The sequence below is a fragment of the Gopherus flavomarginatus genome, chromosome 4 (assembly GCF_025201925.1).
Source record: "Gopherus flavomarginatus isolate rGopFla2 chromosome 4, rGopFla2.mat.asm, whole genome shotgun sequence".
In the NCBI taxonomy this organism is placed as follows: domain Eukaryota; kingdom Metazoa; phylum Chordata; order Testudines; family Testudinidae; genus Gopherus; species Gopherus flavomarginatus.
The window spans coordinates 187,642,708-187,786,886 of record NC_066620.1 but is presented as its reverse complement, the minus strand read 5'-3'; the positions used below and the strand labels follow the sequence as shown (position 1 = coordinate 187,786,886).

The 144,179-nt window shown below is 43.9% G+C and overlaps 1 protein-coding gene across 6 annotated transcripts; it reads right to left on the bottom strand.

The window, feature by feature from the left end:
- Positions 1 to 23,192: 23,192 nt before the first annotated feature.
- Positions 23,193 to 142,372, bottom strand: HPCAL1 (hippocalcin like 1). 6 transcript variants are annotated; one of them, XM_050951035.1, is made up of 5 exons: positions 122,419 to 122,451; positions 96,332 to 96,441; positions 29,835 to 30,237; positions 28,327 to 28,432; positions 23,193 to 23,434 (listed from the first exon to the last, which is right to left on the bottom strand). In XM_050951035.1, the coding sequence occupies exons 3-5, from the start codon at positions 30,210 to 30,212 to the stop codon at positions 23,337 to 23,339; spliced, it is 582 nt and encodes a 193-aa protein (XP_050806992.1). In that variant the 5' UTR covers positions 30,213 to 30,237; positions 96,332 to 96,441; positions 122,419 to 122,451; the 3' UTR covers positions 23,193 to 23,336. The 6 variants fall into 6 exon arrangements, with proteins under 6 accessions (XP_050806992.1, XP_050806996.1, XP_050806997.1 ...); XM_050951039.1 differs by lacking the exon at positions 122,419 to 122,451 and adding an exon at positions 98,284 to 98,342; XM_050951040.1 differs by lacking the exons at positions 96,332 to 96,441; positions 122,419 to 122,451 and adding an exon at positions 142,000 to 142,372.
- Positions 142,373 to 144,179: the final 1,807 nt, after the last annotated feature.

Genomic DNA, 144,179 nt, shown 5'->3' with positions numbered 1-144,179 from the left:
ATGCCACGCACCAATGAGCTATTGGAGAAGTTGGGACGTGCCCAGTTCATCTCTACAATAGACTTAACCAAGGGGTACTGGCAAGTACCACTAGATGAACCTGCCAAGGAGAGGTCAGCATTCGTCACCCATGCGGGAGTGTGTGAATTTAATGCACCCGCCACCTTCCAGAGGCTGGTAGATGGTCTACTAGCAGGACTGGGAGAATATGCAGTTGCCTACCTCAATGATGTGGCCATTTTTTCAGACTCCTGGCCCGAACACCTACTATACCTGGAAAAGGTCTTTGAGTGCATCAGGCAGGCTGGACTAACTGTTAAGGCCAAAAAGTGTCAAATAGGCCAAAATAGAGTGACTTACCTGGGGCAACAGGTGGGTCGAGGAACCATAAACCCCCTACAGGCCAAGGTGGATGCTATCCAAAAGTGGCCTGTCCCAAAGTCAAAGAAACAGGTCCAATCCTTCTTAGGCTTGGCCGGGTACTACAGGCGATTTGTACCACACTACAGCCAAATCGCTGCCCCACTGACTGACCTGACCAAAAAGACCCAGCCAAATGCAGTTAAGTGGACTGATGAGTGTCAAAAGGCCTTTACCCAACTTAAGGAAATGCTCATGTCTGACCCTGTGCTCAGGGCCCCGGACTTTGACAAGCCATTCCTAGTAACCACGGATGCATCTGAGCGTGGTATAGGAGCAGTTCTCATGCAGGAAGCAACGGATCACAACTTCCATCCTGTCGTGTTTCTCAGCAAGAAACTGTCTGAGAGGGAAAGTCACTGGTCAGTCAGTGAAAAGGAATGCTATGCCATTGTGTACGCCCTGGAAAAGCTATGCCCATATGTTTGGGGACGGCGGTTCCAGCTACAAACTGACCATGCTGCGCTAAAGTGGCTTCATACTGCCAAAGGGAACAACAAGAAACTTCTTCGTTGGAGTTTAGCTCTCCAAGATTTTGATTTTGAAATTCAGCACATTTCAGGGGCTTCTAACAAAGTAGCTGATGCACTCTCCCGTGAGAGTTTCCCAGAATCAGTAGTTAAAAAGTGTTCTTAAAATGTAAAAGTCTGTTAGTTATATACTTAGTGGTATATGTAAAGGTGCATGTGTTGAATTAATCTGTTTATTTTAAAGTTCTAGGAAGAAATCGCCACCAGTGAGCTTCCCCACTGTCTGCAATTTGGGGGGCGTGTCATAAACAGATAGCTAAGGGTTAATGTCTCTTTCACCTGGAAAGGAGTAATCTGAAACACCTGACCAGAGGACCAATCAGGAAACAAGACTTTTTCAAATCTGGGTGGAGGGAAGTTTGTGTGTGAGTTCTTTGTTCTTTGTCTTGTGCCTGTCTCTCTCTCGGCTATGAGAGGATTTCTGTCTCCTGCTTTCTAATCTTCTGTTTCCCAGTTGTAAGTACAGAAAGGACAGTGGTTTATATGTTTTTTTTTTGTATTTACATGTGTATACTTGCTGGAGTGTTTTGAAGTGTGTTCTTTTGGAATAAGGCTGTTTATTCATATTTCTTTTAAGCAATTGACCCTGTATTTGTCACCTTAATACAGAGAGACCATTTTTATGTATTTTTTCTTTCTTTTTACATAAAGCTTTCTTTCTAAGACCTTTTGGAGTTTTTCTTTAGTGGGGACTCCAGGGAATTGAGTCTGTGCTCACCAGGGAATTGGTGGGAGGAAGAAGTCAGGGGGAAATCTGTGTGTGTTAGATTACTAGCCTGACTTTGCATTCCCTCTGGGTGAAGAGGGAAGTACTTGTGTTTCCAGGACTGGAAACAGGGAGGGTGGCGTCCCTCTGTTTAGATTCACGGAGCTTGCTTCTGTGTATCTCTCCAGGAACCCAGAGAGGGAACACCTGGAGGGGGGAAGGGAAATGGTTTATTCCCCTTTGTTGTGAGACTCAAGGGATTTGGGTCTTGGCGTCCCCAGGGAAGGTTTTTGGGGGGACCAGAGTGCCCCAAAAAAACTCTAATTTTTTGGGTGTTGACAGCTTTACCAGGTCCAAGCTGGTAACTAAGCTTGGAGGTTTTCATGCTAACCCCCATATTTTGGACGCTAAGGTCCAAATCAGGGAATAAGTTATGACAGCTCACCAGGGAATTGGTGGGAGGAAGAAGTCAGGGGGACATCTGGGTGTGTTAGATTTACTAGCCTGACTTTGCATTCCCTCTGGGTGAAGGGGGGAGAGAGATTAGCTCTCGGTAATTCTGTTTTCCAGGACTGGAAATAGGGAGAGTGGAATCCCTCTGTTTAGATTCACGGAGCTTGCTTCTGTGTATCTCTCCAGGAACGCAGGGAGGGAACACCTGGAGGGGGGAAGGGAAATGGTTTATTCCCCTTTGTTGTGAGACTCAAGGAATTTGGGTCTTGGGGTCCCCAGGGAAGGTTTTTGGGGGGACCAGAGTGCCCCAAAACTCTAATTTTTTGGGTGGTGGCAGCTTTACCAGGTCCATGCTGGTAACTAAGCTTGGAGGTTTTCATGCTAACCCCCATATTTTGGACGCTAAGGTCCAAATCTGGGAATAGGTTTATGACAGCCGGGCATTAGCCTTTTACATCGAGTGAACCAAACCGTTCTGGAATTCCATTCAGTTGTTCATCATGGTAGCAGACAGACTGAAAGGTCTTCTCCCAAAGGATTTCATCCTGGATCACGTCTTGCATTTGGGAGTGCTATGGCCTGGTGAAGGTGACTGCCCTGCTCACCGTGCACGCCACCAGGCCACAGGCCTCGTCAGCGGCGTTCCTGGCACACGTTCCAACCCAGGAAATATGCAGAGCAGCAATGTGGTCCTCCATTCATACATTCACATAGCATTATGCCATTACCCAGCAGGCCAGAGACGATGCCGCGTTTGTAGAGTGGTACTTCAGTCAGTGAACATTTAAACTCCGATCCCGCCTCCAAAATTTAGGCTTGGAAATCACCTAGTTGGAATTGACATGAGCAACCATTTGAAGAAGAAAAAGCAGTTATTAACCTTCCTGTAACTGTTGTTCTTTGAGATGTGTTGTTCACATCCATTCCAATATCCACCCTCCTATCCCTCTGTCAGAGTAGTCGAAAAGAAGGAATTGAGGGGGCAGTGGGTTGACTGGAACCTATAGCAAGCGCCATGAAGACGTTGCAATGATGAGCAGAGCAATGACTAAGCACCTTTGAGGATCTAGGCCTACACAAGCTGCACAAGATCACATAGGCAGTCTGTGGCAGAACAGAGACTTGAACCCAGGCTGCCCAAGCCCCAGGGTAGCCCCTAACCACAGAAACCAGAGAGTGAGCAAACATATCTGAGTATAGAACCAACCTGTAAAACTGACTTTTGAGAGATTAAGGCAGCGGGAGCTGTAGTTAACCAGGGGAGATGTAGCACTATATACAACAGGGAGGAATGAAGCAACACAAATAGAAAGCAGTTGTATATGTTAGATTAAGGTGAGTTCATTTTCATCTTGCCCCAGGGAAGGTGTGGACCTGGGAAAGGGATGTTTGAAGCAAACTGGTCCATGACTGAATCTCTCTCCTAAGTTTTAAATCAGAATGGGAGACAATATGAGCACCATTGAACTGAAAAATCCAAGGCATCCTTTGGAAGAAACATTAATACCATGTGTTGCTAGATGGCAGCAGCAGCTCGCACTGAAGGGAGTCTTGTTTCATCAGTTCTTGCCGATGCATATTTAATCCAGAAATAGTGAGTTGATATCTGCTTCTCACAGGAAATGAGACCTTGATCGCAAAGACCTTCCTAACAATGTGGTTAATTACAAGCAAACATGACCGATGTTAACTTATGGAAAAAAGAATCTCTTTCTCCATCAAACAAATCTACCTGCTCTCAGGGAAGCAGCAGTAAAATATTTCTCAAGGGGAAAAAGTAATTCATTAGATAATGGTTCATCAGCTGTCACTAAAAGCAAAGGACAATACACATGGTCAAAGGAACTTATCATGATCTATATTTAATATTGCTATTGCCCTAGAGACAATAAGCTGGATTCATCTGGCTGGTACAGAGCGGTGCCAATAGTAACTCCTACCACAAGGGAGATTCACCCTGGAAAGGTGCAGGCATTCCTACCAATGGGAAGGGATACTTTAGTTCTCAATGGAGCTCTATCACGTATTCTTCTGACGGGCACTGGAGAATGAGCCGAACAAGTGCACCCTTCAGCTACTGTGTTCATGTTCCTCCCTGGCCAGTATTGCCCATTTTTCAAGTCTCTTCCCTCTGGAGAAAAAGTTGCAGCCATCTTATGCCAACATAGCCTCACAGTGAACTTCCAGGTCCTGAGGACCTGTGTCCCAGTTTACAGAGTCAGAAACTGGCAGGGAGCTCTGGCCTAGCTATTTGTTTCCTGATTCTCTTAGATTATTGTTATGTGCTGAACAACTTATCACAGAAATGTAGGTCTGGAAGAGGTTATTTAAGCTATCCCCCATGCAGGTTTTCTGCACTCAGAAACATCATATACTGACGGGCAACGCACCTTTAATAAAGGTGTAGGTCATTAGACATGCAACACGGATATTTACATCATCCTTATTGTTCAGTGCATGGCGGTTGTTTAGTACTTGTTCTAGTTCAACCAGACATTATGGGTGTGATGCAGAAATTACTGGGTAAGGGTCTATGGCCTGTTTTATACAGGAGGTTAGATGAGATGACCATGGTCGCCTCTTCTGACCATAAAATCTATTAAATAGTTGGCACTATAACATGAAAGTAACAGCCAGAAAGTACCTAATTGTGGTAGTACTTTCTGGAAGGTGAACAGCTTGAAAATTCAAATTGGTCAGTTAGGAGACAAAGATACAAAAACATTAGCAAAGTGATTGAGACTGGAGAGCCTGGAGGACAGAGGCAGAGGCAGAAGGGCAAGAGACAGTCAGCAAGAATGTGGTGAGCTAAGCTAAGATACCCCCAAGTTAAAAATACTTCAAGGCAGTGGTCCCCAAACTGTGGGGCGTGCCCCCTAAGAGGGGTGCAAAGGAACATCCGGTGGGTGCAGCAGACTTGGGCCAGGCCCCTCGGGGGGCGGGGACGGGGCACTACACAGCCCTGCTCTGCCCCCAGTTCTGCTCCGGCCCCAGCCGCAGCTGCAGCTGGAGGAGATTGGAGGCGCACTCCAGGACAGCTCCAGAAACAGCGGTACAAGCAGCTCTGAGTGCTGCTTCCCCTCCCACATCCTGGGCCACCCTGCCCCCAGAGCATGGCTCCCCCTCCCCGACACCCTGGCTCCTGAGGGGATCCAGACCAAGTTGGGGGCGTGAGCTGATTGAAAATGTTTAAGGCCATCATTTCAACCTCAGCTTTTGGGTAACTGACTAAATCTCTGACACTTTGCACTTATGCTGCCACCAGATATTGTTTAAGCTGAACTAGCAGTTTGTAACCAGACATGTTAGAAACCCCTTTGCTATTGTATTGGTCACACACACTTCTCTGTGTTTGGTCTATATAGAGTCCAAGCAGAGAGGGAGCGAGAGAGTATAGCAGTGACCCTTAAAACTCACTAACTGTGTCTAAGATCGATTTTATCTTAGGCCTGATCTACACTTAAAACTTAGCTCAATATAGCTATTGGCGCATTTGCGTGTGAAAAATCCACACGCTCCTTTGGCACCGAAGCTATGCTGACTCACCCCTGTTGACCTAGCTCCCATCACTCGGGAAGGTAGTGTTCCTGACCTAGCTCCCATTGCTCGGGAAGGTAGTGTTCCTACAGCCTGGGCAGTAGGTGACCCGGCTGTTGGGGGAGGCTAGCCCCTAGCTCCCTCCCCTTCTGCCCCTTTCCCCTGCAGCAGCCCAGGGCACACACACCCCAAGGCTCCCCCACCCCACCCCTGGGCCACGTGAGTGCACTCTCCACCCCCAGCCCTAGAGCTCCAGGTGGTGTGGCTGCAGTGCCCCCAGCCCCAGATTTCCAGGCCAGTCCCCAACCTCAGCACCAGGTGGCTGGACGGTGTGGTCCCAGCAGCCCTGAGTGCTAGGTGGGTGGCTCAGCCCGGCCCAGGCCCCAGCCCCAGCCACTCCAAGTCCCTGCGGCACACCGGCATGCCCTAGCCCTGGCTATGAACAAGAGGGAACTGGGAAGGAACTGTAGGAGGGGGGTCTGGGGGCCAAAGAGTGGGCAGGGGCCACTTCAGGCTGTTGGGGGAGGCACAGCCTCCTGCCAGCCTATGATACTCGCCGCCCATGTCCTACAGAGATGGAATAATCCCTACTGTCCCTGTGGACTGCACCTGTGCTACAGGGTTATACCAGCAGAGCTATAGTGCTGTAGCTGTGCTGCTATCGTCCCCGCAGTGTAGACCAGAGGTGGGCAAACTATGGCCCACGGGCCAGACCATCCTGCCCTGCTCTTGAGCTCCCAGCCCCTCCCCTGCTGTCCCCCGTCCTCCACAGCCGTAGCTTACTGTGCCGCCAGCGCTTTGGAAGGCGCGGCTGAGATGCCTGCTGGGCAGCTTGGCGGTGTGGCTGGCTCCAGCCAGGCAACGCGCCTGCCAGTCCTGCTGCTCTGAGTGGCATGGTAAGGGGGTGGGAAGCAAAGGGGTTGGATAAGGGGCGGGGAGTCCTGGGGGGGCAGTCAGGGGATAGGGAGCAGGGGGAGGTTGGATGGGGCGGAGGTTCTTGGGTGCAGCAGTCAAGGGATGGGGAACCGGGGGAGGTTGGATAGGTGTGGGAGTCCCAGGGAAGCCTGTTAGGGGGCAGGGGTGTGGCTAGGGGTGAGGGGACAGGGAGCAGGTCGGGTCCCAGGGGGCAGTTAGGGGTGGGGGGTCCTGGGAGGAGGCGGTTGGGGACAAGGAGGGGGGGGGGTGGATGAGTGAGTGATTCTGAGGACAGGCACTCAGGGGGTGAGAAGTGGGAGGGGGTGGATGGGGACGGCAGCCAAGCTGTTTGGGGAGGCACAGCCTTCCCTATCCAGTCCGCCATACAATTTCAGAACTCCGATGTGGCCCTTAGGCCAAAAAGTTTGCCCACCCCAGTGTAGACATTGCCTCGATATCAGCACTATGCCATTATAGTTTCCCATACTTATTAGAGGAAACAGATTGAATATGGAGGTTACTTGCCAATAGGTATTTAGTTATCTAAAGTGACTGGCAAATTTGAGGCCCACAATTGTGACTTTAATGTGCCAAACACTTTGTTTTGGTGCAATGGGTAAAATTACTGAAAGTGACTAGAGGGTCGATTTAGGCACCTAAAGACTTTTAAAAGATCTGGCCCTTAGGAGCCGAAATTTCATTGCCTTTCAGTGAGACTTTGCTGGGCCTGGGCAGTGTGTATAAAAGGCCAGAGGAGGCTAAACCTCCCTAAAAACAGCTGGTCATGCAGGGGTGGGAAATGCCACGGATGCGATCTGGGTCACCCCTCCGGAGGCACACTGGGGAAGAGCTCACACAATTGGGTGATTGGTCAGCAAAATGGCAGATGCCAGTCAATGTTGATGTGTGCAAAGTAACGTGCATTGGAAAACATCCCAAGGATGCATACAAAACGATGGGTTCTAAAGTAGCTGTCAAGGAAGAGCTCTTGGAGGCATTGTGGCTAGCTCGCCGAAAACATCTGCTCAGTTTGCAGTGGCAGCCAAAAAAACCCAACCTAACAGCATCTTAAGAACCACTAGGAAAGGCAAAGCTAATGAGACAGAAAATATTCATAATCTCACTACATTCCTGGTATGCTCACATCTTGAATACTACGTGCAGCTCTGGTCACCCCCTGTGAGGCTGTAGGCATTAGCTGAGCATTGACAAATTCATAGCTGGAGACTGGACCAACTCACCTGTACGTTAGTGGGCTTAGACTTGTAAGGATGTGTTTGGTACGTATAAAATGCTTGCAAGTTGTTGAATGTATTAATCTTATGTGTAATGGCTATATCCTATGCTATAAGATAATACTCCTGAGGGTATTCTGCACCAAAGAATTAAAAATTATGCACACTATATTTTAAAATTCTGCAAGTTTTATTTGTCAGTAAATAAATGCAGAGGCTCCAACATGGCAGCGGGGAGCACAGGCCACTAGCTGCATGAGGTTGGGCGATCATCCTGCAGCCCCCCTCGCCATCAGGGACACAGACTCAGTGGTGAGGCTGCACTCAACCCTGACACTGCACAAGGCCTGGGTCTGCCCCAGAAACACCCTGGGGCCCTGCCCCTCTGCACCAGGTATGGGACAGGCAGGCTCAACCAGGCAGGATCCAAGTGTGGAGGGATCCAGGAGCACAGTGAGAGGATTCTGTGGGACAATCTGGGTGCAGGCAGCTAAGTGGGGGTGTAGATCTGGATACACAGAGGCTCATGTTGGGGCGGGGGGTGTCTAGGTGCAATGGGACTCTGCAGGGGCTTCCAGGTGAAAGTGGTTGGGGCTCAGAAGAGGGGTCTGAGTGTGTGGGGGATCTCAGTGCTGGGGGAGTGGGGCTTGGTGGATTGGGGTTCTGGGTGCAGCTAGTTGGAGGTCAGTGGCATGGCGGTCTGGATATGGGGGCTCAGGGTGGTTCAGGGGGTGTGACATCAGAATAAGGGTTTGAGTGTGGGGGGATCTGGGGGCAGGGGGGCTCCACCAGACTGCACCAGAGGCAAGGGGTCTGGGTGTACAGGGGCTCCACAAGCAGGGGTTGAGGTTCAGTGGGGTGGCGTTTGGGTATGGAGGGCTAGGGGGGTGCTGGATGTACCAGGTGATGCTTGGCAGGGGTGTCTGGATATGGGCAGCCCAGATGCATGGGGGTTGGGTGGATAGGGGAGCAGCTCCCTGTACAGTGACCCCTCCTACCACAGTTGAGGAGCAATGGAAGGAGGAAGCAGGGGAGGATGCTGAGCTTCCTGTAGCTGGGGGAAGGTCTGACACTCTTTGCAGGGGAAGAGGAAGTCCCGTCCTCTGCTGCCTCCAGCCCAGCCAGGACTAGTAGCCAATGGGAGCTGTGTGGGCGGGGCCTGCAGGTGGGAGCAGCGCACAGAACCGCCTGCCACGTCTCTTCCTAGGAGCAGCTGAGACAGGTCGCTGCTTGCAGGGAGCTGACTGAGGTGAGCACCTCCCAGATCCAGCACCCTGCACCCTCTCCCGCGCTCCAATCACCTGCCCTGAACCCCCTCCCACACCCAAACTCCCTCCCAGAGGCCACGCTCCGCACCCCCTCCCACAGCCCCACACCTCTTCCAACACGCTGTCCCCCTGTGGCTGTTCCTCCATCTAGGAGCAGCAGGGACATGTTGCCACTTCCGGGAAGCCATGCAGAGTCAGATAGGGAGCTTGCCGGCCCTGGGCAGTAAAACCAGACTTTCTATGAAGATTAACAATTCTGGTTTATAAAGCTTTCCAGTAGGTACAGGGCCGGATAACACAGCTTTTACTGTATGTTGCCTGCTTTAATCTATAAATAACCCTCTCATTTCTTTCTTCCAGTTAATAAATCCTTAGAGAGTTTACTATCTGCTTGGCTACAAACATTGTCTTTGGTGTGAGATCTGAGGTACAACGTGACCTGGGGTGAATGACTGAATCTTTTGTGCAAGGCAACCAGCTATCATTCAGTCCAGCTTGTCTGAGTGACAAGGTAGACTGGAATGCTCGAGCGGAGTGATTCATTTATTACTGGGTTGGTGAAATCTAATTATAGAACGTACAATTAGTTAGGGGTGTCTGTCCTGCTATTTTGACAGTCTGCCCTGAGGTTGGTATTCACAGTTGTGAAACACTCCAGACAGCGTGAAAGACCGATCTAAAAAAATATATATATTAAAATGGGGAAAGGTACAGAGAAGGGCAACAAAAATGATTAGGGGTATGGAACAGCTTCCATCTGAGGAGAGATTAAAAAGACTGGGACTTTTTCAGCTTAAAGAAGAGATGACTAAGGGAGGCTATGATAGAGGTCTATAAAATCATGAAGGGTGTGGAGAAAGCGAATAAGGAAGTGTTAGTTACTGTTTCACATTATATAACACAAGAACCAGAGCTTACCCAATGATATTAATAGGCAGCAGGTTTTAAACAGGTAGAATTTTTTTCACTCAACACACAGTAAACCTGTTAAACTCTGTCAGGGGAACGTTGTAAAGGCCAAAAGTATAACTGGGTTCAAAAAAGAATTAGATAAGTTCATAGAGGATAGGTCCATCAATGGCTATTAGCCAAGCTACTCAGGGACACACGCCATACTCCAGCTGTCCCTAAACCTCTGATTGCCAGAAGCTGGAACTGGATAACAAGGGATGGATCATTTGATAATTGCCCCGTTCTATTCATCCCCTCTGAAGCATCTGGTATGGCCATTGTTGGAAGACAGGATACTGAGCTAGATGTAACATTGGTCTGACCCAGTATGGCCATTGTTATGTTCTTAGTAACTGAAGGGTGATTGAAATCAAATTACTGAGGAGGGAACTGAATGAATAATCTTAAAAGGCAGAGCTGTACCGATCCCTGATTGAAATTGAAACTTAGAAACAGTGCACAAATCATCCTCCACGATTGATCCAGAAATTGTACATCAACCTGGAGAACAATGGAACAGAAAGAGCTGATTATCTTATGCCCTGGCTTCATTCTTAGGAAAATGCTTTTAAGTCTACTCCTGGGGGGATTCTGCACCACCGGGCATGTGCAGAATTCATGCCCCCTGCATATTTCTTTGCTTTCCTGCAGAAAAATGACTTTCTGACAGTGAAGCAAAGGGAAGCCACAAGAGCAGTCATGCGCCACTTCCCAGGGGGATGGGTATGTTGTTTCAGGCACCCAGAGCAGCCAATGGAGTGGTAAATCACTGGGCTGGAAAGAACAGGACTTCCTCTTCCCTGAAAGGACTGACCAGGGCTGGGTCAGACCCACCCCCAGAAACCTCTCCAGCTGCAGGAAGTGCCACACCCACCCCCCGCTTTCTGCTCCCATCACTCCTCAGCTGTGTGTGTGGGGGAAAGGGTCACTATACAAGGAGCTGCTCCCTAATCCGCTCAACTCCCATGCATCCAGACCCACCTCATATCCAGATTGCCATGCCAAGCCTTACCCCCTGTACCCAGAACCCCCCCACTGACCCCCTGAACCAGAACCCACACCCCAACAAGTCTCACCCTCTGCATCTGGAGCCCCCCTGAACCCAGACCCCCCTTCTGAGCCCCACCTCCCAGCATCTGGACCCCACCCCTGCACCCAGACTGGCCCCCACATTCAAAACCCCACCTCAACAAGCCCCACCCCACCTGCACCTGAAACACCCTGGCTAGCCCCCCACCCCCGCTGGCCCCCACTCCCACCCCAGTGAACCCCACCAAGCCATCACCTGGACCCCACCCCGCTGAGCCCTCTACAACTAGACCCGCTGAGCCCCAATCACCTTCACCTGGATCCTCCTGTAGAGTCCCAGTGTGTCTGCACCCAGAATCCCCCTGTAATATTCCCCTCTGGTGTTGTCTGGACCGGTGATCTGCTAAGTCACTCCAATCCTTGATTCTGGGAGCCAGCCTCACCCTGCTCTGCTGTGAGAACCCCTACTCCTGGGCTGTTCACGCACAGCCTCTGGCATGTAAGCTGCTCCTTGGATTGTGCAACTGAATGACACTAGCCAATATCTCTGGCCCCAGACACATCCCTAAGAACCTCCATCTTGCAGTGTCCAGTTATGCCCACTGGATGCTGCAAGCTTATACAAGTTCGTCAATTTAACAAAGCAATTGATATGTACCAGGCTTGTCATCCCAAGGGGAGTTTCTGACACACTTCAAATCAAATACACGCTTCAAGTAGAAAAAACAAACAGATTTATTAACTATAAAGACAGATTTTAAGTCAAAACATAAATCAGATTTGGTCAAATGAAATAAAAGCAAAACACATTCTAAGCTGATCTTAACACTTTCAATGCTCTTACAAACTTAGATGCTGCTCACCACAGGCTGGCTGGTTGCTCTTCAGCCAGGCTCTCCCCTATGATCAGCACTTCAGTTGCTTGCTGTGGTGTCTGTAGATGTAGGTGGAAGAGAGAGAACATGGCAAATGTCTCTCCCTTTTATCATGTCCTTTCTTCCCTCTTGGCTTTGCCCCGCCCCCTTTCAGAGTCAGGTGAGCATTACCCCATCTCAGTCCCAAACTGACCAAAGGCCCAGCTGAGAACCTGGCTCACAGTCTCTGCCCTGAAGAGCCTACAGTTGTATTTGCATGACAATGAAATAATCCATACTCGGGGTGTGGGAGGAGTGACAATGATCGCAGCAATACAATCGGACAGTTACTCAGTGTACAGCTCCCGGTAGCTGAACACCACTCTGGCTGCTCCTTTATGTACAAAAATCTGGTGGGAGATGAGAGCAGCCATATTTTCCCTTTCTGTTCCCCTGGCTATAATATTACCCAGTATGTGTTTTCTATCTGTCACAGAAACCTGCTTAAACCTCTGTGGCAGCCCCATGGGGAAAGCCTCACTTATTTGCTGGTCTTCATTACTGTGGCTGACTGTGCGCAATGCAGAGATTTCACCCTCAGCACATGTAAAAAACACTGGGATAGGCCAAGGCCAGGCTGCAGACCACACTGTGGGCGTGTGCAGCTGTTAGTATCTGTACTGGCAGCCCCCCAGAGCCCCATGGAGTTCAGTGGAACTGTGCCCAGGAACTGCCTCCAGCAAATGCTGGTGCAGGATCAAGGCCATAGGCAGTTTGCTTGACTAACCTTCTCCTATAGTCTGTGCATTTCACACTAATAGAGCAAGCCCCTGTAGCTCCTCCAAAGCAAAGTATCCCAAAGCAGTTGACATACTAGCACCTTGTCCTAGCTATTAGCCAGGATGGGCAGGGATGGGGTCCCCAGCCTTTGTTTGCCAGGAGCTGGAAATGGATCACTTGATGATTACCTGTTCTGTTTATTCCCTGTGAAGCACCTGGCATTGGCCACTGTTGGAAGATAGGATAGGGGGCTAGATGGACCTTTACTTTGACCCACTATGGCTGTTCTCTAGGGGAAATTCTCTTTGCCTTCCCCCACTCCTTCATCAAAAAAGCCACGTGCGTTTGTACAAAGGAGTTTTTCTCCCTCTCATCTGCTCTTCATCACAAGGGTAAATTCCACTAGCCCACTTTCACTCCTGTTCAAATTTCATTGAGTTGGATATTTTGAAGCCAAGTGGTCACATGGACCAATATGTGTCCCAAAATGTCATAGAAAAGCAAAACATTGAGGGCTTGAAATTATCTGTACTGGAATGGGGATTTTTTCAAGCAAGTTTTTATTGCGGGGGGGGGGGGTGGGGAAGGGGAGAAGAGGAGAATCCTTATTTTTGCACAGCTCCTGTGGAGAGCCTTCCATAGCAGTATACTCCTCCCGCATTTTCTCCTGTCTGTACAATAGTGCCTAGACGCTCGAGTGATAAGCGCATCAGGAGTGTATAGTGTAGGTAAGACCCACAGCTACTAATGTCTCCTTTCATGAGCATCCACACACTGATCTTGAGAAAACAAACAAACAGTTTGTCTTGATTTCAGCTCACTTCCCATCAGCAGTATTAACAATGAGCCAGGGAATGAGCTAGCATTTGTAGTAATTACTACACTACAGGCTTCTTTGATATGCTCTACTTCAAATGTATACTGAAGGAAGAATGCAGCTGCTTTAAAAATAGCAATCTTCACCATCTTTTGTTCTGGTGCAGCAAACACGGTTTGCAGGGTGGTTCGGGGAACGCGAGAGCAAACCGCGGCGAAGCTGGTCTCCTTTCCCGGTTTGCTCTCTCGTTCCCCGAACCCCCAAGCAAGCAGGTCTCCTTCCCTGCGGTTTGCAGGGTGGTTCGGGGAACGCGAGAGCAAACCACGGCGAAGCTGGTCTCCTTTCCCGGTTTGCTCTCGCGTTCCCCGAACCCCCCTTGAAGCCGCCCAACAGCGCTGCAGTGTGGCCACATCTAACACCACTTGCAGCGCTGGTTGCTGTAAGTGTGGCCACTCTGCAGCGCTGGCCCTATACAGCTGTACTGATACAGCTGTAACAACCAGCGCTGCAAAATTTTAGATGTAGACATGGCCTCAAGTTTTATTTTCAGTGCCAAAACAGTGTGTTTTTAGAGCAGTGTAACTAATGTACTTTAGCTAATCTGCTGTAAAACCCTAGTGGAGATAAGGCCCTGTAGTTTTACTTGGAGTAGCTAGGCCAGATCAGCACTGTAGTCCCACCCATGGGTTGACTTTGCTTAGCTACCTCACAGTAAAACAATAGGGTCTTATCTCCACTAGGATTTTATAGAAAGCTAGCAACTCCCTCCTGTGCACCTCTCCCCCTACACTCCCCTTTTAGCAGTGAGGCCAAAAGCACAGACACAAGTAGAGAAAGCCCGAGCTCACTTTCTGGCCTGATTTTTTGCACCAGCCTTTGGCGAATCTCACGAATTCAGGCTCTGATTTGGATACAATAAGGAGCAACTCAACTGAAGCTAATGGAATTTAACTCTAGAGGGAAAGAGATGAGAATCCAGCCCTTGGTCTTTAGGATTCCAGTCTATTCATGGTGCATTTAAATAGATTCTTAAAATATTTGCAAATGAATCACACTGTTTGACAAGGGGCTGTCTCGGGACTGGCTTGCTCATCTGTAGAACCAGGATTCTGTGGCAAAGCAAAATTCTATTTTTGCAGGAAACAGCCTAGTGCGATAGCCCTACCAGTGTTCCATATACTGTACTATGCGGCTATAAATGTGAAGCCTGTTTACTGCAGGCTTTTCAAATATTAAAAATTCAGAAGCTATGTATTCCTCACAGAAATAACCTTGGGGGACACACTATTTTAAAGCAGTCTACACAAAATGAGAATTAAATCATGCAGAATCTTATTGTTTCTAACAAAGGAGAATGCATTTAATATTTGTACTGAATTCATGCTTATTAATGATTAAATACATCAATTATATTGAGCTTTTCAAGACCTGAAGAAGAGCTCTGTGTAACTCAAAGGCTTGACCAACAGACGTTGGTTCAATAAAAGATATTACCTCCTCGACCTTGCCTCACTAATTTTTTTAGACAGTATGTTTTGTCTTCCTATTAGAAAATTTACTGTGATTTGCTAATGATCTTATATCATTATTTTCTTCTTGATTACAAACTTGCATTTAGCAATATGGAAGCCCTTTTTTTTCCCTCAGAGAAAGCTGAAGGCCTTTACAAAATTATGCTCTGCACACAGCTCTTGTCATCCAGTACTGAAATGAAGCCACCTTTGCAGTGAAAAGCATTCATTGTTTAACTGTGAGCAGCAACGCTACACAAGAGTTTGGCACAGCATGAGAATACCTTTGGATATGTATTTCTCAGGCACCTACACAGTCTACTCCAGTCAGGGGTGAAAATAAGTTAAAGGATTTACCAGTACGCCAGAGTCCTGAGCATGGGCGTGGCCTCAATCGGAAGAGGCGTGGCCTCAACCAGAAGAGGTGGGGCCTTTAGGGCTCTGGCTGCAGCTAGGAGCCTTGGGCTTTTAAATCACCCCCAGAGCTACCAGCTGCAGAGGCGGCTCAGGGGTGATTTAAAGGGCCTGGGGCTCTGGCCGCTGCTAGTGCAGCAGAGCTCTGGGCCCTTTAAATCGCTGACAGAGGCCTGCCACTGCTACCCCAGGGCTCTGGCAGTGGGGTTCGGGAGGTGATTTAAAGGGCTTGGGGCTCCAGCCACTGCAGGGAGCCCCGGGCCCTTTAAATTGCCAGCCTGGGAAAGCTGGCCTGGACTGGTACGCCGTCCTGGACCGTAGTGGCTTACTTTCACCTCTGACTCCAGTTGAAATTTAGTTGGGCATAATGTGATTACCTAAACTAGAATCTGGTGTTACCAGAATTAACACACATCCTCTTACAAAACGTACCTTTGAATCTTGTGATAGTAAATGGTCAGGCCTTCAATTTTATACCATATTTGAAAAACAGCACCTGCAACAGTGTAATACCACAGCATAACTCTGAGGAAGTGTCACTTACTGAATTGCTAACACCACTTTCTGCAGAAGCCAGGTTCTCAATTGTTCTAGCTTCCCCTCAATAGCCTCACCAAATTCACATACCAAACCACCAGTGTTAAAAATATACTCCTCTAAAGAATGAAAGGGTTGGGGGGAGGGAGGGGAACTGAGGAGGTAGAGCTCTTCATGTATTAATACACAATTTAATACATTTGTGTGGCACTGATGCATGAACTGGTGTAGTGATCGATAGATCTGCATCTTATTTCACAGTCCTCCACAGTGGCTTCATAGGAACAGTGAGCAGGCAGAACAATAACATGAGCATCATGACATAAGACGTATAGCCCCACCTAATTTCCATTTTATTCATCAATGCAACAGACAAATTAACTCCACTTTCAGTTCTTTGCCTAGGCCATACCTAGAATTCTTGGTAGCAAATTACCAACACTGAATCTATTCAGTTCCAGTCTCTCCTCTCTCCCAGCTCCACACCTTCTGGGAAATGATTTTTAACACCAGGCACAAAAAGGGGAATTGGTATTTTAGATCACATTTTCCCTATGCTCAAGAAGAGATTCCTGAGGGATCCTCCCCTTTGTGAATAATGTGAGGCATTTTGACATAGTACATACCCATATTCAAGGGGATCTCCAGTGCTGTTACCTCACAGTACACCTGGCAGCCCTTTTTCCAATTAAACTTCTTTTCCCCAGAGAGAGAATGACATAGTTATCAGTAATCTCAGACTTCACCAAGGCTTGTAGTTCTCAAAATGTCAGTCTTGTATTGGAAGAAGGTCTCTACAAATCTACATGAAATTTATTCGCCCATTGGGTCATTCAACCAGCTGACTATTCTTAACCTTTTAGATATGAATAAAGGGCACCTTGCATGATGGAATGAGGTCTGACAGACTATTACACTGTCATGGAAAAGCTGAGAGACAGAGTGTAATATATATATATATGAGTTTCTTTCCCTCTTCAGCTTTGTAAGAAAAGTTGCCCCCACTCAGAGGCTAGTTCCATGCGTACATTGCAAGTGGCATCATCTAAAACAAACTTTGCTCAGGCATAAGCAAACAAGAGAAAAATGGACTGGTTCAAAAAATCTCCATCCTTATGGCTTCTGTTAGAGCAGGGGTCAGCAGCCTTTCAGAAGTGCTGTGCCGAGTCTTCATTTATTCATTCTAATGTAAGGTTTTGTGTGCCAGTAATGTTTTTAGAAGATCTCTTTCTATAAGTCTATAATATAGAATTAAACTATTATTGTATGTAAAGTAAATAAGGTTTTAAAAATGTTTAAGAAGCTTCATTTAAAATTAAATTAAAATGCAGAGCCCCCGGACCGGTGGCCAGGACCCAGGCAGTGTGAGTGCCTCTGAAAATCAGCTCGCGTGCCGCCTTCAGCACCTGTGCCATAGGTTGCCTACCCCTGTGCTAGAGCCTTGAATAGGATACTTTACTTGCAGACTGAACCACAGAGACACTAACAATTTGAGATTTAATGGCTTAACTTTATATTTGTGTAATAGGCATTGCACTATACAGAAAAAAGTCTGATCTTCTATACTAATTAGCCACAGCTTTCAGAGTTACCCTGGTGGTGGGACTTTACATCAGCTGTTGAGAGAACAATTAGACAAGCTGTTAAGGTTAGACTGGACCTGTCTGTTAACCTTTTCACTAAAATGCAAGCCTAACGAGCCTAAAATAATACAGCTAAGAGATAAAATTCCAAGAGCACTTCTCAGATCCTCAAAGGTACTTAAGACCCAGATTTTTAAAAGGTATTTAGGTGCTGCTGTGCTCAGCGATGCAGTGCTTAATTGATTGAGGGTCTAAATCTCATTTCAAAAGGGATTTAGGCACTTAGGAGTCTGAATCCCACTGACTGTTGATGGAATTTATATGCCTAAATGGCTAAATCCCTTTTGAAAATAAAATTTAGGTTTCTAAATCAGTTAGGCATTGCAATGCTGTGTGCAACACCTAAATACCTTTAAAAAGCTGGGTCCTAAATACTGTTGAGGATCTGGACTTAAGTGATTTAGGAGCCTAAGTCCCACTGGCTTTCAATAGGACCCCAAATTGATAGATATCTATGGTGAACTTCTGGCTCCTATGAGAGCTCTCCATTGACCTGAGTAGGGCCAAGATTTCACCCCTGGTTTAGAATGTCATCCAGAACAATGACAATGAAGCACGTTTTTGGGGACCAGTCTAGTACAGGCACTGCTTTCCTTCACTCCCCAGTGTGTGTTAGGCTAGCAGCTCATCCCTTTGAAAACCTCCTTAGCGACCATGGCCAAGATTTTCAAAAGTGACTAATGGCCAATTTTTTAGTGCCGAACTGAGACCTGAACGGAGCTTGATTTTCAGAGGGCTGGGGCTCAGCACTTTAAAACACTACCTGAAAGGGGCCTGATGTTCTGAAAGAACTAATGTCTGCACTATCCCAATCGCAAGATATTTTTCTCTTCTTTTTACAGCGCAAAAATATGAGGAACCCTAGCAAGATCACGTAATACCAATTTTCTCAGAAAACAGTATTGACCTAATTTGTCCTGAATGTAGTAATCATGATTAAAAAAAACATGCAAAACCCATTCCTTTCCTTAATCTAACGTTTCATCAACAACTGTCAGCACTGTGGAGTTAAGGTTGAATGACAGAATGGTCTCATATTACATATTGTATCATTTGCCAAATAATTTAGTAGCTCTCAAGGTTTTCTACAGGTCACGGTATCCAACACCCTGCAGTTTCTTACACAATCATACCTAGGTGTAGTGCAGTAATATCGTATAATAGAGTCTGCATCTGAACCAATGAATTGTCACACAAATTATTTATAATGGGATGAGTACACCAGTTAGCACAAGACTGGGAAGCTCTGGGATTTTGAAATCCTCATAATACATTGTACTATAGTAGCTGGCGCACATAAATCAGGAAACTAGTGACAGAGGACACACAGGGCCTGCAGAGGTGATGGGTGGAGGGGGCTGAAAAAGAAGGGGAGAAAATGATGCTGGGGAAGGAGTGTCAAACAGATAGCTAAGGGTTAATGTCTCTTTCACCTATAAAAGGGTTAACAAACAGTGACCTGAAACACCTGACCAGAGGACCAATCGGGAAACAAGACTTTTTTAAATCTGGGTGGAGGGAAGTTTTGGGTGTGAGTCCTTTGTTCTTGGTCTGTTCTCTTTCTGGGCTCTGAGAGTGACCACAGGAATCTCCAGGCTTTCAAATCTTCTGTTTCCAATCTGTAAGTACAAGGATAGTAAGACAATAGGTTTATATTGTTTTTTTGTATTTACATGTGTGTAGTTGCTGGAATGTTTTAAATTGTATTCTTTTTGAATAAGGCTGTTTATTCATTTTTTCTTTTAAGGAATTGACCCTGTATATTGTCATCTTGATACAGAGACCATTTTATGTCTTTTCCTTTCTTTTTGCATAAAGCTTTCTTTTTAAGACCTGTTTAAGTGTTTTTCACTGGTTAAGGCTAAGAAACGAAGGGAGGGGGAAAATCTCTTTGTGTTAGATTTACTAAGCCTGACTTTGCATACCCTTTGGGTGAGGGGGGAGAGAGATTTGATCTCTCGGTACTTGTGTTTCAAGGACTTGAAGCAGGGAATCTCCTAGAGTACCCAGGGCGGGGAAATCTGGGAGGAGGTAAAGAGGGTGGAATCTCTTTGTTTAGATTCACAGAGCTTGAATCTGTATCTCTCTCCAGGAACCCAGGGAGGGAACACTTGGAGGGGAAAAGGGAGAAGGGAAATGGTTTATTCCCCGTTGTTGTGAGAGTCAAGGAATCTGAGTCTTGGGGTTCCCCCAGGGAAGGTTTTGGGGAGACCAGAGTGAGCCAGACACTGGAATTCTGGCTGGTGGCAGCGATATCAGATCCAAGCTGGTAATTAAGTTTGGAGGTTTCATGCTAGCTTCTCATGTTCTGAACTCTAAGGTTCAGATCTGAGTAGGGCAGTTATGACAAGGAGAAGGAAAGTACTTCCGGGAGAGCTAGAGGGGAAGAGACCGCATGCTCAGGCAGCCAGTAAAATCTGGGAATGGTACAAAATCCTCGTATGAATGTAGCTGGGCAGAATTCCATCAAGCTGCAGCAATCTTGCAAAACTTGCAGAGCTGGTGGGGAAATATAATTTTCATCCTGTGGGATAGGCTGACATTTTGGAATTAGTTCTGAACCAAGACAGAAAGTTGAAAAAGATTGAAAAATTTCACTGAATGAAAAATTCTGAAAAGTTTTGAAATGAAATGTTTTATTTCAAAAAGTCACCTCAAATTTTCATTTTTCCAACTGAAAAAATGTTGTGGAGATGGACATTTTCCAGGGGAAAGATTTCTAGGCAGAAATTTTTTGACTCGCTCTATGAAGATCTCTCTCTTTGATGATCTCTAAGGTCTGATTGGTCTTACAGAGAAGGAAAATCTGGGAACAGAAAGGGAAGGAAATGTGCAATGGCAGAACAAAGAAAAAAGACAATAAGAAGAATGGATGGGACACACACCTGTCTGACATTTGTCAGATCCTAATTAAAATAATTTTGGTTACCTGATCCCTACAAAATTATTTTGTGATATTTGATTAAACTCATAACCAACATATTTTAAAAAACACACAAAACAGAGGGAATTCAAAAATAGTCCTCTTCCCTAGCATAATTTTGCTTAATTACACAGTATAGATTTTTAATGTGTGCAATTTGCCTGAGCTATGGCTGCGGTGAGAACTGTAACTTTGTATCTCTCAGTGTTCAGTTATAATTACATGCAAAAATGTCATTAACGCAACAGTGTTTTACAATTCAAATACTGCAGCATTCTAGTGCATGAGAACTTGACCATGAAATAAACTAGAAACAGACTATATAAAACAAGTATGAAACTGTTTGGTTATTTGTTTTTTCACTTGACTTGGACAGTTATTGCAGAGTGAAAATTACTGATAATAAACCTAATCTAAGATGTGATTTGTAACATCAGTGAGAATTCTGTTTGTTTGTTAAATTATTTTAAAAAGAGAAAAATTGTAATTAAAAAACCCAAGTTCTTTCCCCTCTTACAATCTTCACTTATTCAAACTGGAAGAATTGCAAACATTTTGTTTACTTGTTACCATGTGGTTTACTTTTAGCATTTCTTCCAGCGTGAACAAGGAAAAGCAGACAGATCACTTTTAGTTAGTTTTCCTTTCAGGGTGATGGGAATGTTTGTTTTTCTAAGAGGTTCAAATTGAATTCCTTTAAAAAAAATTATGGAAACCTTTCTCAGTCTCAGGTTTGGTAAGAGGTCACATTATGCACAATTTCATCCAGCCATATCTCTGATTGGGTATTGAAAGCGGCTCTCTTTCACCATTTATTTTTACAGTGAAGGTGCAAACTAACACCTAATTTGCTGCTATCTTGGATCCTGCTTCTGCAAACTTTGTCTATTCAACTAAACACTTATGGACATGTTTAACTTTAGGCACACGCTGAAGTCCCATTGACTTTAAGGTGACTTAAATAGATGCTTAAGCACTTTGCTGTACTTCAGCATGTGCTTTATAAACATGGGTCTAGGAAAGCTTTGCATATGACATCATTGATGCCAGTGTTTCAGTGGCACATACCTCACTGAAATATACTTCTGGCTGCACAAACCCTCTGTATACTGGAAAGGAACTTGACATAGTATTTTTGGTCCAATAAAAAAGGCTGCATTAGTTAGCTGCAGGATTCTTGAGGGACTGGATGGTACAGCACGCTGGTAACAGGATACAGAGCCTCACACCATTATGTTAATAAGCAATACTAGTAACACTAAAACACTAAGCACTGATACAGTGCTTTTTAGGTAGAGAGAAGCAGGAACTCACACAGTGAGTCAATGGCAGAAGCCAGAGATAGAACCCAAGTTTCCTGACTTTTAGTACCTGATGCTTTATCTACCAGCCAACTCTAAGTCCAGCCTAGGCCAGTGGTGACTTGGAGCTATCAGCTCTTCAGTGGACTATGTGAAATCACCATGTCATAGTCTCAGCCTAGTTTCCTTTGGGGGAAGGGTTCCCAAGCACCATCAACACAGTGGGCACTAAAATACTCTTGTTTGCAGGCAAATCTCAACAGAAATGCCAATGATGGAAGGACAATGGGGACTAGGTTGCCTCCCCTCCCCTAAGTGAGGAGATAAAAGGAAAGGAAGGGCAGGAAAGCTTTCAGTATTCTTGTCTTGACTATATTCATCCCATGCACAACTATGGAACAGTAACTTGTACTACTGGTTAAAATAAGACAGTTATTGACAAGAAAAGTAGTATTTTATTTTAATGAATATTTCTTGGCATTAGGCAGATATTAAATAACACTGGATTGCACAAGACTATTAACATATTGACAGCAAAAGAATGGCGAGCATAGCAAAGTTTAGAACAGCAGTGTGAGTCACATCACCTCATGTCACTCAAAAGCCAGTTAATGCTGCAACCACCACTAAGTGGGACTTCACCGAGAGATACAAAATGAGAATTATTCCTTTTATTCTTTTGTTAATACAGTAAACGCTGGAACAATCAACATTAAAAATGAACAAATATTTGCATTCAGTAATTAAACAGAGTGAAATAGCCACAAATTGCTAGTCATGCATTTTCTTTAACAGCAATTTGCTAATGCATAAATATCTCAAAAACAATCTTCAAGATTTGAATAAATCACAGACAAGAAGAAATTAAGCTTGAATTCTACTTTATGCATAAATACCTGACCTACATATTAAAATTTTACTTCACCATATATATATAATTTTTATATATATATAATATTAAAGAAAGTAGACAATCAGATAAGTGCAAGCAATTTTCCTCAAAAGCACAGACAATTTGGAACCATGCCCAGAAAAGCTTCTCTCTTCTTCTTTCTACTCCATTCAGTTCACATTTTGCTTCAAAAATGACGACCTATCATCTGCTAAGTTGGATAAAAATTCTATCTTCTTGGGGCTACCAGAAGCCATCATTCTTACTGACTAAAAGATGAGATACTTCACCAGAAATTTGAACTCTTTGTATCTGCATGTAAACATACCTTTCAATTACGTTAACCATGTAGAGTGAGTGGTAACATTGGAGGGGAGGAAGAGGGAGAAAAACGGAACTGCAAAAGGAACGTTGCACTCATGTTAGTGAGAGAGGTGAGGCAGTCCTCACTCTGATACACGCACGTGCGCGCGCGCACACACACACACACACACACACACACAATCTGGCAATGGAATCTTATCCACTAGCAAGTTGAGGAATGATTGAGAAGGCATCCATTTGCGAGCAAAGCTTGAACAACAAGCCAGCAGTTTCTTTGCAAACTGTCCAGAGTTTAATTAGAACTGACTTGCACTGCTTGGATCACACTGTAACAATCGCACAATAGAGGGATCACTCTTGGCACCTTTAATAAACTCTTCCAGGGACAGTTTACCTTGAAAGGAGAAAACAAAAAAAAGTCACTTGCATTGCAAGATCAAACAGAGCTTAAAAATAAATCCTTCACAGAAACCTAAAAATACACATCTCCTACTCCAAGTGGATTTAGGGTGAAACTGGCTGCCGTGCAGGTGAACCAGGCACTCCTTTCCTCCTCAAGCCTGGCTGCACTATTTTTTCAAGTAAACAAATCTAATATTTTACTTTACATTTGACATTAAACAGGGACATTATCAAGTTAAAACAATTGTACTAATAATGCCACCTTAGGTCAACAATTTAAGCAGAGAACTGCCTTAATACAAAACTGGAGTACAAACATTCATTATACGCACAGACTAGTCTAGAAATGGGGCTTCAATCAAGGGTGAGATTTTAAACCACACAGAACCCAGGATATTTGCATCATATGTACTGATAGGTGATCATGCAACAGTGTCCCTAACACTGGGCAATGTGATGTAGTTCATTTTACATTTGTGAATTATTGCTATGGTCAGTTGTGCTGTGGTACAAGAAACAGGCCTTGAGTGATGCTGAAGCGATGCCCTGTTTGCTGAGCTGGGCAAAACCTTTGCAATCAGACCCCTACGAATTAGTTTTTCAGGTTTTGTTACAAACCTGAAACTTGGGCCAATTTGGGCTGATTTATGGGGTCAGGGTTCAAAACTATGAAAAAAATCCGTGGCTATTACTGGCTTTTAAAACCTGAAACTCACAAAAGGTGTGAATGACCATTAATCAAAACGACCAGAGTTTGCACCACTTGTAATTATTTGTTAGTTACCATTGCTGAAAAGTCTAGAACTGTTCTCTTATAACAGTTTCACTCTGGGACCACACCTACAATCCCTGGGTTGGTGGAACTTCCACTGAGCTCATACAAGTGCTGCCTACAGAGGCTTTCAGGATCGCCTTTATTAACTGTAATTTGAACAACAGTATTGAAATAATTACATTTTCTTATCAATATTTTGCACCTGGTACATGTGCAATGTATTCTCTTGTATAGTATGTTACACACCCACAGATGTAGAGAAATAAGCAACAAAACATTTACTGAGAACTGAAATGGATCTTTCTAGGATGATTTCACTGGGCCCGATGATTCCCCCCCTTGAGTCAATGTAACCTCCCCAGCAGATGGGCTATGACAGGGTGACTGAAGCATGCTGAACTCCTGAAATGACTTCTGGCTTTTATAATCTCGAGGTTTATTACAAGCTGGCAAAGTTTAGGACAGTCCTGAATTCAATGAACCTACTTTGCATGTCTAAAGTTGTAGGTCTGGGATAGTTATTAGTAGATGCTAATGACCTTAATACTCTGTAAAAGAAGTTTCTTATACATGTAACTAGTTTAATCAGTAGGTTTTATACTTTTTAATAAAATATTTGCTACTGGGATTGTCATTACACAAAATATTCTGGCAGTCATGTCCATTTACATTATTGTATGAAATACTTCATACAGATGTAATTATATACACAACATTCCAAGGCAATTCTTACCCATTTAAATTGCCCTCATTATAGAAATAACCACCACATAATTTTCTCTTGGCAAAATAAAAATAACTCTTTGGAGAACAGTGTGGCATGTTTTGCATAATCTTACTGCACACATATTAGGAAGTAGAATTTTAGCTTAGATCCTCAGCTGAGATTTTAAACCCACGTACAATGAACACACTCAAACAGAAACGTTCCAGTGTGAGAACCACCTCATCACGTTTCAGTTCCACCCCTTAGGTGTTATTCTCTAACACTTGGCACTGCTTTTAGCTCATATTGCTTTTTTTTGTTTTTAATTGCTCCTTGCATGTGTTTAGTACACACTCCAGAGTACGGTATTAATTTACAATTTTTCTTCCTATAACATTCATTCCCAGAGTATCAGAGCGTCTCAATGAATTACAGATGCATCTGTTCTTACACTCCATTTTTACTGGGTTTTTTTTCTGTTTTAAAAAGACTAACATACATTTTATTGTTCCAAATAGAAGCTTCCTACCACAGATTCAGATTTCGCATTTGACTTTTGCTCGTTATCCCTTTTCCTACAAGTGGAAGGCCCTGGGAGGGAGCAGATGTGTAACAACATTTGCTTTTATTAAAAATATTAGAGAAAATGCATATACAGATGATCTCAGCCTATCATGGGGACAACGACTGGATTCAATGGTCAAGCACCAGTATTAGCTCACCTGACCAAGGTATCATATGCCAGGACAGCAGAGAGATGCAAGGACCCAAAGCAAGACAAGGCACTTATATTCTGGGCAAGCTGTTTTTTGTTAAAACACTGGCATTTCTGAGAAGAATTTTTGCTAGCCAAAGTTTTCACAAAACTTCACACAAGTTGATTGTTTGTTTGTGTGCCACACTCCAGGACAAAGTACAGTACAAAGCAAAATCTGGCAGCATTGTCCCAGGGCACAGCAGACAATGAGAAGCCATTCAATTCCTATCAATGAAGCATACACACAAGGTGCTATTCTCCTCTCTCTCGGCTGGAAATGCAGGAGGGACAGCTGGAGGTGTTGAAATTACACTTCTCATTATGTACATTCTATTACTAAGCAATACATTACTTACAGGTGTGACATTTTGCTAGTTATGGAATTGCTTTAATGAAACTATATATTCCAGGTTTTGCCACACTGCCCTATCACGTATCTCTGCATGCCAAATGTGTCACAGAAGGACTACTTTACATGTTTTAGTTTTGTATCCCTCCACACGTAGCGCCAAACAGGGAAATCCTGGCCCCACTGAAGTCAATGGCCCAAATCCTGTGGACCTCAGCAAAGTCAGGTTTTTACCCCAGGGCTCCATCTACTGTCAGTTCAACAGAACATGACTCAGAGGGAGCCATAAAAATCTTTAAGGGTATGGCTCAGAGGCACAATTTTGCAAGCACAAACCCCTGCCTTTAAAAAAAAATCTGGAGCTACATGATCACTTCTACGGCTGAATGGAGCTAGAAAAATCTAAAGATGCTTAAAGCAGGAATATAAAACTGCAGAGCTGAGAAAAGAATGGAGGTACAAATCTGATACCAAATCTTGCTCTCCTCATGCATGCGAGTAGCCTCATAGGAGGGAACTGTAAGGAGAGCCAGACTTTGTCCCTAGTTTATACCCTCCCAGTTGAAGGCGCTGAAGCACAAGCTGAAGACACTAAAGCTATAGAAGTTTCAGAGGAGCCTTTTCACACAAAAAGATAACGTCACGGTTGAACAGATTGCCAGAGACAGCAGCAGGAGATTAAACTGAGTAGGAAAAAAAAGAGAGTGGGGAGAAGAGAAACAGTAAGGTGGCTAGCAGCTCTGCCTCCCCTCTAAGTAGGCAGATGCATCTATTCAGGCTGCCACTCTCCCAACAATTACAGTGGGCCATAGTCCGAGATGCCTGGTCATTGAATACAATTTTAAGCACAGCTCCGACTTGGTTCTACTGGCAGGGACTACTTAGATGGATGACATAAGATCGCTCTGTGCAACATGCAACTAGGATGTTTCCAGAAGCAGTTACTCAGGTACTGCCCTGTAAAACAGTGCATGAGATTGATTTGGGCACACGCCCTCAAAGGAGCAGGGTGATTTTTGCAAATGAAAAAAATGAGGGCACTTGGTCATGGAGCTAGCACAGGGAACAAGCTGGACAGGCACAGGAGAGGTGAGCAGGCCTTTGGAGGCGCAGCAAGGGAGAAGAGGGTCCTCAATCTTCTCTCCCCCTCTCCTCAGGCAAGAGCCCCCCCTCCACTACCTGCCATTCTCTCCTCTTGCAGTATACAAGCTGGGGGAGGAAAGCACACAACTGGCCCCCAGCAGACCTTTATTCTTCTCTACTAGTCCCCTCCTCATTCACGATATTTGCCACCCTGTATTTGTGTTCTCTCTCTGGCTTCGTGCTCCTCCTCCCGTTTCTATTCCTCTCTGCTCATTTTCTCCCTTGCTCATTTTACAATCTAGCTCCTTCCTACCTCTGTTACCATTTTGCCATAATATATGGAGATATACCTATCTCATAGAACTGGAAGGGACCTGAAAGGTCATTGAGTCCAGCCCTCTGCCTTCACTAGCAGGACCAAGTACTGATTTTGCCCCAGATCCCTAAGTGGCCCCCTCAAGGATTGAACTCATAACCCTGGGTTTAGCAGGCAAATGCTCAAACCACTGAGCTATCCCCGCTGCCCCACTCACAGTCTGTCTTTTCTTATGCCTTCCAGAGCAAGGCTCCCATTTGCCTTTCCTGTGCTGTACCACAATTTGTTACCCACTGACAGTGCAAAGGCTAGGTGGAGAAGCAGCGTGCCCGCTAGTGTTCTACAGACCGACAGCCATACAGCTGAGCTGCTTGGAGTCCGACAGGGTAGGGTGCCTGATTCCACAGGCAGAGGGCAGACACGGTTTGAGAAAAGATTTCACACACAGGTGTGTATGGAGGAAGAGATCAGAGAGCAGGGCAGTATAGCAACATCCAACAGACCAAGCCTGAGGATGGATCTTACTTCTGATGCACAAGCACTTAGGCTGCTGCCAATGTCACTAGCTTGGTTTGTCAGCAGAAAGATGGTCTGAAAGGGTGAGCGTCGCAAATAAAGGGCTACACCTTTTTACAAAAAAGATCAGTACAAGTCTGGAAGATAGGGACCTTGTTGATTTCTACAAACACAAAGGCTCATTCGCCGTTATTTTATTTGGTTACAGACAACAGACACTCAGATGTTACTGTGACTGACACCACTGTGAGATGACAGACAGAACTGAAGCCCCCTTGAAAGCAATTTTTTTAAAATTAAAAGTTAAGTGTTATCAGTATGGTATCAGACAATGCAAGTTTATTTTTAAGACCTAATGAAGGACTTCTAGTGGAAATCATACCATCATTGTTTGTGTCCATCTGTCTGAAGATTTTGTCTGTTCGTTTCTCTGGAGTGGACTCATCTTCTGGCATTTTCATTACAGATGACACCATTTTGTAGATTGCCTAAATATATAAAAAATAATAATGAAAAAAGCTATAACACATCAGGACTGAGGAAAGGAACTTAAGCCTCCAGCAATAAACAACAACCTTGGCAGACAGCTGAAAACCCCTATAAACCAAAACAAATAAAAGGAATTGCAGACTTGATCTGCTTTTTCCAGCATTTATTTCTGATTTAGAAAACCAACACAACTGCTGCATTAGTCAAGTCAGTATTTAAGTTCACACACTAAAATACAAGAGCTAAAATATATAGGAAAAAAGTTCCCACATGTAATTTTCCTTCCTTTCATTTGAGTCTGGGGACTGGTCTCATAGCTTCAGGGTGGCTTTTAATGCACCTGCATAGGCACTTACTGCTCTTCCGTAATTATTGTGCACAGTGGGCTGGGAGGGAGCTACACTTCCATGCTATGGAAAGGAGATAGATGACTAAACTGAAGACCTGTTATCCATTGAACTCATGAGGTACAGCATGGGCAAGACACTCCCCTGCCAATTTAATTTCTCCCTAGCTTGTTCTAGAGGAACCATTTCTTGGGGGAGAAAAGTTGGTCACACTCTAGCTAAATTCTGTTCCTAGCAACACTTGCTGAAGCACTCAACTACCATGGTGGCTTGGATACCTGTCCAGTAGGAACCAGCCTGAGAGCACCAAATACTGTTAGAGGCTGAACAGTCAGCTGGTCTGTATTTTCTGTCACTACCAATCACAACTGGGATTTGAACTGGTGACCTAGAGGGGAAAGGCTCTTTCTGACATTACCAGTCCTCAAAGGCTTCTTACCCAGGTGCGCAGCGTGTGTGTGTGTGTGTGGGGGGGGGGGGGGGTGGTGGTGAAAGGAGCTGTCCAGCACCTTCCCTGTACTGCAGTGAGATGAAAGGAGTTTAAGGCCTTTCACTTTAAAAGCACAGGAGGGCTCAAATCACAGAATTTGAACTTCAGAGTATATGGCATTCATATCTGGAATTATGGTTCAATCCATTAAAATTCCTGGGGCTGTTTCCAAAATTTGGATCCAGATCTGGTATCGATTTTGAACACCTCAAATGGAGGAGGTCGGGGGAGGTTTGGAGGAGGTAGGAGGCAGACAAGGTGACGGGGGTTTTGGTTCAGGCCCATTTCTCCTCAGAGCCTCTAGACATTTGTAGTTTGTGGGTAGAATTATTTTCTGCAGTGCCATTTGGAATGACAGCGAAGAACTGCATCAGGAATGTGCTCCAGCACCTATGCTCTGGCTGCAACTCCTCTGAAGTACCAGCAGCAAGCAGAACGGCTATTAGGGTGCACCTCTACCTAGACCTGAAGTCTCTAGCTAAGCGGGCAAGTGATTCCAGCAATATTAATTCAAACGGTAATTTTTGCAAAAGGTAAGTTTTACAAAATGAGACCATTCCTCACCTGCACAATTTCAAGCATTTCGCCACGACTGATATATCCATTGCCATCAAGATCATACATGCTAAATGCCCATTTCAGCTTCTGCTCGAGCTTTCCCCGAGAAGTGACGCTCAGCGCAATGATAAATTCCCTAAAGTCAATTGTCCCATCGCCGTTGGTATCAAAAGTGCGGAACACATGCTCTGCAAACTTCGATGCATCACCATAGGGGAAAAAATTGGCATATATCTTTTTGAATTCCTCAACAGTCAAATGACCTGTGGGGCAATCTTTTAGGAAGCCTTTGTACCACTCCTGAAGCTCATGGTCTGTGAATTCTGTATTCTCCCGGAGATCCTGGAGTACCTCAGGTCGCAGCTTACTGTTCTGCTTCCCCATTCTGTTCTAGGTTAGGATCTAACAGCTGTAAAACAAAAGAGCAAGCACGTCACCTGCTGTGCCACGACTGAACTCCAATTGATATGTTACGCTCATGGACTGTAAACAAGTAATGCAGTGGAAAGATGGATATTGATATGTTTGTACTTCCTGGATGTCCACATATCAACTGATGAAGCCACCCCGCAGAGAGTACTTCTCCACTGCAGAGACCACTGGGCTGCTAAATATAAGCATCTGCATACAGCTTTAAGCAAGAAAGTGCTTATCTACTTCATTAACCTCCTCTGTCAAAGAAATATCTGATTCACTCTCCTCCCCTTTTCCCAAGATCTCCCAGCTGCTGATGCTGCCCAGGCAGGGTAAGGGGGTGGGGAGGTTAGGGAAGAGAAGAAATGGGTGGTTTGGTGTGACCCTGTGCATACCTCATTGCTCAGTCATGTTTCTCTCCCCACAGCTCTACCCCAGCTTACCCTGCTACACAGCCTGGGATGCTTGAGTCCAGCTTGCAATGTGCTTTTCCTGCCTTTGACCACAAAACTCTGCACAGGCTGACATACTGCTATTACTGGGTTGGCCAGGGTCCAATGAGGGAAGCAATGGGGAGAAAACTCTTGAAAAATGTCCATATTTAAAGACTGAAAATCTTCCCGTTAGAAATTGAAGGCACAAAGGGCAGTTACAGTGTGCATTCAGTGCCTAAGTCAATAGGAGTTGAAAGTGCCTGTCTCCTCCTAGTGCCTTTAAAAATCCCCTCCTTAAAGCAGTACTTTCCCCCTTACTGCTACCATCAATCAGTATCAAAGGCTCCAGCCCTGGATCTGCAGCAGAGACATTCGGCAGAGCTGGAGCCAAGTCAAGGCCCTTCGGAATGCTTTGCATTGCTTGGGCCCAGCGTTCAAACAGCATAAGCAGGATGGAATAACAGAGGGAGGTGGGAAGGGACAAAGGACAGAAGTGCTGCAGGGAGGTCTGGGCTGAAAGCAGGCCCCACATTTAATGGGATCAACCCAGAAGACCTTTTCCTCCCTTCTCCCAACAGAGTGGCAGCAGCATGAGCAGCCGGATCACCTAAGGAGAAGGAAAGGCATAAGTGATTCAGGTCTTTTAAACACATTTTAATTCACAATGTTCCTAGGAACCTATACAATGAGATTTTAAAAACAAGATACTTTCTGGGTTTGCAATCTGGCTGAAGCAATTGCAATGGCCTGACATTTGCATATGATGGGAGAAGACAATAGTCTGGCTCCCTGTTGAGTCATATAGATGGCAGCTATTATACAAGCTTATTCAATGATAGTGTGCAGTAGTTTAGAATGTAACATTCCCAACCTGGGCAAAAAGGCATCTCAAAAATCTCATGGTTATATCAGGTGTTCAAGAACGCTCTGAGTGCAACAGACATCCTCAGCCCATTAGACAGGAGGGAGCCTTAGTGCTATGATGGCTTTGGTCATGTGTTTATTTCAGTACTTTGTAGACATGTGGAGCAAGCTGGAGGTGTTCACCTATACCGGATAAGAACCCTTGGTGACATTAATGATCTGGAGGACGGGATGGATTGCACCCTCAGCAAGTTCACAGATGACACTAACCTGGGGGGAGAGGGAGATACGCTGGAGGGCAGGGATAGGGCACAGAGTGACCTAGAGCAGAGGTTCTCAAACTGTGGTCCTGGACCTCCAGTGGTGCGCAAGCTCCATTCGTGTGGTCCATGGATAGTTCCCTCTAAGGTGCGCACGTGGGCAGCTGCACACAAGAGAATGAGGGTCCATCCACCTAATTAGTGGAGCCGTGCAAGCGTGGCTCCACTAATTACGTGAGTGGACCCTGAAGAAGATGCAGATGTAAGGTGACATGGTGGCCTTGGGGAGAACAAGGGGTAGGTGAGAGGGGGCAGTGGAGTGAGAAGGGATGGGGGGAATTTGGGATATGTAGGGCTGCGGTAGTCAGAGAAAGAGGCTATGGCTGCCAGTAAGAGACAGCCCTCCTTTCCAGCCTCAGCTCTGTGGCTGCTGTTGCGGGTGAGATCTCCCTCTTTCCCAGCCCCAGCTCAGGGGCTGCCATGGCAGGGGAGAGAGGTCACATCCATCACATTAGAAAGGTAAGACTACTGATATTAAAATATGAGTTGTGTGCTTTTATTTGCAGAACAAAAAAAGTTTATTATTATTATTAAGGTTTTTTATATAGCACTTTTATTGGAAGTGCTTTACAATAGTTAGCTAACAGTACAAACAACACTTGGAAAGATCATTAAGTGGTCCGCCGAGACCCTCAGTAATTTTCAAGTGGTCTGTGAAAAAAGAAGTTTGAGAACCACTGACCTAGATAAATTGGAGGATAGAAGAAATCTGATAAGGTTCAAGAAGAACAAGTGCAGAGTCCTGCACCTAGGACGGAAGAATCCCATGCACTGCGACAGGCTGGGGACTGGCTAAGCGGCAGTTCTGCAGAAAAGGACCCGAGGATTAAAGCGGATGGGAAGATGGATATGAATCAGTAGTGTGCCCTTGTTGCCAAGAAGGCTAACAGCATATTGGGCTGCATTAGTAGGAGCGTTGCAGCAGATCGAGGGAAGTGATTATTCCCCTCTATTCGGCACTGGTGAGGCCACACCTGGAGTATTGGGTGGTTTTGGGCCCCTCACTACAGAAAGGATGTGGACAAATTGGAGAGAGAGTCCAGCAGAGGGCAATGAAAATGATTAGGAGGTTGGGGCACATGACTTATGAGGAGAGGTTGAGGGAACTGGGCTTATTTAGTCCGGAGAAAAGAAGAGTGAGGGGGTAATTTGATAGCAACCTTCAACTACCTGAAGGGGGGTTCCAAAGAGGATGGAGTCAGGGGTGGCGAGTTGTATGGGCCTGTGGTGCCCGGGCTCCAGCAAAATCAGGGCCCGGGAGGGCCAGGCTCCACCAGTGTTTGGAGCTGGGTCTTTTCCCTTGGCCCTGCCTGCCGCCCCCGTGCGCCTCCCCCGGCCCTTCCTGCTGCCCCCGTGTGCCTCCCCCGGAGCATCCCTGCCTGCCCTGGGCAGTGGGCAGCTGCTCCCTGCAGCTCCATGCTGTGCTCCCTCAGCAGCAGGCTAAAGCGGCTGCTGTGCCTGCCGAGGGAGGGCTCTTCCCCCTAGCAGGCGACTCCAAGATGGGGAGCTTATCCTGGCTAGACCTCCTGAGCAACAGCCTGAGAGGTTGGGTTGGGTGAGTGTCATGCCGGGGAGGGCCGCACTCCCCCGGAGCTCGCTGCTGCCGACGGGGAGAGGGCTGGGGGGAGTCGTCCTTTCTAGCCCCCCACCCCAGCCCTGGGGCAGCCTGCCTGCTGCACCCTAAACTCCTCATTCCCAGCCCAGTCCCGCATCCCAACTCTGTCCCAGCCCAGAGGCCACACCCAAACCCCCTCCCAGAGCCCACACCCAGCACCCAAACCCCCTCCCATACCCCTCCTACACCCCAACCCCATGTCCCAGTCCAGAGCCCGTACCCAGCACTCAAACTCCCTCCCAGAGCCCGCACCCCAAACCCCCTCTTGCACCCAAACTCTGTCCCGGAGCCTTGGGGGGACTTGGACCTGTTCTGGTAACCAACAAAAATTATACAAACATGCCACCCCTGGATGGAGCTAGGCTGTTCTCAGTGGTGGCAGATGACAGAACAAGGAGCAATGGTCTCAAGTTGCAGTGAGGGAGGTTTAGGTTGGATATTAGGAAGAACTGTTTCACTAGGAGGGTGGTGAAGCACTGGAATGGGGTACCTAGGGAGGTGGTGGAATATCTATCTTTAGGTTTTTAAGGTCAGGCTTGACAAAGCCCTGGCTGGGATGATTTAGTTGGGGTTGGTCCTGTTCTGAACACCTGCTTTGACCTCCTGAGGTCCTGTCCAACCCTAATCTTCTATGATCCTCTGTTTCTTTGAAAGGTGCTCAATACACTCTTATAAAAAACAGTCAGTAACATACATGTTTTCTTACCATCCTCAGCCTCTCGGTTACCCAGCAATATCAACCACTAACTGAGAAGACAGAGGAGCTCAAGGTTAGCAAACACACACTTAGGCCACGTCCAGACTAGGGTATTAAATACTAGGGTATTAAAATCGATTTTAGATACGCAACTTCAGCTACGTGAACGTAGCTGAAGTCGAATTTCTAAAATCGAGGTACTCACTCGTCCAGACGGCGCGGCATCGATGTCCGCGGCTCTCCGTGTCGATTCCGGAACTCCGTTCGGGTTGATGGAGTTCCGGAATCGATGTAAGCGCGCTCGGGGATCGAAACATCGCGTCCAGACTAGATGCGATATATCGATCCCCGAGCAATCGATTTTAACCCGCCGATGCCGCGGGTTAGTCTGGACGTGGGCTTAGCTACATACCATGAAGAGCATCAACCTGCTGACTAAGGACTAGTCTACACTAGAAGCGCTGTAGCGCATCTGGCGAAGATGCTCTAAGCTGACGGTCTATACCAGCAGTTATCAAATGTTTGTAGTGATGACTCCTTTCACAGAGCAAGCCTCTGAGTGCTACCCCCGCCCCCACTTATATATTAGAAAAATAAAAAAAATTTAAACACTATTATAAACGCTGGAGGTGAAGCAGGGTTTAGGGTGGACGCTGACAGCTTGTGACCCACCCAGGGGGGAGGGACAGCTCAGTGGTTTGAGCACTGGCCTGCTGAACCCAGAGTCATGAGTTCAATCCTTGAGGGGGCTATTTAGGGAACGAGGGTAAAAATCTGTCTGGGGATGAGTCCTGCCTTGAGCAGGGGGTTGGACTAGATGACCTCCTGAGGTCCCTTCCAACCCTGATATTCTGATTCTATAACCTTGCAACCCTCTGAGGGGTCCCGACCCCTAGTTTGAGAACCTCTGGTCTATACTGTGAGAGGTGGTAGCTATGTCAGCAGGAGAAGCTCTCCCGCTAACACAACACAGTCCACACTGGCGCTGAGGTTGGTGTAACTTACATCACTCAGGGGTGTGGCTTATTCAGCCTCCTGAGCAACATGTGTTATACCAACATAATCTGTACTTTAGACAAACCTTAATACTGACAGCTCTTTATTATGACAAAGGAGGTTCTTTGTTTGCAGCAACATCAGCTTTTGCAAATCTAAGTACTGTGAAATGTTATGCCTCTCATTTGTACAGACATTGGTAAGAGTTCAAGAACATGCATTAACACGCAAAAAGCTACCAGAATCTCTCACATTGCTACATTAAAAAGGTTTGTATACTCGTGAATCAATTTACTCTTAGCTTAAATTAAGGACTTAATTCTACGTTGCTTTGTATAGTCATCTACACCAGTAAGTGAGTGCAAAGTGCACGTAGTGACTAAGAGCAGACCAGGTCATGCATTGTGTGTGTGTGCGCGCAGTACTGTGCCCTACCTACTTTGAGAAACAAGACAAGCAGAACACCAAGACGTGACATGACAAATGCAGTGAGATAAGACATCTGATAACAAGTAAGCACTTTGCAGGCAGCAAAAGCTCAGTTCATGCACCAAAACCTAAAAAACATGAAGTGTCACCAAAAATAACTGCAATACTTCAGAGGATTATCAATAACTGAATTCAACTGCATTTTATTTGTATTCCATTTACCCTCCACACAGCCTAAGCAATACAAAATCCACATCCTGCTCTGCGGCTTACTGCTTCGAAACAAAAACCAACCAGCTGCTCATTAATAAAACACACCAGGTTCAACGGAAAACTCTGCTGATATCATTAGCTGCTTCTGTTTTGTCGGAAACCACAAACATTCCAGCCTGCTAGCATTATTTCTAGTCAGTCACAAAGTTTGCTCTGTTCCTTTGTCACGTCCCCAACTTGCTTCCAAAATGCTGAAACTAAACTGGCAGACACTGAAGCAGCAGCCATTTAGAGACACAGGGCAGCTCTCCAGCTAACTGCAAGTTTGCAGCTACCAGTACTTCCTCTCCATCTGTATTTCAAACCCACTCTGCTCCACATATTCATACTCAAACGAGTCTGTATGCACAGGGTAGGGAACACATCCATACCTTCTACTCCGCTGCATTTTAATGGGTGGTCATGGGTGGTCAGGCCTCTGCAGGGAAGGGCAGATTAGAGTTAACAAAATCAGTCCAGTTTAGGAAGCATTTTAATGTAATGCTTCTGGCCCTGTATGAATCTTCCCCCTCTTCCCTTTTCCCTTCCAGAGGCCTCATCACCTGCTAAGAATTACTATCTCCTGGTTAAAAGTTACTGAAGTCTGTGGGAGCCTTTCCATTGAGTTCAAAGAGCTTTGAATCAGATCAGAGGGCAGCAGCAGCATCTGGGAGAGCAGCAGAGGCTGTTAAAGGGCAGAAACCGAGAATAGCCTCAGATACATGGGGGAAATGCAGGCATGATCACCACTTCTTCACTCTCCACCCCAAAAACTGGTGGCTCAAGGAGGTGGTTGGGTAGGCAGATCTCAGCATTTTTCCCTTCCTCCTGCATCCCCATCAACTCTGCAAGTGACAGGCAGCTGGCCATGGGAGCGGAGGGAAAGAAAGGGAGATCTCGTAGCCTGGGAAACCAGGGGACCATCCCCCCACTGAATGGCATGTTGGCCACAAGGGCTGGGGAAGGGGAGACTGGAGAGCTGTGTGGGAGCTCAGACAGCAGGCCACTGCATATCAAGCAATGGGAATCATCATTTCTCTAGAGCCCCGCACAACTTCTCGACAACTGTTAAACCATGGCATTCCCACCATCCTCCACAGGCTGTCCAATCTTACTCTCTTCCCAGGGTTTCTTTCATTATTAACTTAAACAGTGACTGAAAACCTCAGCTTGAGCTTGGCTATTTTCCTAATGTCTTTCTCCCTATAGATTCTCTGGTGCCTTCCCCTCATTCTCATCCATGCTACAGAGATTCAAAATCTCTCTACACACCATGGTTGGAACTTACATGACACACCTGCTCTGGCTGCCAAGGTGAGACAGCAGCACAACTCTCCACCTTTATGCAGGTGTCAAACACCTGACACCCTGTGTTTCAACAACTCTGTGTTCAGAGGTAAGTGATGTTCACTGAATTAGTACGGCTCTACAGCATGGCATCTACTGGGTAACACGGAAGGGACCAAAACTGCGAGAAACCTGTAGAGAGTGGTTCCGGCAGGAAGAGGAAAGGACACTGGTAGCATTCTCCCACCATTGACACTGTACAGTAACTCCTCACTTTACGTTGTAGTTATGTTCCTGAAAAATGAAATGAAAATTGGAATTTCCTCATAAGAATGAATGTAAGGCGGGGGGGGTTAGGTTCCAGGGAAAAATTTTTTGGCCATACAGTACAGTACTGTGGTTGGGAGGTGCCCCCTCCTTACCCCACACAGGCACCGCCCACTGCACTGAAGATAATGAGGCAGGCAAGGAGGCTCACGGTGCTGTAGGCTAGGAGCAGCACGTTGTGTAGCAGCGGAAGCAGCTTCCCCTACTCTGCAAGCACCAGGGGCGGGGGACTCAACCCCTCAGCCCGCCCACGCCACTCCTTCCTCCAAGCCCCCATTAACCTGCCTCTTCTTCCCCCCGCCTCTCCCTTTACTCCACACACCACGTCCTCCCCCCTTCCTCCCCTGCCTCCTGCCTGCAGCAATCAACTGGTTTGTGATGTCTGGGAGGGAGGGGGAGCCTGCCCGAGGAGTCCTCGCTCCTCCTCCCTCCTTCCTAAATGTCAGCTGATTGCTGCAGGCAAGAGGCAGGGGGGAGAGAGGAAGGCTCTGATCTGCGGGGTCTGCCAGTGGGCAGAAGGCACGGGGAGCTGGCGTAGGGGAGCTGATAGCAGGCAGCCAAACGATGTTACAGCGAAGCATTGCACAACTTTAAATGGAGCATGTTCTGTACTGGAACAGGGACAAAAGATCAAAACAACGTTAAGCAGGGTGTTACTGTAGTTGTTTCTAACCCTTCTGTAGTGAACTCTGTGCAGTGTGGACAGGGATGTATGACTAGCTTTAGGAGAGCGTTGACTGGGATCAGCCATTGCTCTGTGAAAAATCCTCCACCTGAAACTGATTGATCTTCGGACACAAATTTCTTCACACATTTCTGCGGATATGAACAAAATCACTCACTTTGGTTTTTATACCCCAATAATCAGTGCGGCAGGGAGGCTGTGGAATCAGGATCCAGGCATGCAAATAACCAGAGATTTATGACTGGCCTGCGGCAATTAGAAACTCCGAAGTTATCCTCACAAGGTGACCACAAACACTCTCTTAGTAGGGGGATCAATCTAAGAGTTCTTTGGGGGCAGGGACTGTAATTTACTATATGTTTGTGTGTTGCTAGTGCAAGGGGTCTTGGTGCTACTGCAATATAAGTGTTAAACTAACAATAAAGGGTGTGTTGATTCCATTTACTGGAATATCACTACTTCCTCATGTGAGAAGAGAGATTTATTTCAATTAGAATGAAATTTGATATTAACTTCAAAAGCTCTATACTCCAATAGGCTTCTGCATTCAACAAATTATAGGCTACCTTGGGTAAACCCATCTTTTAGTTCAGATTATTTCAGAAAAGTAACATGCAATGCATTTGTCATAAACAAATAAGTAAGAGTTAATAGAACAGAAGTACTTCATATCTCTTTTGCCTGTAAAGGGTTAACAAGATCAGTGAGCCTGGCTGTCACCTGACCAGAGGACCAATCAGGGGACAGGATACTTTCAAATATTGAGAGAGAGAAGTTTTGTGTGTGCTGTTAGAATTTGGTGGTTGTTCTCTCTGGGTTCTGAGAGTGACCAGACGTGATCTTCCAGGGTAACCCAGGGAGGGGAAGCCTGGGAGAGGCAACTGTGAGGGAAAGGGTTTACTTTCCTTGTGTTAAGATCCAGAGGGTCTGGGCCTTGGGGGTCCCCGGGCAAGGTTTGGGGGGGGGGGGACCACAGCGTACCAGGCACTGGAATTCCTGGTTGGTGGCAGCGCTACAAGTACTAAGCTGGTAATTGAGCTTAGAGGAATTCATGCTGGTACCCCATCTTTTGGACACTAAGGTTCAGAGTAGGGAATTATACCATGACAGCATTAAAACGCAATTATTGTTCAGTGTCTGAGCTTTTCATATGGATTCTTTATGTGCCAAACCCAAATATAAACCTGCAGTTGTGTAACCAATTTGTTAAGGGTAATTAAGGAAGTGACATTAATGTTAATTTATTAAAGCACATCCAAAGAAATAGCTCTTAGATAAGACTTGTTTCAGGTAGCTCCTGCAAAATGAAATGCCCAAATATCTCATTAATCATGACAAGAAACCCTGCGGCTGGCATCCAACTGACATTTCATTTGATTGCTCTAAAACTCTTTCATCAAATCAGATTCCCAAGGCTCACTAGCTGTTTTAGCCAGAGAAACATTTGGGAGGATAGTCAGTAATGGAAATCACAGGTACTGGGCTCTCAAAGAGGAAAGTTTAAGTCAGTCTTATGATTAGTCTCTCTTTCTTTTGCCACATGATTTATACATTTCAGATAATATACTGGATAAATATATAGCATTGGCTAAAACACGCTGCTGGAAAAATTCTTCCAGGTTTGAGAACGGTGATGGTTGCATGAGGAAGAAGATTAAAGACTCCTGGAGCCCTTCACCTACTTATGAGCACTGGTTTCATCTTGCTATGCGTCACAGGACATTGTACTGCTGTTCTGGCCGACTCACCCACAATTTGGGGACCTTACTTAAAAGGCATTCAGCTCTTAGCATTTGCATGTACAATGTGTTAAAAGAGGTAGATTTAGACTGACCATAGATTCTTTGCCGGCAGATCAGTTAAGAAACCACCAGTCTGTCCCTCAAAATAGATTTCTTCATCACCTCCAAACTAACCACTGAGAAGGTGGCCAACCTGCCAGTCTGGCAAGGTGTAGGAGAAAAGCTATTGGTTTAGTAACAAATGTACTATTGAAAAGAGATAGCAAGACAAAGCCACCAAGAACAGCAATACTCTAAAGAAATTAAAGGAGGCTTTACAAATTTCATCAAGGGATTTGTAATGTTGTAGAGCAAATGAAAAATAGGAACGCTCAGATTTTGATAGAGATTTAAATCAAGAGGTACAGGAAAGTAAACAGGCAGCTCCATAATGGATTTTGCATCTATTATAAAGGGGACTTCCTGGGGAGTGAATAGGCTTGGAGACTCAACGACCTTCCCCTAATTTCTCACTCTAGAAGTAGTCACTTCATATCAGGGATGCGACATAATATAAAGGTGCCGTAAGGGAAGACAGCATGCATCATAGCCAGTCCTACGCCTATTTTGCTTGATAAACAAAGGACTTAGTTTTCAGGGTGATTACCTGCAATTTTCATGAGCATGGAATTCCTGACAGTAACAAGAGAAGAGAAAAGTAAAAAGGAATGCGTTAAAGATGCTTAGACAAGAACTTGAAGATGTAACAGACCCTTAGGCTTTGGAATGTACAGTTTACTAGAAAGATAAAATGTTATAGCAGATGATTCACTATGTAGGGCCCAGGAAGGGAAAAAAAAATGAAAAAGGATTTTTCTTCAAGTCTTGTGCCTGGAGCTTTGGTAAATGTTAGCTGTATATTTAATCATCCTCCCTCGATCCCCTAAAACAACACCCCTACTGTAATGAGGTCGAGAAGTATAGCCAAGTTAGAAGTTAAGATGCAGAGAATAAAAGGATTAAGTTGTTCTAAATTTCCTTCTCATATAGAATCACCAGAATGTAGTCAATGATCCTACAACAAAATCCCAAGAAAGAGTGAATCTGGATTTTTAATCATCTAAGATGAAGACTCACTAGAAAGTAAGTGCAGGATACAATGGCGAATAACCATATCCACACATTTCAAATGGCTTGAAGTATCTAGCCAGTAATATCAGTTATTGCTAAATTAGCAGACTGGGCATTGGCATCTTTAGAAAAATTTCAGGTACTAATGACAAAGTTCCATTCACTTTTAGATTTTCAACTCTAAATTGAGCATTGCTTATTGCAGGTAAAATTTCTCTCTACACGCACAACCAAGAAACCAGGAGACTGACTACTTTCATTTCAGCCCTTTGGAAGACAAACTCTTTGGACTGAATTCCTGGTAAGCTGTGTTAGTGAATCAGTTAAAAAAGTTTGGGGAAGACAAACTCCTTAGAGGGATTCACTTCCTTGTGGTATTTCCTTGCCTCAAGCGTGATTTAGTCTTCACAAAAAGAGGAGAATGTATGCAATACCTCCATGTATGTGTGTGACTACAGTATTCATCAGGGAAGGACTGCACACAGAGAGACGTAATAAATAATCTTTGTATCTGAGAGCATTAGTTTTGCAGGGGGAAAAAATCTAGTATCATTCCAATGTCACTGAGCTACAAAGAGTAAAATCATGTATAAAAACCATTAAGGTTTTGAAATAGGTTGCATTGTGCCTTTGGGACCCCAGCAACACTCAGCAAATGGACAGCATGAGCCAGGCATATTGTTATATGAGATTTTGGAAGACAAGAGTTGCTCCTATGTCTATGGATATCTTTTTAGAAACAGTTAAATACATCAGATACTTGGACATTTTCTCTTGAAACTGCAATAGTACTTTAGGTGGGCACAGGCCCACCGACAGCAATTCCAGGCCCCAGGGCAGAACAGTCAATGGCCCCCCTAGAAAGGAATGGCTGAGATTTATGACACTATAACACACTAGAACTCACTATGTGTCAGTTGTGGCGTTGTTTGATCTAGTTAACTTTTTTTTTCCTCGTTACAGCACCAGTATTAAAAAATTGTGAGCCTATACATGAAGATGTAGAATGTGTTATTTTGAATTATATATTTAAATTAAATAAATACATTATGGAATGAAATTAATTAATATATAAAACATTTAAAGAATCACAAAGTAAGAAAACACCTAAAATATTAAGTAGGCGAATTAAACACCTAATCGTGATTCATGTGTAATCTAAAGACAAGGAAAAAACTGATATACAAGATGTAACTGAGTATGACCAACAAAGTTCAAATACACAATACTTGCGCTGCTGGTGCTGTGGGACATCAACACCCAGAGCAACGAGGAAACAGCAGGGCTAGTGTGCAACATCTACTGGGAGATCTCCGAGGCAGCGGTGGCTAGGGGCGAAGGCCGAGCGAAAACCTGTGCCTCATTCCCTGGCGGAGCAGGGGTGGTGGCCCCTCATCCTGCGCTTGTGATTGCGGCTCGCCAGCCAGTGCTAGCTGCAGTGAATGGAGGGACTAGTCCCGGCTGCCTCTCAGCAAATTTAGGGCGGCTCAGTTCTGTGGCTGAATTTGCTGGCTTGCATTTGGTGAGGAGCTGCAGCCCTGGTGCAGGAAAGCGCAGAGGGAGCTTGTTCCTTTTAAAAGCCTCCCTGTCCTCAGCCCCACAGTCGGAGAGCCAGCACAGCAGGCACAGTGGTTTCCAAGAGTCCAGAGGAGGCAGCAAGCTCCGCGGTTCCCAGGCTGCTGTTGCTGATGCTCTGCCAAACCAGCAGGGTCCTGCAGTGCTTCAGCTAACGGTTACTGTCACAACAAGCGACGGTGCTCTGTACAGAGCAGTAGCAGAAGGAAACTGGATTTCTATCTTAATTTTTATTAAAAACATATGTATATATCCCATCCGCCCAGACCCTTTTAAATTGCTAGGCCCCTGAGCAATTGACCCCTTTGCCCCCCGTTGGCAGGCCTGGTCGGGGAAAAGACAAGAGGACTTGACCTGCTGTGGCCTTCTGGACAGCATAGAAAGGCTGTGTTTGGGGCTAATCTCAGGACTGCTGATCCTAAGGCTGGCAGAAGACGGGAGCAGCAGCAAGTTTATGCTCTCTGCCTTCACAGCATGCTTGGCTGACCCCCAGATGGGAGAGGTTTGCAATACCTCTGTGCATTTGAGAAGAGAATGAATATAGGTAATTAGAGAAAAAGACAGAATCTCAGGCAAAATTTTACCCTCTCCATGAGAGGCTGCCACTGCATTACAATCCAGGCATAAGCAGGGACCAGTACAACTCCTTCCTACCATGTTCCTGCTGGGAGGTCTTGCTATGAGAGCACAAGACATGTCACCTCCAAGTGAAAAAAGCCTGGCTATTTATTTCAGGCCAACAAGAGGCACCAAATAAAATAAAAGCTTTATTTTCTGTAGTTTGTTCTTTTATTTAGTCCCTTATGTAAGGACTGTCCTTGGGCGAGTAACTGCTAAGAAAAAAATGGCTTTCAGCTGCTAAGTATCTGCACCAGAGGTGAAAGTAACTGAAAGGACTTACTGGCACTCGGAGTCCTTAGGAGGGGGCAGGGCCTCAGCTGGAAGAGGCAGGGCCTTTAAATCTCCAGGCACCTTACATCAGGATTTAAAGGGCCCGGGACTGGGGCTGTAGTAGCAGCCTCTGGAGCCCCAGGCCCTTTAAATCACCCCCGGAGCTCCCAGCTGCAGAGGCCTAGGTGAATGGAATCCCAGGCTGGCAGCAGGCTGAGTGGGCCGGTGGCGTAAGATCAGCATTTTAATTTAATTTTAAATGAAGCTTCTTAAATCATCCCGGAGCCCTCAGGTAGCAGTGCCAGGGCTCTGGCAGCTATTTAAAGGGTCCGAGGCTCTGGCAGCCGCTACCACCCCGGTCCTTAAAATACCTCACCAGGGCTCCGGCAGGCTCTGGGATGATTTAAAGGGCCTGGAGCGGTAGCAGCTACCGAAGCCCCGGACCCTTTAAATCGCTCCCTGAGCCCTGCTGCTGGAGCCCTGGGGAAGCAGTGACGGGAGTCCGGTGGCTATTTTAAGGGCTGGGCCGATAGTGGCTGCTGCAGCCCCGAACCCTTTAAATAGCCACCGGAGCCCCGCTGCCACTACCCCAGGGCTCCAGGGATGATTTAAAGGTAGCTGCGGCTGGCGCCCCAGGCCCTTTAAATCGTCGCCCGAGTCCCACCGCTGCTTCCCCAGGGCTCTGGCACCAGTGCTCTGGTGGCAATTTAAAGGGCTCGAGGCTCCAGCCGCTGCTGGAAACTCCAGGCCCTTTAAATTGCTGCCAGGGGAAGCCAATCTGCCCTGGTATGGTGCACCGGCTCTTGCTAGTACACTGTATGGGGGTGTACTGGCTTACTTTCACCTCTGATCTGCACTGTCAGGTTTCTGTAAGACATGCACAGGAAAACACACATCTGTTTTGTACTTTTGATACCAGAATTAATAGAAAGTTTCTTCCCCCTAAAACAAACAAACAAAGCTTTATGCAATAAATCAGTGGCCTACTACACTATCACAGCTGTCAGCAGGAAAAGAGCCTTGGATCTTTAGCACCAACCATTACCACTTATGCTCAAGGACTAACTTATCTGTTGACAGTCTCTTTATGAACCAGCAGCTAGAGAGAGACAGGATCACACTTTATCCACCATATTCCATTTGTACATCATATGAATTAACAAATACACACTAGTCTACAGAGACTAAGCCTTGTGCCATTCTAGGCTTCGTTAGCAGCTTGCCAGGACCCAAGAACTGCACTTCATTTGCTTGAAATGGAGCAGAATGCCCTCAATACAAAACGCAGCTCAGATATTGGCCTCCTATGATTTAATCAGGGCAGCCTTCCACTCTTCAGAGAAGAAGCAATGCAGACTGGGGCCTATCGTCTCTGCGGACTGCACCTGTGTAAAGGTAAGGTTGACTGAAGGCAGCCTGGCAGAATTTAATAGGCTGCATTCTGATCTTTAGACCAACAGCATTGCTGCATGATTGTAACATGCCAAACAGCTTCACTGAGCCAAAGCCATTAACATCAAGTAGCAAATGCATGCAAACTGGGATTACGACAAGTATGAGAACCACACCCCACTTGCTTTGCCCAAAGAGAGTCAGTGAGTGGGCCCACTTGTGAGAGTAAGGCAAATGAAATGTGGAAGTATACGAGTGGGTATCTGACGACAACTCTCAGGTAAAGAGCCATTTTTGTTGTCTGTTTACCGCCAGTATCCTAAGCAACAGCCTGAAATAGGTAGGCTATAGGACATATATAAACATGTTGCTATAGAAATCTGGTCCTTCTTGGAAAGATCATGCAAATCTCTTTGCAACCTTGCTGCAAAAGCAGCTATTTAACAGGACATTGTCAATTTAATGTTGACCCCAAATTTAAATCTGATAGCAACCACGTTTCATAAAATTTCAGCCCAGAGCCTCAGCCCTGTCGCCCGCGGTCTGACAGCCCCGAGATCCAGCCCTGCCACACGGGTCTGACAGCTGAAGGCTCCAGGCTGTACTGCACCTGTAGTTGGGATCCAGGGACCAGGTTTATTATTAGCCAAAGGTTCGTAATAATGAAGGGCGTAATAGCACGGATGTACTGTAGTAAACAATACAACAGAATTAATAACAAATCAATTGGATTGTTAATTTTCATTTTTAATAATCTCTACTGTTATTAACATAAAAGTGAAGGAATGATGACCTATAACATAATTTTTTAAGTTGGGAGTGTCCTTTTGAAAAGGTTATTTTTTAAATAGTGAAAGTGAAGTTAGCGGAAACCCCCCATCTATCCCGCCATCACACAGAATGTTTAGGGCAGAATTTTCAGAAGAGTTCATTCCCCTTTTAGGCAGCAAAATAAGTAGCAACATTTTTTTTAAACAAACCTCAGCATATTGGGTGCACGTCAGGTGCTGAACTGTTCTGAAAAACTGGCCATAAGCATCACAATGGGTGCTGAGCGCTTATAAGGGCAAGATGAGGACTATGAATATATATCTCCAAGCTCTCCTCAAAATCTGCATTTATGGAAAAAGGCCTGGACCCTGCATATGACTGCATGCGGAGAGCACCCTTGTGTCTGCACAGAGCCCCTTTGATTTGGATTGAGAAAACTGCAGTTGGAACTTAAGAAATTCATGTATGAGCCTTCCCATTACCGGGGTGGGGCATCCTGGTCCTATTGAAGGCAGTGGGAGCTTTGCCATTGACTTCAATGGGGGCAGGAGTTCACTTCTGATTTACTGAACAAATCTAGCAATGGATGGCACCCACGAGCACTGTATTCATCTGAGAACCACCACACTTTCAAATAATCTTGCTACAGGACAGACAGAAAGCACAGACAGAATATCATTACTATAATAGTTTCTAAACGTTGCGGCAATATGCTGTACAACCACCACCTACTTCAGTGTGAAACCAAATTCCACCACCTAGACCAGGAGTCGGCAACCTTTCAGCAATGGTGTGCCGAGTCTTTATTTATTCACTTTAATTTAAGGTTTTGCGTGCTAGCAATACATTTTAACGTTTTTTAGAAGGTCTCTCTCTTTAAGTCTATATATTATATAACTAAACTATTGCCATTTGTAAAGTAAAGTAAACAAGGTTTTCAAAATGTTTAAGCAGCTTCATTTAAAATTAAATTAAAATGCTGTTCTTATGCCACCGGTCCACTCAGCCTGCTGCTGGCCTGGGGTTCCGTTCACCTAGGCCGGCAGTGGGCTGAGCGGGGCCTGTGACAAGGACCCTGGCTGGCAAGGGGCCAGCAGCCAGAAACCCAGACCAGTAGTGGGCTGAGCGGCTCAGCCCGCTGCAGCTCAGCCCGCTGCCGGTCTGGGGTTCTACCCACTGGCTCCTGCCAGCCTGGGTCCTGGCTGCCAGCCCCGCTCAGCCCACTGCTGGTCTGGGATCCCGGCCCTGCCCACATAGAGGTGGTATCTACTTTCTCCCTGGTTTCAGCCCATTCTCTTCCTCTCTCTCTGCATTGAGCTGAGGGTGGGGGTGCACTGAGCACAGGGCTGAGGGTGAAGGAGCAGGCTGGGGGTTAGGGTGTAGGGTCTGGCCAGGAGCTAGAATGAGGGAGGGGGCTCAGGGTTGGGGCAGGAGGTTTAGGTGTGAAGCGCTTACCTGGGCAGCTCCCATTTGGTGTGAGGGGTGCAGGTGGGAATGGGGGTGTGTGTTCAGGAGCTTCCGTTTGGTGCTCAGGGTGGGGGTGAGGATGTGGGAGGTGTAAGAGTCAGGGCATGGGGTGTGGGGGGCTGGATATGTGTGGGGTGTGCAGGAATCAGGGTAGGGGGATGGGGGCATGGGGGGAGGGTGCAGAAGTCAAGGCAGAGAGCTGGGGGCATGTGAGGGGGTGCAGGGTGTGTGAGGGGGTGCCAGAATCAGCGCTAGGGTTGTGGGGGGATTCAGGGGTCAGGGCAGAGGGCTGGGTGTGTGTGTGTGAGGGGGGTGCAGGGATCAGGGCAGGGGCCTGGGGGTGTGCGGGGTTCAGGAGTCAGGGCAGGGGGTGTAGGCTGGAGTTATGGGGATGCTCCCAGACCCCTGCCCTGGGCAGCTCACGGCAGGGGGCTGGAGGGGATATGCCCTAATTCCATCCTCCTTCCCCAAGGCCCCATCCCCGCCTCTTCTCTGGATCAGCAAGCACGCTGTGGCTGCAGTTCCGGCTCTGCTTCTCCCGCTCCCTCTCCAGGGCCATCAGCTGTTTGGTGGCAGGGAGGAAGAGGAGGACGGGCAGGAACCCAGCACACAGAGAAGAGGCGGGGAAGGAGGAAGCTTGACTGCCGGTGGAGGTTACCCTGCAGCAGCAGCCGGCAGGACCAAGCTTCCGCCCCCTGTCCCCGCAGGAGAGAGCGAATGGTGGAGGCAGAGAAGAGCAGGCTGGGCTGGGCAGGATTTTTAATGGCATGCTGCTGCCTGCCAGGGTCCCAGCTGACAGCCCCGCCTAGCCCGCTCAGCAGTGCGCTGAGAGGGGCCGGCGGCCAGGACCCTGGCAGACAGTAGTGTGCCATTAAAAATCAGCACATGTGCCATTGGTTGCCGACCCCTGACCTAGACAGAAATTCATGACTGAGCGTACGTTGACAAATTAATCACTGTACCAAAAAACACTACTCCAAAAAACAAACACAAAATCTCACCTATCCTTGGTGTGCTGCTAAGTGAGTCTCTCTGTTTTCCCCATGCCCCCTCATCCGGGTTATGGAATCAGAAGTCACACACACAAGTCTATATAATGCTGTGCGATTCAGAGAGAAGGTACTGTAAGAGCAAGAGGCAAAACACTCCCAATGCAATGAAAAATAAGACCAATATTCCAAGGAAGGCAGGAAGATGTATTTATTTGGGTAGGAACAGATTAGGCAGGGTGTTTAAAATTTTATTAAAGAAAAACAAAAAAAAACCCAAGCCTAAGGGGTCAAAACCCCTTTTCAAAAAATGGAGTTGAGAGAAAGACAGCTAACTTTTATTCTGTCCATCTTTAGCAGATGTCAGAAACTAACAAGGCTTAAAAATCAAGTTAGTTTATATGGTATTTCATGACAAGGGAAACCTCTCAACATTATGTTTTTAAATGTAAGGTCATTTTAAAAGGTGGCTGGGCTGAACAAGAAAAAAAATCATGTGGGATAAGGAGTTCTTTAAATGCCTTTCACATTATATAAATTTAAGATGGTAATATAATTTAAGCATTAAAATAAATTTTCATGGCAAGTGAGCATACAGGATGGCAAATGGCACTCAGTACAGACTGGAAAATAAACAGGAAAGAGCATTTAATCCTCCCCATTTCATTTCCCTTTGGAAATTATCAAACAGCCAAAAATCAGAGCAGAACAGAAATAAACATACAATAATAAAAAAAAAAAGAATGAATGTGTATTTTAACTTGACATTTAAAAATATGTAATATGAGTTATTAAAAATTTAGAGCATAACCATCTTTATATCTTGTTCATGCCAGATGTCCTTCTGCTGTCAGCCCAAAGCCTCTTTAAGGCTTAGCATTTTTGTGTAAAGGGTCAATGAAAGAACTCTGCTCACACTGTAAGCAGTGTGGAGATGCCAGCAAAACAACAAATATATTGTGCATCAATAAGAAATTGTCTATGCTGTATTACACACTGAGTACTCTAAAGCATTACGGGAGAGAAAACAGTCTTTTCTCTCTTTTGGTTTATCAGACTTGTTATAGGTTTATAACTTTCAATTGCGTGTTCTACTCTGACAAATGACTACGTAAGAATGATAATTTCTTACTTATCAGATCTACTCTCAACGCATTGTGGAGTTGTATCTGCTGACTTCAGTTACAAATATGGTTTGGGGTTTTCTTTTTGTTTTGTTTTTTTGCCTTTTATACTTCTGTCAGCCCTACAGATGATCACAGTTAAAGGAGAAAAAAAGAGCTGCATTCAACTCTTCAACTCCCTAATGTTCATCAACAGAACAGGTTACTAAATACCAGGAACAGGACCAATCAACTGCAGCTGTGCAAATCAACTGATGGCAGTAAAATTGGCATAAGAGTAAGGGAGAGACAATGGGATTACAGAGATAATGACCAGATTAGAACAGGCCCTAAAATTTGGTCTGCAGAACCTTTATGGCTAGTGATGCTGCACAAGAGGAAAGAAATGCAGTTTGTCAAATCCAGGCTGAGTTGGGTGGGCTGGGACATCTTTGTTATTAAAACTGGTTGATATTTTTGAATTTCACAAAACCATTTGAAGTTACTTCTGTATCATATGGTTTGAAATGGACCCAACCTTTTGTTTAAAAAAAAAAAAAATCAAATTGTGATATTTGAATACAGAAATACGTTGTAAAAAGACCATCAAAAACATTACAATCTGTTGACCAACACAGCCAAGTTTTCACATTTCAATAACAATGTAGGTTTATTAAAAAATGCAGTAAACATTGATAAGAAATGCTGAAAAAACTTCAACTAAAAAAAGAGAGAATCAAGTTTTCATTCCCAAGTTTGTTTGTTTATTTAAACAAAAACAAAAAAAAAAACAACCTTTTTCATTTGAAAAATTATCAGTTTAAAATAAAAACTTTTTGACTGGGCAGATCCAATACAAAAACAGTAAACCGGAAGCCCTGTAAATGCAGTGTTACTTTTCACATACCACCTCAGTTTCAATAGCACAAAACCACTAAACATTTCACATTTCCACCTGCCCTCCCGCAAAATATCCTTTAAATTACAGCCTTAAAATGTTCTGGCTAACCCTAAAATAACTGAACAAGTGGTTTCAAACCTTTCCCTCCTGTTTGGGCAAAACCCTCAAAACAAAAAGAAAAACCACAACCTATCGCAATTACTCTAGTATTGAAATCTACATGCTTACAGCTTGCTACAAGCTTTTACAGCACAAATAGTAGTTGCAGCAAGCACAGCAGCTCACTAGAAAAAAGCCAGGGTGAAATCCTGGCCCCACTGAAGCCATTGGGAATTTTGCTATTCATTTCAATGTGGCCAAGATTTAACTCCTGGGCATTCCTAGCTGTGCCCATCTGAGCCATTGAGACTGAAGGTTAGTCGGCACCATTACACAGGGAGACAGGCAGTAGGGAGACGGGTAGCAAATATGAGGCCAGATCCTCTGCTAGTGTACACTTAGATAACTCTACTTCAGCTGAGGTTCTGGGCTGAAGGTCTTGATACAGATGAGTGTGCCAGCCACAAATGAATGTTTCAACCTGCATATAATTGATATAAGCTCCCTTTATCATGGAGATGATACCATCAAAAGTTTAGTGGTTATTATCTACCACCTGCTGGCATGGAAGATCTTTATCTAGCACAGGGCTTGAAAGATTTACCAGACACCTCGGACACGTGTCAATGTAAGAAACCATAGTACCATGTTGCAGTCACAACATACAGTGCTTACCATACAATGTGACTGGTTTCAGAGTGGTAGCCGTGTTAATCTGTATCAGCAAAAACAATGAGGAGTCCTCGTGGCACCGTAGAGACACAAAATTATTTGGGTATATGCTTTCGTGGGCTAGAACCCACTTCATCAGATGCACTGTATTTTCCACTCCATGCATCTGATGAAGTGGGTTCTAGCCCACGAAAGCATATGCTCAAATAAATTTGTTAGTCTCTAAGGTGCCACAAAAAGACTCCTCATTGTTTTTAGCATACAATGTAAGTATAGAGCTCCCACTCAGATGGCATTAGAGGTACCATGAACAGAGTCAAACCCATCCGACTGATGCACAACAAAACAAAGTGATTGCGGAAGGTGGCGGGATGTGGGGATTCATATACAAGTGCTGTGCCTGGGCCCTGATCAGAGAACTCCAGTTTTCCTATCACCACCACCAGACTGCTAAAAAGGAGGAAAGGAGGCAGGCTATATTTGGTTTCTTGGTTTTTTTAAGAGTGCATTCTAACAGACCATGCATAAGCTTGGTGATCTGAATAATAAGCCCATTTCATAGCAAAATCTATATTAAACAATGGAAAAATTCCTTCAGGAAGCACACAGAACAGGGTTATTTTAGAATTCAGTTCAGCAGAATGGGACAAATGAGGGCACTATGCCATACTGAACTTTCAGTACTTCCACTTGCTGAAATGCTTTGTATTCAATTCCTAAAGAAATCAGACTATAGCATATAGGCCCTGATCCTGCAAAGACCTGTGCTCACACTTAGCTTTATATGCAACAAGTAGGTCCAATTAGCTTCCTGGCACTGAGCCTTTGACCACAGTGCGTGAGAGTCACAGGACCCAAGAATCTGAATAGACCAACAACTTGATGTGCTCGTATGGTTTACCACAAATACATATATGCAGAAGGACAACAGGACAGCATTTGTATCTGTAGAGAACTCAGACTCATAGACTCTAGGACTGGAAGGGACCTCGAGAGGTCAGAGTCGAGTCCAGTCCCCTGCCCTCATAGCAGGACCAAATACTGTCTAGACCATCCCTAATAGACATTTATCTAACCTACTCTTAAATATCTCCAGAGATGGAGATTCCACAACTTCCCTAGGCAATCTATTCCAGTGTTTAACTACCCTGACAGTTAGGAACTTTTTCCTAATGTCCAACCTAAATCTCCCTTGCTGCAGTTTAAGGCCATTGCTTCTTGTTCTATCATTGGAGGCTAAGGTGAACAAGTTTTCTCCCTCCTCCTGATGACACCAGGAGAAAGGGAACAATTCCTACTAGAGCTGATAACTACAGAAAAGACAGTTACTCACCTTTGTAACTGTTGTTCTTCGAGATGTGTGGCTCATATCCATTCCAGTTAGGTGTGCGCGCCGCGTGTGCATGTTCGTCGGAAACTTTTTACCCTAGCAACTCCAGTGGGCTGGCAGGTCGCCCCCTAGAGTGGCGCCGCCATGGCGCTTGATATATACCCCTGCCGGCCCACCCGCTCCTCAGTTCCTTCTTGCCGGCTACTCCAACAGTGGGGAAGGAGGGCGGGTGTGGAATGGATATGAGCAACACGTCTCGAAGAACAACAGTTACAAAGGTGAGTAACCGTCTTTTCTTCTTCGAGTGATTGCTCATGTCCATTCCAGTTAGGTGAATCCCAAGCCTTACCTAGGCGGTGGGGTCGGAGTGAGAAGTCGCGGCATGGAGCACTGCAGAGCCGAAGGCCGCGTCCTCTATGGACTGCTGGACCAGGGCATAGTGGGAAGCAAAGGTGTGGACCAATGACCAGGTCGCTGCCCGACAGATCTCCTGGATGGGCACACGGGCGAGGAAAGCCAGCGACGACGCCTGCGCCCTGGTAGAGTGCGCAGTCACATGGCCCGTAGGGACATGGGCCAAGTCATAGCAGGTCCTGATACAGGACGTTACCCACGAGGATAACCTCTGCGAGGAAATGGGAAGCCCCTTCATGCGGTCCGCTACTGCCACAAAAAGCTGGGGGGGGATTTGCGGAACAGTTTGGTTCTGTCCACATAAAACGCGAGAGCCCGACGGACATCAAGCGAGTGGAGTTGTTGCTCCCTGCGTGACGAATGAGGCTTTGGGAAAAAAACGGGGAGGAAGATCTCCTGGTTGACGTGAAAGGCAGAGACCACTTTGGGGAGAAAGGCAGGGTGCGGTCTCAGCTGTACCTTATCTTTATGGAAGACCGTATATGGGGGATCTACCGTGAGGGCCCGGAGTTCCGACACCCGTCTAGCTGAGGTGATGGCTACTAGAAAGGCAGTCTTCCAAGAAAGTTAGAGCAGGGAGCAAGTTGCTAACGGCTCAAAGGGGGGCCCCATGAGCCGAGCCAGAACCAGGTTGAGATCCCAGGTAGGGGCAGGGGGTCGAACCTGGGGGTAGAGACGTTCTAGTCCCTTCAGGAATCTAGTCACCGTCAAGTGAGAGAAAACCGAGCGGCCATCCCCACCCGGATGAAAGGTGGAGATAGCTACCAGGTGAACCCGAAGGGACGATATCGCCAGGCCCTGTTGCTTGAGGGACCAAATGTAGTCCAAAATATTGGTGACCGAAACTTCCATAGGGAGGAAACCCCTCTCCGTGCACCAACAGGAGAAACGCTTCCACTTGGCCGAGTACGTCGCTCTGGTGGAAGGCTTCCTGCTGCCCAGGAGTACCTCATGTACCGGGGTAGAGCAGCGTAATTCGGATCTGGTCAGCCACGCAGGAGCCACGCTGCGAGGTGCAGCGACTGGAGGTCCGGGTGACAGAGACTGCCGTGGTCCTGGGTGATCAGGTCCGGGTGAAGGGGTAGGGGGACTGGGTTGGCTATGGCCAGATCCAGCAACATGGGGTACCAATGTTGCCTGGGCCACGCTGGAGCTACCATAATCACGGGGGCCCTGTCCCTGCGCACCTTCAGAAGGACCTTGTGGACCAGTGGGAAAGGAGGGAACGCGTAGAACAAGTGGGTCGTCCACGGGATAAGGAAGGCGTCCGCTACAGACCCGGGTTCCCGGCCCTGAAAGGAACAGAACGCCTGGCATTTCCTGTTCCCCCTGGACGCGAAGAGGTCCACACGGGGACAACCCCACCTCTGGAAGATCGAGAGGGCGATGTCCGGGCAAAGGGACCACTCGTGCGAGAGGAAGGATCTGCTCAGGCGGTCCGCCAGCGTGTTCCGTACTCTGGGGAGGAAGGAAGCCGTGAGGTGAATAGAGTGGGCTATACAAAAGTCCCAGAGTCGCATCGCCTCGTGACATAGGGGAGAGGATCTGGTGCCGCCCTGCTTGTTGATATAGTACATGGTCGTCGTGTTGTCGGTGAATACCGCGACACAACGACCTCGAAGCCGATGACAGAACGTTTGACAAGCAAGGCGGACCGCTCTCAACTCCCGCATGTTGATGTGTAAATCCACCTCCTGCGGGGACCACAGGCCCTGTGTCCTCAGGGTTCCCAGATGGGCCCCCCAGCCGAGATCTGAGGCATCCGTTGTTAGGGACACCGAGGGTTGGGGTGGGTGAAACAGGAGCCCCGCACACACGACGGACTGGTCTAGCCACCAGCGGAGGGAATCCAATACCCCCTGGGGGATCGTGACAAGTGTGTCTAGCGACTGTCTGGCCAGACGGTATTGCGCGATGAGCCAAGATTGGAGGGGCCTCATGCGGAGCCGTGCATAACCTGTCACAAACGTGGAGGCCGCCATGTGGCCTAACAGGGTTAGGCATGTCCTTATAGAGGTCAGGGGGGCCGCCAGCAAGCGCTGAATGATGGCCGACAGCAACTGGAACCTGGGCAATGGCAGAAGGGCCCTGGCCAAGGTGGAGTCCAGAACGGCCCCAATGAACTCTATCCTCTGCGTGGGGAGCAGAGTGGACTTGTCCACGTTGATAATGAGGCCCAAGGTAGTAAAAAGGCCGGTGATCCTGCGGACGTGGCTGCGGACCTGCAGCTCTGAAGTGCCCCGAATCAGCCAATCGTCGAGGTAAGGGAACACGTGAATGCGACTGCGCCGAAGATGTGCGACAACGACAGCCATGCATTTGGTGAATACCCTCGGGGCCGTAGAGAGGCCAAACGGGAGGACCGCGAATTGGTAATGATGGCGGTCGACCACGAACCAAAGGAAACGTCTGTGGTGTGGCAATATGGCGATATGAAAGTAAGCGTCCTGCATATCGAGGGCGGCATACCAGTCTCCAGGATCCAGAGATGGGATAATGGTCCCTAGGGATACCATGCGGAACTTCAACTTCACCAGATGTTGGTTGAGTTCCCGCAGGTCGAGGATAGGTCTGAGGCCTCCCTTGGCCTTGGGGATGAGGAAGTAGCGGGAATAAAACCCCTTGCCCTTCTCGTTCTCCGGAATCGCCTCTATGGCTCCTTTGTCGAGGAGCATCTGCACCTCCTGGCAGAGGAATTGCTCGTGAGAGGGGTCCCTGAAGAGAGACGAGGGTGGGGGGCGGGAGGGAGGGAAAGACGAAAACTGCAGATGGTATCCCGTCTGCACAGTGCGTAAGACCCAGCGGTCGGATGTTATTTGTGTCCACGCCTGGTGGAAAAACGAAAGGCGGTTGGAAAACGGGGGGGAAGGATCCGTGGGGGAAACTGGTACTACGCCCTCGGGCGCACCTTCAAAACGAAGGTTTGGGTCCAGGTGGGGCTTTGGAGGAGCTTTGGTTCTGCCCCCCCGGTTCCCCGACTGCCTGCGCCTGCCATTTCTGCCGCGGCGCCTATTGAGGTCCTGCCGCTGGCGGAACTGGGGGTACAGTCGGCGCTGCTGCTGTTGTTGTGGCCGGAAGGATCTGCGTTGTGTCCCGTGCGTGTGCATCCCAAGGGAGCGTATAATGACCCGATTGTCCTTCAGACTTTTTAGTCCGGGGTCTGTCTTCTCCGAGAACAGGCCCTGGCCTTCGAACGGGAGGTCCTGGATGGTGTATTGGAGCTCCGGTGGAAGGCCAGAAACCTGAAGCCAGGAGATGCGGCGCATTGTAACCCCTGAGGCGAGGGTACGAGCGGCCAAGTCCGCTGCGTCCAAGGAGGCCTGCAACAAGGTTCTTGCGACCTTCGTGCCCTCGTCAAGAATTGCCGCAAATTCTTGACACGCCTCCTGTGGCAACAGCTCTTTAAACTTATCTGCTGCCACCCAAGAGTTAAAGGCGTAGCGGCTAAGGAGGGCTTGCTGGTTGGAAACTCTGAGCTGAAGGGCCCCTGCCGAATAGACCTTGCGGCCGAGGAGGTCCATACGCCTGGCCTCTTTGGATTTGGGAGCTGGGGCCTCTTGTCCATGACGCTCCCTCTCATTCACCGACTGCACTACGAGGGAGCACGGTGTCGGGTGAACATGGAGGTACTCATAGCCCTTGGAGGGAGCCATGTACTTCCGCTCCACGCCACGCGCAGTAGGGGGGATGGAGGCCGGTGATTGCCAGATCGTATTGGCGTTGGCCTGGATAGTCCGAATAAAGGGCAGGGCGACCCTGGTGGGAGCATCTGAGGAGAGGATGCTCACCACGGGATCCTCGATCTCTGAGACCTCCTCAGCTTGCAGGTTCAAGTTCTGCGCTACGCGCCTGAGGAGGTCCTGGTGTGCCCTGAGGTCGAGTGGGGGAGGGTTGGTGGAAGAAGTGCCTGCCACAGCCTCATCGGGAGAAGACGATGAGGAGACCCCTGGCAAGAGAGTGTCCAGCGGGGGGGTCAGTCTGAGCCCGCACCTCTGACTCCAGAGGGAGCTCAGGGTCCTGGTGATTTGACCTGTCCTCCCCGTCCGGAGAGGGAGGGGGACGAGACAGCGATGCCTCCGGCGCCCTGTGCTCAGTCGTCGCAGGCCTAGGAGGAAGCTGTTGGGGGCCCTGGGCTTGGTGGTACGCCCAGGGTGTCCAGAACCCCCACTGCTGCAGTCCCTGGTCCTGTTGAGGAGGGTCTTGAAAGAGGGCCGCGTGCCTGTCTGTGCCCAGTGCATAAACACCGTCCACCTGTGACGACACAGACGGCTGTCTGGAAGGCCCTGGAGGGGCCGAACACGGCTGGTAGGAATCCCCTCGTCCTGGCGCCGAAGATGTTCTCGGTGCCAGGGACCGGTGCCGGGAGTCATACCGGTGCCGGGATCGGGGCCTGTCTTGGACTCGGTGCCAGGATCGGGACTGGTACCGGGCGCCGACTCGGTGCCGGGATCGGGACCTGCCACCGACACGGTGCCGGGAGGTCGACCAGGACCGGGACCTGCCACCGACACGGTGCCGGGAGGTTGAACGGGGAGTTGATCGACGGTGGGAACGGCTCCTAGAGTCCCGGTATCGGTGACTGGAACCAGACCGGGACTGTTTGGAGGATGATCGGTGCCGCGAGTGTGACCAGTACCGCCGAGGGGAGCGGTGCCGGGACTGCGAGCGACGCCGGGATCGGGAGCGTCCACGGCAACGGGACCTCGACAGCGAGCGTGAGTCCCGAGACGGCGCTCTCATCATTGGCTTGCCTCTGGACACAACCTGCACTGGAGGTACCGGGGGTGGAGGCTGAGTTGGCTCTGTTAGAGCGATTAGGTCCCGTGCCGAGGCAAAGGTCTCCGGCGTCGATGGGACCAATAGCTCAACCCCAGATCTTATGGGGGAGCTAGGAGGGACCGGACTCGACGGACCCTCCGGGCCCGGAGTCAACGGGATCCCTGTCGGTGGTGCCATGGCCGAGATAGGTGCCGGGCGCTCCACTCGAGTCTGCCTGGATGGAGTTGCAGACTTCGAGGGCCTTGCTTCGGGACCCAGTGCCGGGGAAGGACGGTGCCGGGGAGTCTTTCCGGTGTCGGCGCGGTCCGGTGCCGGTGTAGAGGCGACGGTCTGTGAAGCTGCTGGGTTGAGTGCCGCTTCCATAAGGAGAGTCCTCAATCTCTGGTCTCTCTCCTTCTTTGTTCTAGGCTTAAAAGCCTTACAAATGCGGCACTTGTCCGAGATGCGCAATTCCCCCAGGCACTTTAGGCACACGTTGTGGGGATCGCTGGTCGGCATCGGCTTCTTACAGGCAGTGCATTGTTTGAAGCCCGGCGAACCAGGCATGGGCCCGGTGCCGGGTGCCGGGAAGGGCTACGGCCCAAACCGGCTAACAAATATTTACAACTATTTATGATATACTACTTAACTAACTATACTTAACAACTATTTACTACTAACTACAACTATGAACTGTACAACGAAGGAGAGCTAGGGACGTGGAAGACAGCAAAGCCGTGCTCCACAGTTCCAACGACCGACACGGCGGTAAGAAGGAACTGAGGAGCGGGTGGGCCGGCAGGGGTATATATCAAGCGCCATGGCGGCGCCACTCTAGGGGGAGACCTGCCGGCCCACTGGAGTTGCTAGGGTAAAAAGTTTCCGATGAACGTGCACGCACGGCGCGCACACCTAACTGGAATGGATATGAGCAATCACTCGAAGAAGAATGTTTATTCCAAGGTCACAGTGACATTTTCCAGTGGAAGAACAGCTTAAAAAAAAACATCTTTTTCTTTGCTGGCATTTGTATGAAATACTTTGAGCCCTTAATCTGAAAGGAAAGTCATCTCTGAAGGAATCACAAAACAGCAGTCAAGAAAACACTAATTTCATTGAAGTATACTGATGAACTCAGCTCCATGATCCAGGCTGTATAAACAGCAGTATAATACAAAATATCTGTTCCCAGCTCCGTGGCCCGGTATGTCTGGAATGAACTCTCTAGGTGTGGTGATGGGTGGGAAGGTTGAATCAAGTTCAACTACATTAATTTTGCATTAAAAATATCTGAGTTATCAGTGAAGCCCAGGCTGTGGTATATTTTCCTTTTTGAAGGAGGAAACAAAAACCAACAACGTTTGATCCTTCTTTTAGAAAGAGGTTTGATTTGGAACAAGTTCTCAGACTTGCGTCAAATGTGAAGTGCTAACCTGTACCTGCTACCAAACCAATGAAGAGAGCAAACACAGCATACTTCCTATATCCTGTGTCAGTCCTATTCCAAATGCAAAACAAATGCGGAGTTCAACTGCAAAAATAAAATCTGATCTCTGAAGCTCCACCATTAACAAATTTTAAGTAAAAATTATGCTCCAGCCATTCGTGATGCCAAAATGCAGTGTCACTTCGAGTAGACTGTGTTAATCCCTATGGCTTTGTCTTCACTAGAAAAAAAGGTGTACTTTTAAACATGTTAAAATCTTAGTATAGACAAGGCAAACTAGTTTTACCGTGTTATCTGATCAATGTGTTAAAACTACAACTTGTCTACACTAGCATTTTAACATAGGTTAGCTAACACACACTAAAAATGCACCTTTTTTCCTTTCCTGAATGTTTTGTTAATGAGTGTATTCCTGATCAGTGCTGACATTTAAATTATCACTATAAATCAGAATCAACAATCCAAGGTGGATAAAACACAATTTTTTTGAAAAAAATAAAATAAAAGATCAGATTTGATTTAAATCAGATTTTAATGGTGTTATTTAAATTATAGTTTTCTTTTTAAAAGTAACCTGTTTAAAATGAAATCTGAATTTAATACAAAATTTGCTGAGGCCTAAACTAATAATCTCTTAAAACATTTTAATATAATAATTATCCATGAGCCTCTATCCAAAAACTGAGTTAAAGGCCGCTTTTCTACATAAAGAAAGAACTATGAGTGTATTTGTGTGTGTGTGTTTGCAGGGGGAATCTATCTTTTGAGGTCAAGCTTTATAAATATGGCACAATAGGTCATATATTGTGTTAAGGGCTTATTTTGTTTTATCATAATAAATTTTATATGCTGTTGTGTATTTAATTAAATTCCAGTTACATCCTAATGCAGCTTGACACAAGTCATAAGCAAAAAGTTAATTACCAATAAATAAGCAATAAACTACAACACTGCAAACAATACATCATTCATCATTTTCTAACATACTAAAATGTAAATTAATTATTAAGAATCTGAAAATATTAACTATATAATTGTTTAAATGTATATGTATATAGTTACGATGTACCCTTCTAGGTAGCAAAAAGATGTCCCAAATCTAGTGTAAAGGTCTATTTAGTTGTAAATCAGTATGTTTTAATGGTTACATCAACCTATGAGAATGCACCTTTCTTTAGAAAATAACTGAAGTCTAAAAGGAAAAGTTGATTAAAACCAATTATTTAAATTGAGGCTTTCCATTTGGTAATTTAAATCATGATTTAAATTGTCTTGATTTAATATCAATCCACTCTGCAACCCACTGAAATGGGGAAGGGGGGAAGTTTGCACTTCTCTCAGATCTATTGTTTCTGGCCGTGTTGCCAGACATTACCACACTGCTTTATATTTAACAAATTCCCTTTACAACCATAAAGACTATATAATTTTTTTTTTAAATTGCTTAACTTCTGGAATAAGAGAGAGTACTTTTCTGTGGTGGCTGCCTTACATAATAAGTATGTGTACATCACTATAGAAGGTGTGATTGTAGCACAGGTAGGCATGCTCACATACTGTGTGGTGGCACGGTCTTCAGTATGGACTAGCTGTCCTAGTATAAGCCTGCAGAGGACCCTGGGTAGGTACTCAGCTTGCTAGCCTGTGCCAGGGTCCTCCCACACAGAGAGTAATCATGTCTGGACTTTGAGCAAATACCTCTAAAGAAACCCAACCAGAAATGATTGAGAGTGACACTATCAGCGTCCATTAAAAACGTGCAGGGCCTCCACACACACATTGCACTATGGTGTCTATGGATTCTAGGTCTTGTCTCTATTGGGAATTTGCCTCAGTGCCAGCAACTGGTGGTGGGCCACCAGTGGAGCTGCACCATTGAAAACCACAAGTCTAGACAAGGAAAGCTACAATTTCCATCGGAGTAGCTTACTGCTGCTGGAAAGGAAGGGTAAATTTCACTGATGCAAATTGCAGCTCTACTGATGCAGTTACATTTACTGGAATCCAGACCCAATACCCAATGAAGGCAAGGGCTGGGAAAATTTATTAAGAGGACAGCTATTGATCCAGTGAATTTCTTGATGATCTTGGTCCAGATCTGTTAAGGTATTTAGGCATTGTGACACTGAGTGCACAAACTAATTTAAGAGCCTAAATCATATTTTCAAAAGAAGTTAGGCACAAACTCCTAATCCCTTTTGAAAATGAGATTTAGGCTCTTAAATCAGGTAGGTCTGTGATGCTGAGCACAGCAATGCCTCAATACCTTTACAAATCTGTGTCCCTATGTTTATGAATTAGGAATTACAGTAATCTGCATCTAGACTGATACGATTTCTACCAGTTAGTGTCTGTTCAATTATCAGAAACGTTACCTTTTGTCAGTATGCACTTTGTTTTTTTATTGGCTAACTTGGTAACACAGGAGGCTATTTTAGATTCTTTTTAGCCTAGCAATACTGTTAAAATATTATTGCTCTTAAGATATTTCCAGTAAAAAAAAAAAAGATGACATTTAAGATGCATTTTATGTTGGATTTACACTTTTATCTAACATCTGATGTGACACTGTTCCTCTGGATTTTAAAAATAAAACCTTGAAAGACATTTCCATGGGTTTTGTACATACTGCCCTTGAAAATGTGTGACAGTAAGGTTTTATCCTCTAACCCAAGACCACAACAGATCCCACCAGACTATCATTTAAACTATATTGTCTTTTATTATGTATGTTACAGAAGCAGCTAGAGGCCCTGGTCAAGGCTCAGCATCCCACTGTGCTAGGTCCTGTACAATGTCAACAGATAGCTCCTGCCCCAAAGAGTTTCCATGCAGAACCTTGTGTCTAAATTATGAAAAGGCACAACAGGCAGATAAGCCAAAGGTGGTGGAGGGAGGGGCAAGTGATAACAGTAAAGCAGCCAAATTATTGTAGATTAAGCAAGGGCCCTTGTGCACCAAAAGCTTTGCTACATCCTTAGGATATGTCAACACTGCAGTTGGCAGGGTGTTTCCCAATTCAGGTAGATGTGCTAGTTCTGCTCAAACTAGTGCACTAAAAATAGCAGTGTAGGAGCAGAAGCTTGGGCTGGCCAACCAAGTACATGCACAAGGGATTGAGTGGAATTGTACTCTGGCAACTAGCTCCACCACCTGTGCCACTGCACTTACATTGCTATTTTTAGCATGCTAGCTTAACAGAGCTAACAGGGATCTGTCCTCCTGTGCTGGGAAGCAGCCCCCCTGCTACTGTGCAGACACACGCTTAAGGGGACAAATGGGGGCAGATTAGTTCCATATTTAGGTTGATGGGTCTGTAAAAACTGCCTATCTTGGACACATTCCAATACCTTCCCATGATTTCTACTTTAAAAATACAATGGAACAAAAGTAAATATTTAGCTCACATTTGATCAGTGTAATATACAAAAATTACTAGTAAACTACTGTTCAGAAGTTTGAGGTGTTTAGTCATTTCTTCAGCCACCACACAAGCCCTTGTGGGAGCAAAGGAGTTCAAACTCTGCTATTAGTTTTCTTTATTTGTTTTACTTTTTAGAACTCCTTTTAGTGTGAATGACGACAGATACAAAAGTATGACTAAGTCAGTAAAACTTCTGGAAGGAAAGGATTTCTGATCAATAGCATCTTCTCTCTCGCTAACCAGTAAAACTCTGCAATCAATTTGATCACAGGCTGAGAATTTACAGCAGCTCTGATTCCAAGTGCTGCTAGGTTAAATTTTATCAGCTGATGCTTATATGGATTTCTAAAGTCTTTCTCAAATGGGAATCAAATTACCCACGGGTTTAGTGAGAATTTATTTTCCTGATCCTTAAGTGGATGTTTACATTGCAATCTAAGCCCAGGGCTTGAAGTTTGACTCAAGCCTAATCCCCTTTCTGACCACACTAACCCATGATCCTAAGACCCCAAAGGAGCAGAGAGTCTGAGCCTGAATCAAGCCAGGACCCGGTGTTCAAGCCCTATTGCTCTGCAGTGTAGATGCCTACTAAATTTGTGTTCTGCCAAAAGCATCCCACAATCCCATGAACTGACTGATTTTGTCCTCTGGACAGTCAAGTTTAGTGGACACTGAAGTTTCTCCACACTGCACTACGAACAAAGCGGCCACATTTTGGGAGGGTGCTAGGAAGTCTGGGATATGGATGGTTGGACTTGGGCCCATATAATACAGTGTAGAAGCTGGAGCCCCGGGATTCAACAATTCCTAACATGGGGTTAGCCCTGCTAATTCGAATTCTACTCACCCTGGGTTTACACTGCAGTGTAGACATGCCCTGATTTATGTTCATTTCCCCATACCTTGACATTTTCAAAGGTCCTGTCTATGCTGGGAGAATGCATCACATTAACATTCTTTGTAACATGTTTCAATAAGCACAACCTTAAACATGATTTTTCCCTTAGTGCAGACCAGGACAGTTGTGCTTTGAAAATGCATTCACATGTTGTGATTAACCCATAGGGGCATAGCCATGTTTAACACCATACCATGAACACATTTTTTCGAAGGTGACATTCTCTCAGCACAGACAGGGCCAGTGGGGTAGTGTTTTTCTTTGGGCATGCAATAGGGTGGGTGCTTCTCTTATCTTGAGCCTTGTTGTTTGTAGTAAACTAAGAATCAAGGGACAGGGAACATATTACCGCAACCCAGTGGGTTATAAGACCTGGAATAAGCATAAATATTTGGAACTTTATGGCTTCAAGGTGGAGTGCTAAGATTGAGGGCTCCTACAGATAGGTGGAAAGGAACCTTCATGCCCTCAATTCCAAGGAGTCAGATGCAGTATAGGTCTTGGGAGGGGCACTGCTCAAGGCTGAAATTTTCCATATTCATCTTCTCTTTCTTCCCCTCTCTAACTCTGCAAACTTTGGCCGACTCACTCTTGCCTCCTTCCTGAGCTACAGTCTAGATTGTAATATTCCTATCACTTTCATTCCACATTCTGAACAGAACACATAGCACCTAAAAGGATCTGAGGTATTTTTATTCTCCTGATCAGTTCAGCTGTTTACATTTTGCATTTAAACTTTAAATGTTATTGTAGTGGGGCGCCTGCCCCACTGAATGAGAAAAAGGGCTGGAACAGGCCAGAGAGGCTGTGCAGACCAGCAGTCAATCAGCAAAAACCTGTGGAGCGCCAATCAGGGCAAAGAAATAGACAGTCAATCAGGGCCAGGCTGGGTCTTATATAAAGGCTGCCCAGCAAAGGAGACAGCAGTCTCTTCCTGACTAGCAAGGGAAAAGGAATGGCTCCTAAGGTAAGGAGGTAGCACCTTGGAAAGGGCAGTGCTGGGCAGGCTCAGGGGAGCAGAGGAGAGATTCGGCCTAGTTACCTGCCAGGCTGCGGCCTCTGCTAAAAAGGGTCAAGAAGGGGCATGGGGCCGAAGGGGAAGTGGCACAGGGAAAATAGGCAGACAAGAGGGAAGAGAAGTAGGGCAGAGAGAGGCTGCTGCTGAAGGGTCCCTGGGTTGGGACCCAGAGTAGCGGGTGGGCCTGGGTCCCCCTCTTCCTCCTTTGCACTGTACCTGGCCACTGAGGACTGTGGCTAAGACAGACTGCAACGTGCCCCTGAGGTGAGGGGCTAGAGTCTAGACTTTGGGGTTGTGGTTGGCCAGTGAGGCATGAGGAAGCCGAAGGACTGCCGTTAAACCCCTCCCACCCTGGAAGTGGGTAAGAATGGAGTAGTGGGCACTGCCGGAGGGTAGTGTCCTGAAGCAGACAGCTGAGAGGGGAGCAAGGCAGTTCCCAAATCAGCACAGCAGACAACAGGCGAGACACCATGCGCAGAGAGTGCTCCACTGACGACAAGAGCTAATTCCCGGAGCAACCAGCAGGAGGCGCTAGCGGTGGTGAGTCTAGACCCTGTTACAGTTATCACTGCAGCACAAGGGTTTAATGAAATCACTTCTTGGTCTTACAGATGGATGCATGACATCTGGACTATTCCCTCCAGTGAAAATAGGTTACCATTAGCACAGACTATTTCATAATTAAAAGATTCAAAACTGAAACAAAGAACCAGAAAATGTGATTCATGTTCTCAATGGAAACTCAACTCCTGCATTTCCTTTCCTCACTGGCAAGGCTCCAAAGAGACGAAGGACAGAATCGGACACTTACTGAAACAGGTCATTCCAAGATCTTTCACAACATCTGACTTTTCATTTAGGAAACATTCTATTTTAGAAAGGAACGGATACATGCTTAAGGATGAGCCATTTAAACAACACCAAAGCAGACTCTAGATATGTTTTTGGAGTAGCTCCAAATTGGTGTGGGGCTTCAGAGAAACAGACAAAAGCATCACTGGAATTTGGACAGAGATCTACTGGGAGGAAGCACTTCCTACTTCCTCCTCATCTCTTCTATGGAACACAGAGCTTTAAATAAACATCCTCGAGTGCTGGTGAAAATCAAGTTGTTGTGATTGAAAATGAAACTTTTTTGCAGGGGTTCTCAGACTGGGGGTTGGGACCCCTCAAGGGGTCACGAGGTTATTACATGGGGGGTCACGAGCTGTCAGCCTCCACCCCAAACCCTGCTTTGCCTCCAGTATTTAGAATGGTGGTAAATATATAAAAAAGTTTTTAATTTATAAGGGGGGGGTCACACTCAGGGGCTTGCTATGTGAAAGGGGTCACCAGTACAAAAGTTTGAGAACCACTGCGTTGTTTTGCCATGCTTCGTCTGATTTCTCTGCTCTGTTAGAGACTTAAAAATAAATATATTTATTTATTGGGTAAGTGTAATTACCTCACCAATGAAAACAGGAAAGTTTCATATGATTCCAATACAGCTAGCGTGTTTTACAGAACACAACTCACTAGACAGATGAAGAGTCACAGTCAGCTCTCTGGATTCCCCTTAAGGAGACGTGCACTCCTGCATAATCATTCCCTATGCTTAACTAACAAAGATACATAAGTAAGATCTATGATGTGTATTTACTTACCTGTATACACCATGACCTAACAAAAGAACCAAAATTTTCACTTCGTATGTAAGGCTTTTCCCACCACATTAACTTTGAAGCTCACTGTGCTTTGATGCAGCCATCCATGGGCTAAGTATTATAACAAATGAAGATTTATATTAATGGGAAAATAATACAAGACCATCCAGTTCTACTTACCACACAGAATCACTGCCATTTTTCTAGTCAACTTACATTTGAAGAAGTTTCTCTTGTCCAACAATTTATTCTGCAATTTCATTACACATCTTTTACTGACCCTATTGTCAGAGCAGGCACATGGAAATGAAAGGTAGAGGTAGGTGTGTGTGTGTGTGTGTGTGTGGGGGGGGGGGGGGGGGCACATACTGCCACATAACACAAGAAAATAATGCATGCTCAAGATGTCTACATTTGCATCCCTGAGAACTTCAGTAGGATGGAAGATGTAATAAGGGAAAATGATGGAGGGAAGGAAAGAAATCATGGGTTTGGAAAAATCATGCCAGACAGTAAGTAGCCAAGTGAAAAAAGAGTAATAATAATAATAAAAAAGACACTGGGGGAAAAAGCACTGAATATACACACACATTTACCACGGCCACTGTCTTGAAATTCGAAACATACAAAGCTTAAAAAAAAAAAAAAAAGCAACTTCCTGGAGGAAAAAAATTAGTTCATGAACAGCTCAGCACAAAGCAATTATCCATTAGTTTGGAGCAGACATCTGTTGTGTTGACCTACTGAGATAAGCATACAACTGTGCAAGCTCCAAAAATGGAAAAGACAATTTGCACCTCCCTGCCCTCAGTCTTACTGGTCCCAGAGTAATAAATCGCCATCACAACAGCCTGCTTGGTTCTAGCAACATTCAGTGAATGACTAAATGCTAAAAATAAAGGCAATACTGCTATTTTCATAAGATTCCCAAATTACTACTATTTATCATTTATATTGCTGTAGTATTTAGGGGTTTTAACTGAGATCAAGGTTCCATTGCACTTGGTGCTATCCAAAGACATAGTGAGAGACATTTCCTGCCATGAAGAGTTTATAACCAAAATAGACTTCAGAGGAAGGGAGAAACAGGCACAGAGAGATGGAGTGATTTTCCCAAGGTCACACAAGTGTACAGTGGCAGAGCAGTGACTAGAATGCAGGTCTTCCGATTCCTAGTCCAGGGTCTCAGGCACTAGACAGTGCAGGCTCCCAGTTAATGTTTGTACAGGCATTGAAAGGTTAATCATTTACTATGTGAGCTAGAATAGAACAGGACTGAACAAGGGAGCACCCATAAGACATCACCGAGATTTTACGGGGTGATGACTCTCAGCACTGCCGTACTTGCCATTAGCCTTTTAAATGGCAATTAGCCAGAATGTCTAAAAGACAAAGTGCTGTAGCTGTGTTGGTCCAGGATATCAGAGACACAAGGTGGGTGAAATAATATCTTTTGCTAGAGAGAGAGATGCTTTTGAGCTTAGACAGAGCTCTAGACTTGAATAGCTCTGTGTAGTTTGAAAGCTGGTCTCTCACACCACCAGAAGTTGGTCCAACGAAAGATATTAATTACCTCACCCACCTTGTTTCTCTAAAAGACTTAAACACAGCAACTCCTAGCTCTATGGCAACTACAGCTAGTATTGGGGGGAAAACCCTAGTTCTCATCACACAATGGCTTTGAATGTCACGTGTGAGTAACCACAGTCTCCCTGGTGTGCACTTGTCAGCCAATGTATGTGCATCCTGAGTGGCCCTCATGCCCTATCGGGTTATAGATAACCTAGAATAGAGATGTCAAACTCATTCTACGGATGATACTTAGGGTGACCATATGTCCTGTTTTGGCTTGGACAATCCCTTTTTTAAGCCCTGTCCTGGCCGTCCCGATTTTATTGGCAAAAGTGGGAATTTGTCCCATTTGCTCTTGCTAAACTGATCAGCTGGAAAGAGCAAATGGGACAAATAAATGCCCACTCTTGTCAAAAAAGAGGTGCAGAAGAATGTGCAGGGGGACAAGCAGTGATGCCAGCCCTACATGGGGGGGAGGGGCAGGCATGGCTCAAGCAAGCAGTGATGCCAGCCCCGGCCTGTGGCAGGGGGGGGGCGGAGAGGGGAGAATGGCACTCGGGCTAGCCCCACATGGTATTCTGTTTTCCCTTTGGGAAATATGGTCACCCTAATGATATGGCAGGGGCTACAAAGTGAGGCCCAAACATTACCCTCGATCTACAGTGGCTCTCCACTGTACAACGAGGGACTTGCAGAAAACTGGTGGGCAAAACACAGTCTGTGGATAGCAACTAAAATTATGGTTAGTTCTGTTGCATTCAGCACCATTCTGAGTGAAGGGATTCAGGGAACTTTTTAAGCACCACTGCTATTTCTGCCGTTGGTCCATTTGCACATGCAGTTCCCTGACTTGTACATACAGTTGCTGTACTCAACCTGCCCTGTTTCAGAATGTGGTCCTAACTAATACGGTAACATCTCTTCAGCTGTACAAACTATAATCAGCAAACAGAATTAAACAAGACTCTACTGATGTGAACTTTTTATACTGCCAACATTAGAAAAGTATGGCAGCCTCTGAAAGACTTAACTGCAAAAGGGTGAGGCACAGAGGTCAATATGCATGATATTTAAAAATAAAAAGTGACACTAATAAACTAGTAAGTGGTGTCAATTCTGAGAAATTACAGATCAGGTAACTATTTTAGGTCATTTTTGTCTCACACCTGCGGGCTCAAGACTGTTTCAATTTCCTATAAGACTTCGTTGAACTGAGTCATGTGTGATTACACTGACTTCAGGGATGAATCTGTCTCAATTACATTTATATTCTCAAATATTAATATTGATTCAATCCAGACAAAAATATTTTTCTTCCTCCCAGAATCACCACATTTAGAACTTTAAGGGGACTCAAACTTGGTGCCAACATTTAGATTTTGGAAAAGCATTTATGAGATTTCAGACTAGTCAAGTGTTTCCACGATTGCCTATTAAATTCAAATAAAAAGAAGGTTTAAAGCACACAGTAATGCCCCGGCCCTGCTTGGAATCCAAACACTGCACATTCAGAACCTGAAAGTGAAACAAACTGTAACCAAGAATTAAACTGACTTCACTGATTTTCATGATTCAAGCTCAGACACATGCCAGAAGTTCAGTCTAGGTGATAGGGCGCTGGACTGGGAGTTGAGAACCTGCGATCTATTTCCAGCACTGTCCTCAGCCTGCTGTCTGACCTTGGGCAAGTCATTTCACCTTTCTGAGCCTGCTTCCTCCCCATCTTGTCTATGCAGACTGTAAACTCTTCGGAGTAGGGATTGTCTCATTATGTGTGTGAACGGTGCCCAGCATAATAGGGCCCTGATTCCAACTGGGACATCTAGACACTGCTGAATATAATAAATAAAAACAATGAAGAGCACTGAAAACAACACTGGATTTTTAAAATTTTTCTGGTTATAATAATCTAAGTTGTTATTTTTTGTAATATACAGACATGCTTGCTTATAACATATGGTTACCATATTTTGGAAGCAGTAACGTGAAAGCCACCAGACCCTGTAGGAGTTTTAAGGTTGGCAGGAGCCTCTGCACAATACCTATCTTGGGGTCTGATGCAACTAGACCCATCTCCGTTCTTGCGGTCAGAACCCTTCCCATAGCACATCCACTTTAGCATGCCTGTAAATGCCTTCATCAGACTGCACAGTCTTTACAAAGTATGCACGACACCCTGCAATCTCTCTGGACGTTCTAAACGTTTGAAAACACTTAATTTTTTAAAATTTAACTACCTAGTCTTTCCAAAAATACTCAGAGGCATTAGTTCTTACTGGGAAAAGGCAGAACCAACCAAGGCCCCAATCCTACCTTGAGAACCGGGTCAAGATATGTGTCTGAGCAGTTCTCTATGCCAGTGGTTTTCAACCAGAGTTCCGGGGCCCCCAGGGGGTCTGCCAAGCAGGGCTGGCATTAAACTTGCTGGGGCCCAGGGCAGAAATCCAAAGCCCCATCTCATTGGGCTGAAGCCTGGGGCCTTGAGCCCTGCCACCCCAGGCTGAAGCTGAAGCCTGAGTAACTTAGCTTCATGGGGCTCCCTGTGGCGTGGGGCCCCGGGCAGTTGTCTTGCTTGCTTCCCCCTAATGCTGGTCCTGGCTTTCATATACAGAAAAATATTCTTGTGGCACAAGCGGGTGGTGGAGTTTTTAATAGCATGTTGGAGGGGAGGAGGGCTCAGAAAGAAAAAAGGTTGAGAACCTCTGCTCTATGTGAGCGGAGGGCCAACAATGCAAAGCTTCTAAGATGACCCATTAAAAATAATACCTTTCCAAAAATGTGCTAGAACAATTATGCTAATGTAATCCACACACCTTGTGGGTGTGGTGTGTCCCATCTAGTGGCACTGAGACCACTTACAGAGAGAGATAAAATCAATCTGCTTTACAGCCTTAGTTAACAGGCAGTTGGCTTTTAGCTCAAGCAGTAAAGGCTCATGCACCAAGCTCCAGAGGCTCCAGGTTCGATCCCAACCGCTGGTGATTGGGGTCTGTCAGTATTACACTAACATGAAAAATCTTTTGTATTTCAAATTCCTATCTATCTCACAAATGGACATAAATGCATGCAAATAATCTTCAAACTTCTTCTTCTCCAACCCAGACAGTCCTCTGACAGAGGAGCACACGTCTAACCCCTTCATTGTTGTTGGGCAAGTTGGGGATAATGTGGTGTGAGTTATATAAACAAAACACTCAAGTCTAAAGAGGAAAGCTAACCACAACCTGACCTATGGAGAGACCATAGTCACTCTAATATACAAGTCCTGCTGAAGGGCCAGTTACAACATATTTCAGAGTAGCAGTCGTGTTAGTCTGTATCCGCAAAAAGAACAGGAGTACTTGTGGCACCTTAGAGACTAACATTTATTTCAGCATGAGCTTTCGTGAGCTATAGCTCACTTCTTCAGATGCATAGAATGGAACACACAGACAGGAGATATTTATACATACAGAGAACATGAAAAGATGGAAGTATGCATACCAACAGGAAGAGTCTAATTAATTAATTGAGATGAGCTATCGTCAGCAGGAGGAAAAAAAACTTTTGAAGTGATAATTAAGATGACCAACAGAAGGTGTGAAGAGAACTTAACATAGGGAAATAGATTCAATTAGTGTAATGATCCAACCATTCCCAGTCTGTTTAAGCCTGAGTTAACTATCTAATTTGCATATTAATTCGAGTTCAGCAATCTCTCTTTGGAGTCTGTTTTTGAAGCAATTTTGTTGCAAAATTGCCACCTTCAAGTCTGTCACTGAGTGGTTAGAGAGGTTGAAACGTTCTCCCACTGGTTTTTGAGTGTTATGATTCCTGATGTCAGATTTGTGTCTATTTATTCTTTTGCGCAGAGACTGTCCAGTCTGGCCAATGTACATTGCAGAGGGGCATTGCTGGCACACAATGGCATATATCACGTTGGTAGATGTGCAGGTGAACAAGCCCCTGACGGTGTGGCTGATGTGATTAGGTCCTGTGTAGTGTCACATAAACAGATATGTGGACAGAGCTGGCATCGGGCAACAACATAGTTACAGCAAGTGGAGCTTCTTGTGTATGTACTTTTACATTATATGTATTTAAAAGCCGCTGTTGTGCTGTTTTTCTAAAGAGGAGAAGATCAGAGACTTGGCAGGAAGGAACAGCCACATCAAAAAGGAATGGCCATCTGGAGTCAACTAAGAAAATGGCAATCTCCTAAGCAATCAAGAAAAGGATTATTAAAAATATCACTGGAATAAAAATGATAGTACATGACTCCCTAAGAACGCAATTGGGCCACAGATCACCTTTCCTGGATGCAGAATTCAGCAACCAGCGCACACACATTGTACTTATTCGGAATGGGCGAGCTGGTGATGAGAAAAAGCACACACACAGGTGTGTTTTTCTTGCAGGGGAGGGGATGAGGCTTACTGACATTCCTCTCTCTGAGCATCAACCTGCCCAGTCCCCTACAGTGTAATTGCAACAGCTCTGCTGGGCCTCACAACTGCATCTCTGGTGCACTCACCTGACTGCTCTGTTCAAAAGCTAGTGTGTTCTACAGCTTCTCTGCATCAGAGGGGCCCTCACCACAACTGACTGAAGCTGCTCAGAAGAGAGACAAACCTGCCCAGACCTTATGATGGGTATATCAATATGAGATAGAGCTATATCGGAGTGGAGGGGTGGGGGGGGGGGGAGGAGGGAGAGAGATACAAGGTCCAGATGGAGAAAGTTGCAAAGCACTAGAAAGATTCAGACTTGGATCATTTTAATACATTCAGATTTTGCTGTAACAATTGTACTTGGAATTACCACAACAAGATGCAGCTCCACCCAGAAGGAGGTAGAAGCAAACAAACCTATTGATCCACACACACACACACACACACACAGAGCTATCCAATTGATTGTACAAAGATGAGCATTTAAAGAAGCAGTTACTGATCTATATTTTACAAAAGCTCCCAAACAGGTATTTGCTCCAGTGTGTTTCCTGTACGTTTTGTGTACATGTACGCACACAACTTAATTTATCTACTTTTCCCATAGAAAATTAATTTATTGCTTGACAGAAACAGTTCTTCTTAGCTACTGGAAAGAATAAAGATTGCAAATTTTTCTACAGGCTTGTATTACTAAGCCACAGGGGCTTCCACAAGTATCAGATTTTTTCATTGTAGGCAAATATTGCAGCCCTTAACTACAGAATTATGCAGCAGAAGTCATTATTTATAAAAAAATACTATATGTACAATTTCTTGATATTACCCTCTACTAATTATTTATTGCATCTTACGGCTGCTGCTTTCTGTCAGTTGAAAACAAATGAAACATACACACACACACACACACACACCACATTTTAAATCAGTAACTTGCAACAAGCATGATTACACACAGCTGCATAATATACAGCCAGTATCATACTATCTCATTTCTTTGCTTAAGATGCCACATCTACCTGAAAATAAAAAACCTTACCAAGTTGTAGTTTCCCTCCTAGAATTTGAATGGAAAATTGATCAGCGGGTTAGAATAGCAGTCTGGGAGCAGTGCTCCTGATTCAAGTGTGCGCCTTGGAACAACTCATTCAACCTTTCAGTTCCCCTGTCCGTATTATTATTATATTACAGTTGTACAAAGAAGCCAAAACAGAGATCAGGGACCATTGTGCTAAGTGCTGTACAGATAGTAAGAGAATCCATGCCCTATGGAATTTATAATCTAAACAGAAAAGTATTATCCCCACTTTATAGATGGGAATTGACACATGGAGAGATTAGGTGACTATCCCAAGGTCACACAGGAAGCCTATGGCAGAGCCAGGAATTGAACACAGGTCTCCCAAGTCCTAATCCAGTGCTTTAAGCACAAAACCATCCTTCCTTTCTCTGTCAAATGGTTATATCATCTACTTCACCATGGTCAAGAGGCTTAATTAATATTTGTAAATCACTAAGACCCACTGATGAAAAATTCTACATAAATATATATTACTATTCTAAAGTCCTTAACAGCCCAGAATGCGACCTTCAACCCTGCAGGATGGTCAGGCAGATGATTCCTCTGCAGGTCAATGCTCTGTAAGTGAGTTGGCAGAGATATGTTGTGTGTATGTGAGAAGAAAGGAGAGGGTAGGTAAATGGTGGAGCCTAGCAAACAAAGGAAACACAGGTTTCCTCTGAATTCTAATTTAGCTGAAAGGTTACATAAAAAAGAAAATGTCAACAGTTTATCCCCACAAGAAATTACAGATGCTTTGTGTTTTTAGAGCCAAATCCTGCCATTACATATGCAGACAGTTAATGGGAATTTTCCCTGCTTGTATCTAGTAGTGTTTAGCATTTACTTGGTGCTGAATGTTTTTTGAAGAGTTATGCAAACACAAATTAGCCTTGTGAGGTAAACAACGCAGGACCAGACCCTAACAGAGACAGGACTGATTTAATTATCTGTGTGATTTAACAATACACAAGAAATAACTGAATAGTGCTTGCTTTTACAGAAATCTCCCTGAAACATCAGTCAATTGGAAGGCCATACACACAGCTAAACCAGGCCCCATTATTTGAAACAGCACTTCCTCAAAAGCTCTTTTTAAAATCTAATACTAAATTTAAAGTTGACACTATCAATTTAAGATCCATGTTACAAACAAATGTGTTACTAGCACCCTCTTAAAGCACTAAAAGTAAAAATGTTCAAACTCAGATTTTCACTAGTTATGCTTGCTTACTCTTTGCATTTCTCTCAACTTTGTAAATAAATAAATACAAAAATTAAAAACACAGTGCGTTTCACTTTCAGGTTGACCGAAGCAATATCTGGGATTTCAAATGCTACTATGGTATTTTTTTTAAATTTATTAGTGATGATTTTCAATGTAATTTAATAAATTGTGGAAACATTTTCATTGTGTTTATATTTTATAAAACTTTTACAAAAATATAAACGTTGGGCCAAATGTAAATTGACTGTATCCCTTAGATTTACAAACACATGCACACAGCATAAAGCTTTCCAACAGTAATTTGATGAAACAAAAAATGCCAAAGTCCCATTAAAAGAGTAAGGTCTCTGATGCAATATTATGCTTAAATCAGTTACGTAACTAAGAAACTGTAGGGTAAAAGGGCAGGAAAAGCTCTACAGTCAGTTTCTGAGCAGCAGCTAATGTGTGAGCTTTTGAAAGCTCATAAAGAGCTTTTGCTGGAATCAGTCATCTGCAAGAATAAGCTTGAAAGTGAAGCCCTATTCACAGGGTCTTGCTGCTGGTACCTTGTGTGTAATCATCATGCACAGTGATGAGATCAGGTGGTTGCTAAATGGCAAGTCACAACCTAGGTCTGTGGAATTTTCTCCCCCTCACACAACAGAGCTCATCTGTGCTATCTGTCGGGGCAAAGCTCAAAATGGTTTACTTTAAAATTTTATGCTTGGTGTGTGTGTGTGTGTGTAGAATTGGACTGAGGGTGAAGAAAAAGGGTTTTTCTTGTTTTCTCCGTGATTTATTTTGCCCACTGATTTTTTAGGTTTGTTCTGAAAGTGCCCAGTGACTTTTGGACACTGATAATATTAAACATTACTACATATTAATAGGTTGTATTTCAAATGTAATTTGACATTTCTGCTAACTTATTTCCTGCATACAAATTTCCTTCAATGTTCTTACTGTGATAATTGCTGAAATGCACACTGGCAATCTCATTCATGAATGTAATACTGAAAAACATTAATTTTAGCTGCTGCATGATGAATCTCTCTCTAACAATTTTTAACAGAGCTGTTTAATAATTACACTGGTCTACAATTTTTGAGAAGTCATCTGCTTCAGAGATAAAATGTGATATTTATTATGTATTTTGATGTGCTGAATTCAAATATGACAATTAAAACAACTGGCTACTGTTTCTAAGATATTTAAGTTTTTACATTTTATGTCTATGTATATTGTGTAGATCGTAGAGTTTTAATCATAAATTGTAAACCTAGGTCTTTTCATGTGTTTATGGTTGCTTTACATGATAATATTTCACCTGTCCTGTTTATGTAACACTTTAAAAATCAGCAAAAGGGTTATATAAATCAAATTTATTATGAAACAAAAGGCAAAAAAACTATTATGTACATAGTTTAGTCCTATTCAGTGTCTACTCGGCGCTTCTTAGCTTGTCTCTTGTATTCATTAAATGGAGCATCTCTTGTCACTGTCCAGCAATAGTCTGCAAGCACTGATGGGCTCCATTTGCCCTGACAGCCTGCCAGGAGATTCCACTTCTGTAGTCTGGAGCCCAACAGCTCTGCCTTACTCTTGGGTAGTTCCAAATCCCTGACAAGGTCATTCAGTTCACCTTGTGTTATGAGGTATGGTTCAGAGGAGGAGGATGGGAGAAAATGGGGGTCCTGTGACATTGATGGTTCAGGACCAGAAGTTTCATCCTCTTCCTCTTCCTCGTCTGACTCAAGTGAGAATGATTCTGGTGCATCAGGAACCGGCAGTCCTTCTCCGTGGGGTACCGGGCGTATAGCTGATGGAATGTTTGGATAATGCACAGTCCACTTTTTCTTCTTTAACACACCTTTCCCAACTGGAGGCACCATGCAGAAGTACCAATTGCTGGTATGATTTGTTGGCTCTCTCCAAATCATTGGCACTGCAAAAGGCATAGATTTCCTTTTCCTGTTCAACCACTGGCGAAGATTTGTTGCACAATTGTTGCAGCATATGTGTGGGGCCCACCTCTTGTCCTGATCTCCAATTTTGCAGCCAAAAGAAAGGTGATAGGCTTTCTTAACCATAGTGGTTAGACTGCGCTTTTGTGATGCAAAAGTCACTTCACCACAAACATAGCAGAAGTTATCTGCACTGTTCACACAAGTACAAGGCATCTCTGCTCACTTTGGCTAAACAGAAATGTGTCCCTTTGCAAAATCAAACATTGACAAATGAGAGCACCACACTGTATGATTTCTAGAGCTGATATAGGGCAATTTGTTCAGCAGAGTGATCTAAGCTTCGTTATGATTGCATCATCCATGACTTCGAGGAATAACATGATGCAATTCATATTATGTACGACGCAATACCAGCTTCAGATTGCATCATTCATTGTTTTGCCTAAAAAGCAAGTACTGTCCAAACCCAGTCATAGATTTATTCATAGATCCAGTCAAAGATGTATTTTAGTCATTTCTGGTTTAAGTTGAGATCCTTTCCCTTTATAACTCACTTATCCTCCACCATTCCCAAGTTAAGGGTCATATATACTGACCCAAGAGCATATCTTGAAAACTAGAGCCAATCAACAATTTTAAGCATCATTTTTGTTCTCAGTGACACAGAATTAGTAAAGTTGGACTACATTTATTTCAGAAGCATTTTGGCTGTAGAGCAGTGATATTTAACATATTTTAATTAGACCAATAGCCAACAGAGGTAGGAGCTATTACTTCAGTGAATCTAAAAAACACTTGCCAGAAAAGTTAAAGGTAACTGATAGATTAACTAAAGTATGAGCAAGAACCTTAATAAATAAAACTGCTTCAAATCAATTCTATAACTTGTACAAGCACAACATGTGTTTGTGGTCTTGGCTTCATACATTGTATTCCATGTGTGAAGCAATTACAGTCTTAAAGTAAGTTCATTGTCTTTACACTAGGTTCATTGTTCTTCACTAACTATGCTAAGCTATTTTCAGTATTCCTGCATCCAATGTTTTCATGAGAGAGAGAAACAAGGGGATTAGTAACCTACTTTTTTTAAAGCAACGAAATCCTTTCATTCTTTATTATATGCAATACCATGAAAGGAAAACGGCTTGCATCCATATTGTCACCTTAGACTATGATTTGTCATCACTGGATTCACAAATTAAGCAGGACTGCATCTGGCCAGCATGTGGATGGGAGATGTCCCCCACATCCAGGGAAAACACATAGTGCTGAATGAAGTGAGGATGGAGTTTATTACACGGCAATCTTTCCTGTGAGCCAGTACCAAACCAAATGCCCCAACACAGTGTTGGCAAGCACAGTGCTTATGCTGTTGAAAGTGCTGGATGACATACAGGTCACAGTGAAGTTAATGGGGCCAGGATTTCACCCACTGTCTTTTGGACGAATCAGACCTAAGCCCACTTGTGGCCACTAAGGGCTCTCAGTTGGGAAGTGGATTTCAGGCACGCGTTGGCAGGACTTAAGTTTGCAAGCTCTTACGACACTAATTTCTTTAACGTGGCCACTTATCCAAAGATGCAAGTGTCACGCTGTCTGGAGTGGTTCATGACTGTGTTGTGGGGTGTACTGATCATAATAGCAATGGAGATATGTCTGCAGGTTTTGCCTCTGTTAGGCCATGATCTGGTGTTGCTTTGAGTGGGTGTGTCCTGGTCTATGGGAAGTTTGCTTCTGAGGAGCATGAAAGCTAGAAAAGGGGGTTCAGGAAAGATTTCTTTCAGGATATGGATCCCATTGAGTATGGGTTGCACTTGTTTAATGATACCCCATACAGTTTCCAGTGTGGGGTGGGATGTGACAACAACAGGCTGTGGTGAGTAGGCTCTCTGAGTATTTGGGTGGCCTGTTGCATGATGTGATCTACTTCTCAGGTGATGTGTCCTTGTTTGTTAAAGGTGGTTTTAAACATGTTAAGGATGTATATCCTGGACTTTCTCCTTGGAGCATATTCTGTGGAATGAGTGCCTGGCTGTAGATAACAGATTTCTTGTTGTGTTTGGGGAAGTTACTATATCTGTTAAGGTAAATGTGGTGATCAGTGGGTTTCTTCTATATAGTTATCTATAGGGTTCCTTTGCTGAAGCTGATCATGGTTTCCATGAAGTTGCTGCTAATGTGTGAGTGCAGTAAAGAGAGTCTGATGGACAGGTGGTGGTTGCTGAAGTTTTGGAGGAAATTTATGAGGGAGTTTAGGTCTCCTGTCCAGAGGATGAAAATATCAATGTATCTCAGGTATATCATTAGTTTTGTGGTGCATTTGTCCAGAAATTCTTCCTTGAGGTGGCCCACAAAGAGGCTGGCATATTGGAAAGCCATCCTCGTATCCATGGCTGTTCCCATGGTCTAGACTAAGTGTTGTTGAATGTAAAGTTGGCATGGTGAGGACGAAATGGATGAGTTTGCCGATGTGTTTGGGGTGGATCTCTGAACGTTGTCTGTTATCTTGTAAATATTCGAGGCAGGCAGCGATGCCATCATTGTGAGGGGATGTTGCTGTAAAGGGAGTGACATTCATGGTGGCAAAGATGGCGTTCTGAAGGAGATTGTTAATATTGTGGCGTTTCTGGAGGAAGTCAGTTGTGTCCTGAAGGAAGCTGGCCCCTTGTGTGGTGAGTGAGTTTGAGGATGGTTTCTATGAGTTCCCATGGTCCTTCAGTAAGAGTGCTGTCACCCGATATGATGGGTCTGCCTGTGTTCCCTTGTTTAATTTGAATAAATTAGGTCAACTGGTTTTACTTTATCAACCACTCTATTGACACGTTCAAAGAATTCCAAGAGATTAGTGAGACATGATTTGCTGGTTAGACTTTATCATATCATATTCTTCCAGATATTTTGTTATTTTATTTTTAATTATAATTTTAATCCATTTACAAGGTACATCTGAGAGACTTATTGGTCTATAAGCACCTGGATCACCCTTATGGCCTTTTTGCCATCTCCAATCCTTTGGAATAGTGGCTGTTTTGAATAATATATTACTCTTCTTTTTAAGCTGCTGAACAGCTTCATATTTAATCTCCTTCAGAACTCTTGGTTATATATAATCTGGGCCTGGTGATGTATTACATTCTAAATCATCAGTTTGCCCTAGCACCACTTCTTTTTGCACTGGGGTGGCTGCTCCACTGCAAATCCCGAATGCAGATACAATGCATGTGTGCAAACCATGACTTTGGTGCAGAAAGGTTTGCATTGGTACAGTTAATTCAGTGTAGCTACACCAGTGCAAAACAACAAAATCAACAAACAACAAAAAAAATGGAGAAACTGACATTCGCGAAGGGATTCTCAAACACAGGGATTACATAAAAAATCAGAATAACCCTTTTGTGTATTAGCCAGAACCAAATATAACTCATCCCACTGATTGTATCCAAACTCTGACTAATCAGAGTAAAGCAAAACAAAGAAAAATGTTATCTTAACAAGACATGCAGGGGGGGAAGAAGTGAGGTATTTGGAGCAAGTTAACAGTTCAGAAAATAGAGACCATGAATGGCCAAATTAAGCTATTTACATATCTGATTGGTACTTTCCTGTATCAGCATAGGCTTTTACATAATGAAACCAAATTAGTGGAAAACCAAACGTGGAGGCAACTGTAGCTACCAAAGAAGGAGAGAACACACACTAAGGACTGATGTGATATAATGATCCAGGGCAGGAACAGAGCTTAGTTAGGCTCAAATTACTTTTAAAAAAGTGGTTAACATGGGATACGAAAAAGACCATTACAACATATAGTGAGTACACCACTCACTGGTGGATCAGCGAAACATGAAATGCAACCTCTAATTAATGAGGATTAGGAAAAAAACTCTTAGCCCGTTATCCTATAACTGTCTATTGCAGAGTTTCTGGCACCTTCCTCTGAAGAATGTGCCACTGGTCACTATAGACATGTAAACGCTGCCTTAAAAAGCTGTGGCTGGCCTATGCCAGCTGACTTGGGCTCTCTGGGCTTGAACTAAGAGGCTGTTTAACTGCAGTGTAGACATTTGGGCTCGGGCTGGAGCCAGGCTCTAGGACCCTGAGAGGTGGAAGGGTCCCCAAGCTCAGGCTGCAGCCCAAGCCTGAACATCTACACTGCAACTAACAAATCCCTTGGTCTGAGCCCTGTGAACCAGAGTCAGCTGGCACAGGCCAGCAGTGGGTGTTTAACTGCAGTGTAGACACATCTTATCAGAGACAGGATACTGGACTCAGGTGGAGAAATTGCAGCCTGATGTACAAGAACATATTAAATCTATATATAGTGTTTCATTGCATTTGACAGCCTGTTTTTATAATTATTACAACCATTTTATTTGCACATATTTACAATTATGTAACCAAATATATCTGGGAGGATTTTTATTTTTTTAGATAGACAGACAGACTGATCTCTCTTGCACAAACATGCACACAAGTAAAGAAAACTTATATTTCATCTGGGTTTAGTAGGGCACACCACACTCAAGAGAGTTCAGGATAAGACTTAACAAGGGAAACACTTTCCTGTAAACAGAGTATTCTTTAACAAAAATTATCTACTGTGTGCATTGCAGCTTTGTTATAGCTATCATAGAATTTAAGGCCAGAAGGGATCATTGAGATCATCTAGTCTGACCTCCAACTCATTGCAGGCCACAGAACCTCACCTGCCCTCTCCTGTAATAGACCACTAACCTCTAGCTGAGTTCCTGCAGTCCTCAAATCATGGTTTAAAGACTTCTAGTTACAGAGAATCCACCATTTAGTCAAGTTTAAACCAACAAGTGACCCATGCCTCCTACTGCAGAGGAAGGCGACCCCTACCCCCCACTCAGGGTCTCTGCTAATCTGACCTGGGGAAAATGCCTTCCTAACCTCAAATTTGGCCATCAGTTGAACCCTGAGTATGTCAGCAAGACCCATCAGTCAGACTTCTGGGAAAGATTTCGCTGTAGTAATTCAGAGCCCTCCCCATCTAGTGTCCCATCTCTGGCTGTTGTGAATATTTGTTACTAGCAGTCACTGATGGGCCACATGCCATTTTAGACAATCTCATCATATAAGTTTTCAGTTTAACCTGTTCTGCATTCAATGTTATATCTAAGAAATGCCTTACTAAATAAGACTGTACCATTATTGTACAAAAGGAAAGAAAAGTGCTCTTTTGGTGATACATTTTACAAGATATGGGGCATCAGTAATTGCGCCCCATCCGAACTGGGTAATTACTTTCTGCCTGACTTTAGTTTCCCCTGTAGTTTCATCAGATACAGTATGCTTCACTTCCTGTCTGACACTGTTACAGTAAAACCTCAGAGTTACGAACACCAGAGTTACAAACTGACCAGTCAACCACACACCTCATTTGAAAACAGAAGTATGCAATCAGGTAGCAGGAGATTTAAAAAAAAAAGGTGCAAATGCAGGACAAAAAACTGTGTTAAATGTGAGCTACCAAAAAAATAAAGGGAAAGATTTGACAAGGTAAGGAAACTTTCTGTGCTTGTTTCATTTAAATTAAGATGGTCAAAAGTAGCATTTTTTTCTGCACAGTGAAGTTTCAAAGCTGTATTAAGTCAATGTTCAGTTATAAGCTTTTGAAAGAACAGCCATAATGTTTTGTTCAGAGCTACGAACACTTCAGATTTACAACCAACCTCCACTCCTAAGGTGTACACAACTCTGAGGTTCTACTGTAGGTTGTATGTCTGAATATTGGTAGGGCCTGACCTGCAAACACACACAAGTAACTTTACTTACCTAAGTCCCATTGCCCACAAGATTAAAGTTACTAATGTGAATAAATATTTGCAGGACTAGGCCATTTAACACTAGCTCTGTTTTTCCATAGGAGCAGCTGAATTATAGTGCTGATGAAGTAATTATATACATGTATGTGACCGTGACATCCATGTGATATATATCAGTTATGTAGCTTTGATTGCCTCACCTTTACTCTATCCACTAATCCATAATTTCTTATAACATTCCAAACCCCTGAATACCTTCCAGAGGACTGTGGCTTGCTTGGTTTTTAGGCTGTAAAACCATCAACCACACAAACGATTCTTCCTTTCCTCCACAAATTTATGCATCTGAGTTCCAGGAGGAGCAATATTTTTTGCCTGGACTAATAAATTATATAAAATTCACTCATGCGCAAATGATCAGGTCCAAAAAGCCCTGTGTGCTTCTGGTATTTTTCTGGTTTTTAAAAAAATTATATTATATATATAATTACGCACACATGCACACTCATTCCGATAAAGCATGCACCTATACTCACTCATTCTAGTATATACACACCATGTGGGATATATATATCTATATATTGTATGTATGTATGTATGTATGTATGTATGTATGTATGCATGCATGCATGTGCATAACAGTATATATGCAATGCAAATACATATGATCAATGGTGCCACAGAATGAAGGCTTTACTGGCATGAGTGACCACATTGTGTGTGTTCTGTCTCGTGTATATATAATAGTTATGCACACACAATAGTGTAATATTTCATGTGTTGTATATTATGCAAAATAGGGTTGTAAAGCAGTTTCGGACATTCAGGATGGTAGGTGCTAGATGACGGCAAGTATTAAAGGTTGACACAATCTCACAACTCTATAGTTAAAGTTTTGGTAGGGCTTGCAGGGTAAAAGCCCAAACTCCTGCACCCTTTATTTCTAGATCATCTTTGCTAATCTACAGTCCCTGTCTTCACCTCCTGGTTAGAGGAGCTGAAGTTACTGTGCTAGTGACCCTGGGAAGTAAAGCAGTGTCTTCGCTGAGACCTGTCACAGTAGTGGAGCTATCCCCATTCCTTTACTTTTGGGATGCCAGATCACAGCTGCTGATTTGCTGCCGGGGTGGAGTGGGAAAAGGGTGCGGGCGGGGAAGCTATCTCCCAATCCACCCCCAGGAAAAAGCAATACGCTCTCACTATTTCCCATCTGGCACCCCCACCCAAAAGTGAGGGGGAGGGGGAATGGCTAGATGAGTCTGCCTCTTCACTGGACACCCCCATTTCCAGCCTTACCGAGCAGTGGGAGGGGGGGCAGCCTAGCTCCTCATCTCTCATGGCGGTGCTTACAAAGGAGCAAGCAGAACCAGGACATCTAGGCAGCACCATCACATTCTAGGGACCAGCCTGCTTTGGAGAGGAAAATGCTAGTGGTTTAGAGGCAGATACAACCAACCATTCCCCATATTCCTGCTGGGGTTCCCCAAGCCAGGTGGGCAGATAGAAAAAGTCATTTCTCTCCCCTAGGCATGGAAATAAAGTTAGAGAGATCGTCACATTATGGCTGCTGCCATGCTCCAGCCAGCTCCAGTCAAACCCTAACATCACCTGGAGCTGGATGGGAGGCAAGAGGAAAGTTCCCCTTGTTATGACAGTCTCACCATGGCTCTAGCTGAGAGGCTGTCTGCTGTGTTTCTGCTCCAGGAAGTGGAGGCAAGAGCTGGAGAGTAGCAAAAAAAGAGTTTTGTTTTTACTTTTCAAAGATCTAAAAATAAACTACAAACAAACCCACTCATTCACTCATCCCCCTCCCCCAACCTATACTGTTTTTTATACTTAAAGCCCTTCCAACATCTTAAGAATGGGGGCGGCGGGAGCGAGGGGGAGAGAAGACCCTACACCAAGCACTGGTAAGAAAGCCGCTCAAGATCCCTGCACTGATGAAAAATGAGCCTATCAAGCAAAGGTATGAGATGCATAGATCATTACTTGACGTAGTGTTGTGAAAACATGTCACTTGGCTTCCCTCCAGAAAAAGTAGGCTACACTGAAAATAAAAAAAGCAGCTGTAGCTTCCATAGCCGAGCCATTTGCATCTGCTGTAGCACGAACTGCAAAAAACAGGGCTAGCCTTAAAAAGAAGGCATGAAGAGGAAATGTACTAGTGTACATATTGAGCAAAAATAGTGGATGCTTTAAGGCCTCAGCTCAGGTTTCCCCCATCTCCTCCGACTGAAAAAAAGATTCACAACATATGCTAAATATAATTAAGTTTTACATTCACAAGAACATAAGAACAGCTGTACTGGGTCAGACCAAAGGTCCATCTAGCCCAGTATCCTGTCCACCAACAGTGGGCAATGCCAAGTGCCCCAGAGGGAGTGAACCTAACAGGCAATGATCAAGTGATCTCTCTCTTGCCATCCATCACCACCCTCTGACAAACAAAGGTCAAGGACACCATTCCTTACCCATCCTGCCTAATAGCCATTAATGGACTTAATCTCCATGAATTTATCCAGTTCTCTTTTAAACGCTGTTATAGTCCTAGCCTTCACAACCTCCTCAGGCAAGGAATTCCACAAGTGGACTGTGCACTGTGTGTGAAGAACTTCCTTTTATTTGTTTTAAACCTGCTGCCCATTAATTTAATTTGGTGACCCCTAGTTCTTGTATTATGGGAATAAGTAAATAACTTTTCCTTATCTACTTTCTCCACATCACTCATGATTTTATATACCTCAATCATATCCCCCCTTAGTCTCCTCTTTTCCAAGCTGAAAAGTCCTAGCCTCTTTAATCTCTACTCATATGGGACCCGTTCCAAGCCCCTAATCATTTTAGTTGCCCTTCTCTGAATCTTTTCTAGTGCCAATATATCTTTTTTGAGATGAGGAGACCACATCTGTATGCAGTATTCAAGATGTGGGCGTACCATCAATTTATATAAAGGCAATAAGATATTCTCCGTCTTATTCTCTATCCCCTTTTTAATGATTCCTAACATCCTGTTTGCTTTTTTGACTGTCTCTGCACACTGCATGGACATCTTCAGAGAACTATCCACGATGACTCCAAGGTCTTCTTTCTGATTCACTGTAGCTAAATTAGCCCCCCATCATATTGTATGTATAGTTGGGGTTATTTTTCCCAATGTGCATTACTTTACATTTATCCACATTAAATTTCATTTGCCATTTTGTTGCCCAACCACTTAGTTTTGTGAGATCTTTTTGAAGTTCGTCACAGTCTGCTTTGACCTTAACTATCTTGAGCAGTTTAGTATTTGCAAACTTTGCCACCTCACTTTTTACCCCTTTCTCCAGATCATTTATGAATAAGTTGAAAAGGACTGGTCCTAGGACTGACCCTTGGGGAACACCACTAGTTACCTCTCTCCAGTCTCAGAATTTACCATTTATTCCTACCCTTTGTTCCCTGTCTTTTAACCAGTTCTCAATCCATGAAAGGACCTTTCCTTTTATCCCATGACAACTTAATTTATGTAAGCGCCTTTGGTGAGGGACCTTGTCAAAGGCTTTTTGAAAATCTAAGTACATTGTGTCCACTGGATCCCCCTCGTCCACGTTTGTTGACCCCTTCAAAGCACTCTAATAGATTAGTAAAACATGATTTCCCTTTACAGAAACTATGTTGACTTTTGCCTAACAATTTATATTCTATGTGTCTGACAATTTTATTCTTTACAATTGTTTCAACTAGTTTGCCCGGTACCGACGTTAGACTTATCGGTCTGTAATTGCTGGGATCACCTCTAGAGCCCTTTTTAAATATTGGCGTTACATTAGCTAACTTCCAGTCATTGGGTACAGAAGCCAATTTAAAGGACAGGTTACAAACCATAGTTAGTAGTTCTGCAACTTCACATTTGAGTTCTTTCAGAACTCTTGGGTGAATGCTTCCAACTGCCAGCCACAGCACACGGTCCTTCAAACAACCAGACAAACAAGCTCAGTACACAGCAAGTAACCCCTAAACACACACACTACAGACAGCCACTCACCCCAAGGGTGCTGTATTTGCCCCTCTTTCACATTCAGTTAGAGCACTGCAGATTGTTTTATTACACAGCTTGAATGGTGGCACTGGGCTAGACTGATGATGTATCTTCTCCCTCACGGAGGTTAGAGTTATACCATACTCAAACATACCGTAGGGGAACAAGAAGAGGGAGTCTTGTTTATATGGAAGCAGAGCTTGGAGGCCCCAGATCTGATTGTGTATGTACAGCACCTTGTACAATAGACACAGTAACAGACAGTCTTGGGCCCAAACAGTTTACAGTCTAACTAAAGACAAGAGAAGGGAAGAGATTAATAATAATTAGATTGTATGACTATCTACAGAACAACCTGAAGGTTCCGGAAGGTACTTTTTTTGTTTATGTTTTTTTAAATACAAAGATCTGCTGTCCCCACTGATGCATGACCAAACATCTACAGAGTTGTTGCAGGTATCAGGTGTGGGTCTTGCGGAGGGATCTGGAAGAGAAAGGGTTAATTCAAGGAGGATGTTCCACGTATAAGGGGGCAGCATGGAAGAAAGCACAGATGACTGTGGGACAAGCTCACAAAAAGGTAGAGCAAACAGGCTGGCATCAATTGCAGGACCGAAGGCAGGGAGCATGGAACATAGGAATTGCCATACTAGCTCAGATCTCAGGTCCAACTAGTTCAGTATCCTGTCTCTGACACTGGCCAGAACCAGATGCTTTGGAAGATGACATAAGAACCCCATGGTAGGCAGATGTGGGATAATCAGCCCTTTACATTATTAAGTCTCATTCTGATCTCTTACAATTTGAAAATTTCAATCATCATTAATTATAACTCTGGATAGTCTTGTTATCCATATAAATGACCAATCTTTTTTTTAAGCTTTGCTAAATTTTTAGTGGCAATGAATGCATGTGGCAGAGTTCCAGATGTATGTGGGTGTCAAGAGACAAGACAAGACAGGACAAGTAGGAAGGGGCAGAGCAGTCTGAGGCTCTGAAGGGGAGGGCAAGAAGCTTGAACTTGATGTGATGAAACAATGAAGACTTCCAAAGAGAGGAGGCTGTGAGGTCAGAACAACAGGAAAAAGAAAATGATCCAAGCAGCAACGTTTTCAAGGGATCAGGACAAAGCGATGTGCATCACAGAGGAGGTGGCTGCAGCAGTCAAGATGAAAGTGGAGTACTCAAGATACGTTTTTAGATGTGCGGGCAGAAAGAAAAAGGTCAGATTTTGGAAACTGAACCAATCTGTTGCTCCTAGACAGACTCAGGAGTCAGCTGCATGACTTGCAGGATGCGAGTGTGTATGTTGCTTTCATGGGAACTTCTAGTATGACTTTTCAAAGTTAAAACAAAGGGAAGTCCCAAGACAGCTCAGTGCTAAGTGCCCAAGACTTCCTAAAAGTTTGCTGGTTTAGAATTTTGGCTTTTCTTTACTCCTAATGCAGTAAGATTTTTGCACTAAAATATGAAATGTTCAAGTGGCAAAGAAGTTTCTGATATGCAAATTCTTCCAACAAATGGACACAATAACTACATGTTCAGGACATGTATGGTACAGGTTTAAATATTCCCTTTTCAGCCACTTGTTGCAGTGAGCCCAAGTAAAATAAATCCTTTCTGCAGTAATGCAACCTGTACTAAATTCTGTTTAAACTGAAAATCAGTGTCAGAAGAGGTCATTTATGCAAACATTATTAGAACAGGCACGAACATTTCAGACAACCTAGAAACTGTAAGTCTAATATATGGCTATGCTCTTTCAAGTTAGTGAAAAGTATGCATGAATACCTAAGATAATAAATACTGTATACTACTTTGGCAGTGTGGGCAAGTTAGCATTGCTGTGAGAATAATCATAAAAACACCACACCAAGACAATCCTGACCTATTAAAATTTGCAGCCCTAAAATGGCATCCACGTTGATTTTTTTGGCATCTAGCTACTAGTTTTTGCTTTTAAAAGAATAAATTCAGTTGTGTCCTTATGGAATTGTGCAAGATAAAACTGCTGATGCATATCTTCTAGACACACAGAAACTCTGTCTCCAGCAGTATGGAGGTGGAGGTCAATATGAGAACCTGTAGAGACAGAGATAGCTGGAAGCTGAAGTAGCTGGTTATCCAGGATAAAAGTCCTACTCTAGAAAAACCCTTGGGGCCTGTCCACACTAGCATAAAAGGTGCATTTTAAAAACAGGTTAGCTAACACACTTTAAAATCCTAGTGTAAATAGGGTAAGCTGTATTTTAAAAATATAGTAGCTGGTTGCATTGTAGCCTAAGAAGGAGCCAAGGGCTCACCTTGACCAGCTATTACAAGTTAAAATACAACTAGACCCATCTACACTATGGTTAAAAAAAATACCTTTTATCCTAGTGTGTGGACAGGTGCTTATATCCCAATGTAGACAGACAACACAGTTGTTTTTCCACATTTTCATTAGATTTTTCTTGTATCTATGGAGTTGTGTAGCGTATAAACTCTATTTGTGAAGCTAAGGGGTTTGGTCATAATACAAATGAAAATCCTAGTAACCATTTTTACTGAGTGTACTACAAAAATGAGTATTAGCTGCAATAAAACACTGGGTTGCACAGCATTAGGTCCTCTGCTATGCTGGAGACATTCCACAAAATAGTACTACAATACAGTTTCAATTCTGACCAGTAGCCTTGTCTGTATTTTATCAGCTACTCTCTAAGGCCCATTCAACATTAGAGATGAACATCACAGACAGAACTGGCACTCAATGGTAGTCTCAGCAGTGAAGCCAAATACTACATGCAGGTAGAAAGTGACCTTTTCATCTCTGCAGGTTCCTACCTGGAAAAATATAAGAACCCTTTCATGGTGTTCCTTCTTGGATAGAAGACCTGAATTAAAGGCCTGTCAATCCAATGGCTTTTATGCATATTACACTCACTTACTGTGGGCTAAGTATAAAATTAAAGAATTAACATTCTCTTAAATTTGGTAAAGGAAATATATATGTATTAGAAAGAAAGACCCTGACTAGCAAGCAGAAAGGCGGCTTGAAAATAATAACTTCTAAGGCCAGAAGGAATAAAGTAGGGAGGATGTCTGCTTTAAAGAATAACTAACGAGATGGGGAAGGTTCTAAAAAGAAGGCCTGTGCCTGACAGGAGTGACTGCAGATGGTTTTAAATTAAATAAAGAGAATCTGTCTTAAAATGAGCCCACATGGCCCTTTCCCAACCCACACACCAATGTTGAAGCCTATGTGAACTCAGGTGTAATGTGAAAACTGTTGGACAGCAAGAAGGAGGGGGAGAAAGGCCTTGGGAAGACAGGAGGTTGTAAATCTTATCTGGATTAAGACTGGAAATAAGGGTGAACTGTGTCAGATTGTTTTTTAGCTGATGTCAATCACTGGCAAGGACATCACTTGTTAGAGGGTATAAAAAGTAAATTCTAAAGGGTTCGTTGCTAATAGCTGCCTGACCATACTGGAGCTGACCAACACGAGTCTAAGCACCCCTGGGTTTAGCCCATTTGACCAAATACTTAGAAGTGTTTTGTTACTGTTTCGATGTAGTAAACTCATTATTAGTTAGGTCTTTTAGGCATGCTTAGAGCAAGTATATAAATATCATTTGGTCTTTAGGAAATTTATGGTTAATTTCGTGTTTGGTGGTTTCCCATACAGCTCTACCTCGATATAACGCTATCCTCAAGAGCCAAAAAAATCTTACCGCGTTATAGGTGAAACCACGTTATATCGAACTTGCTTTGATCCACCGGAGTGCGCAGCCCCACCTCCGCAGAGCGCTGCTTTGCCACGTTATATCCAAATTCATGTTATATCGGGTGGCATTATATTGAGGTAAAAGTGTATCAATATTAATAATTCCAGCACTTACACATCAAACAAAGCTATTCACAAAGGCATACACAACTTCTTTTTAAGGAGTATGGGAAGTACTATCTCAATCGTTTCTTTGGTCAGGAAACTATTTTCCTCTTGAGCATGGCAAGTGTCTAAATCCCTAGACGTGTCTGAATCCCTGTTGATACAATCTTCAGGTTTAATTTGCTACTTTGCCTACTACTGTAGCCTGGGAGATCTGCTGCCAGTAACGGAGTAATCTGCTTCTCTCCTTATGAAACAAGAATCTTCAGCAGTGATCCAGCTTCCAGCTCTGCTTGCTATTTGGTCTGAGCATGATTCCTCATCATCACCTGGAATTCGTATCTCCATTAGCTGGAAGGGATGCCAGCATACAATGCACTATCCACTCAAACAAACTTGCTTCTCTCAGGGAAGGCTTCATAGGCACCTGCAGACCCAGTGAACACAGGAGAGCTCTCAAAAGAAGCACATGCAATGACAATTGATCCCTCCTTCCAGTGCCCCCAGAAGGCTATGTAGGACTTGAAGCTATCCCAGAGTCTTTTAACAGAAGCGTCTCTCCTTCCAGTATCTTTGCCAACCTGAAGCATATTTTGCAGAAATATGAAGGCAATTTGTAAGAGGGTGGGAGCTAAAAATGGAAGTGATCAGTTTCCACCTTGGTTTACATCACATCGGAGGAAGAAGTAGGAAATATCGTCCAGCTTTATTTATTTCAGAAGTCAAAATATAACAAAATGGTACTTGTCAGCTAATCAAGACTCTGTAAATTGACAGATGGTTCCTGATGAAAATCAGAAGGAACCAAATCATAAAATAAATTCTTATAAATTAAAGTAGCTAAATGTAATTCAGTAACAGTCCAGAATGTTCTTACTTTTTATTGACACACTTGTTTCCATTTTGCAGCAGCATCCCACAGGGGACTGGCCCTGCTGCAAAGGCACCAGCTTGGATTCCCTCCCGGGATGGAGGGGCTCTGGGCAAACTAGTTTAAGAATCTTTAAAATCTTGGCTTTCAATCATATTTTAGCAGTATCAAGAGAATGAGAATTTCTGCTCCAATACTGTTTTGCTGCTTTAAAACAAACATTGAAGCAACTCTTCGACATTCCATTAGTCCGCTAACAAAAGCCAAAGTATGATCTAAAAATAGGAGTATGAATTTGCACTCACAAGGAGATCTGTGTTCAAATGCCAGACTACTTCAGGCAAGCCATAGAAATGCATCCAGCATATGTCCAAATGAACCCCCCAGAAAGACTGTCAGCTTGCCTTCTGACTAGATAAGAGCCACTTCCTGTGGAACACTCCTGTTAATCACACGAGCATGAGGGTGTGCTTATGAGAAAGCATGGAACGCAGTTGGAGATTTACTGCCCAGCTACAATATTACCCAAGCAATTTACTTCCTCAGACTAAGTCTTCATCAGCCAGGGTACACCTGAAGGGATGCACAAGTACGCTCTCCTAGAGTGACAATAAGTACATCACTTTTTCTTTGGAATCTTCTATATCAGGCTCACCATAAGGTACCTTCCCTGCAATATCTAAAATAAACCACAGCATGTTTAGTCACTTCATACTGCATTCCCCACTAGCCCATTTTCCAACACATTTCTTCAGATTAACTAATGAATTTTATATATATATATATATATATATATATATAAAAACAAATGTCTCCATTTGTGAGCTACAAATGTAACTAATTTGCACCCAGGAAGACAAGGTAAAAAGTGATCATAGAACAAACTGCAAGAGTCAAGGAAATGCCAGACTGAAATGCACATCACTGAATATAATGTCTCTTCAAGCTCTTAAACCCTACGACCAACAAATACGTTTTTCCACCAACTTCCAGAGCAGAAGACCAAAGACAAGAGATGTGTCTTGGCTCTAACCAAAGCATCTACTGAAAGAGGGGTAAAATTGTGATTCTGTTAAAAAGAAGGCAATTGGAGCATCTTATTCCACGTTTATAAAAAAATGATACTTGTACTCTTTCCCCATCTTCAGTGTGCAACAGTCAGACATGCATAAATATCTAAGATTATGATTTAGTCCTGGGTATTTTTAGTAAAAGGCATGGACAAGTCATGGGCAATAAACAAAATTTCACAGCCTGTGACCTCTCCATGACATACTATAAATATCGCTGACTAAATCTTTGGGGGGGGGGGCTGCTGGAGGGAGTACCCCGTAGGGCTGTTACTAGGGGGCGGGGGCCAGCAGCGCCAGCAATGGGGGCTCCTGAGCAGTAGCTGCCCTGGGTGTGCTTCTGGGGAAGGACTGGGGGGGGGGGGAGAGAAACGGAACCATGGAGCTGCTGCTCGAGAGGGAGGGTGCCCCGGGGGGCCACTGCTCAGGGGCCACTGTTGAGGGGGAGCTGGGGCCAGTGGCTCCAGCTGCCAGAGGCCGCCAAGCAGCGGCTGCTCCGGCTGCCCCCGGGATCGCTGCTCAGGTGGTCCCTCGGGTCAGCTGCTTGAGCAGCTCTGGCATCAGCCACATGAGCTGCGGCAGAAGTCCCGGAGGTCGCAGAAAGTCATGGAATCTGTGACTTCCATGACTTTCGTGACAGACACAGAGCCTCAGTAATATGTGGAATGCTGCACTTATACTTGTAACAATTTTACGCAATCTGTTTTTCTAGACCCCCCGCTCTTGGCTTCATTCATATCACTCCTAACCACTCCGTTTTTTAATCACTGTTTACAAAGAAGGATGTTTACACTTGAAAGCAAACATTTGAAGTACCACATATAGGAGGCATTTCCCAGCTTAATCATAATGAATGCACTCTGACACCCAAAGTTTATGGTTCCATGAGGGAGGGCTAGGAAGAGGATGAAGACTAGTATTGCACCTACTCCCATTAAAGGAATATTTGGATGTTTTGAATTATGATTATAAGTCAATCTACCTACCTTAGCTACTAAGCCAGCCCTATATTGACACAGTATCAGACCACTTCATGATCTTTAATATATTTCTCTTCACAATGGCCCTGTGAAGTAAGAAGTGCTATTATCTCCATTTCACAGATGAGGAATTGAGGCACAGAAAGACCAGGTGATTTGCTCAAGGTCAGAAGAAGCCTGTGGCTAGCAGGGAATTGAAATTAGGTTGCCAAGTTGTCACAATGGTTAGAGCACTAACCTACATCTTCCTTTCTTCTAGACCTACCACATACAGATCTCCCACTGAGACTAGTGGAATTCCACCTTTGCAGAGGGCTTAAAGGATCAATCCCATAGTTCAAAACTGGAATACTGAACGTGCTTCCCCCACCACAGCTTGCACAGTATCCATCTGATTAGCTGCTTCCCCAAGAGTCCTCTTGGATTTTCTCTCCTTACTTACACCCCATACTTCATACTGCTGTTACATCACGAGGAGGAGCCAACATTCACTGCTACTGCTGGGCAGGAAATGAAAAACATTGAGAGGGTGGGGATTGGGCAGGAGCAGTTTCAGTTTTCCTGCTCAAATGAGGGACCTGGAAGAGCCCAGTGAGACAGCAGTGAAGTGCTCCATCTCTTCCTTTCTTATTGAGTACTCTTAGTGGCTGACGGGCATCCTGTATCCCCAGATATTTATTATTTATGTCTGTCTATGGTATCCAGCAACCCAACCAAGGCACAAACAAGAGACTCGGGTACAAACAATTCAATCCATGTCCTAGAGAGAACTTATGAGAGAGGATAAGGTAACAACAAAACAGAGTCAAGCAGGAAGTCATCAGACTCAGCCCAACACTTGCCTAGTTACCTGGTTTTAAAAATTTGACTTGCCAAGTTACAGGCTATCGAAGAGTCCTGGTATCTGAATTGCTGAACAGGCAAAGGGAGTGCAAATCTTCCAAGCTCTTTTTATTTATTTTTATATATACACCTCTACCCCTATATAACACCAATTCGGATATAACACGGTAAAGCAGTGCTCCACAGGGTCGGGGCTGCATGCTCCAGCAGATCAAATCAAGTTCGATATAACGCGGTTTCACCTATAATGCGGTAAGAATTTTTGGCTCCTGACGACAGTGTTATATCGAGGTAGAGGTGTGTGTGTGTGTGTGTGTGTGTGTGTGTGTGTGTGTGTGTGTACACACAATACTCTTAATGTAGCTATAAAGAGAATCCTTTGAACTAAAGTTTTTTACATTGTATTAAAGACATTTCTGACCTAATAAGATTTGCTGGTAGCCCAAACCAGCTACAGAAGTTAGCAGATGGACTTCTGTTTATGGAAGAGGGGAATTGTTGCAACAACTGTACATCATTTTATGCGTCTTTAATGTAATACTTTGAATGGTTCCATTTATAATATTTTTTAAATTTTCTACAAGAGGAGGGATGACTAACAAGGGGGCAACATTTGCAGAAGATAAAATTATTTGGTTAACCAAGACTAGCAAAGACTGTGAGGAACTCCAGAGGGAACTAACAGCTAAATTTACATTGCAGCAAATAGAATCATTTTCTAATTAAATGCCATTTTTCCCTCTTAAAATATATTTTTCTATACAGTAAAAGAGGAAAAATATTGTTTCTTCCTCAAAATGTGGGTTTACATGGCATTTATAACAGCAAATAATAGACAGTATCTTAGAAACGTGTTTTTTCCTTTCTCAAATTAATCTTCACATTTGGACCCTCTGAAAGAATACAAAATGAATTCTAAAGGGTGCTGTGGTAAGTTACCAAATACCTTATTCACTGAACACTATAGAATTCAGATATATAAAAATCTCATCACTTAGATAGCATCAGAGGGGAAGCCGTGTTAGTCCGGATCTGTAAAAGCAGCAAAGAGTCCTGTGGCAACTTATAGACTAACAGACGTTTTGGAGCATGAGCTTTCATGGGTGAATACCCACTTCGTCGGATGCGGATGACGTGCATCCGACGAAGTGGGTAGTCATTCACGAAACCTCATGCTCCAAAACATTTGTTAGTCTATAAGGTGCCACAGGACTCTTTGCTGCTATCACTTAGATAGTAACTAAAACAGTACACTCTTGATATTTAACCAAACGTTATATTATTAAGGCCTGACTCTGGTCTGTTCAGAAGCAATATTGATTTGAATGCTGTTGCCAAAATAATCTCCGGCCCATTGCTTCCTAGTACGTCCACTCGGTTTTTGCATCACTTTACTAGCCCCTCATTCTGCTGCATGTGAAATTCAAACTTCTTGTCCTAGTTTTCAAGACCATACATCATACATCCCTCGCTTCTCTCTCTCTATTCTCCTATCCTCTTTATCCTCCTTCCCTTGGCCCTGTCCACTGCACCAACACAACTAGCCTGAACACCTCATTGCTTTCCCTCATGAATGTCAACACGGTGTCTTTCATGTGCACATTATGCTTGGACCACCTTTCAAAAGCTAATTGCTCAGCCCTTGCCTGACAAAACACATTCCTAAAAACTCACTCACTGGTGACATCACCTGCAAAACTTGTTTATACTTATAAAAAACCCTGAACAATGGGATCATCAAGACTTACCTTTATAATCAAACTTCTAGAACATCCTGATTCACCCCTTTCTGCCTGATGTAGGTTATAACTCATCTATCAAGTGAAACACATAGGCCACAATCCCGTAAATGCTTACGGATGCACAGAGCGTTATCATGACTACTCAGACATGTAAAGTAGTAATGTGATAATTCATGATGAATGGGGACTGTTTAGAAACATGCACTTCGCTGTATGTGCCCATATTTGTGGGACCAGGGTCCCAGACTGAAAGCTTGTCAGGGTAGAGATCTATCTTATATCTATTTCCTGTGATGTGCTTGGGATGCTGTGGGCACTGTAAAATAATGAAGATGATGACAAAACAGTGAAGCTGGCCTCATGAGTGTCTAGTCACTCTGACAGTAGAGCAGCTATAGCATAACATGTTATGGAAAAAACACTAGTGAAGAAAAGGATCCTGCTTACTGAATAACACATTAATGCATTGCCTCCACTGCTTTAGTGTTTACTACATCCCAAGAACAGTTAATATAGTATCCAGGAATACCAGGCAGCCACTGATTACAAACGGGGCAAGTAGTTTAAAATGTCATTAAATAAATGATTAGAACACAATCTGTGAAGTCAAAATGTTGCTAAGAAAAATTACGATGCTCCCCTTGTAAATACCCTTATCTACCTGCAGCAGAGATGAACCAATAGCTAAACATTTTTGTTCAGCACACATACTGAGCCAGATTAAAATGGTCATCATGAAACAGTTAAAAGTAAAAAGCAAAATTGAATAAGCTTCAACAAACCAAGTGAGCTGGCAGTAGGTTGCTCTGCCAACAATTTCATGTGCTCAGCCCTTTCCTAGATGGACTACTTTAGATGGCATGAAAGAAGTCTGCCCTTTAAGAACTGTCCAATCAACATGAATAATAGGTGGATGGTTGCTTCTGTAAACACATCTCCATCCCCTCCCCCGACTTGTTCTGCACAAGAGGATAATATAGGTCAGAAAAGATTAACTGCAGGAGAAAAGGTAACGTGAATGCTTGGGTGTTAGAGTGAGCAGCCACCAGCCAGAAAGAGTCTAGAGGAAAAATTAAGCATTTCAGTGAATTTATAATAGGAAAGAGAATGACTTACATCTTGGAGGCCTGCAAATTAACTCTGATGCGGGCTGGCAAAACAGCGCTGGTCTTCTTTCAGAAATGTAAATATCCAGAATACATTTACAATCCAGTCACAGGCTAAAACTGTAAGAAAAGTCAGTGGAAATCTGATTTACCACCTACCCTCTTAATGGAAAATAAAATACCCTCCTGTAGAAGCAGCAAACCCAACTTCATCTCCCAGCCCTAGGAGATGCTGTAAGATGTTTTCATGCCATGAAAGCCCCTTTATGGGCACATTTTGTTGCAAGTCCACAGCTTACACTCCAGTGGGTGCTCACTTGGTAGCCTTTCCCCACCTCACACTCCTTCTGCACCACACTTCCCTTCCTTTCTGTGAGTCTGTCTCCTCTATATTACTTCCAACTTATCTATTTAACTTAGGTACTTATTCCCATTTTACAGATGGGAAACACAAGCAGAGACAGACACTAAGACCCAGATCCTCAAAGACTTCAGTGGAAGTTAGACCCAGAACCTGAAAGATATTTAGGCTCCTAAGTGACTTACTTACAATCACACAGGAAGCCTACGGCAGGACAAAGTATTTAACCTGGGTCTTGAGTCTCAGGCTAATGCACTAGCCACTGGGTCCTTTTTCAGAGCCTTCTCCCCCTTCATACAGGGGGTACAAGAATATTGATTAATCTTTACATGAATCAGCTTCTCAGACCTTGAATACTGTCTTCCATGCCTCTATCGACTAATCCACAAGGCCAATACTCTTGTTAGAATTCCTTCCAAAGACCCATCTCTGCCATAATGCTTGCATCAAAACTAGCTGATGTACAGAAGAAAGTGTGCAGAGTAACTGGCATGTTTGGGGGAGAGGATGACTCCAAAACCCATTGTGTCAAGATAATATTACCAAAATGTAGCCAATGACCATCTTAACCACTTTATATGTACGCTGCACCTCTTCCATGTTTCCTGCCTGTTTTAGACCGTGAGCTCCTTGCGGCAGGGACTATGCCTCCTTTTCTATTTGGAAAACACTTAGTATGGTTTATTACAGAAAGGAATACCACCGCCAATAGAGTGGTACTGTGACTTTTTTAAAAACATTTTATTCGTCTCTTAATAGGAAATGCTTCAAGCCAAATTGAAACCTTAAGTGTCTTTCTTTTAAAGTTTTCCACCCATTGTTGTTTTGCTCCAAGTGAATGAAGCTTCTTTGTATAGGATTTTCTGTTATGTTCCTCACCATTGCATCGGAGCACCTCATATACTACTGTCATGGTATAACCCCCAATCTGAACCTTAGCGTCCTAAAGATGGGGTACCAACATGAATCCCCCTAAGCTTAATTACCAGCTTAGATCTTGTAGTACTGCCACCAACCAGGACTTGCAGTGCCTGGTACACTCTGGTCCCCCCAAAACCTTCTCAGAGGACCCCAGGACCCAGACCCCCTGGATCTTACAAGGAAAGTAAACCCTTTCCCCCACCGTTGCCTCTCCCGGCTCTCCCTCCCTGGGTTACCCTGGACGATCACTGTGATTCAAACTCCTTGAATCTTAAAACAAAGGGAAATGCACCTTCCCCCCTCCTCTTTTTCCCTCCCCAAGAGGTAGTACAGATTCAAGCTCCGTGAATCTAAAACAGAGGAATTCCACCTTTCCCCCTCCCCTCTCTCTCCCTGTCTCTCACCAATTCCCTGGTGAGTACAGACTCAATTCCCTTGAGCCTCAACAAGGGGGAAAAAATCAATCAGGTCTTAAAAAAGAAAAGTTTCCAATAAAAGAAAGAAAAAAGTAAAAGTTGTCTCTGTAATTAAGATGGTAAAAGGTTACAGGGTCTTTCAGCTTATAGACACTAGAGAGAAGCCTTCCCCCCAGCACAAATACAAATTAAACTTCCAGCAAAACACACATTTGCAAATAAAGAAAAACAACAAGACTAAACCGCCTTTTTACTGGTACTTACTATTTGAACAGAACCTTAGAGAGCCTGTAGGTACGTCTGGTTACTCTCAGAACCCCGAGAGAACAACAGACAAAAAAAAACAAAACACACAACACAACACAAAGACTTCCCTCCACTGAGATTTGAAAGTACCTTGTCTTCTGATTGGTCCTCTGGTCAGGTGGTTCAGGTTCACTGCTTGTAACTCTTTACAGGTAAAAGAGACATTAACCCTTAACTATCTGTTTATGACAACTACATTCATGGATGTGTCCTCAACACTTGCCCTTCTTCTCCTTGGAAGGTAGGGAAGAATTATCAACATCATCTTACAGACAGAAAAAACCAGACGCACCAACACATGAAGTGATTTGCCTCAAGTGACATGGCAAGTGTCTTGCAGAGATAGAAACTGAACCAAGATCTCTCAATTCACAGTCCAGTGCCTTAACCACAAGGCCATCCTTGCCCTGTTTTCCTTAAATTTTATATGTTGTTAGATATCTATAATAAACATCTTAAAGATGAGAATAGCACAGTGCTCCCATCTGATCCAGAGATGATAGGGCAGCATGGATAGCACTCTCAGTGTGCCAACAACTTCAATAAAGGGGAAAGTAATGTACACTGTGCTGCTGGTGGTCTGTTCAGTTTTAGCCTTAACAAATAAAATAAGCTAACCCTCGCCTCAGCAATCTTGGCCAGAGCATGAATCCAGGGCAGATTTAAGATTCAAATCTTAATTGCAGTTGCAAAAAAATATTCCAGCAACATCCACAGCAAAATTTCACAGCACAGTTAGCTGTATGTGACCAGTAAACAAAGCAAAGTAAATAAGACTGTATGCTTACATTCAGCTTTGTGAAGCTTCAATTAACTGGTAAGGATGCAAACCTAGTCAAATATAGTAAACTTACATATTACATTACAAGAAAGTAAATGCCACATCTATTACTTTACAGTTATCTATCATTTTTATATAGCACTTTACACGCGGTAGCATTTTATATTTGCAATCCAGGTGTTCTGGACACAGACGAAATTGCAGGATGGCATTTAGTTTATCACTTATGCTGATTCCTATAAAAAGTCATCAGCTTTGATATCAGAGGAACAGTGATGACTGACAACCATCATGTCTTCAGAAAGAAAAACAACAAACAACAACAAGATAATGGAGGAGTTTCAGAGAGCCCCAAAGAAAACTGCCATCTGTAATATTTCAAGAGAGTTTTATTTTTCAACGTTCAGTAAGAAACTGGGACTAGCTGTAATTCCAAGTAGGACTGCACTGGTCTCATTCCTCCTTTAATACATTGATCCTCAACATTTAAACCCGTGACATAAAAACTGCCAGTGGTTCAGCTAAATGTTAAGTACATGTCTACCCAATATAACACTGTCCTCCGGAGCCAAAAAATCTTACTGTGTTATATCAAACTTGCTTTGATCCGCTGGAGTGCGCAGCCCCGCCCCTCCTGGAGCGCTGCATTCCAATGTTATAACCAAATTCATGTTATATCAGGTCGTGTTATATTGGGGTAGAGGTGTAGGTGGAAGCTGCAGTGCAGACGAGGCTCTTGTAGCCTGAACTCCTCTTTGCCATTTCAGAAGGTGCAACTATAGTGGTTGTAAAAATGTGGCTAGCCACTACTGCCTTGTCTGCATGACAACAACTTTTTGACTGAAAATGTATTTGGACCAGGAGAAAGTTTTACTGTAATGACCCCCTGTGTAGCACAAACACAGTGCTGGAGTTTACTTCTGAACCGAGGCCTCCTGCATGACAGCAGCTTGCCATATTTATTCAACCAACCCAATGCAATTTAAAATAAATCTTCTTTTAGCCAAGTTAGCAGCTGGGTTTAAGGTTTTTTCTTTGGACTTGAAATATAAATAAATATATGATAGGAAAAGTCTGACCTTTAAGCCTTCTCTTCCTCCACAAGTTACTAAGAGCATGATGTTGCCTTCGGGGGGGAAAACAAAATATCATAGGCAAGGTTTGAGTTAGACTTATACCAATTTCTTTTTAATGAGCTCTACCAGTTGGGATAGCGTGGGCATGATCGGATTTGTGGATATGTCAAGCTTCTCTTCAGCTATGTATGTAGTAATTGGCTCCATGTCTGCAGTTTATTGTTAGCTGAAGTTAGTGTCTGCATCACAGAAGAATTCCCAACACACAAGGCAGCAAAATAAAATGATCACTGTGCGACTTACAAGAAAAACAAAACAACAAAAAGTGAGATATTGCTGGAATAACTGTAACCAAAAGTAAACGGATTTTAAAAAAAAACCTATTAAGCCCCAGTCCTGCAGATGTGAATAACCTTATACATGTGAGTAGTCCCATTGATGTGAATGGTCCTACTCATGTGCTAAGCCAGGGGTGACCAACCTGACCCTGAGAAGAGCCATAAATTTACCAACATACATTGTCAAAAAGCCACAGTAATACATCAGCAGCCCCCACATCAGCTCCCCACCCCTCGCTCCCAGCGCCTTCCACTCACCGGCAGCTCTGCCAATCAGTGCCTCCCCCTCCCTCCCCACACCTTCTGATCAGCTGTTTTGTGGCGGGCAGGAGGCTCTAGGGGGGCATGGGAGGAGCGAGGGCATGGCAGGCTCAGGGGAGGAGGCGGGAAGGGGTGAAGTGGGGGCAGGGCCTGTGGCAGAGCAGTGAGCACCCCCCGCCACATTGGAAAGTTGTCGCCAGTAGCTCCAGCCCCAAAGTCAGTGCCTATACAAGGAGCCGCATATGAACTTCTGAAGAGCCGAACGTGGCTCCAGAACCGCAGGTTGGCCACCCCTGTGCTAAGCATTTACAGGTTCAGGACCATAGTCTGATGTAGCATTGCTACTCAAAGCGGTGAACAGCATAGGCTTAACCTCTAACTTGCAAAGGAAGGTTTTGAAGACATCTAGACAACTACTAGGAACTATGATGCATCAGCCTATAGAAGTTTCCATTCCATCAAAACAGACAAGAGTGTTTTTCTGAATCAACCGCACAGATGTCATTTTGTACATGATATTGCACTCATTTCTCAAAATGCTGAATATACAAGCTTACAAAAAATAAAAATTAAGTTCAGGGCCTTCTAAAAAATTAGGACCTCCAATTCTGCCTCAAATTTTGCCAAAACAAGTAGTTGCATTTTATAGTTTAGTTATCTACCTAGTTATGTCTGAAAATCAGATAGCCGGTTGATGAAGTCTGGAAAATTCTCCTTCAAGAGCACGAAGGCAAAACTGGAAGCTATTTCTGAAAAATCAGGGAAAAATAGGTAGATTCTTTTTATACGTTATTCCAAAGAGCAGAAGGATCATTGATCAATAATTCCCCAGGTTATGTATGGTCTCTTCTTCCATCCTACCATCACTTAGCAATGAGAGCTCGATGGCTCCAACTCAACAAAAGCACTTAAGCATCCCTATTCATCAGAGCATAGGCAAAGTCAACAGGACTTAAACATGCGGCTAAAACTAAACAAACTTGAATGCTTTTCTGAATCATGGCAGACTGTAGAACAGAAGCCTAAGACTAATTCTAAAGCAGAGTTAAAAAAATATAAGCTGGTAACTTAAGGGAATGTAAATGTAGGTAGGTAACCAGGCACCTTTACTTTCATTATAGGTCAATACTTTGCTGTGCTACACAAAATCATACCAGTGAAGAATTGAATTAGGTTGGCAGAAGAAGAGACAACAACAATTCCAAGTATCTTTTTTTGTCAAATGTCTCATCTTTGAGCAGATGATGTAAGCAGTATTATAACGGGTAGTGGGCTCAAAGAACAATAACATTGGCATTGTTCGTGTGGCTATATTTTTACTAGCTTTTTCAGAAGGTTAATCAAAACACAAATGCCCACCTACTGACAGAAATAATTATTTTGGGATGAGTCATTATTGCAAAATTCTGCAAAGAGCATTGACAAAATCAGTCAAACCAAACTTAACTCTTCCTTGTCCAGTTACATTTAGTCTACTTCATCATATCTCCACTATAGAAAGAACTTCAATGGGAAAAATATCACATGGATTAAGGTTTATTGATCACCAAGGCAACAATTCTGAGACTGTAAATCAGAGATCTCTCTCGAAGCGAAAAGGAAGAGACAGTATTTACAGAAGCAATCTCATCCTCTAATGAGAAAGCTTCAGGGCAAAAAAGGAAAGCATGACAATATAGGGAATCTACCTTATACAGATTATACATAACTGTTCATCTTTTTGTTGTAGCATTTGCTTATACAACTCTCTTAGTGTTCCCCCTCTCTCTTATTTGGATGAATCAGAAAACACTAATACACTCTAAAAATCAATTACTACTGTTAAGATCACTGGTGCTATTTCATATTGTAATGATATGTAAAACCATTTTAGCTTTGCCTTCAACCACTTCTCCCGGTAGCGCGTGTATTTTTACAAATAAAATGCAATAACACAGATGTCGCTGAGGCACTTTTTTCCCCTTCTACTGGGACATTAAAAGCGAGTGAACAGTTTCCCAGAAAGGTTCAAAATGAATGAGTGAAATGAAAGAAAAGTCCCAATAAAGGGTAAACACAAAAGCCAGGTTCACTTCAGGTCAAACCTTAAGCCTAACAGAAACCATTTTTACAGAAAAAAGTAAGTCCCCACAGCCTTCCTGAGGGACCAATCTTGCTAGAAGTAGTTTACTGAGAAGTTTCCACTGTTAGCTCAACAGCTCAGACAATTTACAGAATCATACAAATGTTGGGCTGGAAGGGAACTCAAGAAGTCATCAGCCCCCTTCCCTGAGGCAGAACCAAATAAACCTACATCATCCCTGACAGGTGTTTGTCCAACCTGTTCTTAAAAACACCAAGCAAGGGGGATTCCACAACCTTCTGTGGAGCCCTATTCCAGATCTTAACTACCCTTTTAGTTAGAATGTTTTCCTAATCTCTACCTCACTTGTGGCAAATTGAGCCCATTACTTCTTGTCCTTCCATAAGTGGACATGGAGAACAAATCCCATCTGCTTTGTAAGAGCACTTAACATGTTTAAAAGACTTACCAGATTCCACTCAGTCTTCTTTTTTCAAGACTTATCATGCCCAGTTTTTAAACTTTTCCTCATTGATCAGGTTTTCTAAATTTTTTTTTTTATAATTTTTGTTGTTCTCCGGACTCTCTCCAAGTTGTTCACATCTTTCCTAAAGTGTGGCACAGAACTGAACACAGTACTCCAGCTGAGGCCTCACCAATGCTGAGTAGAATGGGAAAATTACCTCTTGTACTTATGACACTCCTTTTAATACACCCCAGAATACCAGCCATTTTTGTAACATCACACTGTTGACTCATTCCATTTGCAATCCACTACACGCTCCAGATACTTTTCAGTAGTACTAACACCTTGCTAATTTCCCTACCGTGTAGCTGTGCATTTGATTTTTCCTTCATAAGCGAAGTACTTTGCACTTGTCTTTATTGAATTTCATCTTGTTGAATTAAGACCAATTCTCCATTTTGAGTTCTAATCGTGCTTCCAAAGTGCTTGCAACCCTACCAGCTTGCTGTCATCTGCAAATTTTATAAGCACACTCTATACGCCATTATCCAAATCGTTAATGAAAATATTTACTTGTACCAGATCGAAGACTGACCCCTGAAAATCACAGTAGATATGCCCTTCCAATTTGAAAGCAAACCTTGATAAATACTCTGAGTATGGTCTTTCAACCAGGTGTGCCTCTATTTTATAAATTCATCTAGACTGCATTTCCCACATTTACTAATGAGAATGTCATGTGGGATTGTGCCAAAAGCCTTACTAAAATAAAGATGCATCATTTCTACTGTTTTCCTCCACTAGGCCAGTAACCCCATCAAAAAAGGAGATTAGGTTGCTGCAATATGATTTGTTCTTGACAAATCCATCCTGGCTATTCCTTATGACCCTATTATGCTCTAGGTGCTTACAAATTGATTGCTTAATAATTTATTCTAGTCTACTTCCAGGCATCGAGATTAGTCTGACTGGTCTATAATTCTCCAGGTCCTCTCTGTTCCCCTGTTTAAAGATGGGTACTATGTTCTTCCTTCTCCATTACTCTGGGACCTCACTCATTCTCCCTGAGTTCTCAGAGATAATTGCTAAAGGTTTTGAGATTCCTTCAGCTAATTCCTTAAATACCCTGGGATTAAATTTCAACAGGTCCTACTAACTGGAATACATCTAACTTTTATAAATTTTCTTTAACCCTGTCTTGCCCTATTTTGGCTTGTGTTCCTTTCCCCTTGTTGTTAATGTTAATTGTGTTGAGTATCTGGTCATTGTTAACCCTTTTTTCAAGTGAAGATTGAAGAAAAATAGGCATTAAATACCCCAGCCTTCTTGAGTCATCAGTTATTAGCTCTTTCCCTGCCAAGTAGAGGACCTATGCTTTCCTTTGTCTTTGTTTTGCTCCTAATGTATTTATAGAACCTCTTCTTATTCCCTTTTATGTCCCTTGCTAGGTATAACTCATTATGCGTCTTAGCCAGTCTTATTTTATCCCTACAGGCTTGTGCTTTTGTATTCCTTGTTAGCATTTGGTCCATTTGCCAGTTTCTGCAGGATTCTTTTGATTTTTAGGTCATTAAAGAGCACCTGATAAGAGGCCAATATGGCTCTACTATTCTTCCTTCACATCAGGGTAGTTTGCAATTGTGCTTTTTAACACTATCTCCTTGAGAAAGTGCCAGCTCTGCTGAATTCTTTTTTCCTCCTAAGATTCTCTTCTCAGAGACCTTACCTACCATTTCTCAAAGTCTGTTAAAATCTGCTTTTTTAAAATCCATGGTCCTTATTCTTCTGTTCTCACTCCTTCCTGTAGCTGAAGGACTTGGGTCACTTTTCCCTCAGGGGAAGCTAACAGTTTGCTGTAGATACAAGAAGCCCTGCAAAAATAATCTTCATTTCACCCTCTTCAATCTGCTTCCAATATGCCAAGAATGTAGAAAACATGAACTCTTTGGATAAACAGGCAAACTTGAACATGCGTTTCAAGTTTCAAGCACCTCCAGCTCTAGGTACTGGATTGCCTTCTTCAAAGGGAAAATATTGATAGTGTTAGCACTAATATTGACAACTATCCACTAAGTAGGCAGGTGTAGGAACAAAAGGCTTTTAAAATAGTATCTCAAGGGGCTGTCTGGTCTCCTTAGAGCAGTGGTTCTCAACCTATTTACCACTGTGGGCCGCATATGTAGTTCTCAATGTGTTACGTGAGCGGCCTCCACACAATATATACGCTACGATGTCACATGGGCCAGAACTGTGCGAATGGGCTGCAAGCAGCCCCTGGGATTCAGAACCACTGCCCTAGAACATGCGAGTGAGAATCTTCACCTTCTATCAGGATCCCATGCATTTTCTTACCTCCAGATTTTTACACTATGTAATCTAAATCTTCTACCTGGCATCGCAACAATAGATCCTGTGGACCTACCAGAAGACTTGGCAGGTGGAAAGGTGGTGCTGGAGAAACTGAGTGGAGAGGGAGGAGTGACAATTGGGACAAGGCAGAAAGGAGCAGTATTCTGAATGGTTCTCCAAATGGATCTTGCACTGTTACTGCTGTGTAAACAAATTAGTGTAGCATAGTGAGCAACAATGTTGAGGGAGGATCTTAACTGAATAAATCATCAAATATATTTGTTTGAGAAGGGCAATGCTGTTTGAGTGAGGTGATACGAACAGTTAAAACAAATCACTAGCATTGAGAATGGAGACAGATATTCTCAAAAGCACCAAGTTTTTATTTACAGAAGATAAACAGAAAAAAAATTTAAGTCCTGCAGATGGCCTGTTTTGGTGTGGCTTTGAGAAAAGCCTCTTCATTTTGACTCTGGGCCAGTTATATTTCATTTCAGCAGCTCCATGGACCAAAAGAGCATTACAAATAACTAACAAAAACTGGTTTTAGGATTAACCCTAGCCACTTGAAGGAATCAATAAAGGCTGCGTGTATTTTTTTCTTTATTCTAATTTTTCGTTGATCATTATGATGATCCTAGTCTGACCTTCTGTGTAATACAGGCCAAAGAACTTCACCCAAAACTTTCTGCATCAAGCCCGTAACTTTTGTTTGAGCTACTGGACATCTTTGAGAAAGGTATCCAATCCTGATTTAAAGACTCCAAGTGACAAAGACTCCATGTGAGCCTTATGTAAGTTGTTTCAATGGTTAACTCCCCTCACTGTTAAAAATGTACATCTTATTATTATGTCATCTTTCTGTGTCATGTAATATGTAACCTGGGGTCTGATCCTGCAACCCTTACTTACCAGGTAATCAACTTCAATAGGCCTATTCGACCCTCAGAAGGCAAGCTTTTTGGGGCAAAGACCACATCTCTATCCTCTCTATCCAACATTACAAACACTTTAGCAGTCAACAACAACGAATAAATTAAGACCCATCCTGTGACTCCTTGCACCTGGACAGACTGTTGTGTTTGCCTGGAGCCCCAAGGACTTCAGTAAGGCTCCACAAGGGTGCAGCAGGCTGGACACATACAAGAAAATGCAGGATCAAGGCCCAATTAAACAGCAGAGATGCTCTACTTCTAGCAGTGAGTTTGAAACAAAATTCTCTTTTCAGTATGTGACCAAAAAAAAAATCCTTCATTGCCTCCTCTTTACTTAGCTTTCAGTACCTAGAAAAACAGCACCTAGAAAAACAGACCCTCTGGAAACTAAAAGATGTTCCTTCAAGATCTCAAAAGACATGCTCTGTGAAATACTGCATTTTAGACAGAAAGTGCAAAGTACCAATGAAGCAAACTGATGATTCCATGAAGTGCTGTGGTAAAAAAGTAAATTCTACAGCATATTTACAGTCAGATTGCTAAGTACAAGAAACCAAAAGTTTAAAACCTCCTGCAAAATTCTAAAATTAAACTATTCTCAGTGTAACAAAAGTTAACCATCTGTCAGGGCCGCCCGGGGGACAGGAGGGGCAAGTGGGGCAATTTGCCTCAGGCCCCGGGCCCCACAGGGGTCCCGCAAGCTCTGGCCTGGTGGCGGCCCAGGTCTTTGGCGGCATTTCGGCAGTGGGGGACCCTTCAGTGCTGCCGAAGATGCAGAGCAAGTGAAGGGCCCCCTGCTGCCGCCAAAGACCTGGACCGCTGCCAGGTAAGTACAAGTGCCGCAGCTCCCCCATTTTGCACCAGACCCCTGAATCCTCTGGGCAGCCCTGCCATCTATTCAAACATTCAGATTATATTTAACTTGAGCCTTCTTCCTAGTCTCATCTCCAGGCCCAAATACACTCCACAATAATGTGAAAAATATTACTTAAGCCACATCATTGTTACACTACAGTTCTCTCAGATACTTTTGGCTCACCATTCACTTCCTTATCCTGTTTCTACAAAGAACAAGCCTCTTACAGATACTCCTCTATTGAAAAAAGCCTCCAGAGAGTGGTCAGTGTAATACATGACTACCCTCATAATCCAAAGATCTCAGGGAACAACTAAAGCCTTCAGGTAACCAGGGCTTCAGATTAATATAGGGCACTAATGATCAGGCTTTGACATTTGCATGAGGGCTTCATGGTACAACCTTCATGTGCTTTCAGTGGTGATTACATAAATTTCCTAGGGATTTTAAAAAATAAATAAATCTGGAGCTATCTGGCTACAGAAATGATGGTCTGTGATTAAGGCATCGTACCGGGATATAGGAGATATGGATTTAATTTCCATCTCTGTTAGACTTGCTGTGCAATCTTCGGCTAGCCACACACTCTCTCTCCCCTATTCCTCATTAGTTAAATCGGGCTAAAAATACTCTCCTTCTCCTACCCATTGTCTGACTTGTCTATTTAGATGGTAAGCTCTCACTATGTGTATGGTCAGTGCCTAACACAACAGGCTTCCCCTATCCCCATCTCATGCTACAACAATAATGTTTTAAGACACCAGAATGGCATATCCCACCTCAGGAAGTGCATATGAGAGCAACTTCTCCAGGGAAGCTTAGAAGTGGAACAACAAATGAGGCAATGCTTTGAACCATCGCGGAAGTTTCCAATAACCAGTTAAGATTAGGCAGGTACACATAGTACAGGCTGCCTTTGGAATGTTGCCAATAATTATAGCAACTTCCCTGCATATGTGCAAAGTCTATTTTTGTAAGGCTCACAACTAGGTCAAGCCAAAGGCAGATTTTCCTAGAGCACTTACATGCCCTTCTCCTTGAAGAAAGATAGTCCAATGGTTAGGGTGCTAATTCAGGACTTGGAACACTCAGATTCAATTCCCTAGTCTGTCACACACTTCCTATGTGACCTCTTGTAAATCACCTAGGATATGTCTACAGAAGCTAGGAGGCACAATTCTCAGCTTAGGTAGATGTCCATGCACTAGCTGTGTTTGCGTTAGTGTGCTAACAATAGCAGAATGGCTGCAGGGGCCTGGGCAGCAGCTTAGGTTAGCTGCCCTTGTATAACCCCATCCAAGATCCTACAAACATATACAGGGATCTGGCCTGAGCTGCCAGTGCCACACTGCTATTTTTAAGAGCACTAGCTCAAGTGGAACTACTGTGTGAACATCTGCCAAAGCTTGGAGTTACATCTCCCAACTGCAGCAGGGATGTACCTTTAGCTTTTCAGTGTCTCAGTTCCCCATCTGTAAAATGGGGATAACTGCACTCCCTGTCTCATAGGAGTGTTGTGATAACTGCATTAACAATTGTGAGGCACTCAGATACTCTAGTGATATATACATAAAAACCCAAAATAGACGTGACTACTTCCATGATGAATTTCAGCACTCTACGTGCGAAGTATTTCAAACTGTAGAGCTCTAATACAATTTCCTACCCTCCCCAAATAAGAGTATTTTGTCCCTTCCCCCATGCTCCTCAATCAAAAATGCCTAAAGCACACAAATACCACAACAAGTAAGCACACTCCCAAAACACCCCTTTCAGCAAGAGCCTGAAAAAGTCAGCAGAAGAGGTGAAAGCTGTGACCAGCTGACAAAAGAGTTGTTAGAATGAAAAGATTTCTGCAACTTTAAATACAAGGGTCACTGCTATTCCCACTAGAGTACCTGACACAAGGCAACTCTCAGTGCATTGTCAATTCTGATGGGACATGTTACAAATCTTTTCAAAGAGCACCACTCAGAACAGTTGATGCCACTACTTGGTGGGAATATGTAAACAGAATAGGCACTCCACAGCTTGATACTAAGAAATCCCCTGGATTGCCTGAAAGGATTACCTATTTGGCTGACTGTCTTGAAATGCCCTTTTAATTAATTGGCTGAGGCATTTCCCAAGGATTGGCTGTGCCCCTGGGAAAGGTCTTTGGCACTAGAGAGGAAGAGAAATACACATCTGACCACCCAGGAGGTCTGGGAGGATGGCTCCAGGTGGGATAAGAGGCAGGTCAGATGTTGCATTGTGGACTCTGTGTTCCCAGGCTGCGGGATGGAAGTGAAATTATGACATTCAAGGGGAAAGACATGAAGCAGTTTTTGACAAACTTCAGGATCATCTTCTATGGGGGAAGAGTGGTAGAAAACCCTTAGCCCACTGCACTGAAGCTTGCTATTAATATATTGGATAGTAGGGATGGAAGAAGAAAAGAAGCTATTATGTTCCAGGTTAGAAATCCACTTCAGTACAGGCATGAATATTTGGTATTGGTATCATTTCAAGAAAGTGGGATTATGATCAGTGAACTAATTTAGAAACACTGCTGTTCACTCCTATCTCACTAAAAACACTGTCTTAAAAGCTATATAGAGATTGGTAGTTTGACCTTTAGAAGGAATGTAAAAAGCACTGCAACAGAATCAGAGTATTTTCCATTTTGTAAAAAGCTAAAAGAGGTCTCTGTATAATTTGAAAAATAATAGCCTATGGAAATTATTTTATTGCAAAACCGTTTAGGTAGTTGCCATTAGTTTAAAGGCTCATTTCTGTTTAATGACTGCAGTTTCTCATTCTCCCAATACCATGTATCATAACTGTCATCACTAAGCCTGATTTTATGGAAGCCTCCAGCAACATCGTTATACTCAAGGACCTGCTAGCATTTTCGTCATTAACCCACTTCTCTCAGATTTCAGCTCGTCTTTAGGGTAAATCTTAGACTTTATTCAGATATTAAATTGTTGCACCTATCTTCCGCATATGCAAAGCATGCAGCATAATCCCTGTACTGCACCTGGTCATTCAAGAGCCTGTCCATATCAAGCCAGGCCTTTAACAGGGGCTGGGAACATGTACACTACAGTTCATGTTTTAATCATGGTGGGGACAAGTGTTGTGTCTTGTTACAACAAAGTGGGAACTCTGCATAGGGTCCTTATTCTAGCCCTCTTGCCATTATATAAATCCATGAAACACCCACATCTTGAATACTGGCTACAGATGTGGTCTCATCTCAAAAAAGATATACTGGCATTAGAAAAGGTTCAGAGAAGGGCAACTAAAATGATTAGGGGTTTGGAATGGGTCCCCTATCAGGAGAGATTAAAAAGGCTAGGACTTTTCAGCTCGGAAAAGAGGAGTCTAAAGGGGGATATGATAGAGGTATACAAAATCATGAGTAGTGTGGAGAAAGCAAATAAGGAAAATGTAATTACCTGTTCCCATAATATAAGAACTAGGAGTCACCAAATTAAATTAATGGGCAGCAGGTTTAAAACAAATAAAAGGAAGTTGCTCTTCACATAGCGCACAGTCAACCTGTGAAACTCCTTGTTGAGGAGATTGTGAAGGCTAGGACTATAACAGGGTTTAAAAGAGAACCAGATAAATTCATGGAGGTTAAGTCCATTAATGGCTATTAGCCAGGATGAGTAAGGAATAGCGCTGTTCTTAACTCTCCAGAGCAACTGTTTCATCCTATATAATGCAAGGCATAAGAAAGGGGACTGGGATATCCACAATTAGAGGATTTTGTTTTTCCTTTGTAAGGTGGCCCATAAGTAGGAGGGGGCAGACTAGTTTTAAATATTCCACAAAACAAAATAATTTTCAAGAACCAATTAAGGCCTTATTTATACGAGAAAGTTGCACCACTTTAACAGAGGTGAAAGTAAGCTGGTCCAGTCCGGAGTTCCGGTAAGAGCCAGTATACAGCTGACCATACCAGCAGGGTCATTGATGCAGGGGGCAAAAGGAGCAGCTGCCCACAGGGCCCGGCAATGTAAGAGAGCCTGGGGCTCCCGGCAGCAGCTGGAGCCCCTGACCCTTTAAATCACTGCTATAGTCCTGGGGCTCCTGGCCGCCGCTACCCTAGTGCTCCAGCAGTGATTTAAAGCATCCGGGGCTCCCGGTCACTGCTGCCACTATCGTGCCAGCGGCCAGAGCCTCAGGCCCTTTAAATCGCCGCTGGAACCCTGGGTGGCGCAAGCCAGGCAGCGCTGAAGGGCTGCCTGGGGGAGTCTGTCCCCAAACCCACCCCTTCTGTCCAAGGCCACGCCCCTTCTGGGGGCCCAGAGCTGACCCCCCCCCCTTGCCCAGGACCCTGGCCACCCTATGCACTAGTAAATCATTAAGTTACTTTCACCCCTGCACTTTAATTATACTGGTATAGCTGAAACACTACAACTCTGCCGCAGCGTGCAGTTATACAGGTATAAAGGTACTTATACCAGTATAGCTATTCCTTCACAGAAAGGGAAATAACTGTACTGGTGTAAAGCACCTTTATACCAGTATAACTAATCAACACTAGGGCTTGTACAGATAGAACTATTTCAATAAAATAATCAATCAATCATACCCATAGCCCCAATAGTTCTAGTGGTACAACTTTCAAATACAGACCAGGCCTTAAGCTGTTAAGTGACAAGAACATATTTACCTATCACATTTACAAAACTCAAGTAACTATGAGCAAGAAAGGAAAGGACTAGAAAGGACTAAGTTTTCCATTGAACATAAACTGCACAATTTCTTATCCAGCGTAAAGAAATGGGTGTTTTGTCAAAGCACAGCCAACTTGAATGACCACGGACTAGCTGAAGCGAGTCTTCAAGAGCTCACATGAGCCTCTTGTTAAAAGAGAGCAGACCTCTGGACACAGCTATGAATGTAAAGAATCTTAGTTTTCAGGGGAGGGAAAGGGTAGTACAGAAAATGCAAGCCAATGGCTAGAGTCGAAGTGATAAAGCAACTGGAGTCCAGTTCTTCAATAGGATGCTGGAAAAACCTACAACTCATCAACAAAAATGGTTAACTTTGTAATTAAGTCTCTATTTTCTTCAAATACAATCCAGTGCATGAGTTTTTAAGGCAATTAAACATTATAGAAAGTACAGTAAAACCTTGGGAATGGAGGCTGTTTGTAACTCTGAACGAAATGTTATGGTTGTTCTTTCAAAAGTTTATAACTGAACATTGACTTAATACAGCTTTGAAACTTTACTATGCAGAAAAAAATGCTGCTCTTTTTTTTTTTAAAAAAGCACAGAAACAGTTTCCTTACCTTGTCATTTTTTTTTTAAACATTCCCTTAATTTTTTTTAGTAGTTTATGTTTACCACAGTACTGTACTGGCTTTTTGGGGAGGCTTAGGGGGTGGGCAAGGGGTGGTCTCTGCTGCTGCCTGATTGCATACTTCTAGTTCCAAACGAGGTTGTGATCGACTGTCAGTTCGTAACTCTGATATTAGTAACAATGAGGTTCTATGTATGAAAGGTGTAGAAACAAGACTTACTTTTCTATAGGGTGACACAGAATTATTAGATAAGGGTCCAAGTTTCAGACTGGGGTAATTATATTTTTCAATCTGTACTTCAAAAACACTGATGATTTTTCTTTAAACCTTGCAGATATATTTCCTTTTGCCTTCAGTCCAAGTCTGGCAACTTTCAGATCCAACAAGCTTTCCAAGTCTCAGTTATTCATAGATTTTAAAAGCAAAAAGGGGCAATTTATGATCTTCTGATTTGACCTCCAGCATAACAAAAGCCATAGATTTCTTCCAGTGATTCCTGCATCTAGCTCAACAACTTGTGGTTACTAGGGAGTGAGATTAAAATAGGGCTTTATAAAGGAAGCCGTTTGCAACACTACTATGGAAAGTAACATTACTGCATCTTCATAACCTATCGATTTTATCATCAAGAAATGCTGTATAATGGAACCATTCTATTTCACAGACTGACCTCTAGCTCTGGAGTGCTTCAACCCCTATGACTATAATAATTTATACTGCCTAAATTGGAATTTGTGCTATGAAATCAAACTACATGTAAAACTTATCCAGATGGATACTGTCATTTAGAGTTCCAGGTTATTAAAGAGAGAGAGTGAAAAAGATTCCATTCTGATGTTTCTACTTCCACTTTAGATTATTAAGAACAGAAGACAAAAAGTAGTAATAAGAGGTAAACATTTTGAATGGCATGAGGCTTTGTAAATTTTTGCATTTACAAACAAACAACAAATTGTGGGCCAAATTTGATCCAACCATGTTTGCTTAAAGACATTAAACCTAGTGAACAAAAATTTCCAACTTGTATATTGAAAGTTAGGTGCCGAAATATACATTTTAGGTGCCTACATTCAGGCTCCCAAGGTTAGAAATTTTGGCCAGCAATTCTGACGAGAGTTGAGCGGAGAAAGGGAATTCTATTTCATGGAGGATTTTAATATTTCAAAATTTGGTTTCATTCCTATTTCAAACACCCCCACTTCAAATTTTGGAATTCTCCAAAAAGGAAAAGCCCTGAGGGTCCATGACTCCAGGGCAGTCCACCTGGCAGGCTTCCCTGAAGCTACAAACCCTGAAAGCCCTGGGGTCCTCAATTCAGGGGCTGCCAGCATGGCAGACTGCACCCAGAGCTGCAGACCCTGGAAGCCTTAGGAAACCAGGCTGCTGAAGAGCCACAAGAGCTTGAAAGCTCTGCTCTACAGCACCCCCTCAAGCGAGCTTTAGAGGAAACTAGGAGCCTGGGCTTCCAGAATCTTGGCTCCCCAGCATGACACCAAATGACAAGCTGGCAGGAAACTGCAGAGCATTTCAATTTAGATGAATCTGCGTTCACGGATGGAAAATTTTCCACCAGCTCTAGTACTAATGGCTTTCAAGGAAATTGTTCAGTCAAATCTTTCAAACAAATGTGGCCTGATTTTCCAAAGCGTGCTCCCTCTGAAGCATCTGGCATTGGTTAATCCAGAAGATGGGATATTGGACCAGATGGACCACTGACCCAGTACAGCTATTCTTACGTTAAGGTAATATTCCAGCAGCTCCTGTTGACTTTACTGAGCCCATTTTCAAAATAAGCAACTTATTATTTTTTTTAAAAACACAAATAAAAGGGGGAGGGGAATTTATTTATTTATTGTTGGTAACTAGCTTTAAATTGCCTAAATCTAAAAAAAAAAAACTCAGCCACAGTTCATATATAACCTCAGTCCAGGTTTCTTTAGCTTCTTTCCTTTGCATTAATGACAAAAATTGTTTTCTTTTGAAATCTGAAAGTTCTATATTGTTTCATGGGACAGTTCAGCCACATCAAGAAATTATGGAAATCAACAGTCAGTTCTGCCCATAGGAATACTGTCAGGCCACCAAAGTCAATTTGACATACTATTTGTAGACAGCTCTTACTGTACTTCCCCAAGCAGGACTGACCTCAGCTACCAGGCATGGGCATGCATTTCTTTTTCTCAGGATACAAGCTATTATATGGTGATAAGAGTGACGAACATGATGGAGGTTATCATCAAGAAATTTAGAACCTGATCCAAACCCACTGTAGTCAAAGAAAAGACTCGAAGGACTTCACTGTGATTTGATCTGCTCCTTAAACATGCATCTCATTTTATATTTTGACTAATCAGAGACAAGACTTGTTTGTCTGAATTAGTCAGCCAACTCCATAAACCTACAGATGCATAAAACCTGTATTTAGATACAGTTCTAGGAGTCAAATATCAGGGGTAGTTGTGTTAGTCTGTATCCACAAACAACAATAAGGAGTCCGGTGCCAGCTTAAGTATTAACAGATTTATTTGGGCATAAGCTTTCGTGGGTGTGGTTGCCCAGATAACTGGATAATACGACCATGTATTAATATAGTCTGAATGCGCCTCATTCCATTATAGTCCTTCCTTCTCTACATATCCACATTTTTAAAAGGAAAAACAAACAAACAAGCGAACAGAAACCGTTGCAGCCAGAGGTTTTAGCTGATCATCTCTGCAAGGGTAATACGATTCTGAGTATGGGACCTGATGCTACCCCCCTTACCTCATGTGAGCAATCTTTACTCACACAAGTAGCCCCATTAAGATCAATGAGGCTATCTGTGAGCATTTAAGTGTCGCAAGATTGCGTCCTGTGTTTCCGTGCACCATCATACATAGTGATGAGAAAATGCTGTACCATAAACCAAGCATGACTATTTTGTTCCAAAACTGGCCAATGTGGTTTAGGTCGTTATGGAAAACAAAAAAGTTTAGCTACTCACTACTGACGGAAAAAGAGTGAGCTCATGACTAATCTTTGCAGTTCTTGGTACTGACCGGATTTATACAGCCACACTGATTTTTATAAAAATAGTAAATCGTATTACCTCTATGCTGCAAGACCAAAGATGTACAATGATACCTTAATACAGATTAAATAAAAATAGCACTACCTGAGTCAATCTGAGGATGATAATGCTTTGTAATCCCACACTATTAAAGGATGAACATTTGTTTAGCAGTGAATCAACATGAGATACTTGCAGTAGGGTACAATTCTCTGTTTCTTATACTATACCAACATTCATGCAAAATTTGGAAGGACGAAGGTGTGTGTAATAGGTTCAGTACGTGGAGAAGAAAAGCACTACTGTTAGAGACTGTCAAGCTCAGTATCTCCTTTCAGTTCTGAAATATTAGTCCATAATTAATTTTCCAGCAATATTATTGATATATTTACATTTTCAAGCATGTTGTCTCTGAGTTAGTGCATTTATCTTTAAAAATTTACAGTTTATTCAGGGAGTGTTTTAGAGCTTTTTCAGCATTGGAAAGATCAAGAAGTTTCCAGGAGTTGATACTGCAAGTCCCTTCATTAAAGTGAAAAATATGAAGCATGCCTGGGGTGCTGCACATCCATCCTAATTAAAAAAAATTAAATTCTTGAATTATTCAAGGAAACATGCAAAAATGTGATAAATATTAAGTACAATACAGAATAACTTCAATAGTGAAAATATTAGCAAAACTGAATTATACAATGAACATGAAGAAATGGGAAAGAAAAAAAAGCAAGAAGAATGAAAGGAAAGAATCTAGGTACAGGAAGAAGAGCAGAAATATGAGTAAAAATACATTCTTCATTTAGTAATATAAGACAGGAATGGTCCCAATATAAGATTAAATTGGCCTAATTACTTTGTAATATAGCAGATGGCCAGGTCCGTTATAGTTAAGGTTTATCTATACACTTTACTCTCTCACATAATATTTTTCACTTCAATGGTAGTGTGATCCACTTGTTTACGCTAGCCTTTCAGTACTTAATTTATCCAAGTTGGACATCCAGCTCTTGTAGTTCCTACCGAAAGGCGGCGAGAGATAAATACCAAAATTTGAAGTCAATGGAATTTTCTTTTAAAAAAAGTGTGGGGTACCTTTTTATCAGCTGAAAGGCAAAATGTAGCACAAGCTGCATTGCCACATGGAGGAGGTGGTGGTGCCTTAGGGCATGTCTACACGTACAGCACTGCAGCGACGCAGTTGCACCGCTGCACCTGTGACACTGCAGCGTATCTGAAGACGTTCTATGCTGAAGGGAGACAGCTCTCCCAAAGGCATAATAAAACCATCTTTATGAGTGGCAGAAGCGACGTCAGCGGGAGAAGCTCTCCCACCGACAGCACTGTCCACATGGTGCTTATGTCGGTGTAATGTATGTCACTCGGGGGGTGGTTTATTCTCCCCCCAAGCGACAAATTCTGCAGACATAAGCTGTAGTGCAGACATAGCCTTATACACCTAAGCCAGTTGTCTGGTTGACTTGAGCTGCGGTTTGAGCTAAGAGAAATCAAAGGGAAAGAGAGACAACACAAAGTGCAGCTACTGAAGAAGGGAGTTTGCCAACTGAGGTTCACAATGGGAACCCCAAAAATAGGGGGGAAATCTGGCAAGAAGAAGAGATAATTATCTTTGTTCTAGCATTAGCACAGAGTAAAGTAAAGGTGAAATAAACTGCTCATAACAGGGAATGACTGGGTAGCATTAAAAGAGGTGCTCTGAGTCCAACATCTTTTAGGGCTTTGGGAGAAAGTAGGCACAAATTGATCTAGCTGTCAGTGAACAAGGGACCATGTTAACTACTGCAGACTCAGAGGTCATGGACTGAATGGGCAAGGAACTATATTACCTTCTCATCTCAGAAGTTCCCCACAATCCCAAATCAAGGAGGAGGAAAATTAGGAAGAATCAGAGGTTGCACTGCATAGGGTGACCAGGATTTAATCCTCGCACCAGGGAGCGATGTTTGTAGGGAATGAGAGTTCAGAGACACTCAGGGGGGGTTGGGCTGCTAAACAGGCATATTAGGGTTCAGGGTACACTCAGAGCCATGCGACTACTGAGAAAGTTAAATGGCACTCCCACCCCTACAGGTCCAACCTTTTCCCCCACTTTATGCTTTAGCACAGTCCAAGTTATTTGCTTTTCTGTTGCCTCCTCTTTTCTGATTCCATCACACTAGGGGAATATATAGCTACAGTGTACCAGAAAGGTGGGGTACAAAGAGAGCGAGGGAGGAGAGTGAGCACAGGCAGAGAAAGAATAGGGGCTGTGCGGAGAGGGGGAACAAGTTGTACTGCAGGCCAGGAGGAGATGGGTAAAAAGATTTAACATAGGAGGAGCTATCCAGCAGGAATAGCTGGATGGGCAATGGCCAGTTTTTAATGGAACTGGGTGTTGGGGTGCAAAAAAATTCCACACAACTTCCCAAAAAACCCAGACTCAGGAACACTGACTGCAATTCGAGATAATTCCAGTACAATCAGGGTAACTGGTCACTCTACCCTACCATTTCCTGTGCTGTAAATAAAGAGTTTTATTTCCATTACTATCACTGTCAGTCCTGTGATATTTCATGGGTAAGAAGTCAACCCAATACCTCATACACCCTTCTATTTGGTAGAGAGTTTTCAAGATATAGTGTCATCTTTACCATCCCTTTAAGGTAAGGACAGCTCAGTTTTTGATTAAAAACAGTGTTTAGGAAAGTTGGTTTATTGCCAGGATAAATTTCTCTTGCTCTGGATTCTGCAACAGCTTTTAGACTTCTAGTTCTACCATTCTGAATTCAAGAACTTGCTAGTTCTGGCTGTAAGTTTCAGTGCAGAACCGGAGATCTCTCTCCATACACTGTGGAACTCAAAAAGACTGGTTAAGCCAAGCAGCCCATTTACCTGCCAGAAAAAAATTGCTTTCTGTGATGTTTGCAGTGTTTTGTCCTTCAGATCTTACAGTACTGGATCTGCCCATTACCACCTCCACAACAGTGTACGTACATCACTGCCTCACGCCCCTATTCCCTCTCATTTATCCAGATTATAGCAATTCCTTCCTCTACCACCTCTAAGAATCACTCTCACCAAGTCTCCAGTCTATTCAGAACAACACTGCAAACATGCTCACCAACAAGAATACACCTGACTGCTTTCCCTACACTTCATCCATAGAAATCTCCCAAATTCTGTCTCCTGGATTTCAAAACCCTTTGTGGCTATGCCCCTCAATCTATACCAGGAGTTCTCAAACTGGGGGTCAAGACCCCTCAGGGGGTCGCAAGGCTATTACATGGGGGGGTCGCGAGCTGTCAACCTCCACCCCAAACCCTGCTTGCCTCCCGCAATTATAATGGTGTTAAATATATTTAAAAGTGTGTTTAATTTATTGGGGGGGGTTGCACTCAGAGTCTTGCTGTGTGAAAGGGGTCGCCATTAAAAAAGTCTGAGACCCAGTGATCTATACTATATATCTGATCTCATTCTCCCAATACCTTCACTTGCTGCCACTGATCTACCTCCTCTCAGACCCCAACCCAATCTACTCTGTTCGAGGTTGACCCTCTGCTGCTGCTTCTGCACCGGTTATGCAGCTCACCAATCCTTAACACTCCTCTCGCCACCCCCCCACCTCACAAAAAAAAAAAAACCCAGCTTGATACTCACCTTATCAACACTATCAACCGCAGCTGTTGGTTCCCCACACTGGTGGTTACCAGTTCCCTATGCATCTCCTAGTCTATTAACGCCCCGTCCTCCATCTCCATCATATCTAGCGACCACTGCAATGTCTGTGCATTGAGAGACATTTGCATGAATGACATGCAAACATCATTACCCCAAAATAAGCCATCACACCTTACATAAAAATGTTGTAAATATAGGCAGGGAACATCAGAGTCTCATTACATTCCTGTTTATACCTGATATCGTGCCTCTGTGAAACCTCGAGTCACATGGAAAAACAGATTCTAAAAACAAAAATTAAACCAGAAGGGTCCAATTTTAAAACATTAAGTGTGACATGTTTCAAGCATCACAAATCCTTTTCTGGAGGTGTATCATGTAATCATTAAGCATCTTGCACAACACAATTAAAACTTGTGAAAACCCTGCGAGAACACCTGCAGCATCAAGTAATGATAGATTGTTCACCTCATAAATGCCAATTAAATTACAGTTCTAAAACTATCAATTTTATTCAGAAAGCTATTCGCCAACACAAAAATTGAAATTGAAAAGCGTTTAAAGTAGGGATTGAAAAACTTCTAGCTCAAAGATCACATATGCATCATTTGGAATATATTTTATTAACTCAGTACTTATTAACTGGATATTTACTGGTATGTCAAACCAAATTGTAATGTTACAGATAGCACTATGCAGATGTATTTTATTTTATTCTGAAAAAAATACACAAAGGTAGAGCTTTGTTAGTCAAACTTTGAACAGAGAGTGCATCAGTAAAATTCTAGTACAAAGCTGCACAAATGCACGACTATTAACACCGCACAACAGAAGTTTTTAAAGTCGAGAAATACAGAAGGAAGGTTCCTGTACCAATGTTAATTGAGCTGTTCCGCTCACATAGGCCTCAATTCAGCACACATTTTAACCACACGACTAACTTTAAGCACATAAAGAGTCCCCGTGGGACTACTCATTTGCTTAAAGACAGGCATATAGTTAAATAGATTGAGTGCTATGGCATAGGCCCTGATTGAACAATCTGGAAAGCACATAAGCACATGATTAAGTACTTCCCTGAATTGGGACCATAATGTTTTTCCTATTCAAACATTCATCTTAATATATTACTGTTTAGGCTATACAACATATCCATTGCACACTGCAGTGTGGTGAGTTACTATTGCTCTAGGATACCACCAACTCAAAATTTGAACTTTTTTCCAAATTGAATAAAGAAATTTCAGGTACTACTTAGGTCTCTGAGGCCCCCACAAACTTTCAGGGGCTTACAATATATTTCACCTGCCACGTTTTTCCTATATCCTGTAGCTTGTGAAAATCCTATATAAAGAACAGGAAAAATTAACATTTTCAAAAGCACCTCAGAGACTTAGGAGCCCAAGGGCTGGTCTACACTGAAAGCTGTACCAGTGTAATTATGTCAGTGAGGGGTGTGACTTTTTGCTGATATAGTTAGTCCAGTAAAAGCCCTAGTATGGACACAGAAATACCAGTATAAAAAGTGCTTTATGCTGGTACTACAGTTCCCAAACAAGAATAAGCTATATTGGTATAAGCACTTCTATACTGATATAACTATGCCCACACAGGGGAGTTGGGAGAAGAGGGGTTTGGTGCTTCAACTACACACATATCCATAAAGGTTATGGTGTTAGCCGTAGGAGATGTCTACTTAGACTTAAACCACAAATTCAAATCCTAGCAGGCTTGACTCAATCCTTTGTCCTATGTAGGAAATTAGGGTGTCATGCACTATGTGAGGGGGTGTCTTTGTGAAAGGATTTAATTGATATCCTGTCTGTTCTGCATGGACAAATTTAATGGCTCTTTAGTAAGAGTAGAGGTTCTTGGTAGAAATTCACCCCCTCCAACATGGGCACACAAAATATTGTGCAGCATGCTGTGCTAAAGAGGTGACTGCATTTCACTTGTGCTGCGTGTGGACAGTCGTGAAATACACTGGGATCTTCTGTAATTAAAAATATATTTATTTTATAGAAGGGGAGGTGGTCCAGAAAATTAACTGAGGTTGAATGCCTCAGACCTTTTAATCTATCTGAACACGATCACTTTAATAGCTTGTATCCTGTGCACTGGGGAAATGAAACCAAAGGATAAACTTCCTGAGCAATTAATGTGTAATGATATAATTGTGGTAATCTTATTGGGAAAAATTTAGCATTGAAAGGGGAAATGCAGTAGCAATAACTACACATTTATCCAGGAACAGTAAGAGAACACTACTGACCAGATCCGCAACTGGTAGCTACACTTTGATTCATACCAGTTTAAGGGCTGGCTCTTGCATGTGCATAATGTGGTCACATTAATATTTCTGTAGGAACCTTATCTTTTCCCATTTGCTGACTATTTTAATGTTTCGTTTACCTAATTTTAGCTACATAGAGATGTATGACATACATGAGTATGCCATGAAGAGACAAGTCACATTAATCAGAGTCAAAAGTGTGTTATTCCAAACTTTAAAATTCCATTCAATTTAAATAAGTTAGTTATGTTCTCAAGGAAGTTGTCCTTTGAAATGGAAAGGAGGACTTTGCCCTCATGGGGCAGCATAGACTATTAGCTCCGAATACAATCTAATTTGTACAAATTTCCCCCACTGGAGATAAATTAGCTTAAAAAGATAAAACTTAATTATTGAATTCTCAGGAAATTCATTCTGGTGTGAAGATAAAAGTTTATAACATTGATGTAAAAAGACCAGACTTGTCCTTCAGTTCAACAATTAAAGTACCCTGACCATAAGTGTGACCCCAAATTTGGCTCAATGCAGAGATTTAATACTTGCTGCAAGCCAAGTTTTGAGGCTTACATTTTCTGTTCTTTCATATCATTGGGTGCCTTGAATGGGGCAGAAGCTGGGGGAGGAGGGGAGGGAGAAACAACCATCCTTACCTCTTATCTTGAATCTCCTCAGAGCAACTCAGACATTCACTTGCCTGAAAGAAAAAGCATAAGACATTCATAATTTACTTAGAGTTTTCCCCTAAGTCACAGTCTTTGGGACAAATCTTGTTTGTGGACCCCCATGCACATGGGTCAACAGGGCTGCACAAATGTAACAGAGATCAAAATCTAGCCCTTAGGATAAAAATTCTGTGAGTATTATTCAGTAGTCACCCCAAATGCATAGAGCGGGGGTGGGGAAACTTACAGCCCATGGACTGGATCTGGCCCACTGCTTCATTTCAGGAAGCCTGCAACAAGTCTCGGCAACACGGGCCAGAAACCCTGAGCCTCGGCACCCCTACACCTCCCCTATTGGGACTGGAGCCACCAGTTCCAGCTTACCCCGCTGCAGGGGGATAGCTGGGGTTGCCAGACCGTTAAGAATTTGGCCGGCTCAGCGCAGCTCCCAGAAGGGGCCGGCATGTCCCTGTGGACCCTAGGCAGAGGGGCCATCGGGGAAGTTTTGCGCAGTGCCCCCACTGCCAGTGCTGGCTCTGCAGCTCCATTCCACCAGGAAGCGTGGCCAATGGGAGCGGTGTCTGCGTGCGCCACGCAGAGCCCCCTGGATCCTCCGCCTTGGGGTGGTACACGGTGGCCACTACTGGGAGCAGTGTGGAACCCTGGCAGGCAGGTAGCCTGCCTTAGCCCTGCTGTGCTGCCGACTGGGAGCTACCTGAGGTAAGCGTCACCTGGCCAGAGCCTGCACCCCAAACTCTCTTACCTAGGTCCGAACTCCTCCCACATCCTAACTCCCTCCCAGATCCCACAAGCCCACCTACACCCCAACCCCCTGCCCCAGATCAGAACTCCCTCCTGCACCCAAACACTCTCCCAGAGCCCGCACCCCCACCTGCTACCCCAGCCCTGAACCCCCTCCCAGAGCCCACACCCTGCACCTCCTCCTGCACCACAACCCCCTGCCCTAGCCCTGAGCCTGCTCCCTGACTCCAAACCCCTTGGCCCTAGCCTGGAGTCCCCTCCCACATGCTGAACCCCTCATTTCTGGTCCTACCCTGTAGCCTAGGGGAACCCCCGAGCTGTTATGCCCCCCGCCCCCACACACACAGAGCTATGTGGCCCGCAACTGATGTTTTCTGTGGGTCAGTGACCCCTGATAGAAAAAAGGTTCCCCACCTCTGGCATACAGCTATGAGACTTTACAGTCTAAATGCACATTCTATTTGTCCTGAAATACAGAAAACTGCTAGGGAATTGATCAGTATGTAGATTTCTCTTATTGTCCATAAAAAAAAATAAAAAATCAATTCTACTGGCCTTCAAAGTCCACTTACACCATCCTCCCTGCTTAATTCTGTTATATGTTCTTCAGAAAGAACAAGTCAATTTTAGCTCAAAGAAAAATCCCAACATGCAAGAATTGGTCTTGAACCTCCAAATATTATAATTTGTTCAGATCTAGGAGTAGGAGAAAGGCAACTGAATTACATGGACACCAGTTTATTTTTCTGGAGCCATTAATAATGTTATAAAAGGTTACAAATGGCTTCTTACACAGTCCGTTATCTTACTTCAACAGAACAGAGACTACTAGCACTTTGGATCTCTGCATGGCCTGCCAGTCAAGGATCCTAAAGCTCTTTACAAACATTAAAATAGAGTTTTTACCCAGAAAAAGAAGTGTCAAAAGACTCCAGGAAGTCCAATAGGAACTTTGCTATTACTGTTGATTTTACATGGAAAGTGCTCAGATACTACGAGGGGTGGAGGAATAAAACCCTTAGATAATTAATTTAGCCTCAACATCCCCCTGGGAGCAAGTATTATTTCCATTTTTCAGAAGAGGAAATTTGAGGGTCAGGTGAGTTTATAAACCAAATCCAGCGTCCACTAAACTCACTGGAACGATTTCAAGTGGGTTAAATCAGGCCTTAAATTACTTTTCCAAAGAGACAGTCAGTGGCAGATGAGGAAACCAAAACAGCCCATCTGACTCTTAGCCATAGAACTATCCTTCCTCCCACACTTACTGTAATAGTGTAAGTTACAGAACACTGTATTTGATCACTTAATTAGTAACTTTGAATTAAAAGCTATTTCCTCCTTCTGGATTAGAATACACACAATCATTTTTATACACCTCTACCTCGATAGAACGCTGTCCTTGGGAGCCAAAAACATCTTACCGCGTTATAGATGAAACTGTGTTATACTGAACTTGCTTTGATCCACTGGAGTGCGCAGCCCTGCCCCCCTGGAGCACTGCTTTACCATGTTATATCCAAATTTGTGTTATATCGGGTAGTGTTATATCAAGGTAGTGGTGTATATGGTGTGTGTGTGTATTTTTTCCCCTCATTTTAAAGGGTCCTCAGGAGAAGTACTGCACATTGTTTCCTAAAATCATAAGTCCTGGCTCCAATCCTAAAGAGCCTAGTTTAGCTGGGCTGCAGAAGTTAAACTGTATATTTAGCATGAACCATTAAATATATCGTCAGTAAAAAGGGAGGTATAACTGAATTAGCAGAAGCAGCTTATGGCAGAAATTTAATTACTAGGCAGAATTAAAGGAAGATCAATCAATTTTTGGAGGCTGGACAAGAAAGGGTTGTTGCACTAGTAATCTGCCATTTGCCTCGATACTAGGGTCAAGCCACCAGGTTGGTGGTTCTACAAGATCATTTTTAGGGTTATCCCTAATAAAAGGTTATACTGACAGACTGAAGGAAAGAAGAAAGTAACATGATGAATGACCCCTTTATGTAGCTCCTACCACACTTTGCTATATAGAGCTGGTGGAATGCAACCAATGCATCCCAAGTCACACACATTACTCAACCTGAGCATATCCAAATGATCCCTTTAAATTCTAAAATACTTACTAATTAGTAATCCTCTCTCTCTCTCTCACACACACACACACACACACACACAGAAAGAATCCAAGGTCTTCAGCATTAGAAGTCCAAGTCCCTACCACTTGAGCTGAAAGAGTAACTCCTTTAACTATAAAGAAATAGCAGACTCTTATCCTCAGTGAGAGCCAACTATTAGAAGGAAACCAGAACACGAGCCGCAAGCCTGCTGCTTGTAAGTTATACAGACAGCCCTGACCTTGGGAGAACTGTGTCCTGAATATGGACCTGATCTGAACTTAGTTTCATATAGTTTCCATATGTACTATCCATAACCCTGAACACCCCATAACAGCCAGGTGGGGTTTTCAGCACAGCCAGGGTTAAGCACAATGTATATTTGTACTTTAATTCTGTTGTGTCTATATAGGAGGTTAAGTATCCCTTTGTAAGGTACTAGGATTTGCGAGAGATTGTGCTCGCTAACTCACTCCTGTTACCTGCAGCATTTGATTGTGTACTCTGAAGCTGTTCCAGCCACGTGGCCATTATTCTTATAGAACATTCCTCTCAAAATGATGAAGGAGCTTGAAATGAACTCAGCTCTTTTTTCCTCATTAACAGCTACTGCTTCACCCCGCACTGCTCCAATGTCCATTCATTTCCCCTTTGCTGATAATATTCTCAAATCAATAGGAGTAGTAGGCATTAAGAAGACACCTACTCACGTCTTGAAAGTTCAGCTTTAACAGTCAAACAGCATTAGGGCAAATCAGTATTGTTATTAATGCTACCTTTGCGGTCAAGTTCCTCACTAACTCATCTTCTTTCAAAAGTGCTGTGCATGCCAGCAAACTTTCTTCAGACATTATAGAGCAGAGACTGTGTCTATGTTCTCATCTAGCAAAGCTTGCTCACTTACAATTCTTATTTTGATTGGGATCCTGCTGGCATCCCACACATTGCTCTTTCTGAATGCAAACGAGTACTCTTAAGCCTTGAGAACTATGCATTCCCTTCTCTATTTCTGTGGTCATGTCAGGAACACCCCAGATATCAAAGGGCTGCAACTCTCCCACCATGCGACAACCTTTTCTTTTTTAAACAGGGCGCTTTGCTTGGCCAGTTCTACAGCTCCTGTAGCCTCTCCCTCTCTCTCTCTCCCCAGTACTCCACCTTGTGCACACTGCTATCCAAGCATTTACACTACACTCACGCTCCTCCCCTAGGCCAGATGACACACTGCATCTGCCCAATACATGCTGGCCACCCACCTACTCTTTTGGATCCCTCTGCTGGCCCAACTCTCCTCTTTAAAAGTGTCCTTAAAATTGCTACATTCACAATCTATCATGGGCCTATTGGGCAATATGGCCACAGAGCATGTGGGTGTAATTCACAAGGTCAGCATCAAGCAGTCAGGAAAGAGATTCATGCTCCCTGCAATAAATGGTGACATGCTAACCCTACATGGAAAACCTCAGAGGAGCTGAGAAGCCAAAGTCTCACTCAGGGTGCCCCCCACCAAGTTCTACCAATTTTGGGTGGGGGGAGGGAGAAGAAGGAGAAACGAGAAGATGTGGCCAGTCTGCCCCACCCTGCTCAGGAGCTTTCACCCTAAGTCCATTTCCATTCAGAACTGTGCCCAAACCTAATGATGATATCATAAAAAGCAGTTAATACTCCACAGCTCTTCTCCAGCCCCTCCCGCCCCCCCCCACACACACAGCAGCAAAGCCAGTATACATGGAGGGGCTGAGCAGCTGGAGCTGTTAATCCTTCCTTCCTCTGCTTTGGACAGTAACGTGCCACATATTCTATCTACTGAGGCACTGATTACCATAGTGTTGGAACATCTGAGTCTTCCTAGTGTATTTATCTGCTCAGCTCCCTTGGGAGGTACTATTATCCCACTTTACAGATGCAGAACTGAGGTATAGAGACACCAAGCGACTTGCCCAAGATCACAGGAAGTCTGCGGTGAAGCAAGCAACTGAATCCTGATCTCTTGAGTCCCAGGCTAATGGCCTAACCACTGGGCCATGAAAGCTCTATCCAGGAGATAGACAAAGCATGAGGGAAAACAAACACCAATAATATTAGGCACTAGCTATGGAGATGGATCCAAGACATTCCCTATAGATTTTGTTGGTTAATCTGGAAAAACCATTTACGTCCACTGAATAAAAGGACAGATTCCCAGGCTACTTTGTTTTCTCATGCTTTAGAATAGTTTGTGTTTTCAGTTAGAACATAGATGTATCTATCAACGGACAACTCCTCATCTTCAGTTTTTCTCCTTCTGTCGTCTGCATATGAAACATTCCACCATTAACCTTTGCAACATGAAGTGTGCCTCAGTATTACAGGCAATCGCCACCTGCTTACTAAGCAAAACTGACAGTGTTTGAGATATTTAATCTGCTGCGGCGAGGCTGAACGCAGGCAGGTTCATCTCCCTGCAAGTGGAAAGCCAGAGAAAGAAAATGTGATGCTAAATCATTAGCAAAAGCAAGTTAAAAAAAGAAAAAAAAGATTTTGGCACTGTAAGGTCTCACTCCAGTAAGCAAAAAGTGAAACAAGCCAGAGGCAGCAAACTACAAATTAGCAGATCCTGAAAATATGCTACTATATGTTATTCACCGGGTGCTTACACAAGCTCTCAAAACACAGTTTCCCCTTTTAGAGCCTTCTCTACATAAAGTTGGAATCCTACTCCTCTGATTTTTTTTTTAAATTGACAATGCCTAATGATCTAACGTGCAGTTGCACTTATATATTACTGCATAGGCAGAAGCCTCTTCCTTCATCCTTCATTTCATAGACAGATACAGGATCTTACTAGTCAGACAATATCTATTAGATCATCTATTATATCCCCTGCTCTTAAACTGGAATTTTAAAGATACATTGACATAGTACATTGTACCCGGGTGTGTTTTGTGTTGGTTTTGCTTAGGATACAGAAATTATGTTTATTTATTTATTTTTACAACTTATGTACATCTGACAAGCTTGACTCTAAATGGTGGATGAAACACTCAAAATGAATAGTTACTGTTCATCTTCAAACAGCCAGATTCACAGCATCACCAAAAGTTTGTTTATTTGTTGGACATTTTTTCCTCAAGGGCTTAACAGACACACTATAAAAGCTGTCAGAAGTCTGCCTGGTGCAATGGAGCCTTGACTGACACTACCTTAATGCACTGCCGCAATACAAACAAAACCAAAGATCAATTATCCTTGCCAACTTCACAAGAAAAGAGTTAGAGAACAAAGTTGACACAAAGAATAAAATATTCAAGACTACTACAGAAGAGCTTAAGTTGGGCCAGATTCATTTTAGTGCATGCAGATGCAACTCTATTGACTTTAATGGAGTTTTGCCCTCCTACAGCAAGGCTGAAATTGCACTTTTATGCTACATACATTAGGTACTTGACTTGAGTACTTCTTACTAATGGATGCTTTTTATAAATTGGTCAATAATTTCCCACTGAGGACAAACACACTACAATGTCCCCTTTTGCAGAAGCTTGCTGTCTAGGCATCTTCAGTGATCAATTTAGTTCCTAATATATATTTGAAACTTCCAGCCCATTTTACACAAGCAGGGACCTTGTAAACATCCAGCATGATCTTGGGTTCTATAGAAAACAATAATAGATCATGTGAAGCAGCAGTAAGTTTAAACAAACTATGGGTAAGACGACTTCCTCAGTACTACATCAGCAAAGAAATGCTAAGCCAATATTCTTAGATAACACCAGGAGGGACAACTGCAGGAGGGACAACTGATCATCTAGTGAATCTGACCTCCCGTATAACACAGGCCACAGGACTTCCCTTAATTCATTCCTGATTGAACTAGAGCACCTCTTTTAGATAAACTTCCAATTGTGATTTTAAGATAATTGCCAGTGATGGAGAAACCACACAACTCCTCAGTAAGCTGTTCTGATTTTGAAGTTACCCTTACTCTTAAAAATCTGCTGGGCTTACTTTACTTATCTACTCCAAAAAGAAAGTTAATTTCAGGTTATCATGTGATTGAGCCCAACATTTAAGCAGTAAGATCACATGCTGTACTAGACCCACACAGACCCGGTTTACAAGAGAAAGAAAGAAGCATGGAAAGTCTAATTCTCCACTATGACTAAGCATATTAAAATCTAATTTTGCAGGCCTTCAAGTGTCATCATGAAATTAATTTATTTCACATAACTATTTTTTTCCTTCCTGAACTGAAGAGGCGATTGACAAATGCCACATACTGTTTGGCCTGACTGGGCACAAACTATTGTGTTCGAGTAAAAAGAGATAAAGGCAGTATGGGATGGAACAGTGCCAGTTATATTTACCCCATTCCCTCTTTTAATGCTAAACTCTTTCCAATAAGATTAACACAATTATGTCATTATACATTCATTGTTCAGGAAGTTTATCCTTCCCTTCCTCTTATCATCCTCTTTCTGTTGCACTTCCCCGCTGCACAGGATGCTAGCTATTAAAGCTATACACTGTGTATTTGGCTGCACTATAAAGGCTCTTTTTGAGGAGGCGGGGGTGGGAGGGCGCAAGAAGTGGCATTAACTACAGTACAATTCATCAAGTACATCCACAGGAAAAAACAAGCCCTTTGTTAGACTAGAGTTAAGATTGTAAATACGCATCAATAAACATACTGGGGAAAAACGTAATAGAACACACAATAGTTTGAAGAGCTTGAAATTTTGAAAGAAAGGACCTAAATATTACCAAAAAAAGTGTAAAATATGAGATTGCAGAGTTAAAGTACCTCGAAAAACCTTAACTTTGCCCTCATGCCCATGCTGCCCTATATATGGAGGGGCCATAAAGGGGGCCCAGTGGATTTCCCAGCTATGGAATTTGCAAAATAATTTGTGACAACAGAATTTCATCTTAAAATATTATAATAATAATAATAATATAAAAGTTAACATAATAATAATAATAAAGAAATATGTTTCTAATCTTTATGGTCGCAGAGAAGACCTTGAAAATGGGCAATGAGTACTTGATATACTGGTGTCTGCCTGCTCTTGAACTAGAACTTTAAAGAAAAGTCTGCAGAGAGCCTGAAACAATAGCTCCAAGAGGCAGATACTGCCACATTCAGCTCTATCACGACTCTGACTCTGCAATTTCATAACCATGGAAAATGAAGGTTCCCCCCCCCAAGATGCCATGAATCTCAGCTTCTTAACTGTGGAATTTTGCTAATTCACTGCAGCACTCCCCTCTTGGGACCTGCCTGCAGCTGCCTCTTGCTTTCTGCTCACCCTACAAGAAGCAATTCATTGGAGTACCATATACACTCTTTGCATTGTTCCATGAAATCAGGCAGCAGGGATTTGGGGAACTACAGCTGGAGTCCAGTTTTCAGCCTGGGAGCAGGGACGAGCCACAAGCTGAGCTTCCTGGAGAACAGCACTACCGGCCGGCCTGGGGAGCCAGAGAGATGAGACACTGAAGCTAGCTACAAGCTCCACCTTCCTCAGCATACATGGGGGAGAGGTGGAGGAAAGATTTGACTTGAGTGACTAGATAACATCACATGAGCTAAGGCAGAGGTGGGTAAACTATGGCCTGCAGGACCGTTCTGCCTGGCTTCCGAGCTCCCGGCCGGGGAGGCTAGTCCCTGGTCCCTCCCCTACAGGTGCAGTTGGATAGGTGTGGAATTCCAGGGGTGTCTGTCAGGGGATGGGGGTGTGGATAGGGGTCGGAGCAGTCAGGGGACAGGGAGCGGGTTGGATAGGGGGTGGGGACCCAGAAGAGGGAGGTCAGGGGACAAGGAACAGGGCAGTTGGATGGGTTGGCGGTTGTGAGGGGGCAGTCAGGGGACGGGGGCCAGGCTGCTTGGGGAGGCACAGCCTTCCCTACCCGACCCGCCATACAGTTTCGCAACCCCGATGTGGCCCTCAGGCCAAAAAGTGTGCCCACCCCTGAGCTAAGGCCTACCAAGCCAGGCTGCCTAGGGAAAAGCAACCAAATGGTTTATATATTTTGCATACATCGTAAAAATAAAATTGTTAAAAATAAAGACATATGAATTTTACATCATTGTGTATTTTTGGCGGGAAGCCATTCCTTTGTCTGTGAGGGAACTTGGGAGGGATGGGAATGTGGGATATTTTGTGAAGAACAAATGTACGTTGTGGAATTTAGGAGCTCGTGCCACAGAATGTTGTTCCATCATGCTGCAGAGCACACAGGGTCCTGTTTACAAGCACATTTAAGATTAAAAGCGACTTCCCTCTCAATCTCTGTCTCAGAGGTTGATAGAGAGCATCAGTGACTGATTTGGGGAGTAAAGACAGTCTGAACAGCTGTTGGGGGCAAGAGGGACCAACAGCCCAGGATGAGGAAAGAATACGAGCCTGAGGGAAGAAAGACGATGTCGGGATTAGGCTGCTGCTCGGCCACCAGCCCTCTGATGAGCAGAAGTGGCATTGGCTGTAGTTGCTCCTCTCCTGGAAGTTGTAACAGCTGTCTCCCCATTACCCTAATCCTCCCTGCGCAAGCTTCCTTCTCTGACTTATGGTCTGTGGGCAAGGCAAGGAATTAAGGGAAAGGAAACAGCCACTGGACCAGCTGGGGAAGGAGCAAGGATGCCTTCACCACTCTTATCTAATAGAGGGTCAAGGTGCCTGCAACAGACTCATCTGACCCCTCTACAGAATTCCCACCATCCTATTTAGGCCCCTTAGCCTGCTGCCTCTCATATAGGATTGTTAACCATCCAGGCTTTACTCGGAGGGTCTGGTTTTTGGCTTCTGTGTCCAGGAGCCATTTAGGGTTGCCAGATGCGCAGTTTTCAACCAGAAAGTCCAGTCAAAAAGGGGACCTGGCAACACTAAATGACACCAAACCCAAAAGTCCAGTTACCACAGGGGCGGGGCAGGCACTGGGTCATGAACCCACACCAGTCCCTACTCAGCAGGGAATGCCTCCTACCTGAAAACAGGTTCCTTGAGATGATCAAGCAAGTGACAGGGGTAGAGCCTTGGGGGAATCAGCAATTAGAAATGTGGCAACCCTACTCTCATATTGCAACATCACCTCCTCTGAAGCTCAAATACTGAGCCTGCTGTCCTGAACCTTAAGGGTACATCTACACTAGAACCAGGTGTAAATTCCAGCTCGAGGAGACACATCTATACTAGTTCAATGTGAGCTAAAAACAGAAGCACAGCCATGGCAGCACCAGCAGTCAACGGGGCTAGTTGTCTTGAGTTAGATCCCATCTGAGACCCCAGGTCTCAGTGACCTGAGCAGCTAGCCCCTCCTACCACTCATGCTGTCACAGCTATGCTTCTATTTTTAGCATGCTAGCTCGATCAAAGCAAGCACAGAGCTGGAATTTACAACCGGCTGCTTGGTGTAGGCTTACTCTTAGAGAGAGCAGCCATAGGGGCAGAGAGCGGAAGGTGATAGGAGGAGGCTGCCTTAATCCTAGAGATTCTGTATCATGACATCCTAAATGCTGCTGGAAGCACGGTTTTTCTTCTACCACAGTCAAAGCAGCCTCTTATTGCCTTTAAACTGGAAGCATCGATGCTTGCTGTCAAATATTTATTGTTTAATATATATAACACCAAGAGGTCCCAATCAACATGGGGTTGGGGGCATTTTGCAGGGTATAGTACAAGCACATAGGAAAACATGGAGTTTATAATCTATGATGCCCTATCCTGCGAACACTTAAGCACATGCTTAATTTTTAAGCACAGAAGTATTCTCACTATTTCAACTGGATTACTAAATCTTTGCAAGATCAGGGTCTAAGTGAACAAACAGAATAGAGAAACCCATGAGTGAAATGCACAGCTATATGCCATTTAAAAACATCACTGGCTCATATTTTTGGGGCACTCACCTGGTTGGCTTCGAGTAACTACCGCAATATTGATATTAAATAATCTGGGGCTTTCATACATGCACAGTAATATCTAGGGTGGAAGAAGAATTATAAGTTTGCTCAGGGAATGCCATTCATTTTGATAGCCCTTATATGTATGGCAGGTAAATTTCAGCCAAATTACCCAAACACAGAACAAAATTAATGGACCCCATAACAAGCTTTGAAACTCCCCAGACTCAGGCTCTGGCATGCTACTATGGGTGAGCAACTTCCCATGCTAGGAAATCCTCAACTGAAGGTATCCTGCTGCTAGCGAGAATGGTCAATCCTATGAATGAAAGTGATCTATAACCAATCAGGATGAGAGATAGGCTCTCCAAGGATCAGCACTCAGACCATGCAGACTTCTAAAGATAACCACTAGCACCATGAAATGTCCCCAGCTATGCATTAGTGCAAAGGTCTGAGTAGTGAGCACTCGTGTGATGAGCTCACAGCAGCCAGTCTCACTCAAAGTGGAAAGGTGCCTTCAGACCACCACAGGACTGACCTGGATGTTAAAAGGATAAAACCGAAGCAACATACCATACTGGCCCTACCTGGAGGGAACAAAGGCACAGATGAAAGTCAACCAATGAGGAACAGTTGCAGCCACTGCTGCTGGAGGGCAGGAAGAGCATAAAACTCCCAGGAGACAAAACCACATTGACAAAAAGGTGGATTTATACCCTCAGTGACTGGTGCAGGCAATCCTTCAGCCTGCTCTTTTCGAGTATTCCCTTGACCAACAAGCATCACTTCTACCTTGCCAGGCCTCAGTCCCAGCCAATCTGCTTCCATGCAGACCCCCTCTCACGGCTGCTCAGTGAGAAAGAGAAAGTCGGGAATCTGTTTTCAGTGACAGAGGCAGAGCTCTGCAATGAAGTTCACTATGTGAATAGCAATGAGTGGATTGTGCAATCTGATCTATGAAGGCAGACCCTTACTCCTATGAACAGTCCCACTGAAGTCAACCGGGCTCTGCAGAAGCACAGGGGATCTGCCTGTACAGATTAGACTGCAGAATCAGGGCCTTATTTAAGGAGAATTTGCAGCATTGGGAAAGTAAAGTGTAGGTTATATCCTAATGGAAAGGAGTCTAAATTATGTACTTTTCTTTAATATGGTAAGAACAATCTGCTCTCATTCTATATATTGTCAGAGGAAAAATGTCCCTTAGAAATTATGATTGATCTCTATGAAAGGCTGAAATTTACAATACTGTAACATAAAACAACATTCTCCATAATGAGCACTATTTTCTCTCACTCACAATGCATGTTTCAGAGATCAGGTCTGAGTGCAGAAATCAAAGTGATGTGAATTAGAAATCTTCTTGCATCATAGTAACATCAACAGGTAGCTCTAAAGACTTTTTCCTATTCTCTTTTGGGCCCATCAACTCCGAATGAAACAGGATTAGACTCTAAAACAATATTTTACATATATATGAAAAACACCAACCAGCCTGAGACTTGCTTTATCTAAGCTGTTGCTTCTAAAAAGTATTTGACATTGTGGTTAATAGGATTCTTCATGCTTGTGTGTTTTGGGGGGGAGGGGAGGGAGGGAGGAGAAGAGGGAAAGAGAGGTGAAACTCTTGCAGTCTATTTAGTTTTTCAGCATTCTGGGGGGGGACGGAGGGAAGAAAAAAACCCTCCCTAATCTCCTGCAAAAAAACAAACAAACAAACAAAAATAAAAAATCCAGCTACCAAGCATTTCACTGGAAGTCAATTTCCTAAAGGCAATCCAGATGTTTTAAATTAAAAAACAAAAACAAAAAAAAGCCTTACACATAATACTCCTCTCAACTGCACAAGTGTATCTTAGGCTTTGTCTACACTAAAGAGGAAAGTCAATGTAAGCTACACAATTTGAGTTACGTGAATAGCATAACTCAAATTGATGTAGCTTAGACCTACTTACTGCAGGGTCTACATTACGCTGTGTCAACGGGAGATGCTCTCCCATCGACTCCCCTTCCTCTTCTCGATCTTGTGGAGTACCAGAGTTGAAGTTCGAGCGGGCAGTGGTTGATTTAGTGGGTCTTCACGAGACCCACTAAATTGAGCTCCTGTGGATCAATCACTGCAGAGTCAATCCCATCAATCCCGGCTGTAGTGTAGACAAGCCCTTAATTGACTTCAGTGGAGTTACTTGAAATTTACACCTATGTAAGTCAAAGGAGAATTAGGCCTGGTCTACACTTAAATGATAGGTCAACATAGTTACACTGCTCAGGGATGTAAGTGCCAAAGCTATGCCAACCTAATCCTTGGGCTAGATACAAACAGGTCAATCGAAAAATAGCTATGCCACTATAATCCCTGCAGTATGGACCAAGACCTCCTGGTGTCTGCAGAGAGATTTTAAGGTCCCGTCAGTGAAAAGCTGAACCATTTACTCATACTTACTGTGCTTGACTGGCCAGTGGCACCAGTAAAAACAACATCCTACAAGGATGGGAAGGAAACATCAGCATCCTTAGTACTGGCACATGTTAAAATGTTCACTTAAAAGGTTCTGACTGTATTACAGAGATTAATCACAAGGCAGCAATTTAGAAAATATCTGCATTGAAACACTCATTTTATGTTATGGTATACTGGGGGGTGGGGACGAAGGGAAGACAAAAGTTCAATCTGAGTACTTTCTGTGCCACCTATTGCCCGAGATCATTAGTTTCTAAGAAAGCCCTTAGAATCCTCCTGCAGAAAAGGGACATACATAAACTCTGAATGTAATAAATCCCGACCAAAAGGAAAAAAAACAAGTGGTGTCTAATCACTACTTGCTTTCTACTATCTATTAAACCTAATTCCATGCTTATCTCGCTTCACCTCCTCTTTCCTCGCCACCTTCTAGAATTCACACCAAAGTTCACTTCTGCTAAGGAATCCGCTCTCTTTCAGTGAAAAGACAACAACAAGGGTTTGCAATATAATCTGATATGCTTCACAGATATTGCTATTTTCCTTAATTAAATAGTTTAATAATTAAGTGTGTGAAAAATCAAGTGCTAGTGGTTATAAACCCACACAAAAACCTACCAAACACTCAAGTTTCATAACTCATGCACTACTTTTTAAAAAACAGATCATTTTGCCACCACCAAACGACCTTTGTTCTAAGAAATGCAATGCGGTAAGTTTTGGGAAAGATTATTTACTGCTGAACACCAATCAAAATAAGAGAAAGCAAGCAACGCCCTCCAAACTAGGAGCAGACTATTGGCAGTACAACTACAAGCTTTCCTCCCCCTACACAATGGGTGCAGAACCAAGAACAGAGGAATTCCATTCACAATACACTTTACAGAACTGAAAAAAATCTTGAAACTACAGAGCAATAAAGGGGTCCATTCTGTACCGATGTGCTCGTCTGCTCAGTGTTTAGGAGAATTAAAAACATGGAAAGAAAGGCTCACAATACACCCACACAGACTTGGCTTTGGGCCCCCAGAAGGCATTCTTTTTCCCTCCCCGCCACCCACGCCACAGCCAGTTCTATAATGACTTAGCACAAGACACTTGTCAACTTTCAGCCAACAATACGATACATTTCCTTAACTGAAGCCTGACCTACACCATCAATCTCTGTCAAGAGTAATGTTTGTGTTTTCAATAAATTACAACAGCCTACAACTTAATCACTAGAACTAAACACACACCAGGACATTTCACAGTGAAGTGTTCCTGGCTTCTTCTCGGGTAGTAGATTGCATACACCCACATGCTCTGCCTGGGAAAGGAAAAAAAAGACACCTTTACAAGATGATCAGTATACTAGTTAATTTGTTACACCAGAAACAGTCTCCAAAACGACAAAAATCACAATCTGACTTCTCAACCAACTGCACGACCTTTAGCCCTTAAAGATGGCAAACTTGTCAGGTCATCTCATACTGTCAAGCTCACTTCACACTTTTAATATTCAACCTCCCTCAGTCTCCATATGTCTATGCTGAACCATCTAAATGGTTTTCTAACAACATTACTGGATACTTAAAAGGGATGCCATCAATTTTAAAGTCTTCTTTCTGAAGACGTCCATATTACTATCACTGAAATAATAGAGAACATTATTTTTCTTGGTTTGTTTACTGCATGCCCATTCAGTTGCGTGACTACACCAGGGCAGTCAATCTGCTCAGCTGTCTGTACAAGTATGCTGCAACAGGGGCAAGAAAATCCTCTTTTTAGAAATGCTATAGTAAAACCTGGAGAGGGCCTCAAAGGCAAGTGTAGTAGAGGCTACACTTACTTCATGTTTTTGAGCTGACTAGTTTTTAAGCAGACTCTCTCTCAGGTAGTTTGATCATCCAAAAATACAGAGGGGGGAGGGGCGCATAAGGGGAGAGTTTATCAGTTTTCAACTGGAATGCTTCCTGCAGGAAGTATCTCTGATTCAGAGCAAAGCACACTTTGGCTAATGTGAACTAGTAAGAATTCACTGAACTTCTTGGTTCCTGCTTAATCATGAAAGTATCAGACACAAAAAGGACAAGGAAGAGCTGCATATATTAGGAAGAGATGGAGTCACAGAGTAGCATTTGTGGTTTCTTCCACATTGGTAATTCAGATGCCTAAAAAACAAAACAAAACACATAGGTCTTACTAGTCACCTTATGAGTTATATATAATTACTTTTTAATAGCAATTACATATCTCAGCCAGTGCACTCCAGGGGAATTACAGAACATCTCAGATTGTTAAATCGATTCAGCCTCAGATTTGTACCTTATAGTACCACTGAAGTACTCAAGCACAAAGGAATGCACTTTTTATTGTATATCTGAACCAACAAATCTCCTGGTTACAATAATAATAAAATACTGAACTTCCAGAGACACACAAGATTTCCAGAAGAATCATTTCAGTATGTATTCTTTCAGCTGTAAGTTCGGGAGGCAGGTAGATATTTGACTTCAATATTCTTTTTAAGAGTACACAGATACTGCTATTATACTGTGAAGCAGAACATGACAACAGGCAGAAGATATATTGGTTGGGAGACTCAATGTGTTGGTTTAGAGGGTTATCACACCACCACAAGCTTGTGAGGGCTTTTGTTCAGCAACAGACTGCCAAAGTGAAGATAAAATAAGCGTATACATTTGTTCAACTTCAGAATAGCAGCATGTTATTGTAGCATTTGGAATTTCAGACATTTAAAACATTTTGCACTCATTACAGTTAAAATTAACAGCTCTGCAAACTGAAATCCTACAGTCAACCTATTGCACAGACAACCTGTTGCACAGACATCTGAGGCAGCATGTTACTTCATTAATATAGTCAACATGATCTGGAGATTAATTTCTGTTGGCAAGAGATAGTTTACTTAACATGAGTTAAGCTCCAGTTCTTCTCAGTGCAGCCCAACTTCAGTATACATTTTCTGATGTAGACTATGGCCAAGAGGAACTGATCCTAGATCAAAACATTTTAATACTAGAAACTGAGGGCTGAATACAGTTTTAAAAATTGGTTTCTCTTGCAGTCAAGGGAAGATAGACTTTTAGTTGTTGAATATGACCTAAAGTCAGGTTTTAAGAAATGATCAACAGATACTCAGAAAAGCAACATCCCCAATCAACATCAGCACATTCTGTACTTGCGCGCACACATACATAGGCTGTATATCCAATGCATCACTCATCACCATAACATTAAGAAAAATCTACAACCCAGAAAGTTAAGCTTGAATTACTAGCATTTCTGCCCAACTCAAGTCCAAACAACAGATGCATTATCTTTTTTTTTTTTTTTAAATGTTACCACTTCTAACCAGTGGCTCATGTAGCCCCCCGGAGGAAAAAAAAGCCAGTCATACCCAACTTTAATATCATTTGGACCACAAAGTAATCTGTATTATTAATTCAGAACAATAGTACCCTTCAGTCTACCACAAGGAAAGAGCTGTTAGGATGATCAGAGGTTTCCTCATGTCTCACTAGATTAGAGCAGTGGTTCTCAAACTTCATTGCACAATGACCCCTTTCTGACAAAAAAAAAAAAAAAGAAGTTACTATATGACCCAATGAGGGGGGGACCAAAGTTTGAGACCATCCAAGCCCCAGGAGCTCAGGGCGGGGAGGTGAGGGGGGCGGGGACCCAAGCCCCAGGCTGTGGGAATCAAAGCCAAAATCCAAGGGCTTCAGACTCAGGTGGAGGGGGTCTATAACCTGAGCCCTGACACCCAGAGCTGGAGCCCTCTGGCTTTGACTTTGGCCTCAGGGGTGGGGCTCAGGCTTTGGCCCCAGGTGGTGCGGTTTGGGCTTTGCCCTCAGTCCCGGGCCACAGCAAGCCTAACACAAGCTCTGGCTACCCCATTAAAAAGGCCTTGCAACCCAGTTTGGGATCTCGACCCAAAGTCTGAGAACCCCTGAATTAGAAAATCTCTAACATTCAGTTGTTTGCATGCGCCAAGGACCCTACTGTAAGACAGAGAACATTGGCTACACTCTAAACTCCAAAGCGCTGCCGTGGGAGCGCTCCCGCAGCAGTACTTTGAAATGCGAGTGTGGTCGCGGCGCCAGCGCTGGGAGAGAGGTCTCCCAGCGCTGCACGTACTCCATCTCCCGGTGGGGATTAGCTTGCAGCGCTGGGAGCCGCGCTCCCAGCGCTGGGGCACTGTTTACACTGGCGCTTTGCAGCGCTGTAACTTGCTCCACTCCGGTGTGTTTTTTCACACCTCTGAGCGGAGAAAGTTGCAGCGCTGTAAAGCACCAGTGTAGCCAAGGCCTCAGAAGTCACAGCAATATGCTTGTGGTTCTACTCAGCTTCAGATGGTCAAAGCTGTTCCCAAAGGAGAGTGGGCAGGGCACTTCAAAGTCATAGCAGATTAATTGTTCCCATGGCTTTACTTGCCAATGACAGCAGGAAGCACTGAAGCAGTATTGGCATGAGTATGCAAGACAGTATTATCATGATAACGGTTTACTGAAACTCTCCATGGTCTTGCTAGAGCTGCATTTTAGGCGATAGGAGGTTTTGAGGCAGAATTACAATGAATAGCTCAGAGTCACTGGAAAATACCCGAAATATTGAGAGGAGGAAGAGGAGAGTGTGCATTCTCAGTCTCCATCCCCCTTTCTTCCTTTTACAAGAATTATAGTTAGAGGTTTTTGTTTGCAGCTAGATACATTATACTATCATCTCATGAAAAAGTTTATCTGTAAACATTCCTGGATGCGACAAAGACTCAATTAAAAAAAAAACACGCTAGTGGTGACTAAACACCACAGTGAGCACATACAGTATTTGAAGACAAAAAGGTTCCGTTTCAGACACTGCTTTACTTTCACTCAGGAAAGGGTTATTTGTATGGAAATTCATTGGTAAAAACATAAGTGTGCCATTTTACATACAATTTCTTGTAAGTCTCAACATTTCATAATAACCTCAAATACTCACACTCTCTTTCTATAGATCACTAAGCAAATGACAACTCTAATGCAAATGTAAATCAACAAAACCCTTTTCAGCAAAGAATCCACTAAAGTGTAAAAAGGTAACGCCCTTCAGATTTACAGTCTCTCTCACCGGCCAGCCTGGCTTTTGTTTTGCTGAGCCTCTCTTGAAGAGACCAGTAAAGGACCATACAGACTTTCTGGAAGGACATTCTCTAGAAGAGTATGGCAAATAGGAAGTTCCGTTTTTAAATAGTTTGTTTAAACACAGTGTAATGTTTATGCATTTGTAAGTCTGACTGGTAAAAGATTAACCACCATTAATGTGAGCCCTGGGGTCTCTGCATAACTTTAATAGTCATATTTTTCTGCTAAATTAGACAATTCACATGCATGCCCACATACCCAAACACATACACACAAATATATACACACACACCTAGGTGCCTACCTGTAGTCAAGTATCAGAGGGGTAGCCGTGTTAGTCTGGATCTGTAAAAGCAGCAAAGAATCCTGTGGCACCTTATAGACTAACAGACGTTTTGGAGCATGAGCTTTCGTGGGCGAATACCCACTTCGTCAGATACATGTCTGGGTATTCACCCACGAAAGCTCATGCTCCAAAACGTCTGTATTCTATAAGGTGCCACAGGATTCTACCTGTAGTGAGGCAGAGAAAAAAGCAGCAATTCTCATTTCACACACCTACAGTCAGAGTAGTGGTTTAACTCTGAAATCCAAAGGGGCTGGAGGAGGAATTAAAATAGTAAATCTGCACCGTACAAACACGCCGAAGAGAAGACGACTTTCGTAGTTAATAAGGAAGGGTTTTGGCGAGAAAGAATGATTCACGGTGAGTTCAACAAAATGTATCATGATCTACTAGGCTTAACAACACACCACAACATTGTTAGGAAGCTACTGGAAAGACGGGTCCCCAGAACTGCTAAGGTCACAGACCAAAGGAGAAGGAGAGTAACTCTGCTGGCTGGAGCCCTGGAGGAAACGAGGAAAGACCCCCCCCCCCTCGTAGCGGCTTCCCCGGTGGGAGAACACGGCCAAAAGATGCACGCACCCCACTGACAGCTGGCACAGACTGCATCGAGTTGGAGGTTTAAAACCCAAACTTGGTGGAAAGTCGCCGGCCGTATGAAAGGGGAGCTCAACTGTTGCAAAACCCTGCCCGCAGTCTGGTTACATTTCCCCTATTCCCAAGCCCAGGAGATGAGCCGATTAACTCCCCCGCCCCCAAAAGGGTAACGCGGGGGGGGGGCGGGCTCACAGTGGGAGAAGAGAAAACAAGCATCAAGCCGAAGCCGGGTGCCCCCAGCAGCCCGCCAAGGGGGCACAGCCACCGCTCACCGCCCTTACCAGGTCCTGAGGCTGGGCTGGTCTCGCCGCGCTCCGGCTGCCGGGGTGGGAAGCTCCCTCGCCGGACCCGCGCGAAGCGAAGCGCTCGCTGCTGGGGCTGCTGCTGCTGCTCGGCGACTGCGATCAGAGAGAGGCGAGCGAGGAGCGAAAGAGGAAACGAGCCGCCGGCTCCTGGCGGGGGGAGGGAGCGGCAGTCGCCCTGGGACCCGCGGGGAGAGTGAACTTTGCAGCCGCGGGAGGAGGGACGCTGGCCTGGCGGAGGCGGGTTGGCCGCAGCGGCGCTCTCCGCGCGGTCACTGACACTGCCCCATACTGCGCCCCGCGCTGCCGCGGCGCAAACTCCGCACTGGGCTCTGCCCCCGAACCCGCACTGGGCGCGACGGCCTATTGGCTCCGGGAGCGGACCAACGGCGGGCAGGGGGGAGGCGCCGTCGGGCCCGCCCCGCGCTCCCGCCCCTCGTTGCAGGGTAGCCGCGAGGGGCGCTGGCGGCGCCTCCTGCAGCAGGAACCCGTTGGTCTCTCCCGCCCCACCACGCTGTGCCCGGCAGCGCAGGAACTACCGAGAAGTCCTGGGAAGTAGCGCGCACGCAGCTGCCCCCAGGCGCCACGAGCCCGGCCCGAGCAGCGCTGAGTCCGCAGCCCAAGCACGTGCACTCCAACCCCTTCTCAGAGCTCTGGCCTGCCAGCTGCGGAACCGAAACAGCTACGGGACCCATGCAGGCAATCAAAGAGAACCACAAGTCTTGCGTTTCAGATCGTTCTGAGTAGTCACAACCTGCCCCAAGCAGGAATCCTTCGCAGAACATTTTGTCACCGTGACCACGTCCAGGGCCGCCAAGAGTGGGTTCAGGCTCCGGTGAAAAAAAAATTCGAGACCCCCCCTAGCAAGGGCAGACTGGTCACACAGGGCCGGGGAAGCCGGCCCCGGGCCCGCTTCCGGACCGCCAGGCCCCGGTCATTTGTACCGGCTTCCCCCATCCCCCCAGTCGGCGGTGACCACGTTTGAATAAAAGGCAAACTGGAGAAAGTTGTTAACTGCTCCCACACAATTTGCAATAGAAAAAGACGCTACGTTTTTGGAATAAATCCTTGGTTATGAGTTATTTCCTCAGCTCTATCCTCTGCCTTCTCTGTGACATACGAGAATGGGAGCTTTGTTTTCACTGTGCATATGTTACTTGGACACCTGAATCCTGCATCTGAACGCTAAGATCAATAGGTAAGCAAAGGCATTCCCATTGTGTGCACTTAAGTGCCAGTTTGAGCATCCTATTACAAGATCTTATTGTCCTATTAAAGTATCTGCATTTGGACAATTGGACCCATTGGGTGTATTTAGCCTACTTGAACATTTTTTAAATGACATACCTGCATTAACTGCATCCTTAATACTCTCATATAATGGTGCAGTGAAATACACAAACCACAGTGCTTTAACTGCTTTTGTATCTCACCTTTATTTTGAATTTTCGCTTCTGCTTCTTAATTTTATTTCTATAGTGGGAAGAAAGAGAAAAGTCGAGACTAAATTAAACTCATCTGTCTCCTTCAAACTATATATTGAATTTGATTAAGCATCTGACAACCGAAGCAGCTTCATACAGTGTTTAAACCAAATTATTCATGCAAATTAAAATATTTGTATATGTGAGAGAGAGAGAGAGGGAATGCACCCTTATTTCTAATCCAGAAACATCTACTATAATTACCTGTACTTCAGCAACAGTATTAAGACTCCTGTTAATGAATGTGATAGCACTACCTGCTCTCCTATCTTTAGGAATGACTAACTCAGGATATTAAAGGGATGTGTACTTTTTAAATGACTCACTTCACATTAGAGCCATTTGCCTGCCACTGGTGAGCTTTTAGTAGCACCAGGCTTGGCTGTAATTTAGCAGTGTGTGTTCATGCAAACTCTGGTTTTGATTAATGGTTTTACGCATTATGCTTAAACAATTGCTTTTAACAATACCAGAAAAGAAAGGAAGAAACTGATGGCGAGGATTAGAGTGCTTAGACCATTTCCTGTTTGTTTAATAAGCCCCATCACAGCTCTTGCAACTAATAGAGTTGGTTATTCATGTACTGACCAAGGGGGTCAGTCAGCAAGGACCTCTTTGCAGATGGCTTATTGCCTTGGAGTTTTCAATCCCAATGATGTCAGTGGAGGTACTTCT

What these genes read in the sequence shown, in the direction of transcription:
- HPCAL1 (XM_050951040.1), bottom strand. Translation starts at nt 30,212, where the DNA reads ATGGGGAAGCAGAACAGTAAGCTGCGACCTGAGGTACTCCAGGATCTC. An exon ending in AAATGCTTGAAATTGTGCAG is followed by an intron (nt 28,433 to 29,834) that starts GTGAGGAATGGT and finishes TTATATATTTAG; the next exon opens with GCAATCTACAAAATGGTGTC. An exon ending in GATGGACACAAACAATGATG is followed by an intron (nt 23,435 to 28,326) that starts GTATGATTTCCA and finishes TCTCCTTTCAAG; the next exon opens with GTAAACTGTCCCTGGAAGAG.